Genomic DNA, 144179 nt, shown 5'->3' with positions numbered 1-144179 from the left:
TCATTGCATTCCCGTTGTCCTGGGACAGTCTCGTCCATTTGATGTATAGGTGAGGGGCTGAATCCCAAAATGCAGCAGATCGAGGCACTAGCTGAGCTGGGGGTGGAGCCCGTGTCTCCTGCCTCCTAGGCTGTTCTTCCCGCCCGACAACCACCATGCAAGGTTAGGACATCAGAAACACCGCCAGGGATTTCCGAAGGAGCTCCTTATGCAGGGGAAGGCATGTCACGGAATATGGGACATAGTATGGAAAGATTCATCCTCACTTTGTCCCTGTGATAAGGTCAGTGGCCCCACTTTGCCCCGGAATTGCAGACGAGCTCTTCTGGGCCATCTGCCACCCTCTGCTCTGCTTCTCTGTGTGGCCATCCTGCCGTCCCTCGGGCAGAAGAGGGCGAGATGCCTTTGCTGAGAGGTGGTCCCCCTTTGCTGGGGAGAGCGAGGGAAGCTCTGTCCCCCGGCCTCGGGCCTCGGGCCCTAAGTCTGCTCTCCCCGCGCTGGAGAGCACGCAAGTCAGTCTCATAGGTGACGGTTGGTGGTCCTGGCACATGCTACCGGGCCCGCTGTGGAGTCGAGGCTCCGTAATTCTTGGACGTATCTAAGGCCAGACCATACATTCTGGGTTTTGGTAAGTTAGAGAAGACACCAGAGAACTGACAAAAAGAAAGTCCCGGCCAGCCCTGCAAGTGAAAGGCACAGGGGACCAGAGTCCCACCTGCGTGTGATGCCTGGCGGGCTCTGGATGAATTTTCAGTTCCTCCCCGGACATGCCTCTATGGCTTAAGGAAATGGCGAGACATGTGGCCATGATGTGTACTTGTCCTCTCAGGGCTCTGTGATCTACACACCTAAGCCCCCTTCTGCTCCTTGGAGATGAGGTGTCACGTTTAGAGCCCTGGGCACTGCTGAGGGCACAGCTGCCAGCACCAGCCCACTACCAGGCTGGCTCTGTTCACCTCACCTGTGACCTCCTGCTGAGCCCCCAGGTGTTAGGCGAGAGAGGCACATCGGTGTTGCAGTAAGGTGGGGCTGCACGTGCGCACAGCGCTGCAGTGTCAGCAGGGACCACCTTCTTCCCCTGGACAGACTGGTGGGTGAGAGGTGGAAGCCTGGAGCCCTGCTCCAGCCCCCTGGCCAGTGCCTCCTCTTTTGTCATAGGAGGCACTGGTGACATTTTTGCTCAGCAACTGCTTGGCTATGAGTCTGCGGGCCCACCGGAGATTGCCAGCTTGTTTTTGCCTTTTGAAGTCTGTCCTCGAGATTTGGCGGAGGAGCTAGTTTCAGGACAGTGTGCTTAGTGCATAGTGATTGACACTGTCACCATTGTTTACTCAGAACCTCGTCTACCAGGCACAGCTCTGGACATCAAAATACAGCAGCGCATTAAACCTCCCTCCTGTTGGATCTGTCTGTTCTGGTACCAGAAGCACTCGGCCAGCATCTGAACGTCAGAGAGATAAAGCAGCCAGTGAGCTCCAGTCAAAACGTTCTCTTCCCATCACTTTTACTCCATTGTTACTTTTATTCCATAGTCACCCAACTTTTAAAACAATGCTTTGCTGCAGGGGCAGAGCCTAATTCTCTCCTGCTACTCTTGGTAAGAGTGAGTAAAACTGTCCAGCCTGAAATGCGACCAAGTATTGTAGATCAAAAGCTGTCTAGGCACGTGTAGGGGGAGTTTTGGTTTGGGGCACTGACGACTTTAGGGCCCCCACTGCAGTGTCGCTCCCCTCACGCCCCTGGATTCCCCGGAGCAGGAGGTGAGGGTGGGTCTCACTTTCCCCGCATCTCTGGCCTCATCACACTCACGTAAATTCTTATATTCATGCTGTCAAGGTTATTTTGGTTGTTGTGTATTTCTAACTTTTGCTTGTTCCTCTATTCCTTTTCCTCTCGTACCACCTTGTGAGCATGCTGTTGGGTCTGAAAAGGTGGGTTGTGCACACCCTGAATTGGAAATACCTACACTTCACTTCGTGCTGCCTCCATCGCTTTAAAAAGCAAAAATTTAACAGCTGCCTTGACATCTTATTATTTTCTAAAGTTTTGAAATTTTTGCTTTGTTAACACATCACGCACTGGTGTTTGATATCTGTTAAAATCCTTGCTTGGAGGAGCCTGTTTGGTCCTCCTTATATTGGTGACAAATGAGCCATTATTAATTTTGCTTGTTTGTTTGTTTTGAGGAAGTGAGATGCGAATTGATTTAGGTGGCTTCTGGGGGATGTTAATCAAGGGTATTTTCACTTGGAAAGTTAAAGTCTTCAGTACCTTGCTTGAGTCTGGCTTTTACTCGCACGCGGTTCCTGGCCGTTGCTGTGAAAGGAAACTGACGGGGCTTCCTGGCCGGCGGTCACTGGGGAGGACGTGGCCGGCTGGGGGGGGTGAGTAGCCCACAAGGGGCGCTGTTGGAGAAAGCAGATTTCTTTTGCTTTTGCCTTCCCCATGCCATTTACTTTTCTTTGCCTTCATAAAGGGGCATATGTGGGTCTAAAATCCATGTTATTCTTTTGTTCCCTTTACGACGCTGGTTTCTCTGAGTATCAGGAAAATGTGGCCTTCTGCTAAGTAGCTGGCTCACTTGGATCTGGTGGACACAAGGACTGCTAACGGGGACCGTAGCTTCCTCTCTGCATCAGCCAGTGGGCATTCAGAGCCGGGTCTGTGGTTTGCTTAAGCAGCTGTGCAGGCCTCCCTGCACTAGCCCTTACTTTTAACCCACGTTGGCAGTAAATAGCTGACTCTGTGTCTGTTGCAGCTGACGTCCACCACTGACGGCCGTGTCGTTAGTTTGCGGTAGTGAGACTCCAACACCCCAGTCAGCCGTGAAGGGAGATGCTTTGACCGACCTAGGACCTTGCATTTTCACCCACACACTGGTTCATCTTACCCGGGGGAAGGGTTTGGCCACCACCGTCATGCTGGCCATGAGACCTTGTTTCTCTTTCATGCTCTGGTCCAAATGTGGACACTTCATTCTCCACTGACTTGGTCTCACTTCAGACAGGCCAGACTTCTGAAAGTGTCCATCACATTCTCGGGGCGGAACAGAAGTGTCGCAAGTAGAAGGAGTCTAGGCTGTCCGGGTTGGCAAATGCAGGCTGGGATCTGTGATGGCTGGGCTGTGCCCTGGACACAGGCCTTTCCCGTGGCTCTCGAGAGCCCAGGGGTTGGAGTGAGAACAGCCTTGCCTGGGTTCCTCCATCCTCATCTGCTCACTGGCAGGTGTGTCTGCTAAGTAGGAGCTCCCCCAGGCCTCGGGCCCTTAAAAGCTCATACCACGGGAGAACCTTGAGTCCCTTACCCTGGGCCTCCTTTGTGAGAATCCAGTGCCTTCTGAGGTGACCAGCGGCAGGAGATGCCTCCCCCTCCAGGGAGCACCCTTAGGAGGACTGAGACTCAGTGCACCATGCTGTGAGCTTGTGGGGTTACGACCATGGTCCCTGCAAAACCAGACTTGAGATGGGCTTAGCGACGGAAATAACAGGACTGATTCCAGGGCAGGGCTTGGGGGAGGGAACAGGGGAAATTGAATGTGACCTCAAACACCTAGGTGGGTTCTGGGGCTGTTACTAAGATGGGGAGCCTGGGAGGTACCTGCCAGGAATCGAATTCCAGAGTAAATGGTGGACATGAGGCGTTTTTAAGATGCCATTTGTCATCCAAGTTAGGACTTCAAAGAGGCACTCGGGTCTATGAGCCTGGGGCTCGGGTGAAGGAGCTGGACTAGAAATACACATTGGGAGTCGTCATTCTTAGCGGGTGTTCACAGCCGTGTAGGTGGATGAGCTCAACTCGAGAGGTGCAGACTGAGGATGAAGGGGGGCAGGGCTGTGCCTCGGTTGGAGGAAGCCCAGACCATGCAGCTTTGGTGTGTCAGACAGCGGCGTTTGCGATTTTCAGAGTAATCCCATTTATCCTTAAGGGGCCAGGAGGTGGGCAGGGCCATCCAGGAAGAAATCTGAAGGGAAGGTCGTGGGCACTTGTGTGTCTTGGGAAGATGCAGAGTCTGCAGGGTCCAGGAAGGGAGTCACCTCAGAAGCTAGAGTTGGAGTGGGGAGTGGGATGAAGGTAGTCACACTCACCTGTGAGGGAGGGAGGGAGGCCTAGGGAGTTCACACCCTACCGGACTCTCTTTCCCATGAACAGAAGGCAATTAGACAGAGGATCTGAGGTGAGAAGGGATGGGTGCTGGGAGAGGAGCCAACCTGGAGAATGGTGCTTGGAAAGTTCTGGAATAGTCTTCCTGCAAAGTAGAGTTAAAAAAAAACTCAGACTTTTAAGAACATTGATAGTGACTGGGGAGGAGACAGTTCTTTTTCTGGCCTCCTAAGGGTAAGGCATGTATCCGGGGATACACAGAAGAATCCGGCAGTCTTTACCGGGGGCTTGACCCTTACCAGGGGGAACAGAGCAAGTTTAAAGGGGGAGAAGGGCATCGGAGGGAAACTAGCCAGGCCCCGTGTCAGGTACCAGTCGGCCGCCCTACTTGCGTGTTGCATTCACACCCATGCCTCCCAGGTGGGCGGTGGCAGCCGCCTTTTGCAGATTGGGAAGCCTTCTCAGAGGGGTTAAGGAATTGGTCCGTTTAGCGACTAGTAAATGCTTCAGCAGGATTCAAGCAGAGCCTTGTCACACTTCAAGGGAATGTTCTCTACTAATTCCGTTACCTCCTTGTTGTACCTGGAATGGTGAAGGGGGTCAGTTTTGGAGCCTTTCAGGAAAAGCGCGATTTATGTGCCTCAGGACTGTTTCACAAAGCTCAGTGTTCTTTGATGGTTCGGAAGCACCGCAGTGCTTTAGGCCTCACAGAGGTACGGTCTTTCTCCTTTGACGATGACGTGGTTGCAAATGATGTACAGGTGCAAAACCAGACTTAGCAGCTTCTGAAGGGAAACTCTCCAGTTCTCCCTTGATAGGCTTTCTTCCACAGGATGTAACCGTGCCGCAGCTTAGGCCTGAGCTTTCCGTATGCAGTGAGGGTTTGATATCCAATGTTAGCATAAAACAGTCAGATGAAGAAAATCGACGTTGACAGTTTGTTTTTGGGTTTCATTAGACAAGATATACTATCAGTTAATGGCCCATATAGCGAATGAAATTGAGTACAGACCATTGCATTTGTTACTTTCTATTTAGAGTTCTCTTACAGCATAAGGTTGTCTGCTTTGGAACATCAGCTCCACCACCAGGGCGCCTGTAACTGTGTTGGTGTGATTGCATTTAAACAGTGAATGTAATCTGGGCTTCCTCAACCCCAAACACTCCAGTGCAGAATCACGGGCTGTAGCCATCTCTTAGTCACGCAAATACTTCTAAAATTATATGATGCCAGAAAAGAAAGGAGGGAGAGAGAGAGATTGCCGTTATCAAAGTTCCTTTCAATTCTAACTGCAAACTGTTGTTGAGCAGCTCTGGTTTCCTTTGGATATGAATATATATATTTCTTTGCTTGTAACCTGGGTTTTGGACTAGAACACCAAGCTCTTGCTATCCACAAGCCACAAAAATAGTAGCCAAATTGCACTCTTGTGAAATATTTTATTCTTTTTTCTGAGAAAGTCTCCTTGAATTTGGGACTTGGTCTGTGATTTTTGCTTTTTGCTTCTCTCACGCCTCTTGTAATCTCTCATTCCTTCCCACGTGGCCCCCAAGAGGTCGTGGTCTCAAAGGAGCGGGCAAATACCCAGTTGGTCACCATGCAGTGCTGCTATAGTGGGAGCCCAGCCAAGACCTAAAGAACATTATCAGAGAGGACTTCCTGGAAGAAATGGCCTCTACATTCAGTTGAGAGGACAGAGTAAGAATCAGCCAGGAGGAGTCAAGAGGGAGGCTCAGGTGGCAGGAGGAGCCCGGGCAGAGGCCTGGAGGCTTGTGGGTGTGGACTCAGGGAGAGTGCCCTGTGCGGTCTAGGGTGCAGGGTGCCCTTCTGGGGAGGACACTGCAGAGGGCCTGGGGTGGAGGGCTTTGGAAGAGCTTGGGTTTTACTAGAACTGACACAGGAGGCAGTGAAGGGTGTCAGCAGGAAGTGACCCTCAGGACAGGTACTCCTGGTTTTGCTTCTGATGTTCTACAGAAAGAAGGTTTCGGGGTGGGCGATAGCAGCTCTTTTTGTCCGTTTGAGACCCACCCCTTCATTCATTTATTCATAACACACGCACTTGTGAGTGTGTAGGGGAGAGGGATGGACCTACAGTAGTAAGCAAATCGTACTTGCCTCTTGCGAGCTTATCAGTTTCAGAAGTTGACTCAGCGTAAAATGTTCTAGGAACACAGCAGGGACACCTAACTAAAAGTGCAGGGGTTGGAGGCAGGGAAGTCTTCCTTTAGATATAGTGAAAATGGGCCTGGAGGCGAGTGTGAAGTAGCAGGTGGTCAGGGGGCCCCTGAGGTCACTGGGGACCTGGGTACTGCAGTGAGGCTGGGCAATTAGGGGCAGGGGTAGGGGTGGGGCTAGAACTCTACTAGGGAACCCCTGAAGGGTTTGAAGCAGGGGAGTGATGTAATCAAATTTGTGTTTTGGGAAGGCTGCTCTGGCTGTGTGTGTGTGTGTGTGTGTGCAGTTGGGAACAAGGGGAGGGTGCCACCAAGTGGGAGGGTCATTAGAATACATTTCACAGGCTGGGAGATGACCAGTGGCAGAGGGGCATCGGAGCTGCCTGGGGACGGCAGGGGCAGTGGAGATGCAGTGTCTCCTTATGGGGAAGGCTTGTTAGCGGGGCCGCCCTAGCGGCGCCTTGTTGCTGGAAGAAAACAGATGGAGGCCGCCAGGTGGACTTTCCTCTTCTCTCCTTCCCTGCCTTCTGTGATGATCTTTGCTCAGCCAACATTTGGAACAGAAGAGCTAAGTTCCAGAGTAGCCCAGGACTTTGTTGAGCTCGTTTGAGTGAGCCCTGATAGGATTTATGTGTGTGTTGAGTTCTGCACGTTCACTTAGCTAGAAATGCCCCGTCTTTTGGATTTCCATAGGGGTTTTTATTCTTGATAAAAATTGCTTTCTTGGTGAGAGGAAATTGAATACAGCTACTCTTTTTCCCAAAAACAAAATTTTATCTTTAAATAAATTTAATATTCAAAAGAATAGGAATATTTAAAAATGATCATGTAAGGCTTTGGTGTAATTTCTTTGGTGTCTGAGTTGATGTGGTGTTAGAGCCTTTGCATTACTTAATAGCACATCCTTGTCAGTATTTAAAGAGCTGTTAGTGAGTGCCCCAGGCCCCACCTCTCAAAGCATCACTAAAGTTTGCTCTGAAATAGTGAGGTCATAAAGGTCTTGTTTGCAGAATCCAAAGAGTTGGTTTATAATATGCAGCATAGCTCTCTTTATAAAATAACAAAAGGCTCAAAATTAAGAAATTGGAACATAATTGATTTTTTTTAAAGCTGAAACATAAACATTCTTGTGCTAATATTGCGACTGGAAATTTTGGAAAGAAAAATCCTACAGTAATATTATGTATGTGAAATACATATATGCCTTTCATGTTTGAAAAATAACTCGCAGTGTTTTTTGAAGTCAGGACCATTCCAGCTCTGATACTGGCAGTGATGGTTGCTGGTTTTCAATGGCAGAGCCTAAATTTGCCTTCTTAGCATTTTTTTTTCTTTTTTAGTAGTGAGAGGGTTGAGTAGTGCTTTGCCACCATGATTTTGGGGCGATTTTGGGGCAGACGTCATGCACCAGCAGTGAGACATTTCTGTGCATTTTACTTTCTGGACATCACCTGGCCAGGATGCTGTAGGACTCCCTGGTCCATCGCCATTTGTCCTGGAGCTGTTTCAGATAGTGAATGACTTTCTGTGACTTGGAGGTAAGGTGATCTGATGCAGATGATCAGATGTGTAGTTAAAGGGCTGTTACTTGAAATAAGAGGAAACCTAGAAAAATGGCTCTAAAATACTGGATGAGGGAAGAGAATTGTCTGAGCTGCCTGCAGTGGGGAATCTTCTCAGGTGACTCCCTCACTGTGTATGCTGTCACACTCCCTCACAGCCCTGCACAGCATTCCTGCTGAAGCAAGCATGCACTTTCTCAGAAACGTGCTGAATTTCGTTGTGCCTCTGTTTGTTGGCCTTTTTTAAAAGCACATCTTGCCCTTTGCTCAAATGCCATCCCTGTTAGTCACCTCTGACACATATTGTTCCGGACCTCATCCATATATAGCTGCTAAATTGATGAACAGAATGTAGTATCTCCATATAGTGGAATATTATTCAGATATAAGAATGAAAAAAATGAAAAAGAAAAAAAAGGGGGAGGATGAAAACGGCCACCTGCTCTTGGAACTCCACCCTGACTGCTCAACCAGCCCTTTTCCCTTTGAATCCCCACCCCTTATACTCCATTCTACTCTTTTTGATAGTACTTATCACTTTCTGATAAACTTTAACATTTTCAAAAAAAAAAGATGCTGATACCACTTAAACATGGACAAGCCTTGATAACAGCATGTTAAGTGAAAGGAACCAGACACAAACGGCCACATTTTGTTGATTTCAGTGATCTGAAATGCCCAGAATAGGCACATGCAGAGGCAAAGAGCAGGTGTTGGTTGCAAGGGGCTGGGTGGAGGGGGGATGGGGTGTGACTACTAGTGGACAGGTGGTTTCTTCTGGGGTGATGAAGTGTTCTGGAAATAGATGGTGATGAGGGCTGCGCAACCGTGAGTGTGCAGAAGACTGCTGAGCGCTGTCTCTGGGAGTGCCTGTGGTTGGGGCGGCTTTATTTTGTTCTCACCCTGCAATGTGAAGTGTCATCTTGTGCTGAGGCCGTTCTACTCGTGTGAGTGGTGAGACGCAGAGACTTTGCAGAGTCATGTTTCTTTTTCCCCCTTGCTAATTGTAGGCAAAAATGTTTTAAGCCTGAGAAAGTGCTCCATCTGTAGAAATGTGTTTTAGTTTTGCATGGTGTAAAAATCTTGAGAGCTTTTTAATCGTTTAGGACACTCTGTTGGGGGAAATAGCCCATGAAGCCTGAGTGAGACCGGGAAGAGCCGCGCTTCTCTCCCTGACACGGGTGGGGATTTCACCCCCGTTTAGGCAGTGAAGGGCCCAGACCCGTGAGCGGAGTTGACAATCGTGAATATTTATGTGTATCCGCTGCTTCATCTTGGATATTAATTTAAAGCTGAGTCAGTTAGTGGCAGTAGCCTCATCCTACATCAGGAATTTATAGTATCTGCTCTTTGAGGTGAAGACCAGACAGACTTGTTTATTTAACAGTCTGTCTTGAATTGATATCACAGATTCCTTTGTCAATAGCAAAACAGCAGAAATACAGACATCCTTTGATGCCGATGTGACCTGAAGCAGGCTTAGTTTCTGTGCATCAGTGCCCTTATCTGTGGGTAGGGAAGATGATAACAGTGCTTCCCTCAGAGGGGCTGGTGCGGGGGGGTGAGAAGCAGAAATGGAGGACTTACACAAGATGCTCATGAATGACTGGATTTAATGATCTCAGCCTGGTGAGGCCTCAGGAGCAGAGATGTCAGAACAGAGCAGTCCTAGCCAGAGCTCGATCCGTGTCGGCAGCTGTGATTATGATCAGTATCACCACTGTGGGTTATCAGGTAGTTTTAAGACTTCGTAATATGAATTCATGAATAATGTTAAAAGACTAGACAACTCAGATCCGGTTTACATAGTTCTCAAGATTTCCTCTGAGAAAAGGGTGTCTTTTTTCCCCAACTTAAATCTGAGTTGAGTCTGCAAAAGAATTCTGTAGTCCTCCATCTTTGTGCTTTAATTCTCCATTTCTTCAAAAAATGTTTTTAAATGGAGTTACTGGGGACTGAACTGAGGACCTCAAGCATACTAAACACGTGCTCTCCCAACTGAGGTATAATCTCTCCCCTTTTTTTTTTAACTATTCTTTCTTAGTATTCAGTGGTTAGAGGCCTCTAATTCTTTTTCTAGAGACTTGTTCATGAACCTGGAAGTCTATAAATAATGGGCAATACGTGGCTTATTAAAAAAATCGATAGAACATTCTGCAATCCATCCAAAAGGAAAAGGTCATTGACTTAAAATGTTTCTCCTTTATGGTGATTTCTACTTTTTGGTATTACTTAATTTCTTAACAGCCATCCTCATCAACATAATGACCAAATTCGTCCTGATTGGGCACCGACCAAAGACTAAAATGCTTTCCTCATGTTTTACTTCATAGCAGGTGTTTGAGGGTAGGTATCATTGTCTCCTTTTTTGCAGCTGAGGGATTGAGAGATGGGGCAGCTTGTCCCAAATCACACACAGCTGGCGGTGGCAGGCTCAGGGCTGGAACCCAGGCTGCACAGGATGCCTTCTCAATTGCTCCTCTAATCAGCCTCCTATTGAGTGGTTTCCCAAACCCCTGTGAGTCCATAAATGACCGATTTTAGTGATCTCAGCCTGATGAGGCCTTCAAAGGAGAGACACCAGTGAGAATGTGAGACAGAGTGGCATAAATTAAAATTGTACATTTTCACAAATGTTTTATTCTCGGCTAATGACTTTAAAAGTTAGTGTTATTTATTCTAGTGTTCTGCAAGCACTAAAAACAAAATATTAAAAATGATTAAAATGCAAAAGAAAAGTGAGCTTTGAAAGTCCAGCCACTGCTAATGACTCATTGCTTGTTTTTCTCTAGTGGTGCTTATTGAGAGAAAAATTTACAAAATATGAATTGGTTTTATGTAGTTTTAGTATGGAAGAAAAAATTGTCAGTGAATATTGAAAGTAAAATCTTGACTCTTTTCTTTCCTGATGATGAATATGTAAGTTGTTTTCCATGGCTTAAGTACATTTCCTCATTTGTGAAATTTGAGTAATGCTGTTTAACTTGTCTTGACTGTGAGAGTTAGACGCCTTATATACAAAGCACCCAAGAGGTGCTCAATAAAAAAATGTGCTGTCACAATGACAGTTTAGAAGAATCAACTCTAAATACTAAAGAGGGTGGCTTATTTCTGATACACATTCGATATGTGTATATATAATATATATGAATATGATTTACAGTAATAAGGATTCAGTTGTTTTTTAATGCAGTATAAAGTTTTGATGAAATCAATGTCATTCTTGTAAGATAGGGACTAGTTAAATTGCCTTAAGCAGACGACATTGAAGATTATTTACACAGAATGTTTATTTTTACAACTCAGATTTCATATTGCCGTGTAACCATCCACTAGAACATTTAAATTTGTAGGAATATGACCAAAACCATTAATTTAGAAAAATCAACATTAAATATTTTCAGGAAATAAGCTTATCTCTGTTGTGATTGAACAAAATTTTGATTTTTTTCTGTACTCTTAATAGATTTTAAAATATCAAAACATTGATTTGACATGTCACTTTTTAAATGGAGAGAATAAAGCTCAAGATGTTTTAATACATAAATTAATCTTTTTGCATTTCAACAAAATGGTATGATTTCCTGACTCTTTGGGAAGACTATTTTGCAAGACACTTACATTACCTACTGTTGGAAAAATGCAGAAGTGACTTTTATGAATATAGGCATAGTACAGATCTGTTGGCATTTGACATAGTGCAAGACATGAGGACTAGGAGAGCTTTGCTGCTGATTGCCAGGAGGACAGATCCCAGGTCTCAGTCTCCTCTCCTGTAAAATGAAGAGGCTTGGCTGGATTCTTTCCTCTTTTAAGATGAGTTTCCATATGCCTATGTCTTTTGTTTATATTCAGGAGTATTATCAATTTCAGATTAAATGCTGAATACCGCTCTCTTCCCCGAAGCAGAATTCAGTATGTGCTAGATAAGCTTTCAGTTATCTGATTCTTCTTTCTTTCTTTTTTTAAATTTTATTATATATAGTCAGTTTACACTGTTGTATCAATTTCCAGTGTAGAGCACAATTTTTCAGTTATACATAAGCATGCTTATATTTGTTGTCACATTGTTCTTCACTGTGAGCTACCACAAGATCTTGTATATGTTTTCCTGTGCTATACAGTATAATCTTGTTTATCTATTCTATATATACCTGTCAGTATCTACAAATTTAAAACTCCCCGTCGGACCCTTCTCACCCCCTTCCTCCCTGGCAATCATAAGTTTGTATTCTATGTCTATGACCCTGTTTCTGTTTTGTATTTATGTTCATTTGTCCCTTTCTTTTCTTTTTTAGATTCCACATATGAATGATCTCATATGATATTTTTCTTTCTTTTTCTGGCTTACTTCACTTAGAATGACATACTCCAGGGACATCCATGTTGCTGCAAATGGCATTATGTTGTCATTTTTATGGCTGAATAGTATTCCATTGTATAAATATACCACCTCTTCTTTATCCAGTCATCTGTCAATGGATATTTAGACTATTTCCATGTCTTAGTTATTGTAAATAGTGCTGCTATGAACGTTGGGGTGCAGGTGTCATTTTGAAGTAGGATTCCCTCTGGATATATGCCCAGGAGTGGGATTCCTGGGTCATAGGAAGTCTATTCCTAGTCTTTTCAGGAGTCTCATTACTGTTTTCCACAGTGGCTGCACCAAACTGCATTCCCACCACAGTGTAGGAGGGTACCCTTTTCCCAACAGCCTCTCCAGCATTTGTCATTTGTGGACTTTTGAATGATGCCCATTCCGACAGGTGTGAGGTGATACCTCATTGTAGTTTTGATTTGCATTTCTCTGATAATTACTCATACTGAGCATTTTTTTCCTATGCTTATTGATCATTCATTTGTCTTCATTGGAGAATTGCTTGTTTAGGTTTTCTGCCCATTTTTGGATTGAGTTGTTTTTCTCTTACTAAGTCATATGAGCTGCTTGTATATTCTGGAGATCAAGCCTTTGTCAATTTTATCTTATGCAAAATTTTTTTCCCATTCTGTAAGTTGTCATTTTGTTTTACTTATGGTTTCCTTTGCTGTGCAAAGCCTGTAAAATTAATTAGGTCCCATTTGTTTTTTCTTGCTTTTATTTCTATTGCTTGGGTAGACTGCCCTAGGAGAACATTTTTGAGATGTATGAGAGAAAATGTTTTGCTAATGTTTTCTTCTACGAGGTTTATTGTATCTTCTCTTATGTTGAAGTCTTTAATCCATTTTGATTTTATTTGATTCTCGTTTCTGATCCTACAGGCAATTTTTGTGTTGCATCTTTCCCGGCAACCTGGAAAGGCTATTTAGCCATAGGTGGCGGTGTTGCACCTTCTTACAGTCTTAATTTTCCTGTTTGTAAAAGAAGGCTTAAACAACGTTATTTTATTTTGATTTCCTTGCTTAATGCTTCAGGATAGCACAATGTCCATTTTGTCTGTCTACCTGGAAAAATTATTCTACTTAGATCTTACTTTTATTCTGTCATCTCACTGTGAACATTTCAGACTTGCTGTGCAAACAATGGCAAGATCGGACTTTTCTTCCAGTGTTAGAAACCAGTGAGCCAGGATTTAATTAAACAGCTAGAAGCGGCCTCTGGAGCACCTTAAAGCTGAAAAGTGTACTGAGTTCCCTAAGTATTGACCCCGCCGCTGTGTGTTAATTGGTGGGAGGTGATTTGGTACATATAGGAAGGGGTGTAGCTTTTTGACTTGGGTTTGCTTGCACGTGCTGCCACTGAGCCACGTGAACCCGAGTCAGTTCGTTCTGAGTTTTTCCCTCGTCTGTGTGATGGGGACGCTCATATCTGCTTTGTAGAATTGTGAGAATTAGAAATTATGTAAAGTGTTTACCACAGTGGGTGTCTCAAGAGGGCTCATAAACTTTAGCTCCTGTTTTGTATGAAGCCATCATTTTATAGTCTTTGGCAATTTCTAAGAAATAGCAAAATAAGAAAGCTGGTTTTATGATGAAAGAAATTTGAAGAGGTTCCATAGTTCCTATACTCACAATTTAGCATCAGCAGAGTCAGGACCATTACACAGTCACCCTGAACCAACGTTAAGCCACAGAATTTTTTGTTAATTAGTATACGTTGGAGCTTAAGGGGACCCAAAACTTATACACATGTTTTCTCCAGCAGCCAACTGAGAGATGACACAGAAAAGCAGGTAGGCAATTAACATCTCCTTTATTACTGAGGAAGCCATGTTCTCCATGAACTTCAGGGCTCTGGGAAAATGGGTGTCATGATACTGTGTCCCAGAACTAGAGACTCACCCTGTCCCAGGTAGCTATGGGTCACAGCGAGCCTTCCCTTGAGAGGATCTGCCCCATCATGCACAGGGCTGTCCTTCCATGGAGCTGAGCATCCCTGGTGCTTCCCGAGGGTGGCCAACAAAGAAGAGAAAAGAAGATTTTCACATGCCTTGCTTGTCTCCCGGTTTCACAGCTCACTCTGTTAGTGTGAAGAGGGCTAGCTGTGGGCCAGGGGTCAGGGGTGTGAAGGGAGAAGCACTCTCCATGACCCAGAGTAGTGGGGAGGAGGTATCCCCTCCTTCAGTTTAAACAGGTGGTGGGATGGAACAGAAGGCTGCTCCCCAAGAGTTTATAAAAGGAGAAATAAGGATTTCTTTGGGAATTAGTCTAGCCGGGAAACACTGACACTGATTAGAAGGAAGACTTGTAAATCACTTTAATATTAAGTTAACATTTGTTGAGCACCAAAAATATGCTATATTCTTTTCTGAGCATTTTATAGAAATGTCAGCCAAGGGAGGCTGATGTGGGGTTCTAGGAGGTGAGCGGCCCAAACGAAAAAATGCACGAGGTGTTGCCATACTGCTGGACAGACTTCAGCCAGAGACACCATGGGGTTAACAACACTTTATTGCCACAGGGAGGTGCGCCTATGATGCACCTGTCCTGCATTTTTCTGTTTTCTGTCAGCACATGTGTGGTCTGAGTTTCTTTGTTCATTAGGCTTACAGAATATCTCTAGCACATGCGTACTTCTATTTTCTTTGTTCTAAATCTTATATAATTGATGCATGCGTGGAGCAATTATTTACTGCATACTACAAACATGCTCTGATCGTGGCCTTGGGTCCCACGGCCTTAACTCATCTCAACACCAGCTCACATTCCACCCCCTAGTTCGTGGGAACCCTAGCCCACTGAGTGGAGCATTGTGCCCAAAGTCCACAACAACAATACAGAGTACAGCATCCTACCAATACACAGACAGCAACAATAGCCAGGACTGTTAGGCACCATCTCCAGGAGGACGTCAAGGATGGCCACCAATTCTTAAGGGGGTCTTGAGTTACGTGATCTATGTGATCCAATTCCTGATCTATTTCATGCAGTGCCTTAGCTACTTCCTTCTGGTGATCTGGTATACATATACAACATTCAATATGTAACATAGCACATGTGCCACCCTGGTTTGCAGTGAGAATATCTAATGCCATTCTATTCTGTAAGACTACCTTTCACATCTGGGTAGTCTCGTCTAACAATTCCTCTATAGATTTTCTAGTAACATTCAGTACAGCTGATATGTGCTGAGCTAAAGCTTCTACCTGCAATTCAACACTGATGGTCCCAGCACTAGGCAGGAACAGGGCCATAGGATTAAACCACCAAGCTGCACGCTTCCCCCGGTGCCACCGGGTGTGCAGTGGGTCCCAATTTGTGGGGCGTTCTGTTAAAGCGGGCCGGATATGTCTGGCAAGTAAGCTCTACACCAAGTACGGCGCCCTGTCCATTTAGCTGGGAGATAAGACCATCCGTGGGTGCCACATATCCACAGATACTCTGGTGGCAGAAAATCAGTGGATTTTGTGCCAATTAGAGGTCGTCCATTCCAGCAGGTGGAGGCATTTACATTATAAGTAATTCTGGCACACAGCTCTTCTGGGAGCCACCCCGCTGTGCGGTTTGGAACCTCGTGTTCAAACCGCTGCTCAATACAGAGGGGGCTTAAATTCCTCACTTTCACATGAACACTATTCATACATCCCCACCCATTCCATACAGTTCTTCCAATTGTGAGGGGGCATTGCCCCGCTCACGTTGGAGTAGCTCTTCAATAGTCTGCTGCCGCAAGCCCCAGGGCGATCTCGCTGTCCTGTTGGCATTCCATCGAATCAAGGTGCTCCAATTAGCTCTGGACGCAGGGTGGAGGTGCCACGGCAGTCCATCTCCTGCGTCTACAGGAAGTTCAGTACAGACCCAACAGTGAGAGACGTTGTGGACTCGCGCGAATGTGTGTGCCCAGGAGAACATGGTATCTGCTGTTACCCTGGACGGAAGGACAGAACAGAGGTGTATACTATGATTGGCAAATCTCTCCCTTCTGGGAGGATGCAAGCCACTTTCTCATCCTGTGAGAGTACGGTGGCAGGAAGTGCTGTTCGCCCTGGGCGGTAGTACCACACCAACCCGCCCGCACTAGGTTGGTTACACTCTGGGAGAGCTTCAGGAGCTATCAGTGGAATTGCCCAAAGCCTTAGGGCTTCTGCTCCTTTAAGTAGGGATGCTCCTGTTTTCCCTAGAGTAACCTGCACATCAAAAGGCCATTCCCCCACTCGTGGGGTTACCTGCAGGGCTTTCTCTAGCCCATCGCCCCATGGTTCCAAAAGGGCTAGCCAGGGGCCTTCAGTCTGGACCTGATTCTTCCATGTCCAGGTGTCCTGTTTTCCTGAGTTCAACACCCTGGGGGCGTGTAATATTAAAGCATGTCCCACTATTTAGACATCGGAGGCATCCTGCATAGACCCAACTCTGAGCCTCCGAATAGTCCCTTGCAATAACTTTTCCAGTGGGCTCATACCTGTACGGCGAAGTTGTTCATTCAAAACACGTACCGCCTGCGGCAAGACACTGTTCCAGTCTCGCCCTTGTGGTTTGAGAGCCCTCAGTTTGTCCTTTAATAGGCCATTGTACCATTCAATCATTCCTGCTGCTTGAGGACGGTAAGACACATTCAATATCCAGTTAATATCATTTTCCTTGGCCCATTCCTGGATCTGTTGGGCAGTGAAAGGGGTCCCTCTATCACTTTGTATTTCTAAGGGAGTCCCATAGAAGGCCCGTAAAACTTCCAGTGCTCTAATAGTAGAGTCTTGTGTAGCTCGGGGCACATGCTGAGCAAAACCTAGACCAGTAGCGGTGTCTACCGCTGTCAGCAGGTACCGCAAGCCCGTACTCAGAGCAAAGGGGCCTAAGTAATCTATTTGCCATACCTGCAATGGCTGAATTCCCCGTACAATCTTCCCCATCTGTTGTGGCCATCGCCGCCAGTGCCGGTGGTGCTTAGCACACCATTGACACTGCCGCACGGCATCTTTGGCTTCACTGTGGCTCAGGTGCAGGCCCCACCGTTCAGCTACCTGCCTCATTGTGTATGAGCCAACATGACCAAGTTTCTTATGGAGCCAGGGACCTATATCGGGTCCTGGGACCATAGCCTGTACAGGGCGGAGTTGGGCTAGCACGTCAGCAGCATCATTGCCCGGTGCCTGGGCAGGGCAGTGCCCTGGTACGTGGTAAACAGTACACTGGCCTTCTTGGCCTTTGTCCCATAACTGTTTCCACATCTGTTGTCCCCACAGGGGCCGGTGCCAAATCACCCAGTCTTGCAGGGCCCTTTGGGGTATCCACAATGTAAGGCCTTGATATATGGCCCAACTATCAGTACAAATCTGCAAGGGGCTAGGTTCATTCATCAACACCCCCATACTGCCCGTAACTCAGCCAATTGGCTGGATTAGCCTTCTCCGGTCTCATACCAGAAGGCTTCAGTGGCAGGGTGCAATGCTAATGCAACCCAAGTGGGCGGACTGCCCTTAAAAGATCCATCAGTATACCAAGCAGTTCCCGAGGGTGGCCCTTTCCCTTCACAAAAGGGACTGGGCACAGGGTCCACCCCTTGTTGTGGGAGCGTCTGTACATCAGGCACAACAAATTTCATAGGCCCTAACACCTGCTGCAACTCTGCAGCCAAGGGGCTAGCAGTGTACTGGGCTCTCTGTTCCAAATAAGCACCCCACTTCTTCAGAGTTGGGGTTTGGGCAGTTCCCGATCGGGGTTGCTTTGCCCATGTCTGTACCCATCCTGCAATAGGGTATGCGGTCTGTACTTGGACCTCTTGCCTCCCCGTCAGGGGTTCAGTAGCAATCAAGGATGCATAAGTTGCTAGCAACTGTTTCTCAATCAGAGAATAACGACATTCAGCCCCTTTCCACAACTGAGACCAGAATCCTATGGGCAGTTTCCGCTGCCCATGTTTCTGCCATAAGCCCCAGCCATATCCATCATTGTCCACATGGACTGTCAACCAGAAAGGGAGGTCTGGATCTATAGTGCGCAGTGCTTGCGCTTGGGCCACTACCCTCTTAGTTTCAACAAATGCATATTTGGTCTCATCAGACCAATTCCAGACTTCTCCCTTTTTAATCAGCTTATACAGGGGTTTGGCTATTTGGGCCAAATGAGGAATAAACACCCGCCAGTATCCCAGAAGACCTAAATAAGTCTGTAACTGTTTAACTGTTTCAGGGCGGGAATATGCCCGGATTTTGTCTATTATTGCTTCAGGCAGCACTTTTGTCTTACCCGACCAGACAACACTCAAGAATTTGAAAGAATATTCACGTCCTTGCACTTTGTCCTCGTTCACGGCCCACCCCCAGCCCGCCAGGGCTTCTCGCAGTGCTGTGGCACTGGTTTCCAAATCTGAAAGAGAATCAGAGGTTAGCATTATGTCATCTATATAATGGAACAAGCGAACGGTATCCGGTTTGCTCTGTGTAGCCAGGTCCTGGGCCACCAGGCCATGACACAGTGTAGGGCTGTGCAGATATCCCTGCGGCAAGACAACAAATGTCCATTGTCTGCCTTCCCAGGTGAAGGCAAACTGTTCTTGGCTCTCAGGGGCTATGTCTATCGAGAAGAATGCATTAGCCAAGTCAACCACATAGTGACAAGTACCCAGTTCATGGGACAGTCGGTCCATCAAATCTGTTATATTCGGCACAGCTGCATGTATGGGGGGAGTGACTTTATTCAGTTCCCGATAGTCCACTGTCATCCTCCAGGAGCCGTCTGGCTTCCGCACCAGCCATACTGGAGAGTTATATGGGCTATGCGTAGCCCGAATTATACCGGCTTCCTCAAGCTTCAGAATAGTCTGTCCTATTTCCTCATGGCCTCCAGGCAATCAATATTGCCGGACATTCACCACTCGTGTGGCCTGTGGCAAAATCAAAGGTGCATGATGAGGATGCCCCCGTATAACTGTTTTCACCACACGGACTCTCAGGCGAAATTCCCCTTGAGTCGTCCGTATTTGCAATCCTTGCAAAATGTCTATCCCCAGAATGTATTCAGCTAATGGGGATATAAGCACTTCATATGCAGCAGGGAGCAGATGGCTAATGCCCAAAATCAGAGTCACTCATTTAACAAACATTTGCTTGTTTCCATATCCTTCTATATCAACCCATGGTCCCTGAAAACGCTCCGGATTTCCATGCACCAATGTAATTTCAGCTCCTGTGTCTACTAGTGCCAGCACTCGCTGTTTATTCATGGGGGACCAGTGAATAGTCAGCTCAACATGTGGCCTCCAGTCATCGGGGTGCCCCACGTCCCAAACACCTTGGCCTTCCTCCTAGTCTGGGAGGAAATCAGCAAAGGCCACCTCTTGGGCCTGATGGGAGGTTGGCAATGGAGTATATTGCTGCTCAGGCCGTAATTTCTTCCATAAGGCCATCAGCACATCCAATAGCTGGCCATCTAATTTTGCACGGTCCAGGCCGGCTGCCAGTAAATCACACGATATTTGCCGGCGATCTAGCTTTTGTGGCCCTCCTAAAATTGGAGCATTCCCCTTTTTCCTCCTTGGTGTGGACTTCCCTTTCTCCGTCACTGCACGGGAGGAGGGGGTCTTGGACTCACCTTGAGTCTTGGCAGCACGTACCCTCTTTCGGCGCACCTCTATGTCCCCCAGACGAGCCAGAGCCTCAGTTACTTCATGAATGGGGCGGTCTACATACGGTGCTAGTAGCGCCGCCATAGTCCCAAACGTTCACGTTGGGCCATTACCCAAAATCAAATCTTTCATTCGAGCTATAAGGAGCTTATCATCTGGACTACGGAAATACAAAGAAAATATCATGTGGCGCATGCCCATTTCCCGGAAAACTTGCGCTAAGCCCAAATACGTGGTCCATTTACTCATATGTCACTCGCCATGGTCCCGCAGGAGTTCCCCCCTGAGCCATGGGCTCCTCCATTTCCATCTGCTGCCTCACCACTGGCCGTAGATGCAGTGGAATGGGGGGAGGGGTCGGGCTTACCGCTCCCAGGGGCGGTGGGACCGGAGCTACACAGGCATAGATGCTCTCAGAGGTGGGGGAGCTAGGACCACACAGACATCTTTCTGCTGTGCTGGGTCTCTGCTTAAGCTCCTCTTATTTGCACTGCAACTCCTCCACTTGCATCCGTAAATCTCTCATGTCTTGGCTAGCGTGCCGTAAAACAGATAAGATCATCCAGGCCACCCTCTCGGCTGCCTCTCAGTGGGCTAATGGGACATTATTTTCTAACAGCTCCAACGCCCTCCGGACGTCATCTGGCCGGGGCGCCACTGTGTCCCAATCCTCAGGTTGAGCCCACGTCAGCAAAGAGGCTGCCACAGGGTACCATACAGAGGTAGGGGGCCACTTTGCTTCCATCAGAGCATCCTCGTCAGGGGCAGGGGTTCAGAAGGGGCACTCACCTCATCCTGCCGACTACGCCAAGTGTCAGCCGAGGGAGGCTGATGTGGGGTTCTAGGAAGTGAGCGGCCCAAACGAAAAAATGCACAAGGAGTTGCCATACTGCTGGACAGACTTCAGCCAGAGACACCATGGGGTTAACAACACTTTATTGCCACAGGGAGGTGCGCCTATGATGCACCTGTCCTACTTTTATCTGTTTTCTGTCAGCACATGTGTGGTCTGAGTTTCTTTGTTCATTAGGCTTACAGAATATCTCTAGCACATGCATACTTCTATTTTCTTTGTTCTAAATCTTATATAATTGATGCATGCGTGGAGCAATTATTTACTGCATACTACAAACATGCTCTGATCGTGGCCTTGGGTCCCACGGCCTTAACTCATCTCAACACCAGCTCACAAGAAATGAATCCTTCAATCTTCACAACAAGCGAGTAAAGAAGGTTTGATTGTTATCCCAGTTTTACAGTGTGGAAATTGAGGCACACAGAGGGTAAGTAATTTGGCCAAGGTTAGAGAGCTAGTAAGTGGCAGAGCTGGGATTTAAACCCTGGCTGTCTGGTTTCCAGGCTCCCAGGGATGGGTTGTGAGTGTTTAGAGGTATCTTCATCCCTGGGTCTCTGTAACTCTGTACATCAGTTACCCCAGAAAAGACAGGGGAAGGAGAGTTACACAGGTCTCACAGTTGTTTCTCAGCCACTGTCCAGGAGAGTGCACCGTGATTGACGTTGTTTTCCAGGCAGCATGTTTGTTTGTATAACATTGAGTTAATCTAGAAGCCCTCCCTGCATTGCTTCTGTCCATGCTTGCCATATGACCAACTGCCCGTGATTGGGCTGTTGAGGAGAAAACGTACTGATGGTTGAACTCTGATATTTCAGTCTGGTTCATAGTTTCATGTCTCCTGTTACATTAATAAATTAAACATCTAGTTTTCTTGCATCCATTTGGTTAATGTGAGACCAGTCCATTGGAGCCCAGGGATGCTGACGGCATAATTTCTGAGCACGTTGTGGCACTTCTACCCATGCAGACCTGGCTGGAGAATGTCCCCCTTCCTCACTAATTTCTCCCAACAGCAGCATCCTCTCCCAGCCCTGCACGTGAGGCCGGGAGCTCTCTGAGTAGGCTAGACAGTCAGAGGCAAACTCTACAAATCAGAAAATGATGAAGTACCTGGAAGTGGGTTTAATAGATGAAAAGGGCTTCCAGGTAGTCCCATGGACTCTTCGAGGCCATTTGTTGAAAAGCTGTCCACTGTTTGTGGTTAAGCTACTTATTTGCTGTTGAAAAGTCTGGATTAGATGAAGGGATTTTAAAAAGCAGAAAGGAGTGATTTCAGGTGGTCCAACCACACTGGTGAGAAGTGATGGGTGACCACCTGTGTGAGGCATAGACAGAGTCTTACAAGCTTCATAAAACAGCTTTAAAAGCTCTTCCATCCGAGTGCACTTCATTTGGGGTCTAGTTTATCACTGGTCGCACTGAGAGGGCAAATAATTGATGATGGCAAAAAGGACACGGAGGCATCAAAAAGGTCTCAGTCATGTTCCCTGTTTAAAGGATGTGGCACAGTGTAATATATTTGAGCTGGTTATTCACTGAACAGTTTTGAGTGTTTTCTGGGACTCCCCAGTGCCCCAAGGTTCCATGCAGCTGGGTGTCCCCTCAGTGCAGCTCTGTCACCGCTTGTCCTGGGCTGATGTGGTGTCACGGGAAGCAGGACGGTCAGTGTCCCCGGCTCCTCCGAGCTCCGTCTCCTCATCCGCAGGGCCGGGTTTCTCATCCCTGTCTACTTAGTAGGGTTGCTGAGAATCACACGTGATGGTTATCAGGTGTGATTTGTGGTTGTCCCTGTGTTTGGCATATAGTCAGTATTTGATAGAAACACTTGTTTTTCTTTTCATTATACCTGTGGCTCCTCGATTGCAGTGGTTTTTAGTCTGCATTTATTTTTTATAACTTTATTCTTATATATAAATAAGCACTTATTTTTATTTATTTTTATGGATGTACTGGGGATTGAAGCCAGCACATTATGCATGCTAAGCAGGTGCTCTACAACTGAGTATTACACACCCTCCTTGTCTGCACTTTAAAATAAACATTGCAATACACAAAATAGCTCTTAAACACCATCATGGGACCTAGTCTCTATATAGACAATTGAACACGAATGCTATTTCAATAAGAATAAATGTTGTTTGGACATAACTTTCTGAATCTGTTAATGTGCTTACAAACGATCATAGCTAGCGATAAACACGAGTCTTGGATCCAGAACTTCTTAGGGTCTGTTTTGCCATCATGGGAAATTACATTTTAGAGAGAAGGCTAATTGGGTCTCGTTGATATTTGGATGGTTTAGCAGAAGATCAAGGCTTTCAAAAGCTGACCGTTTTGTATTTTAAACTAACTACAAAGTTATCTTCTAGAAGTTGGAAGTCCTAAGCTTCTGAAGTGCCCAGTAATTCAGTGTGTATTTGTCTGTGTCTGTGTCTGAGTGAATGTGTGTGTGTGATTTCAGGAAGGTAGAAATAAGTTCCATATAGCCTTCTGACACATTTCTCCTACAGTTTAAGGTATAGGCATATATTTACACAAATAAAATGATATTCTTTTGTCATTTGGCATATTGGTGGGAATACGAGGTTCTCATACTTGTTTCAGAAGGGTTGGGGAGCATGAGTTTAGAAAATGGGAGGAGAAAGGGGCAGGGAGGCACTTCACACTTTATGCAGGATATGAGAAATAGTAGCTTTTCTTTTTTGTTCAAAAGCAAACTGGCACTAAATTGTAACATACTATTACACAGAATTGCTTTTCTGATTAGATACAAGTGTCTCAGATTTTTCAAGATAACATGAATTATGAAATGTGTTTTAGCAGTTATCTCTAAAAGTAGATTTATTTTTCAAGTAAAAGGCTACAGCCTGTTTTTCTTCCAGCGATACAATAAGTTCTCATTGATCTAGGTACATGATCTATTACTTAGTTTCTTTGGGTTTTTTTTTAAGTGATTGTTTCATTGTGGTGTGAATGAATGAGTAAAATTTCTGGATTTTGATCTTTAGAATATGCTGATTTATCAGAACTGTTAAAAACCTGATTGTTCTTTGGTCCTTCTTTGGTGGGGCACCTTATTGATTTCTGTTGTCTGTTAAAGAGGGAAATGTTTCCTCTATCCTGCAGATTACTAAGTGAATGGTTTGCAGTGTGCCTTTAAAATTCTTTGAATGAATTGAGCATGTTTGTCCAGTGAATTTTTAATTGACTCATAGTAATGATTTTGCTTTGATTCTTTGGCTTTTGCTCCTCTCCACAAGAATTTGAATTCTCTGTTGCATTTTGTATACGTGTTCTTCACAGGGGAAGAAATTTTGCTTTTTTTACAGAGGTGGATTTTCCTATCCCCTCTGAATGCCTTCTGTAATTAATACAGCAAAAATATGTTATTGCAGTGCTTAATTATTTCATAAACTATTTTTTGGCTTAATCAGAATCAATGACAAAAAGTGATAATAAAAAATATGAAATCCTTCCTTTGAAGAATAGAAATCAGGTGGTCAGGCTCACGCATGCTTTGTGACTGACACACATACTCTCATGTCATTGTGTATCATGATTCGGAGATGGAGTTGCTTCAGGTTTGTAGCTTTTTGTTTGAATATTTTTGTTGAATTCTTTCTCCAGGCTGATGCTTCCTGTTGGGTTTGTGGAAAGTGTAGAAGAAGGGAAACAAATGCTTTGTTTTGTTTTCAGGAGGCCTGAGTTGCTGATGAAAAAGAGTTGAGGGTGGGCTGAGGAAGGGAGTGACACTCCCTCTCCTCCCGGCTGAAATCGATGAACAATGCAATCAATAAGGTGTATCGATATTTGACCAATAGAATTCAGCGAGCCCAAACTGGCTAGTTATGCCCAATGGAAAGTACTGAATACACTTGCAGAGATAGGTGCTTTACCAAGTAGAAACAGCTTAGAGCAATCAGAAAAATCAGTCCTATGATGATATATAAAAAGAATATATTAACTTTTATTTCTGGAACTTTTCTACGTTAAGTTGTGTAGAGCTAAAATAAAGTTTCACGCACCAGGAGTTAAGAGTGTGAATGGTTCTGTGGGATCTTTATTCAGGGAGGTGTCTAGATCCTACTAAAGTGGCTGAAGCTTGCAGGAAAAGACCCAGAGCCAGGAATTGTCATCCCAGGGTGTTCTCCATAAAGTCCATGTGGAAGCCCGTGATTCGGTTAACAAATTATAACAGACCCCAGCCGCCTGTCAACTTTAAGAAGAAAAAACTGTGCTTAGTAACTGCTTTGCAATCAGGGGCCTGTGCATCTTCACTCCTGTCTTCTTGACTTAAAAAGCAGAGACAATGCTTTGCTTGCATAGTTGAGGATTTAGGTAGCACTCTGCTCATTGCAAAGCAACGACCCAGACCCTCACCTGTAAACGCTGGGCTTGTGTGCTGTTAGATAGTATATTATCCCCAAAACAAGGACCTGGCTGGTCTGGTGGTCTGCTTTGTAATTAATATATCTAAAGAATTTATCTTGTTCCCCTCACCCCATGACTTCCCTAAAGATAAACTAAGCCTCTAGTCATTGTGGATTCTACAATCTCTATCTCATTCTGCCTTTCCCTAAGTTCCTGCTTACTATCACACAACTTCTAATGACTTTTTCCTTTGATTATACACAATAAATATGAGAGCATTTGAGAGGCCCATCGAGTTGGCTCCCTACTCCCTTTCGCTCTGTTAACTTTTTCCACAGAATGTTTAGTAATTCATTCCATGTCGGTAAGACTTCTGCCAGCCAGAACCCACAGTTCCAGGTGAGAAGGATGCAGGCTTTATCGCTCCTATCGGAGGGAGAGACAGAAGAGAATGTGATCTGCTCCCCCGTGGTACCGTCCTGCCCCAGGGCCACTCCAGTTCACCTGTAGCCTTCTGGCCCCTGCTCAAAGGGCCTCTGTCCCAGGACTGACCGCAGCCTTTTCTTCCTTTGTCAACATTTCCTGTGCCTATCAGAAGGTCTCTTCTCTGCAATTCAACCCTGGCAGATGTGATGGTGGTCAGCGTGCTGGTGGGCAGTCACTTGGGGACTGCCAGGAGACATGCTGATTCTCCTGATTCTCTCATTCGTAGTTACAGAACTGTCGAGCACCGGAGGAAGCCCATTCACGTGAGGCCAGCACAGCATTGCATCACTTTCATTTTATTTTTGAATTTTCAGTGGAGAAATGATTTGTAGCAAACTGTTACAGATTTTCGGCCGCCTGCTTTCCTCACCACAGTCTCATTGTTGGCTCTGGTGCTTGTTTTAAGAACCAGGTTTCTTCTCTGGTCATTTCTAGCAGCTGGGCTCGCCGAATCCTTTATCTGCATTTGAAGCAGAATTCTTCGTGACGTCAAACTGATTTCCCTTGTCATTGCTGAATATTTCGTGTACACTCAGCAACTGTTTCCAGTGAAATGCTCTTGTCCAATTTCAGTTAACTCACATTTGCTGATCTGCTGCTTTCATGCTGAGAGCAGTTTCCTCTTCCTGTAATAAAAGTTAGCAATTTGCATTAACTTTGGAAGGTACTGGCCAGAGGTGCTTTTGTTCTTAACAGTTTCAATACAGCTCACCGACTAAAATGTACTGCGGTTTTTACTCTACGACGAGAATTGTGCATCCCAGTCTATCTTAGAACATTTTCTTCCCCCCAACAGGAAGCCCCGTACCCATAAACAGCCATTCCCATCTTCCCCATCCTCCCACAGCCCCAGGCAGCCACTCTTTTCTCTCTGTGGATTTGCCTGTGCTGTAGATTTCATGTAAATCGAGTCATTTCATGTAAATGGGACCGTCTATTGTGACTGAATTCTTTCACACTGAGTAACGTTTTCAATGTTTGTCCAAGTTTGTCCAAGTTGTGGCCTGTCTCAGGACTCCTTGCTTTGCTATTGCTGAATAATATTCCACTGTATGACTGGGTCCCTCTGTTTACCCATTCATCACGTGATAGATATTTGGGTTGTTTCTGCTTTTTGGTTGTGATGAAAAATCGTGCCATAAACATTCCTGTGGGAGTTTTTATGGGGACATTTGCTTTCAGTCCTCTTACGTGTGTCCCCAGGAAGCAGAATTGCTGGGTCACTCAGAAACCAAATGTTCAACTCTCTGAGGACGTGCCAGGCTGTTTTCCAAAGCGGTCACGCTGTGTTACGTCCTCACCAGCAAGGGCTGAGAGCTCCGCTTCCTCTGTGCCCTCATTAGGGCTTGTTACTCTTTTTTTGATTATAACCTATTGTAGTGAGTGTGAAGCGGTTTCTCTTAGTGGTTTTGACTTGATTTCCCTTACAGCTAATGATATTGAACATCTTTTCATTGTGCTTATTGGCCATTTTTACATTTTCCTTTAAAAATATCTTTTCAGATCCTTTATTCATTTTTTAATTGAGTTGCCTTTTTATTCTTGAGTTGTTGGAGCTTTTTTTATCTTGGAAATACAAATTCCTAATCAGATAAATGATTTGAAAAAATTTTCTCCTGTGTGTTGTTTTTTCACTTTCTGGATGGTGTCCTTTGAAGCAAAGTTTTAAATTTTGATGAACTCCAGTTTATCTCTGATTTCTTTGTTCCTTGTGCTTTTGGGGTCATATTTAAGATATGATGTATTTTATTTAAACTTTTATATATAAAATAACTGAAATCTTAAGACCGTTCTAGGAGATGGGTGCTGTTGTTTTCCCGAGTCTATGGATGAGGAGACTGAGATGAAGAAAATTTCCCTGAATACCAGTGTCACAGCTACCCAGTGCTGCTGTGGGATTTCAGATCCTCTTGTTTGTCCCCAGCATCTGTGCTCTTCACCACCATGCTCTACTCCTTCTTGGAATCGTTAATGAAAGTCTTTCCTTCTTTGATTTCTTGTTAGTTTTTTTCTCATTGGGGACCTCATCTTCTCATTTTCCTTGCCGAGCTCAGTGTAGGTTTATTTTAGGTCTCATGTAGGCATAAGCATTGCTATCTGTTAACTTTTTTATTACTCATTCTGCAGTGATGGCTGTAGCTAATTGACCTAATCAAGTCATGCTTAAGTCTTTCCTGCTCATGACACTAAAAACAGAGTCATGACTTACAGAATGCTCAAAAAAGAAAGTAATTGGTTGATTTTATTTTGCTAAACAATCAAATAAAAACCCCAGTGTTGACATACATTATAAGCCCTCCAGAATAGGGTCATTGTCTTCCTTGTGTTTCGTTTGTTTGTTTGGTAACAGTGTCTGGATAGTGCCTTGCTGTCCAGCAGTATTGTTAGGATATGGTGCTCATGAATCATTGTAAGGGCAGAATTTTGACAACAGACTGTGTTGTTCATTTCACAAGGGAAAAGATAATATAAAAATACTGTTCAGATCTATTTTAAAATTAAGCTTGGAATTTTTAGAAGAGTTTGAGAAACCATACAAAGGTATTTTTCACAATTTTAGATGTATCTTTGACACATTATGGTTACATAGCCGACTAACTTATCAACTAGATTTGACAAGAGGGGTGTATTATTGATTATTTGTTTTAGTTGAAATATTCTACCTGGGATAAAGTAATCAGTGCTGATAAATGAACAAATATGTTTATATTTCTATGCAACATGGGAGGAGACTTCATATGTTTCTATATAATATATATGACTGTGTGTTTCAATCTGTCTGTCAGTGTTTTTATAGTTTTTCAGCAATGTTGTAACTTTAGAATTCTTCTAAGAAAATCACCCCCGGTTCTAATGCAGTTTGTACTGTGTATCCTGTCTTATGCATGGAATCCCACTGTCCCCTCAGTGAGAAATTTCCTCTCCTACTGAGGTAGTAGCAGAGCTACAGAGACTGGGATTTCTAAGCCTTTGCTCTCCATGTGTTTGCAGTTGGCTGTCAATCACGATTTTCCCTTTCTTGGATTTTCATTGTTCAATTAGAATTTTTGTAAATAACTATTTATATGTTGCACCAGGCTCCCTAGAAACTTGATGTGCTTGTGCTTTGCAGTATTCAATCTATGAAAAATGTAAATGCACTCTTGTTTTTAAGTAGTCCTCTTTCACTAGATATTTGTTTACCTCTTTATAGTTAATTTTTTTTCCCAATGAATGAATTGGTGTGCATGTTTTAAAGATACGTTACTTTTTATTTTTCTGATTGTAACAGTTATATTCACTGTAGACAATTTACAAAATAAGGATAAACACAGTAAATAAGTTAAAAATGGCCTGTAATCTCCTTACCTGGAGATACAGGTGTAAGTTTTGAAATTGAGATTTACAAGTCCTCTCACGTTGTCCTAATTTTTCAAGATCACTTTGGTTACTGAGACCCTCGAATTCCCATATGATTTGTAGCAGCAGCTAGTGACTTTCTGCAGATGAGCCCGCTGGGATTGTGATAGAGACCACCTTGAATAAACGGATCAATCTGGGGAGCCCTGCCATCCCAAGAGCAATTTTTTCTGACCCTGGAATATGCGTGGTGTGTCTGTCCAGGCATTTAGGTCTTCTTTAATTTTTTCAACAATGCTTTGAGTTTACAGAGTATTATTTTACTTTTTTTTTTTGCCTTTATACTGAGGACAAGTGTGTAAGGAACTGGAATCAGGAGTGTATTTGAGCCCCTCCCCTTGCTGGCACAATAGTCTCTGCGCTCTTGCTTTACTCTCTGTACAACCTTGCACAAAATATGACCTCAGTAACTCTCTCTTGAATGAATGATTATATGATTGTTGGATGATGCTTGAGAGTCCTTGTGATGATTTTTTTCCCAGCCTTTCCCCACTTCTTAACTATGCCCTTTTTCTTCTTAAACTCCAGCCTGGGTTTCAGCCTGCCTGTGGCATTGATTTTTCTTGTCTATAGACTCTTTCACTGGTTCACGATAATGTTACATGTGGGCTGTGCAAACTTGCTAGATGTCAAGAAAGAGCAAATCCATTGCATGCTAGTATTTTTAGAGTGTGGTAATCTTTTATCGATTGAAATTAAATCAGGATGACCCCCTGAGCCCTTCCGTGAGCTCTTTTCGCCTTCCTACAGGTGATACTGCTCTGGTTGCTGCATGTGCCCTTCCCCCATCCTTGGTTTTGGAGTTGAGTAAGTCACCATCAGTGGAGCCCTCTCTTTAAAAGATGAAGAGAACATTTGCTCCTTCTCCCTGGTTGTGGACTTGGATGAGATGAGGTACCAGATAAAGAATGGAGCCCCACCTCATTCTGACCCCCGCTCTTTCCGTTCATTTCTCCAGGGGAAAAAAGAACAATTCAAAAGTATAAAGATTGATTGTGAGCTAATGAGATAGACAATACAACCGATTATTTATTAAATATACTTTCATGCCAGAAAGAAATGTATTATACACACAAAAAGTACATAAAAAAAAGTACATGTAGCACGGTAGTACTTACAATCATGGTCCGAGTTCGAATCCTGCTCTGGAGTGACCAGCCCTGTGAGATGGAGAACTGGTAGGTAGGCTTAGCCTCTCCCGGACTTGTTTTCTGTCCTGCAGAGACGGGGCTCGCTAGGCGTCCCTCCCCCATAGAGGTGCTGTGGGATGTAAATGACGCGCGTGGGCAGCCAGAGCACAGCTGCTCGTTCCTCGTAAGTGCAGGATAGCATAGCTTTTGCGGTGACGGCTTTATGATCGCCCCATGTAGACTCCCAGTGCTCCAAATGGATGCATTGTGGTTTGGAGGTGGAATTCTCACTTCTGTAATTACCCAAGGAATGTGTTATTGGGCCCTGCTGATTTGAATCTATTCTTTGGAAACTACATGTTGTAGTTATTTTTTCAAGCATGCATGATTTTTTCTTTTAATATTTATAGTTCTACCCTCTCATCTCTTGGTGTGATTTTTCATGGAATGTATGAAACAATCCTAAGCCACCTGCCTCTTCGCACTTCTCTGTGGTGGTTTTCCTTCCTGACTAGAAGAGGGCTTTGCATAGGAAATCTTCTTTGTTCCCCTTTTTGTGGAGTCTCTGTCTCTCTGCCAATCTCTAACCTGTCCATCTGTCCATTTATCTACCCACTCATTCTTCTGACTTGTTCCAACAATCACTTCAGGCAGCTTACAGAATAACAGATACTAAATAACCAGGTGAGAAAATAGAGACAAGTTCAGACAGTGAGGCTAGGAGGCGAGTCTGTGTGAGGGTTGCAGGCGTGAGACACACGCGTCAGCCCTGTGACTTATAAGATGGACAGAAACTGTGTGCCTGAGGCTCCCAGCAGACACAGGGAAACAGGGTTTGTGGGAGATGCTCACTGGCTGTGAAATAAATAAGTGGCTTAGGAGAAGCCCAGCCTTTCCAGCTACTAAGGCTTAGGAGAATATTTTGAGTGTCTTCCAAAATCAGATTATTGCATCGTTTCTTTTGTCACAGGTCTACGTGTAGTTGGTTACATTCTATACCTGGAAATTTCTCCAAAACTGCTTCCCACATGCGTCCCATGGCTCGGGAATGGGGTGGTTCTGCTCGTTGACGGTTGTTGTCCAAAAACGGAAAAAGACACCCTCAAAGGAGACTGGGACATTTCAGTCATTATTTGTCAGTGGTGTTGACTTCAGAAAATGCTTTCAGTTTCTCTCCATCGGAGGCGGCAGTATGCTCTCTTACCAGCATCAGGAGCTCAGGGCCACGGGATGGTGGGGGCTGACTGCACTGCCGTCAAGACATCTGAACTGGTCACTGCAGGCGTGGTTCTTTCACCTAGTGCATTTCATGTTCTTAAATAGAAGGTTTCAAAAGGAAGTTAATTAACTGAGTTAATTAACATTTAATAAATATGATGCTATGTTGAAAAGACAGTTATAGGCAGAATATAAGCTGTGAAGGATTTAAAAACGGTTTCATTACTGAAATTTCAGTAGGGAAGATACACAGTTTATCTTATTTATGCCTCTCTTTTAAAGTAAAAAGGAAAGAAGACAGAAAAGGCAAAAGATGCTTTCTGTTCTTCCTGTCTCTTTGCAGGCGCCCTCACCTCCAGTGGCATCAATCCACACACCAGCAATGACACTGGCCGTGCTCAGAACTGCCTCAGCCCTGAAGACACAACTGACAAATGGAAGGGGGCCACTCCCTGATACAGCAGGTGCTCTCACTTTGTGGGTCCTTATGTAACTGCGCAGCGTTAATCAGGATCGCCCGTTCTACATTGTGTGACGCTGCTGCGGTGTCTCCTAGTTACTTGTTTCTGTAAGTACACGTGTATTATTCTCCAGTGTGCTGTACTACACATCTAAAAATGCTTTTTTCAGATGAAAAATACTGTGTATTTAATATAATAAGTCTTAAAAAAGGGGGCAAAAGAGGCTATCCTGGTCCCACTACTCAGAGATAATAATTAAAACTTTAGCATCTAGTTTCTATTCTTTTCATCGGTATGTATCACCTCTGTCATAAAAACCAGCGAGCACACTGTGCCTGTTTACTGTGTGGAGACCGCCATTTTCCATTCGGCTTATTACATGTTTTTTCTACAATATTCTATCTCCCCTGGCATGATTTTTAATGACCAGTATAGCATTCTGTCTTGTGGAAGCATCGTCCGTTTTACTTCGGACTTAAATAAACTAAGTTCCAAGTATACTTAACTGAAATACTGAAAAGAGAACAGCGATGGTACCGAAAGGCCCCTACCTCTCTTCCCCTTATTTCCTGAGAGTAAAAGCTGTTGAAAATGTGGTGTATATATTTCATGACCTTTTTGCCTATGACATATATATATATATAAAAACACACACAAACACACGCATGTATATGAGAAATCTATGTATATGTGTGTGTATATATGCTTTATTGAAAAATAAGGCCATACTATATGTTTTCTGCTGCTTGCCTTATTCACTCAGGGGTATATCATAGGCGTCCTCCCACTCCAGACTCACACGGTCCTTTCAGAGTGGAGGGGTCTCCTGATGTGCAGGTGCAGTCTCTTGTGTAAGGACACCTTTAGTGGGAGAGTGCTGTGGACAAGGCCCGGGACCACGCTGAAACGCCGACCCCTCAGTGCCCACAGCTCGCTGTGATTTAACGCATCATTGTCTTGATGGTGGACACTTAAGTTTTCTCCATTTTCCACTGTCAGAAAGGATGTTTGACTGGCATCCTTCTTGTACAGACATTCCTGTGATCTTGTATTAGTATTCCTTTAGTTAAGGCTTCTGGAAATTTAGTCCCTGTGTGAGCTGGTGTTGAGATGAGTTAAGGCCGTGGGACCCAAGGCCATGATCAGAGCATGTTTGTAGTATGCAGTAAATAATTGCTCCACGCATGCGTCAATTATATAAGATTTAGAACAAAGAAAATAGAAGTACGCATGTGCTAGAGATATTCTGTAAGCCTAATGAACAAAGAAACTCAGACCACACATGTGCTGACAGAAAACAGAAAAATGCAGGACAGGTGCATCATAGGCGCACCTCCCTGTGGCAATAAAGTGTTGTTAACCCCATGGTGTCTCTGGCTGAAGTCTGTCCAGCAGTATGGCAACACCTCGTGCATTTTTTCGTTTGGGCCGCTCACCTCCTAGAACCCCACATCAGCCTCCCTCGGCTGACACCCTGGATGTGACATTTACATTCATCACAGGCTCCTTTCATGTGACTCTAGAAATTCCTTCTCCACTGAGGAATGAAAAGATGTAGAATAACTTATGTAACCAATTCTCTATCGCTGGATATGATTTCACTTCAGCTTTTCTTCCCACCATTGTAAACAGCTCTGTGTAAATGCCCTGATGAGTACATCTTTTTGAGCTGATTTCTTTTTTTCTAAACGAAACAATTCCTTGAACTGGAGTTGAGTCAGTGTGTACGCACGGTTTTTAGAGTTTACACATTTATTGACATATCGTCCTCCAAAAAGTTCTCTCACAGTTTGTTCTCCCACAGATGGACACTAGCTAGAATACGTTTTACAAATATTTGCCCATATGATGAGCAAAAGTGCCTTTTCATTGTTTTAGTTTGCATTTGATGGCCAGTGACATACTGAGCATTTTTCACTCATTAGCCATTTGAATTTTTAAAAATGAATGATCCCTTTTGTTCTTTGCACACAGTTAAGTGAGGGAGCTTATTGTTGCTTTATGACAGCTCTTTGTATGTTATGAACATTAACCCCTTGTCTTCATCAACATGTACCACGCAGCTTTTTCTTGTCATTTCTTGCCTTTCATTTTGTTCAGTAGGTTTTTTTATTTTTGTTGTGGCCCGAAATATTCTTAAGATAGTAAATGTCTTCCTTATGGGTTTTATCTTTGGTATTATTCTTAAAAATACTTTCTTATAATGGAATAATTCTCTTCTGTATGTTTTTTAATCTCTAAGATGGAGGTGATAATAGTACTTGTTATAGTGAGGGTAAGTTGAGTTAATATGAGCAAAGTGTTATATTTACTGTTATTATTACTTTTTAATATTTACATTACTATCTGTAATTTTTCCTGTCATCATTATGACAGGAATAGAATTTATTCTTTCCAGGTGATTCCCTGATTGTCCCAGGACAATTATTGAATTCATATTTATCTCTTTGATTTGAAATCCCACCTGTACAAAATACTTATGCACACTAGAGTCTCTTTTGGAGCTCATGGTTCCTTTCTGTCAATCTTCCTTTCTTATTCCAGCACCATATCTTACATATTGTAAAAAAATATTTAATATTTGACAGTGTGATTTGTTTTTGATTCTTTTCTTCCATCACAAATTTTCTTGGCCAGTATTATCACTTTATTATACCTGAAGAATTCAAAAATATTTTGCTCAAGTTAAAGAAAATCAGATAAGAGTTTTCATGGGATATTTTAGTAAGTTTTGAATTATTTTTAGGATAACTTATATCTTTATAAAACTGCCTTCCTCCATACAATATGTTGATGTCTCTACATTTACACCTCTTATTTTATCCTACAGTACAGTCCTGTAGTTTTTTTCATTTAAAACATGGGCATAATTTTTGAGTTTATTCCAGATTATTGTTTATGTTTTTGTTATTTTTGTAAGTGAGAATTGTTTTCTATTGTATTTTCTAACTGCTTAAAACTGACACCTAGAATGGCAGATTCAGTTTGTAAATACTCACTTTGTAACTTGCCATTTAAAATTGGAAGTATTAAGTACATGTTCCAGAATCCTTTCTATTCTGTTTTTAAAAATTTGTTTCCAAGATTATCAAAATGGTCATAGCTAAGTAGCATAGGTGGGGAGACAAATGGGGAGAGATAGTGTGGCTCATGTACAAACTGTGAGAAGATTCATGGCTGCCTTTAGGCTGGAGAAGCCCCAGAAGAACCCAGGATAGACAAGGGGTGGCTTTGTATGCACTTGAAAGCCAGCTTTCCTGCCTTTATGGAGAAGCCTGGTGGGCGTGGCAGATAGATGATCAAGGTCCGATGAAGGTCATTGGCTGCACACAGTGCTGTGTCTGTGAGAACTGGAGACCACTGCCATGGGAAATGCTTGGTGCCAGGTACACTGCAGGGGAGCTGGGAATCCTGTGTGTTAAGGATTTTCCTGTCCTGGGAGTGGGAAGATCAGACTCTGCATTCAGATCTGAGTTTGAATTCATCCTCTCTTTTCTACTGGTCCTCTGACTTTTGTCAAGTTATATACACTCTTTGAACTCCTGTTTTCTTGTCTCTCAAAACAGAAGAATTACAGCCTGCTGCTAGAGTGTTTGTTCAGGGTAAATAATTTGTGTCTATAAGATGCCACGTACAGTCACAAGCTCCGTGAGAAATAGGCTGTAACTTCTTCTGCAACTCAGTGCTCGTCAAGACACAGGGGGAAAGCCAGTTCCCAATTTGTGTGTGATGCAAGTAGGAACAAAATTAATGTTTTGCCTTTCCCTAGCAGTATTCTTTCTCTTTTGCTTCATTTACCTCTTTCCTCCTTTCCTTTCCCTTCCTCCAGCAAAAGAGCCTGAGACTCTCTGAGAACACTAGATTCAAATTACTTTAAAGGTTGGCTCATCCACTTGAAATGACAGTGACATAAAAAAATCTGTTCACATCCCAGACTTTACTGTATTTGATTTACACACACACACACACACACACACACACATCAGGCTACCTCCCACTTGCTGAGGGAGAAGGACCACTTTTGCTGAGTTTTCATTCACTGAGAGTGAGAGCAAAGTCTCTTAAGCAGACTCTCTCCTGGCTTCATGCATGTTTTTTTATTGGATTTCTCTGTGGCCATAGAATTATTCTCCTATTAGAAGAGAGGAAGTGGAGACATAGAGATTCTACTGAGACATCGTTGTCACCATATTTGAGTTGGAAAGGACTTAAGACAGCATAGAGTCATAACTTTTTATGGGTGAGAATCCATGAAAGTGTAACTTGGACAAGAACCTGGGTCTTCTGCCCTCATATCCATGCGGATGAAGAGGCAACTGGTTGCAGTATGGCAGGGATCCTTCTTTCTTGAATTCCAGGGTCTTGCTAGTTTTCATTGCTCAGCTGCCTTTAGTTTAGGACCAGGTGGCCTCTCATGGGAAGGTCACTCTGTCCTGATAGATTGAGTTTCTTATCAGCAAAAAGCTCTGGACCCACTCACATTTCCCAGAGTTTTTCTGCTGACCTGCTGACACTTTATGTAAATGAGACCTAAGAAAACTACTGGATATAAAATCCTTATTGTTATCATTTGCCCTCGAGTTTCATAGGAATGGGGTGCTGTCTCAGGCTAAGGCTAGATCTGAACAAAGATACGGTGATAGGCTGTGCTGCTGGACCATCACAAGTGGAATGGGATTTCCACCTTAGTTTTTAGAATCAGGTAGACGAGTTCAAATCTTGCCTTTACCAGTTACTAGCTTTGTGACCTTGAGGAAGATAGTTTACTTTTTTGTGTCCAATTTTCTTTATCTGTAAATAAGTTCTGTATTTATCTTAAGGTTTTTGTTTTAGAATTGAATGAGCTAATTCCCTCATTTATACCTAAAATACTGATTGCGTGGTTCTGTGCTGGTGCCTTGGTAGTTGATTACTAAGGGAGTTGGCAATGAGAATGGGGGTGGGGACCACAGGATCATAGAGCTTATATTTCAGGATATGCTTGTTAAAGACTGGATGTGCAGTGGATTTTTAGTAAATGTCCATTCTTTTCCAAATCCCCATTGATTGTATATATATATATATATATATATATATATATATATATATATATATATTATATAAAATTTTTTATTGCAATATAAATCTCTTTGTAGTATTTAAAATATGTAGTTATAACAAAAATATGTGAAATTAATGATTTGATTTATATTTTCCTTTCAATAAGCAGAACAAAAGAAAATAGAAAACAAAGATAAAAAGTTTTGAAGGACTAGAAATAATTTTATTTCCATGGAATCATGTCTCTATATTAAGTTTTTTGGGTTTTTTGTTAAACGGCATGTAAAATTAATATGTTGTGACTTCAGTGTTGATAGCTAGGTGAGTTTCTTGTTATTCTTGTCTTTGATGAATTATTTGCACTAGATCATAAATGATGTGCATGCTACATATTGGAAATGAGGAAAAAGTGGAGACATACTACCTCCAATGTATTTTGTTACCGAGTCCAAACTCGTTCCGCTTGCCACATGACAGGCCAATAAATTGGGAGGTGAGGTGTTGGGGCAAGGAATAGTGACTTTATTTGAAAAGCTGGTAGACCCAGAAGATGGCAGACTGATGTCCTGGAGAACCCTCTTCCCCAAGTCAGAATTCAGGCTCATTATATACTGAAAAGGGGAGGGGGTGTGGTTGGTTGTTGCAAACTTCTTGCTGTACGAATTGTTTGTCCTTGGTATCCATTGTTCTTGCAGCAGTCCATGTGGGTCAAATCATGGTGCCCCTGTAAAACCTCCAACAAAACAAAGGTTATTCTCTATTTTGCAACTTGAAATTCTCTACTTAAGTGCAGAAGAGCTAACATCCTTAAAGATCAGAGCCCGGAGAATAGGCTCTCCTGTATATTTCAGGCTAAAGGCAACTTTCTTTCACAAAAGATGCAGAGCTAGCAAGTCTGAGCCTAGAAAACAGGGCACAGGTTTAAAGCCCAAGGAACACATCTAACACGGAGTCAGATTTCTTTCCTATTACAATTTCTTTTTCCATCTCATAAATAATTTTAGTAAGAAATATAAGCAATTTTGTATTTTTGCTTCTTAATAACCAATAAGTGGGCTGACTACATTTTTGTCAGCAGGGATGCTGTGCGGGCCTTGGGATCTCAGCAAATTCTTGTTGAGGGTGGTTGACCCCACAACATGTCTAATGCCCCCAGGAGTGTTGGTGAGTGTCCCTCCAGCCTGGGGCTCTATTCAGGAACCAGCATATGGGCATTTACATCTGGAGACCTCTTTTTCGGCTGCAGGAAATTTTTTCAGATACTGTGATTGAAAAATCACTCCAGCTGGGGATAATTAGGGAATAAAGGAAGAGGAAAAGGGCTTGAGTAGAGTAGATGAGAAGGACAGAAGATCAGTGTGCCTGGGGGCTTGGCAGCGGGGCCTAGGGAGAGAGGGGAGCAGAGGTGGGGAGGGGCCCGGCTCCGGAACTAGCTCCTGCACCTGTCCCCGCGCCCAAGCCACACAGCTTTTAATTGGCCCAGGACGATCTCCTGTCTGGATGTCACCCTGGGAAGTACCTTGAGAATCGAAGGTAAGGGGTGGGCAGCACTCACCTAGGGGTTCACTGAGGACTTTGGTCAAGTCCACTGTTCCTTTTCTGGTCATGTGTCTTCACTTTCCCTTTATCTCAGGATCTGAGGAGCAGGAGCAAGGAACTCAGGGAGAGATCCAGGAAGACATCTGACTGTGTTAAGACAGGACAGATACAGTGACACGAGGAGCGAGGACTATCGCAGCAAAGTAAAATGACTTCACAACTATTGCATCAGAGCTGCAGGTGTGAGAGAGCACAAGCTTGTCTAAGAGTGCAGGGGACAAACGGAAAGAAATGGTAAAATTTCCACTGACAATAGAAATTTTGTAAAATATCCTGCTACTGTTGGTTGTATCACTTGAATGAATGCAGGTGTATTTCTATGGGAATTTATAGGTTCACACAACCCCACCAGCCCCTCTTGCCCCCATCAGGGGTGGGTTTTCTCAAGCACAATGCCCCTCCTGCTTGGGTGGGCTACGCTGCGGGTCCTCGCCTGGGGCCGTGCTGCTGTTGGGCACTGAGTCCCCGAGGCACGGCCTGCGAGACACGACAGGAAAATCTCTGCTCTTGACTGGGGGCCTCCTTTTCCCGCTGCAGTGTAAGAATGCCGGTGACTCAGAAGCATGCATCCAAGCCGTCCTTCCGTGTCCTCACCATCTAGAAGCAAAGCCTGAATCTTCTGAATTTCTCCAGAATGTGGTTTACAATCACCTTCTACAAGTGAGTGTGTGTACCCTTACAAGTGGAGGAATTACTGCCGTTATCCTGGAACTTACTCGTCACTAGTCCATCTGAGTTTTCTGTGCTAGTATTCAGTATGGCATGCTAAAAATTCTGGAGTCAGATTTTGAAACCCTGATGAAGAGGATTATTTTATTTCTTTATATGATAGTCTTTTACTTTAAAATTCAGAATTTTCAATTCTTTCAAGAATTTCGGGGGGATTTGGAGAAATAGCTTTGCTTTTACCTTCCTTGCGACCTATTGCTTTATGCCTCTAACCCTCTTCTGTCACTTGTTAGGCAGTTCCGTTTGTAATCCTGTCCAGGTTGTTCATATTATAAAACATAAAGTCTGTGAAAGTACATTTCCTTTTATTCCTAAGGCATTCCACAGATACTAGTTAAATCTGTGTGTGGTTTTAAGAAGACAGAACTATTAGAACAGGTACTTGCAGGTTGCTAGTGCAAAATCCCCAAATCAAAAGTCTGGCTAAATATCTAAAATCTTTCTAATCTACCATGGATTTCTATGGATAAGCGAAACAGTTTGCTAAGAACTCAAGACCAGGTTTAGAATACAGGCTGGTGTAGCTCAGCAGGTCCTCCGGAGCTGGCGCTGTACCAGAGGGCGGGGCCGAGGGGAGAGGGCGGGTCCTGCCCTCCCTGAGCTGATAGTTTCATGGCAAAGACCTTCACCAGGTGAAGAACTTGGAGTTTCTTCTAAGAACAGTGGGTTTGAAAAGAGTCTTAAAAGCACGGGAGTGACAGAATCCCATTTGTCTCAAGTAGGGAAGAGTGGCTGGGGGGCCACTGGGAGACTCCTGAGTCCATGTGGGCAGTATTGGTGGCTTCCACCTGAGCGGTGGGACGGTCAGTGGGAAAAAGCAAACAGATTGAAGACATGATAGATGGTAAAAAGGAAAGGATAAATGCTGTCTGTGAAGGTAGGATGGAGTAAGGCCAGGGTTTCTGGGTGGATTAATAAGGTAAATGATGGTCCTGCTGTGCTCTGAGGAGAGAAAGCGGCAGAGGGATTTCCGGTGAAAAACTGATGAGTTCAGCTGTGGGTAAAGTGAAAGGCTGTTCGATGTGTGGTCTGGGAGCTCAGGTGAGAACCTGTAGTGAGTAGGGAGGTGGGGAGAGAGACCTGCAAATCATTTTGTCTTGTGAATATACAAAAAAGTGTGAGTAATACACTTACGCATCTATATTCTGGATTTAAAACCCATTAACATATTGCTATATCGACTGCAGAGGTTCTTAATTCTTTTAATAGAAATAAAATAAATAGAAGCAAAATAGTGGGGTTAATGAACATCTTAGAGTTGATGTGTGTCCTTGTATGTACCTTGATACCTCATCTGTTTATAACCATAATCTATTAAACATTAAATAGTTTAGCTTAAGAGTTAAACAGAGGGACGTGACACACATTGTTGGGAGCTGAAGCTGTTCTCCTTGGGCAAATTATGTAGCCTCTCTGTGCCTTAGTTCCATTTTCCTGTCCCCGGGACACTCATCACAGTTTATTTCCTAGATTAGAAGTTAGGAGGGGGAAGAAGACGCAAGATGGCGGAGTAGAAGGACGCTCCTAAGTCACCCTCTCCCACAAATACACCAAGACCCACATCTACAGACCCACTCAGCCAACCAGAGCACCTGCGGAACTCCAACAGATCATCGCCCTCTTCAAAAGATAAAGACGCCAAAAATCTGGTAGGAGAAAAGGAAAAAAGAAAGAACAAAAGGCAAAGCAGCGCGGGACGGGTCCCGCGGGGAGGGAGCGGCAAAGGAGGACTGGCGCTTGCTCGCTGGGTCTCCCCTCTCCAATTGAGAGGCCAGTGGGACGGAGGGGGAGCCTCCAAGGCTTGGATCTGTACAGAGCAGCCCTTGTCTGACAGAACTAAGTTAAACGGGCACAGAGCGTCCCCCCGACACCCAGCCTGAGACGCGGGCCGACAGCGGCGGGCAGGGCCAGGCTGCACAAGCCGGGCGGAGGACGGGGGCGGCTACACGGAGGCAGCTCCGGGGGACTGCAAGGGGCTGGGCGCCGGGGCTGTGGGTGTACAGGACAGAACAACCTGGGCCCTCCATAAAACAGCAAGGTTGACGTGCTTTCGGGGGAAGGGTGCAAACCCCCATCTCTGAAAACCCGCGGAAACTTTTCAGGGGAAGAGAGGCGGGGCCCAGGCACAGCTGCCATATTCTCCGGCGCTTAGCACCCAGGCAGGGGCGGGGGCGAAACCTGCATCCATACCGAAGGGCTTTGCAGCGACAAAGGCCAGACTGAGACGGGCCTACAGCCCGGGGCAGGTGGGATCCTTCCATCCTTGTCTCTCTGAGAACTTGCTCCAAGGGGACAGGCAAGGAGCTGAGTCTTGGCTCGGAGCAGGGACGAGCCTGCCCCTCGGTCTTCCCCGAGCCCACCCGCGGAGCGCCGACCAGGGCGGAGCGCGACCAGGGCGGAGCGCGCAGCCGCACAGAGCAGTGGAGCTACCGGTGGCGCAGGCAGAGGGAGAGCGGCCCCCCGCCTGTCGGGCAGGAACAAAGCCCCTGACCGAGGTGCTGGGAGGGGGCACGACCCGCCCTCCTGCCTGGCCAGTCTGCAACATCTGACTGCGGCATCCGGAGGGGCAGTGACCCGCCCGCCCGCAGCACAGGAGAGCTGCATCTGACCCCGTGTTAGGAGGAGGCGCGATCTGCTTGCCGACAGGTGCTGGGAGCAGCACAGAAGAGGGCGCCAACGGAGGGCCTATGAAAACAAGCTGAGCTTCCAAAACAGGACGAAGACAGAAGGACTTCACATTAAAAGCACACAGACTCCAGGAGAACACCGACAACCCCTTTTTTTTGTTTTTTTTTTGTTTTGTTTTTTTGGTTATTTTTTTAAATCTGTTTTCACCTGTTCTATTTTCAATTACTCTCTTAATTTTTACTTCTTAATTCATTTCTATTTCTCTTGGGTTTTGATGTCCTGTTATTGATTAGACACAGGTTTCAAATACATCTATTCATCTCCCCACCCCTTTTTTTTAAAGGTTTTAAAAGGACGTCTCAACCCGATTAATACTCTGCTTCAACTTGCTCTTCTATTATTCAGTATACACTGTTTTCAAACCCTCTTTCTCCCTTCTTTTAAAAACTTTTCTCTCTCTCTCTTACTTTTTTCTTTTTTTTCCTTTTTTCTAAGTTCTATTCCTAAATAGGCATTAGATAGATAAAATCCTTAAGAACCAAAATAGACAACTGACACTCCATAAACCACAGTGCCAGAGAGGTATGAGCAAGATAAAGAAGCAGAGAAACCTTTCCCAATTAAAAGAACAAGAGGAATTCCCTGAAAGGAAGATCAATGAAATAGACATCGATAGCCTACTATATCAAGATTTCAAAAAAGGAGTGATCAAATTGCAGAAGGAATTAAAAGAGATAGTGTTAAGAGATATAAAATATGTCAAAAATGAAATTGAAGCTATAAAGAAGAGCCAAGTAGAATGAGTAAACTCATTGACAGAGATGAGGAATGATCTAATAGCTGTGCAAAGCTGACTAGTAAATGCAGAGGAACGAATTAGTGATCTAGAAGACAGGGCAACAGAAAGCACACATTCAGAAGAACTACAAGATAAGCAAATAAAAAATAATGAAAATAGCATAAGGGACCTATGGGATAATATAAAGTATCCCAATCTTCGCATAATAGGGGTCCTAGAAGGGGAAGAATGATCAAAGGGGATTGAAAAGGTTTTTGAAGAAATCATGACTGAAAACTTCCCAAACTTAAAGAAGGAATCAGATATCCAAGTACAGGAAGCTCAGAGGGTCCCAAACAGGAAGAATCCAAATAGACGCACACCAAGACATATCATAATCAAGATGGCCAGAGTCAAGGATAAAGAAATGATTCTAAAGGCAGCAAGAGAAAAGCAAAGAGTGAATTACAAGGGAACCCCCATAAGGCCCTCAGCTAATTTCTCTACACAAACACTACAGGCCATAAGGGAGTGGCCAGGTATATTCAAAGCCCTGAATGAAAAAAAGATGCAGCCTAGGATACTTTATCCAGCAAGGCTATCCTTTAGCATAGAAGGAGAAATAAAGAGTTTCACAGACAAAAAAAAGCTGCAGAAGTTTAGCAACAGTAAACCCATGCTAAAAAGGATATTGAAAGGGCTATTCTAAATAGAAAAGCAGCAGGATGCTACAGAAATGAGAAACTCACAACTGGAAAGGTGATAACTCATGAATTACAAATAAAGAAAACACGAAATTATAAAAGAAGGCATACAAATCACTGAGAGTGGGAGAGGGAATCAGGGAAATATAGAATTTTTTTTCTTTCTTTTTTAAATTTTTTTAACAGTAGGATGGGTTTGAGATCATGTTATTATCAGTTTAATAAAAACAGTTATAGTAATAGGTTAATAGATTTATAAAAAAGGGTAACCACAAGTCAAAAATTTACAAGGGAGTCACAGAAATAAAGTCCATGATAATACAAAGGAAAATTACCAAACCGAAAAATACCATATGAGATCGCTCACATGTGGAATCTAAAAAACAAAAACAAAAGCAAACAAAAAACAAAAACAAAGCATAAATACAGGACAGAAATAGAATCATGGCCAGAGAATACAGACTTGTGGTTACCGGGGGGTAGATGGTGGGAAGGGATTGACTGGGATTTCAAAATTGTAGAATAGATAAACAAGATTACACTGTATAGCACAGGGAAATATACACAAATTGTTAAGATAAATCACAGAGAAAAAAATATGACAATGAGTGTGTATATGTCCATGAATGACTGAAATATTGTGCTGAACACTGGAATTTGACACAACATTGTAAAATGATTATAAATCAATAAAAAATATTTTTAAAAAAAGTTGGGAGGAAGGCTGCTGTAGGGAGTGAGAAGTGGCAACTGCCAGGGACACTGAAAAGAGTCAAGAACTGATTAAAGCCGATAAACTGAGTACAAATACCCTCAAAAAAGAAAGAATCCCACAGTCTTTTGAGCCACTTAGCGTAAGGGAAACAAAACCATGTGGAACCAAACTTCTTGAGCATGTGAGTATTGTGGCTGTTAATGTGTCATCAGAAAAGTGTTGAGAAAAGGCCTTTTGGTTTCCCTTGATGTTTCCAGTAAGGATGGACAGCAGAAGGGGAAAACCCCCGCTTTAAAGTGAAAGCTGCTGTTTTGTGTGAAACTGATCAAAGGTTGGAAAACAGTCATCAGCGGTGCTGGCAAGTGAAAAGCCTTCTGGTTTGGGTGAGGCACCTACTGGGACTTCCTGGTGACCTGCTGGGTAGGGGCTGGGAGATGGGCAGTAGGTCTGCCAGGTGACCCGGGCATAACCCCGGGGTCTGAAGCTGCTGGTCTGACTAGCAGACCAGGGCACAAGCAGTTTTAATGGGGCAGCTCGGGATGTGGCCTGGGACACCTACGATGCTGAGGGCGAGAAGAGGGCTCCCCTGAGGGGGTGTCCATGCAGAGAGTGGAAAAATCCACCTGCAGGGACAGAAGTGCCTCTGAGCAAGGGGCTGGATGCACAGGCATGACTGGCCTGAGCACGGAGGGTTCGGGGAGCCGGAAGTCATACATTGGCCAGAGCAGCCATGTTCCTGAGAAACTGGAGGGAAAAGATGTTGAAAAGGCAGGCTGCAGACCGACCGTGTGGTGGGTCATGAGTGACAGTCAAGGACTGGTCAGTCAGGCACGAGAGAACCCTGTGGGCGTCCCAGCTGGGACATCACGCCGGTGGGAGGAGCAGAGTTATAGTCTATGACACTTATTAGCTGTGTGACTTTGAGCAAGATCACCCCACCTCTCTATATATATCTTCATCTGTAAAGTGACAGAGTGACAAGCTCGTGTCGTCAGAAGGCTTAGTTTAGCTCTGATCCTCTGTGTCCAGTCCTGTCAGTGCTGCCCTGCTAGGTTCTGCAGCGGCTGCTCTTACCCTGACATGGGAGGGCGTAGAGGGACATTGTAGCACACGAGGGCAGGAGGGGGGTGTTTTAAAAGCAGACATGTAGCCACCTGCAGCTGCAGACCGGCAGGCAGTTTGTTTGACGGTCGTGGAGAGGACTTTGGAGGCCTTAGCATCGTCTTAAGACTTGTTTTCCCTTGGGGACCGGATTTGCCTTCGCAGATTAATGTTGAAGATTTGGGCTTCTGGCAAAGCTGTTTTCAGAGATGGGTATATACGTAACATATCGTATGAAATAAAATGCTTTTATTTAAATTGTGGGACTTTGCAGCTGTTGGGAACAGCTCTGTTGGCCTGGTCTCCACGGAGGACACTAGGGGTCAGCAGAGCGTGCGGGAGGGCAAGCAGCCCACAGTGCTGCTGCGGGGGGTTCTCCCCAGCACGGCGCTCTGTTGAGTTGACTCTTCTCTGAGTTTGGTTGCCAGACGAGCAGACAGCAAAGTAATGAGTTCTGGTGGGATTGCATAATGACAGGAAGAAAGAGGGACCCGTAGTTTTCTGGACTAGGACACGTATTTTGTTCTTGATCCAGTGTGTTTCATTGCGGATTTGATGAGTTGTGTCTATTCTGGATCTGATTTGGGCTAATCTGTATATTTGGAAAGGAACCGAGATGGAATTATTGCAGGCACTTTGTGCTCTAATAAGTCCCATGCAAACATAAACACGGATGAAACATACGTTTGAATTTAGTGGTGTAGGGAAGGGTTTCTGCACATTACAGGGGAAGGCAAGGCAGAATTCCTCTTCTTTGTGGGTAGGGAATTGGGTCCACCTGTTTTTTCTGTAACGGTTTCTGAGAGCAGTTTATGGTAATTAACCAGCATTGACAAATGGTGGCACACATTGCATTTAAGAGCTGGCTGGCTGCAAACTTGTGTATTGGACAGGTGGATTACACAGAGAAGTGATCTGGTAGATGGGAGAGAGAAGGAGCACAGGCATGGGCACCCCAGCTTCAGGTTTAAATCGCCATTTCCACACCATAGGAACTTGGACTAGAATGTAACCTCACTTAGCCTGTTGGTGAATCAGTAAACTGGGCATGATAATATTCACTTCTTCCTGGGTTTGTTGTAAGTTGTGTCGATTGAAATATATGTGCAGCCTAAAAGTTAAGAGTTAAGTTTATTTGGCAAGAGGACACGAACCGGGATGACAGCCTCTCAGATTGCTCTGAGGGACTGCTCCAAAGAGGTAGGGGAGGAGCTAGGATATATAGGAGCTTTACAAGGAAGACCATGTAGTTGGAACAATAAAAGATTGCTTGTTATCTAAGGAAAACCAGATATCTCTAGTTTAAGAATTTAGTGCTTTTCTATTTATGGGAAGAAGCAAACATTTGGTCTCACTGAATTCATTCCTTTGACAAGCACCTAGCCATCTAGAGCCAGTATCCTGTCCTTTCTTATTCTGAGTCCCCTCAGAGGGCACCATTGTGAGGGGCTGCAGAGGCTGGGCTGCAGGCCTGTACTCGCAGGAGGGTGGCAGCAGCCGCTGATGACTTGGTTTCTGAAATCTTTGTTTACTGACATGGTTGCAGTATTTTAGTTCACATTGTAGTACTTTCATTCACAGTGCTCCCCCTTGGTCCTAAATTCGACCAATATTTTGAGAGACAATTCATGACCAATTTTGTCCCACGGTGCTAGGATGGCTCATTCCTAGTTCAGGTGAAGAATCTTCTGAGCTGCCATTCAAGGTGTTAGGTTTTTTATCAGGACCTGTTGATACTAAAATTCTCTGGATCGCCTGTCTTACTAGTCTATTATGATCCAGGAAATGTTTACCCTTCATTGCTCATTCCCATATATAGAATCACACTATTACAAATTTTTTATGCAGGGTTATAAATTTTATCTATTTCTTCAAGATGTTTAGCCATCATCAATCTTGTTGTAGGCCTAGTTACACATTGGGAAATGTAAGAGAACAATTTTATAAAATAGACAGGATATAATTAATACAGGTAGTAAAATTAATAAAGTCACGAGTAAGAATTTAACAGTCGAGAAGTTGTATTTCTGAGTTAAAATTTTGTTTGTGTTTCTGATTGACTTTGAGTGATTTTATGAGAAAGTGCATATTTATGGTCAGGCTCAGAGCAGGTATTTATTGGCCAGGTGAGGTCTCCCACCTTGTAAGATCAACAGTGGCCTAAACAGAACTATAATTTCTTTTTAGAATAGAGTTTCTGAGGGCTATCTAGTTAGAGCCTTGGAGTAGGGAAACCCACCAAGGTAACACAGAAGTACTAGACATAGGTAATTTACCATAAACTTAACAATTGGAGTATTTCATAACCAAAGGTAGGAGAAATTATCAAAGTAATTTGTATACAGGTCTGGTCCGGTGTTTTGGGTCAGCTGTCTACCTCAGATGTCGTCTTCTCATACTGACCTGGTAGCTTTTTTTCCATTTGGGCATTGTTTTAAGGTGAGCAGTGCTCTATAGGCCAGTGCACTGCAGGGGCTGTTTCTGATTGGAAATGGGTCCGAAAGTCCGTTTCCTTCAGCTTTCCTGTGTATGGTCTAGTTAATAGTACCTTATAAAGGGTCCTTCCACTCAGGTTGGAGAGAGTTCTTTAAGTCATTCCTGTTCCAGTATGTATAATCCCCTGGCTGCAGGTCATGTGGCATTGGAACTTTACCCAAGGATAGATTACTGAGCTTCAGAAACAAACCTAGAGTATACTTTTCATAATACCATTAAGCTCTACAGCAATGTGACATAACAACAAGGAATGATCTGGGAAGTGTCTTAGTAAATATAGACCTCAATTAACAAAACTAGAATTTAGTATCCACTAAAATATAATCTTTTTTCTCTCTAAAGTTACCCTCATTTTTCTCAAATATAGCCAAATCAAGATTAATTTGTTTACAAGTTAAGTCATTATTTGATCATTTAGACTTTTTTTTTTAAATTGGCTGTTTTGGAACTTTTAATAAGGAGTCTCAGGGTAGAATGTTAATAAGGTTTTCTAAGGCCAGGAAAGCCACGTCAAGGGCTTGTCATAGATTTCTGCCTTACAGATTTAGGTAAATTCTTTTCTCTTTAAAATCCTTAAAATACATTGAGATTCCTTTATCTGTTAGGAGATGATCTTCCTAATTTATCTGATAGAGCCACTGGGGACCTAAGAGTTTTTAGTCTCTTGAGGGATCAGATAGAGAGAAAAGGTAACTCTTCCAAGTCTGCTTGTTACGGAAACAACAGACCAGCCAAGAAACAAGCACCACTCAGAGGGTTGGAGTGCTCAGATTTATTACGCCGGCGGGCTCAGAGGGACTTCTGCTCCTAAGTTCTGAGCACCTCCAAGACGTGCACATGAGGTTTTATAGGGTTAATTACAAGTATGGGGCTATTAGCCAATAAGGCTCAAACAACAAAAAGCAAGGAATCAGTACACTGAAGCTTATCAATTCGGAACAGATCACGTTACTGATACTTGTTGAGCTTGGATTTACGAGTTAGCTTGTTAGCCCAATAAACTGACACTAAACTTCAGATTTACGAGTTAGCTCGGCAGAACTTAGATCAGTAAACCGACACTTATCACACTTAGATTTGTGACTTAGCTTATTACCCCAGCTGGGCTTTTCCTTCACATTCCACCCTCTTGATGCTTTCACAACCCTTGTTGGAGTAAGCATCATCATTTACCTGTTGCAGGGGCTCATAATTGGAGACTAACATCTGAAGTTTTGTAGCCTCTATTTGCTCACTGACAAAGCGGGTCAGGAAGTTTGGGACACAGCGCGCAAACAGCAGAACTGCAAAAATCAGGAGTAAGGGACCTATGAATGGTGCCAGCCAGGAGGTCCAGCCCCAGGGGCCTGTCCATGGGCTCTTATCTAAAATATGTTTTCTCTTTTCTACTCGGTCTTGTAACTCTTGAATCACTTCTCTGACAATTCCTGATTGATTGGCATAAAAACAACACTCTTCATTTAGGAAGAGGCATAGTCCCCACTCATTGGCCGTGAGTAAGTCCAGACCCCTACTGATTTGTAAGACCACCTCGGCCAGAGAGTCAATCTGATTTTGCAGAGTTCCCAGGGTTCCTGCTATTCGTTGGAGATCGTGGCTGAATTCACCTGTAAGCTGATAATAGTAATAAGAGGAAGAGGCGATGCCACCGATGCCTGTGCCTACCCCTGCTGCCACTCCGAGCCCCACTAACAAGGGGATCAATTGCATAGCTCGTTTTACTCTCCGTGGATGCTGGTGAGTTATGACAGGGATGGGCAGATTTTGATTATTAGGCATAATGTCCATTCGGGGAATGAGATAAGCCAAAGCACACAACCCTGCCCATCCAGCAGGGAGGAAACAGTAGGCAAATTTGCCACACACAAAATAAGTCCCGTTATTAGAACACCATCATTGTGTGGGTTGGCACCCTAGACCCATACAGTGAGAGGTTTTAATACATTGATTTATAGTTAGATTGCCCTCTAAAGGATTAGTTTCATTGTTGAAATAACATTCTGGTGCCTTGTAGGCGACCTGTGCTCAGTTCAGCCTGGAACTCCTAGTGGAAGAAACGGCATCGCTATGAGTCGTGGTGAAAGTCTTAGTGAGGTTTGTCAGAGGTAAAGCCAGGTGCTGGATAGGGCCAGGATGCAAGCATAGCCAGCAATCTTTAGCCAGGTCTGGATTGGAATGATTGAGAATCCCATGGACTGCGGCTAACAGCCCATTTATTTGTGGATCCAGATCCCGTGGCTCGGCTAAAGATGGAAGTTTTATTGGCTTTCGGGTAGGTAATAACTTCTGGTGTTGCTTCTGGACTGCTTGTTGGACTGCTTGCTGGCGTGCCTGGTCCTGTAACCTTCCTCCATCATTCATCCCATAATGTGTTTGCTTGGTCCAGCACACCACCTTGCCGAGTGAGCCATAGCATTTGATGCTAGATACATAATAAGCCTTAATTGTGCCAATCCAGAAGGATTTTCCCTGATATGTGCACTCTGAAGCGGAGTCATAGCATTGACTCGGCTGATAAGTATAAGCTGGAAATACAGGCCGGTAAATGGGCCACCTGTCACCCGGTTCCGTGCAGGTGCATTGTGCAGCCAAGGGGAGTGAGGGCATTAGCGTCAGTAGCATCAGCCTTATGATTATCTTAGACATGATGCTGCGGTGATGCACAAATTATAACAAGGTATAAAATAGCTATCAGGATTCTATGGTCTATGTTCCAATCAGGTGGGGCAGCGCTGGCTAGCCCCACTGCTAGTACGCAGACTGGTATAGCAAACAAGGAAAGAGGCAAGGGAGCACAAAAGAAATACATTTAACAGCTGTGTTGAGCTTTCCTCAAGCTTCGGCCGTGCGTTGACTAGCCAGCTTCCGGGTATGGCTAGAGCAGGGCTCGTCGATCCTTTTCTGGTCCCTCTTGATCTTGATCTTGATCTTGAGAGGGTCTCCCGGGACACTCTCAATTTTCCAGGGACCCTCCGTCTGTGGTGCAGTCGCTCTCTTGACCCTGGAGTGGTGGAACCAAGGGATGATTCCTGCAACTTTAACAGCTGTAGGAGTAGTTAATACCACTAAATATGGTCCCTTCCATGTTGGTTTGAGAGGTTACTTTTTCCAATCCTTCACCCATACCTGGTCACCTAGTTTATGGGGATGCACTTGGACCCCTAATGAAATGGGTGTTTTCTCTATCACCCAACCCCAAACTTCCCGTAGTACTTTTCCTAGTCCCAACAGTTGTTGGTGGAGCCCTAAATTTCCTATTTCTGGGGTGGGATTTCTCATCCTGACTAAAGGTGGCGGTCACCCATAGAGGATTTCAAAGGGTGAGTGCCCAATATTAAATCTTGGGGTGCATCTAATTCGCAACAGAGCCAGGGGTAGAATGTCCACCCAGGGGAGCTGGGTTTCTTGGCTGATTTTAGCTATCATTTGTTTTAGAGTTCTGTTCATTCATTCTACCTTCCGTGAGCTTTGAGGCCGATATGCTGTGTTCAGGTTCCAGCAGATGCTCAGTGCCTTTGCCACTTTCTGTACAATTTCTGTCACAAAGGCAGGTCCATTGTCAGACCCGATGGAAGTAGGCATTCCAAATCGAGGGATAACATCCCTGAGGAGAGCCTTTGTCACTTCCTTTGCTTTCTCTGTCCTGGTGGGGTAGGCCTCTACCCACCCTGTGAAGGTGCAGACGAAAACCAGCAGCTACTTATATCCCTTACTGGGCCCAAGTTCAGTAAAGTCCACTTCTAAATCTTCAAAGGGAGCCAATCCGCATCGTTGTATTCCCATTGCCCCAGTTAGCCCTTGTTTTGAATTGTTTTGTGCACAGAGCAAGCAGCGTTGGGAAACTGATGCACGCAGAGTAGGGAGACGAGAAATTAGGAAATATCGCTTTAAGAGGGCCTCCAAAGCCGTTTTTTCCATATGTGTGGCTTCGTGATGTTGTTGGACTAGACGATAAGTTAGTCGTTCTGGGATGAAAACCCTTCTATCCGTCATGATCCACCATCTGTCCTTTCCTTTCTCTCCTCGTTCAGCCTGTGCCCACTTGTTTTCATCGTGGCTATATTCTGGGGAAGTGGGTAGCTCTAGCGCTGCCATAACTTTAATTACTGAGTGTTCCCAGGCGGCTGCTTCTCTTGCCTTTTGATCAGCTAGCCTGTTCCAATGGCTCACAGGGTCATTTCCTCTTCGGTGTCCCTTACAGTGAATAACGGCCACTTCCTTTGGATCCCATATTGCCTCCAGTAACTGTAAAATTTCTTCTTTGTTTTTGATTTCTTTTCCCCCAGCAGTCAAAAGTCCTCTCTCCTTATAGATGGCTCCATGTGCATGCAAGGTTGCAAATCCAAATCAGTATATATATTGACTTGATTTCCTTTCCCTACCCTTAGTGCCTGGACCAGTGCCCAGATCTCTGCTCTCTGAGCAGACCATCCTGGGGGAAGGGATTCTGCCTTTATTACCTCTCGGGTTGTTGTTACAGCGTAACCTGCTCGCCGTTGTCCATCTTGCATGTAACTGCTGCCTTCTGTGAAAAGTTCCAGGTCTGGGTTTTGCAGGGGCTTGTCGGTTAGATCAGGCCTGCTTGCATACAACACTTTGATGATTTCTTCACAGTCGTGCTCAGGCTGCCCTTTCCCCTCAGGCAAATATATGGCTGGGTTTAAGGTTCGCACAGTCTCTAGACGGACTCTTGGATTTTCACATAGAAGCCCCTGGTAGTGGGTCATCCTTGTGTTAGTTATCCATTTGTAACCTGGGCCATTCATCAGGGCCACCACAGAATGGGGCACTTTTAAATTTAAAGTCTGTCCCAGTGTGAGTTTGCCTGCCTCATTGACCAGGAGGGCTGTGGCAGCGAGGGCCCATAAACAGGGTGGCCATTCTGATGCTACAGGGTCCAGTCTTTTAGATAAATAGGCCACAGGTCGCTGCCATGGCCCCACGTTCTGAGTTAGGACTCCAAGGGCAGTTTGGTCTCTTTCATGTACAAACAAATTAAACTCTCGTGTTACATCTGGTAAGCCTAGTGCTGGGGCTTGGGTTAGTAGTTCCTTTAATTGCCTAAAGGCATTTTCTTGTTTAGTTTCCCATTTGAGGGTTTCTTTTCCTGATCCAGCAGTTGCTTCGTAGAGGGGCTTGGCTATTCTTGAAAATCCGGGGATCCAGATCCGGCAAAACCCAGCTGCGCCCAGGAACTGTCGCAGTTTTCTTTTTGTTTCCGGTCTGGGTATGGCGCAAATAACTTGTTTTCGTTCTGGTCCTAGTGCTCGGTGTCCCTCTGAGATAATAAATCCCAAGTATTTGACTGTCTTTTTGCAGATCTGGGCCTTTTTCCACGAGACCTTGTACCCAGTTGTTTGGAGTAACCCTAGGAGGGCTCGAGTTCCTTTCCAACAGTCCTCTTCACTGTGGCTGGCTAACAGCAAGTCATCCACATACTGGAGCAGAGTACAGTTCAATGTTTCCCCAGGGAATTTTACAAGGTCTGCGGCTAGTGCCTCTCCGAACAAGGTGGGCGAGTTTTTAAAGCCTTGGGGGAGACGTGTCCATGTCAGTTGAGTTTTTTCTCCTGTATGAGGATCCTCCCATTCAAATGCGAATATGGGCTGGCTCACAGGTGAGAGTCGAAGACAGAAGAAAGCATCTTTAAGGTCTAGGCATGTAAACCATTTGGCATCTGCCGGAATGAGTCCTAGAAGAGTGTATGGATTTGGCACTGCTGGATGTATTGCAGTGACTACTTCATTTACTTTTTGTAAGTCCTTCACTGGCTTATAATCTGTTTCTTCTGATTTCTTCACCGGGAGCAATTGTGTGTTCCAAGGAGATCTGCACTCAGTTAGGATTCCCTCTTGTCTGAGGCGCTGTATATGCTTCTGGATTCCTAGGTGGGCCTCTCGAGGCATGGGATATTGCTTCTGTCTGACTGGGCTGGCTCCAGGTTTGAGGTCAATCACCAGTGGTGCCTGATTATGTGCCAAGCCTGGTGGTCCATTTTCAGCCCAGACTAATGGAAACTCTTCCAGCAGTTTACAAGGATTTTCCTGGAGTTCTCTGCTCTCATACAGATGCCACTCTTCTTCTTGGGGAACTGAGATGGCTAGAATCATAGACTCTCCCTGTAGGGTCAGATGTGCCTGTTTCCCGGGGACAAAGGTAATTTGTGCCCCCAATTTAGACAGAAGGTCTCTTCTGAGCAATGGTATTCGGCATTCAGGCAAATATAAAAATTCATGTGTCACTAGATGGCCCCCTACTTAACAGGATCTTGGTTGGCAGAAATGGCGGGCAGTTGAGTCCCCAGTAGCCCCTATAATAGTCGCCTTTTTCTTGGTCGGGGGGCTACAGGTTGGGTCGCCACAGAATACTCTGCTCCTGTGTCTACCATAAAAGCCATTGGTTGGCCCCCTATAAACATCTTGACCTTGGGCTCCCGGGGGCCCAGGGGCAGGGAGCCCGGTCTCTCCTATTCTGAGTCAACCCCAGCCAGTCCGATGTGATTACTGGCTGGTGGCTCCAGCTGATAAGTAGGCCTTTTGGGGGGTGCTCTCTTTCCATCCTTTCTGTTTGGGCACTCGTTCTTCCAGCGTCCTGTCTCCCGGCAGTATGTGCACCGGTCTCGGCCCAGGGGCATCCATGGTTGGGGTCCCCTCTTCCGAGATGGTGCAGGATTCTGGCTGAAGCTTGTTTTCCCAGGGCTGCTGCAAGGAGTGCGGCTTTCTGCTTCATTCGCTTGTCTGCTTCTCATTGGGCTTCCCGCTGTCGGTTTACAAAAACTTTGTTTGCTACTTCCAGCAGCTGTGTAGCGTTCATCCCTACGATTCCATCCAGTTTTTGGAGTTTCCGGCATATATCTGGGTATGATTGAGCTACGAAGGCAGCGTTGACCATCCGTTGGTTTTCTTGGGCCTCAGGATCAAAAGGAGTTTAGACTCGGAATGCTTCACATAGTCTCTCATAGAAGTCAGTGGGGGTTTCGTCTGGCCTCTGGCTCACCGTGGTCGTTTTAGACATGTTAGTTGGCTTCTTGGCTCCTGCTTTTAGCCCTTGTAGGATGGCCTCCCGGTACTCACGCAGCGCTTCTCTTCCTTTTTGGGTTCTAAATTCCCAATCTGGTCTGGTGTCAGGGGCACGTGTCATGGCCCACACCTCAACATCCATTGTGTCCCCAGGGGCTCGGCCCTGCAGCCATTTTCGTGTTTCAGTGAGACTGCTTCTCCCCTCCGTATTGAAAAGAGTCAGAAGCAGCTGGCGGACATCTTCCCAGGTGGGCCGGTGAGAATGGAAGATAGACTCTATGAGGTCACTCATAGCCTGCAGCTTTTCAGAGTAGGAAGGAGTATCATGGGGCCAATTGAGAAGGTCTGTGGTGCTAAAAGGTTGGTAGTAGAGTACGGGGTGCCCGGGCTGAAGAGTCCCGTTTTCTCCAAATTGTTGTGGCCCTTGTATCTCCTGCAGCGGCATTTGGAGTGCCGGTGGTACAGGCTTCACGGCTTGTGCTGAGCGGAGTCTCCTTCCTACCCGCTCAGGCTGGGGGCTGGGCTCTGCCTCTGGGTCCTCAGGTTGGGGAGGTGGTGACACAGAGGATGGTGGTGTCTGCAATGTGACTGGAGGTGTCTGTGCCTTGGGGGCATATGGAGGGGGCAGGCATATCTCGTCTTCTGGGTCTCCCTGGAAAATAGGCTTTTTTTCTGTCTGTCTTTTTGGCCTGGACCGGCTGAGCTGCTAATATCTTGCATTGTCCAGGTCCATTTGAGCAGAACCGAATCCATGGGGGTAGAGTCTGGGCGTTATTCAGCCAGGAGTCAATGTAAGGGATTTGATCTGGGTGGCCTGGGGTTCCAGTGATTATTTGATAGACTGCTCACACTGTTGCTAGGTCCAGAGTTTCTCCTGAGGGCCATCCGACTCCAAAGGCAGGCCATTTAAGCTCACACAAAGTGCGGAGCCTGCCGGAGGTCATTCGAATTCCATAGTCTCCTGAGAACCCCTGTTTGAAATTCGTAATCATGCAGTCTAGAGTGGTGGGTTTTGACTTAGAGCCTCCCATTCTTTTTAGATGTTCAAGGATAATAGTTCTGTTGCTTTAGATGTTTGGGAAGGTAGCCTTTATATCTTTTTATTCTTCACTCTTCAAAACACCGGAGTTCCCAGAGAGACTGCTCTCTTGCTTGGTCTATGAATTGTTTGAAGGCTAATTTGGTCAGGGATTCTGGGTTCCAGTTACAGCAGATGTCTCTGGATCTCAAAGCCTCAAGCAGTTCCAGGGACTTTCTTCATTAAATCCTCTCTATATCCTGAACTAACGTATCAGGGGCGTGGGACTAACGGCAGATGGTAAAGCAAATGGACTAGAAAAGGGACCTCCGAGGCCGGGTGAGCCCGGTCCTGAAGGAATTCGTCTTCTAAACTTACGTCCTGGGGGTGTGAGGCTAGGCAAAAGGGGCACTACTTGGGTCAGTTCAGTAGGGGAACAATAACTCTCGGGTGTTCTGTGACAGAATCAGGTAGGAGACTTTCTCAAAGAAGTAGCATCTTAGCCTCCGAGGGCACAGGGTCGTTGATTCATTGGCTGTCTATGTTCTTTTCCCTCCCAGTGTAGCCACCCTGTGCCGGTGTCGCAGACAAGACAAGGGAGGGTTTCCGTTGCGTCCGCCTGGCCGCTCCCCTCACGGGGACGAAGGTGCCTCTTAGCTTTGGCGGGTCAATATAAGCCGCTGACTCCGATCGGGACCATGAGGGACCGACACCGCCCTGAGCCGTATGAGGTCACCACGGAACCGCAGGTTGGGACTCACTCGAACTCCGTAGCAGAATGCTGTGGAGCTACAAACTCGAGCCTGATCGCATGCTTCACAGGCGGCTCATTCACTCACATACACACACACACACACAGAGGTTAACAACAGTCCTCCCACCAATACCAATATTCTGTTTCCTGTAGGAGGGGATCAGCCTCCTCTTCTGTCCACTGGGACAGGACCTGATTCCTGACCTTATTTCCCCGTCTGAAATACCATCAGATGGAGAGCCTGTAGGAGGGGATCAGCCTCCTCTTCTGTCCACTGGGACAGGACCTGATTCCTCCCGGGGGATACTACCTTGTCCGGAGGGCCACCTGGTGAGTCTGTCCGTCCCTCCACGGAGTCTGGCTCTGGTTGTAGCCCAGCCACCCGGGGGCCGAGTTGCCGTCACGAAAGAGAACCCGGAATACCGTCGGGCGGCGCCACCTCATTCGCTGCCGGAGTTCCGTCCCCCGGTCGGCCGGAGCCACCAGTCCAGCGGCTCAAGGGGCCGGCGTGGTTGTATCTCGCTGGGGCCTCCAGAAATGTTACGGAAACAACAGGCCAGCCAAGAAACAAGCACCACTCGGAGGGTTGGAGTACTCAGATTTATTACGCCGGCGGGCCCAGAGGGACTTCTGCTCCGAAGCACTGAGCACCTCCAAGACTTGCACATGAGGTTTTATAGGGTTAATTACAAGTATGGGGCTATTAGCCAATAAGGCTCAAACAACAAAAAGCAAGGAATCAGTACACTGGAGCTTACCAATTTGGAACAGATCACGTTACTGATACTTGTTGAGCTTGGAATTACGAGTTAGCTTGTTAGCCCAATAAACTGACACTAAACTTCAGATTTACGAGTTAGCCCAGCAGAACTTAGATCAGTAAACCAACACTTATCACACTTAAATTTGTGACTTAGCTTGTTAGCCCAGCTGGGCTTTTCCTTCACATGCTTATATAGGTATAATTAATCAAATTGCCATGAATCATAACTAGCTTAAGGAGAAGAGTTTCTTTATGTCTGGGAAACAGGTTAAAAGCCAGTAGTATTTCAAACAAAATCAAAAATTATAACCATATTCATCAGTTTACTCAGTCCCATGTAACTAATTCTTTTAATCAGAGTTTTCATTAGACCTTTAAAATTTCTTACCCAGTTTATTTCAGTGCTATAGTTTGAAATTTATTAGAAACCAGTATATCTCCTTGAAGAGAAAGCATTTTGCAAAATCATCAGAAGAAAACAATTACCTGTCTATTAATGACAAAAGATTTAACAGCACGGTTAAACACTGTTACACTATAATCGATAAAGAAACCTGGTCACAATAACCAGAATTATGACTGGTAACATTTCAGATATACCAGAATTTTAGGGAGTCCATATTGTGAAGGAAAAGCTGGGCTGGTCTAACAAGATAACTCACAAGTCTAGGAATGTGAAGGAGAGGCTGGGCTGGTCTAACAAGATAACTCACAAATCTAAGTATTGGAATACTGATCTGAGTTCTGCTAGACTAAATTGTAAATCTAGGTTAGTTAGTGTTGGTTTGCTGTTCATGTTTTTTGCTAGCCAGCTGGGTTTTCAAAGATACATATCTGGCTTTGGAATGTTGGTTTGCTGCCTCCCTGCCTCCACCTTTGTGATGATAATGCTGCTAATGCTGTTCCATGCCTATTGGCCAAATATCCCAAGCTTGTACTTTACCCTATAAAACCTCATGCGCAAGTCTTGGAGGTGCTCAGAGCTTCAGAGCAGAAGCCCCTCTGAGCCCGCCGGCATGATACATCTGAGTACTCCAACCCTCCGATTGGTGCTTGTTTCTTGACTGGCCTGTCGTTTCCAAAACAATATAATTTCTAGACTGTCTATATTAATAATACTTTCTCATACAATATAAACTAGGAAGAATTACTATTCATTTGACAATACTTCCCATGTTATTTAACATGCCAAATGAAACTTACTAGTTTAAAATCTCTCTTTGGGATATTTCAGGGACCCTCAGTAGCATCCCAAAATTAACTGGAGATTAAAAGAACTTTAATTAGAAATTGATGTTTGGGGAGTTTGTTAAAAGATTTCAAAACACTTCGTCAGATAAAATTATAGATCACTGTAAAGAAGTACTTATTCATTAACAAGAAAATATTTCAAAGGAAAAGGCAGAACAGATCAGTTAAGTGGTATAAGAAGTTTTACAATCTGTTACTGAAGGTGGATTAACATTTTAAGAAAATTTTGTCCTCTTAATAGAGAGAAAACCAAATCTAGTCTTGTACCAGCTTACTTCTAAGATTCAGTTTCTTTGCCCAAATTGATTCTAAACTTAGCCAATTCCGACCACGTTCAAAAGTCTTTTCTCAGGGTTCCACTTCCACAAGCCTTCCACAGCTTTCTATTCTCATATTAGTGTGTCCCTTATTTTCTCTTCCATTCAGAAGTAACCTGCTTAATGATACAGTCACTATTTTTCATTAACAAAATATAATTCCATTCCTTATATCTTCCTTTACACATTTATCTTACTTTCCTAGGATACTGAGATCTTTCCCTTAATAATAGAGACTATTTCAGGGTGGCACCAACTATTTATTAATATTTCTAAACACCTTTAGTTTCTCTGTAAGAGGAAGTTAAATGTTAAGTAATTCATATTTCAATCTTATTTTATCTCAAAATGGCATAGCTATTTAATCAACTTCTCTCATTTAACTTACTTTAGCCCAACTCTAGAATTTAAAGATACCTAATATTTAGAGATTATCTTAATCATACATTTTAAAAATATATTTTAAAGAATTTACCCAAAGCTCTCTTCTCATTTGCATTTAATTTACTAAAAATTTTATCATACCACATTACTTTTTTTTTGACAAATCTGCAACACATATAACAGGATCTTATTTGACTTTCATTAAACCTAGGTACAGAAAGGGTATTATACTTAATATTGATGACTTTAAAGGTGTCTATATTAATTAGAACATACTTAAACTAAATTTAATACCAAGTATTATCTTAATATTGAATATTTTCAAGTTTATGTGAACCTGAAGGTCAATTTTGTCAGTTTTTATTTTAAAAATACTTAGCTTGTAAGCTCTTATTTTTTTTACGTCAATTAAGCAGAGCTCTTTGACTTTGATTTTTTTTAGCCGTAGAAATATCTCATATCTATAATGTGTACGCAGGCTTATAAATAGACAAAAGCTAAAGCTCTAATAGCTTCACTTTCAAACTTACCTATGAGATAGGTATAATAATAGTTGGAGTAAGCTGAATTTGCTTGCTCAAATCACTAAGGCTTACTATTTTTGAAAAAGGCATTTAAGATTTCTTGAGAAAGTCTGAAGGACCCGTCAGAGTTCCGAGTTCTAAAATGCCAAAAATTTCTTTGGCCTTAAGTTTTATCTCCTTGAGCTAATTAGGCTCAGTCCTAGGTGACTGTTTGCTGTATTTACATTTCTGATCTGAAAGACAAAGACACATGCTTCCAGTTCCCCAGAGAACTGCTCTGTCACTTAGGCCCAATTGTATCTCCTTAATTTGCTTTTTTGTATCAGTGACAAGAACTGTATACAAAGAATTCCATGTTTTAAAACTTTAAGGTTTACTTTATCATGTCTTCCAAAGATTGCATAATGCATTTAGTAAGGTCTCTTTTCCTTGAGTTATAAGTTAAACCCAGGTTAAACTTCTTACTATATTTTTTATTAGCCACTGAATATTAGTTTTTAGTTTTACGTTATATTGGAAGACTCATGTAACTCTATTGGTTTCCATTAGTTTATTCACTTACTATTTTCTGAGGGACAGATATGTGCCCAGTCTTATAATACCAAGAAGGGAAACGTTTTTCCATTGAATCATATATATCCCACAATATAATAAAGCAAAATATTTATATAAAGCCCATTTAAATATACCAAATTTACAAACTTTTATCTCAATTTTATTAATTTTTATACCTTTAATTTTAATATTTTTTAGGTTTAATCAATAATTTTTATTTCTAGAAGGAGTGCCAGAAGCCTTTTCCTTTTTTCTTTTTCTTTTATTTTCTTTTTTTTCTTTCTTTTCTTTTTTTTGTGCACTGTATCCAATTTTATAGAAAAGTCTCTGGGATTGCCAAGTTTAAATAAAACGGACTTGTTTGAACTTTAATGTTGGGGGGTCAGTAGTTGATTTCTTTGGGCTTTTATTTCTTTAACTTTATGTAGTGTAGTATCAAAACCTTGTATTTAAATCCAAAAATGTCCATTTTATTTATCTCATTCAAAATAACCATTTAAAAATATTTGCCCAATTGGGATAAGCTCATTATCTTTTTTTTTGCATTAAGAAAAAATCTTTCGACATTTTTACATTCCTTTTTCCAGTTACTCAACCTAATTAACATTAATTATTATAAGTTTTTAATAGCATCCCTAAAACCATTGTTGGGAAAGGAAAAACACAAATGTAGCTTTTCAAACCATTTTTTCAACTAAGTTCTTAGGTTAACCATTAGATATATTTTTCTACCTTTAAACTTGATTTTAATAGGTACCAATAAAAAAGCTGTTTATAATGAGAGCTCTTTCAACTTTCACCAATTTAAGTTTTTCCAAATTAAAAGATCCATCATATGGCCATCAATTTATATATATGTGTGTGTATATATATAAAATCACTATATATATATAGTGATTTTAAACGTATAAGATGAAGAGGCTTATTTATACAATGGAATACTACTCAGCCATAAAAACCGACAACATAACGCCATTTGCAGCAACATGGATGCTCCTAGAGAATGTCATTCTAAGTGAAGTAAGCCAGAAAGAGAAAGAAAAATACCATATGAGATCGCTCCTATGTGGAATCTAAAGACTCATGGACAGAGAATACAGACTTGTGGTTACCAGGGGGGTAGAGGGTGGGAAGGGATAGACTGGGATTTCAAAATTGTAGAATAGATAAACAAGATTATACTGTGTAGCACAGGGAAATATACACAAAATGTTATGATAAATCACAGAGAAAAAAATGTGACAGTGTGTATATGTCCATGAATGACTGAAAAGTTGTGCTGAACACTGGAATTTGACACAACATTTTAAAATGATTATAAATCAATAAAAAATGTTAAAAAAAAAAGATGAAGAGGCTTTCCCACATGAGAGTGGGCGTGTTGCCTAAATAAAATTCAAAAGTTTACTCTCCAAAAGCTAAAGGCCTTTGTGGTCCAGGCTGATGAAACAAAGTTTAAGATGGCAAAATGCTTGAAAATTGGTACTATAAAAGGATTGCTGAGAATCCCAATTTATTTGCATGCCCACAATATGTACACAATACTTGTACCTTTTCTATGGCAGAGTCCAAGTTTTCCTTTAAAAAAAGGAAACACATATATACATACATACACAAACATAAAATACACAGAGAAAGATAAAACGTTTAAAATTCAAGAAGATAGGAAGAGAAATCCAAGTTCCCCCTAAAGGTGTTTTTGTTTTTATAAGTTCAGATTTCCAAAAAATGTTTTTATCAGGCCTGGTTAGTCACTTTCAGAGTGAGATTTTTTTTAATACCCAATTAAAGTTGTAAGTTTTGTACGTATATAAACCTGGCTGAGGTATTAGTTGGAAGCTGGCAATCTATCATTTCTTTTTCTTTTCATTTCTTTCATTTTTTTTTTGAAAGTTCTATTCCCCATTCTAAGGTCGGGATATCAGAATAAAATTGCTAGTAAGTATTCCCGCAGGGACCACTCTATAGCATGCAGTCTTTGTCTCTACCACTCCTGCAAGTTTCTCTGTCACCCAAGAAAGCTGTTACCAGCTAGGGGGAGGGTCCCATTTTTGGACTTGAAAGGTTCCTCCTAAGGGTTTTAATTTTATTCTGAAAAATTCAATGGAGGTAACCAAGTTGAGGAAACCATTAGACCAGCCACTTACCTAGCCACTCAGTCATGAACCCAGTGTCTTTCAACTTGGACCCACTCGGAACGTCTCCACTGGGTATTTTCCTGGTATCTTTCAACCAGGCCCACCCAGTATGTCTCCACTGGGTGGGTAATTCCCCCCAGTATCTTTGAACTGGAAGGCCAGTTACCTGGATACACCGCCAAATAAAACTCAGGATCATCAACCAAAATGGGAGATCCGAGAACCAGGAGAGACTCACCCAAATTCATCTGGACACCCCAAGGAGGCCAATGAGCATAAAGGGCCACTGCTGGTACCAAGGCTCCAGTTACTCCCAGAGTTCAGGTGGAGAGAAGCCTGCTCTGGGTCCCTTCATGGTGTCCAAAACTGTTTACAGAAATACATGTGCAGCCTAAAAGTTAAGAGTTATGTTTTATTTGGCGGGAGGACTCGAGCCGTGATGACAGCCTCTCAGATCACTCTGAGGGACTGCTCCGAAGAGGTTGAGGAGGAGCTAGGATATACAGGAGCTTTACAACAAAGACCAGGTAGCTGGAACAATAAAATATTGCTTGTTATCTTAAGAAAGCCAGGTATCTCAAGTTAAAGAATTTAATGCTTTTCTATGTATGGGAGGAAGCAAACATTTGGACTCACTGAATTCATTCTTTAGACAAGCACCTAGCTATGTAGGACAAGTATCCTGTCTTTCCTTATTTGGGTATGCTCAGAGGACACCGTTGTGAGTGGCTGCAGAGGTTGGGCTGCAAGCCTGTCCTTGCTGGGGGGTGGCGGCAGCCGCTGATGTCTTGGTTTCAGCATTCTTTGTTTACTGGCATGGTTGCAGCATTTTCATTCACATTGTAGTATATTCTTTCACAGACTGATTATGGATAATCTGGAAACTTGGAAAGGAACCGAGATGGAATTACTGCAGGTACCTTCTACTTTAATAAGCCATGTGCAAACCTAAACACGGAGGAAGCATACAAAAGGATTTGGTGGTGTAGGGAAGGGTTTCTGCACATTACAGGAGAAGGCATGGCAGAATTCCTCTTCTTTGTGGACAGAGACGTGTGTCCACCTTTCTTTTCTGTAGTGGTTTCTGAGAGCAGTTTATGGTAATTAACCAAAATTGACAAACAGTGGCACACTTTGCATTTAAGAGCTGGCCTGTGCAAACTTGTGTATTGGACAGGTGGATTTCATAGGCAAGTGGTCAGGTGGATTGGAGAGAGACGTAGCCCAGGCCTGGGCTCAGATTCAGGTTTAAATCGCCATTTCCTCACCAAAGGGCCTTGGAAAAGAGTGTAACCTACCTTAACCTGTTGGTGAATCTGTGAAATGGGCATGATAATATTAGTTTCTACCAGGGTTTGTTGTAAGTTGTAAACAGTATTATAACACACATGAAGCACTTAACAGGCACTTAGCAGTGTTTACTGGGTCCGTCCGCCCAGCTTAGCGTGTGTCAGAGCCGTAAATGCAGCATGTGTCTGTTGAAGACGCACTGGTAGCCGCTTGAATAGGTTGTGAATTTGGTGATTTCCTTTAATACTTGTAACTTTATGTGCCATGGGCAGTTATTTTCATGGACAGATGATGAATCTCAGGGTAAAGAAGACTGTGTAATTTGCCCAAAGCCAGACCATAATTTTGGGTGCAGGGGCCTCGGTTCAGCATGGGTCCCTGGGCTTTCCACCCTCTCCGTTCAGCACCAGAGCCAGACGTGGGGTCGCCTGTCTCCCAGCCCATAATATCCGGTAGGCAGAAAGACACAACTGGACCTGTGCTGCTTAAGCAAAAACTCCAGAGGGGAGGAAGATGCTAAAGGGATAACCATAAAACAGACGACTGCAAACTGTGATCAGCTCTGAGAATGAAAATAACACGTCTCGCAGTGCAGAGCTGGGAGCTTTCCTGTCGGGGCTACTCTGGGGGCGTTCATCTCAGCTAAACAAGCTCTGCTCCTGCACCAAGGAAGGAAGGCTTGGCGCGTGTGACCAGGTAGACTGGGCCTCGTTGATCATACTCATTCCCCATTAAGCGGCAGCTGTCACGGGCACTTACCTAGTAAACAGATGTCGGCCATAATCATCACGCACTTTGCTCGGTAGTTTTATTGGCCTCACGTTTGAGATGAGGTAATTGAAGCTGGGGAGTTTGCTGCATGCCCGTGGTTACTATGGAAATACCCCCACTGGTCTTTCAACCTAGACTGGTGTGGATGTCATGCCACAGCCCTGTGAATGGCATCGTGTAGCTTCTCCCAAGTGGCCCAAATGACTGACATTGATTTTCTAAATTCGTAGGAAATGGTATGAGATAATAAGAGAAAAAGGTTGTAAGAAACTGTTTGGAAAACTAGAACAAAATCCAATTCTTCCCCAGCTGGGGGAGCGTACCCTGTGTCACTCACCCCCCTCACTGCCTGGCACCTCCTCCCTGCCAACTCCGTGTTCAGAAGCCACTCTGAGCCTTTGAAGAACATTTTGCCTCATGACACTGTTGACGAGGACCTGTGACCTCTGTGTCCCTTTTAAACTCTCTCTTCAAAGCCATTTAAATTTTATGCAGGCTCCTCCGCTCAGATGTAAGAATAGCCTCTTTAAACTTCTTGATGCAGCTCCTTAATGACGATCTTGCGAAGGAAACCTAGACAAAACCTGGGATTTATGCACATAGTGACTGTAACTTCACCATTTTGTGAAGATCAGAATCAGAGGGGTGGGAGAATCAGGAAAGGCTTTTTAAGGTAGCAAGGGGAAAGTGAAAGGACGCAGGCTGTGTGAGACTGAAACATCTCTGGTCCCAGCCAGCAAGGCACCTGAGTTCAAGATGGTGTGTGGAGAGTGCAGAGCTGTCACAAAGAAAGAAGTGGTAGGATGGGAGGGAGGACATTTAGGTTCTTTACTGGGGAAGGAAAACGTGGGCTGAACATTTCCTGGTTGAACAAGAGGACTGTGACATTATGTGTTTGTATTATGGAGAGAAGTGTTTTGTAGGGACAGCCTAGGGAGAACGCTCTTTGACTGGGGAATCAGCACAACAGAGAACCACAGAGAACCCAGCCGACCCCAGGGCCCCTGCTGGGGGCGAGGTTGCACACCATTTCGAGCCCTGGGGGCTGCTTCTGTCCCTTAGCTGGGGTCTCAGAACTCCCATCACAGGGGATTCAGAGCTCCTTTCACTGGGGCCTCAGAGCTCCCTTCGCAACCCAGTCCTGTTGATACAAGAATACAGATGTGGGGCACGAGAAGGGCTTTGTCCCAGGCTTTGGTTGAACCCCTGGAATGTGCCCCACCAGACGTGGGTCCTTGGCTTCGTGCAGGAAAGCATTCAAGAGCAAGCCACTGTTGAGTAAAGGTAGATTTATTCAGAGAGATACATTGAAAGGCAAGAGAAAGGCCACGAGGTGTGGGGGTAGGGTGCTCAGATTAAAAGTAGGTACACACCCCACAGACAGATTGTGGGCCTTCTCCAAAGCGGGAGAGAGGGGTGACCCCGAGGCTGCCCTGTGTTGCTTGTTTACATGGGCGTGGTGGCTTCATATGCTAATAAGTAGAAGGACCAGCCTAAGGGCAAGGGGATGGAATTCCCAGGGAGTTGGCCATTTCCCACCCTTTGACCTTTTGTGGCTAGCCTTGGTACTGTCATGGAGCCTGGGCGCGTGTTATTCACCATGTTACTATTACAATGGGTGTATAATGAAGCTCAAGATCTGCTAGAAGTTAAATCTCTTCATCCTGAGCCTCAAGGCCTATTGGGGGTTGAATCCTTCACCATTTTGGTGTTAATTGCTGTGGCCTTCCTTGAATGGCTGTGCTCTGACCCCTTCCATCCTGTATCACTGTGATGACACAGAGAGAGCAAAGGCTGGGCCCTATCTCTGCTCCTGCATTTAACAGGGGAGCGGTGGGGTGGGCTGAGGATGACTCTGAGTGGTGAGAAGGATGTTTCAGATTTTCGCACGTGGGACTTGGGGACCTGCCAGCAGCCACCGCAGATTTATATCTCGGGCATTATCGCTTGTGTCACTCATCTTTTTCTATTTTTCATTTTTTTTAAGTATTTAATCTAAATTTAATATCAGGTTTTTTTAGAAAAGAAATTCCTGTTTTTCTTTTCTTTGGGGCTCTTTTGGAGGGATAGGTAATTATGTGTATTTATCTGGTTTTGCAGTCCCTGGGGCGTGAACCCAGGACCCCGTGTACGCTAAGCACGCGCTCTACCACTGAGCTCTACCACCCGCCCCGTCATCTTTTTCTTTTTGCTTTAGCTGCCAGGAATCTTACAGCTGAATTTCTAGTAGGCCTTTAACAATTACCCTTACTTCATGGCATCCGTTTTTATGACTTTACCTCTCCCTGGTTTCATTTAAGTATTGAATCTCCATTTTCTCTTCACTCTCACTTTTGTCTTTTTGTTGTTATGTGAAGGAAAAGCCCAGCTGGGCTAACAAGCTAAGTCACAAATCTAAGTGCAACAAGTGTCGGATTACTGATCTGAGTTCTGCTGGACTAACTCATAAATCTGAAGTTTAGTGTCAGTCTATTGGGCTAACGAGCTCAGTCACAAATCTAAGTGTGATTAGTGTCGGTTTACTGATATAAGTTCTGCCGGGCTAACTTGTAAATCTAAAGTTTAGTGTCAGTTTACTGGGCTAACAAGCTAACTCGTAAATCCAAGCTCAACAAGTGTCAGTAACGTGATCTGTTCCAACTTGATAAGCTCCAGTGTACTGATTCCTTGCTTTTTGTTGTTTGAACCTTATTGGCTAATAGCCCCATACTTGTAATTAACCCTATAAAACCTCATGTGCACGTCTTGGAGGTGCTCAGAGCTTTGGAGCAAAAGCCCCTCTGAGCCCGCCGGCGTAATAAATCTGAGTACTCCAACCCTCCGAGTGGTGCTTGTTTCTTGGCTGACCTGTCATTTCCATAACATTTCTGGAGGCCCCAGCGAGATACAACCACGCCGGCCCCTTGAGCCGCTGGACTGGTGGCTCCGGCCGACCGGGGGACGGGACTCCGGGAGCGAACGAGGAGGCGCCACCCGACGGTATTCCGGGTTCTCTTTCGTGACGGCAACTCGGCCCCCCGGGTGGCTGGGCTACAACCAGAGCCAGACTCCGTGGAGGGACGGACAGACTCACCAGGTGGCCGTCCGGACAAGGTAGGATCCCCCGGGAGGAATCAGGTCCTGTCCCAGTGGACAGAAGAGGAGGCTGATCCCCTCCTACAGGCTCTCCGTCTGATGGTATCTCAGATGGGGAAATCAGGAATCAGGTCAGGAATCAGGTCCTGTCCCAGTGGACAGAAGAGGAGGCTGATCCCCTCCTACAGGAAACAGGATATTGGTATTGGTGGGAGGAATGTTATTAACCTCTGTGTGTGTGTGTGTGTGTGTGTGTGTGTGTGAATAAATGAGTGGCCTGTGAAGCATGCAATCAGGCTCGAGTTTGTAGCTCCACGGCATTCTGCTACGGAGTTCGAGTGAGTCCCAACCTGCGGTTCCGTGGTGACCTCATACGGCTCAGGGCGGTATCGGTCCCTCATGGTCCCGATCGGAGTCAGCGGCTTATACTGACCCGCCAAAGCTAAGAGGCACCTTCGTCCCCGCGAGGGGAGCGGCCAGGCGGAGGCAACGGAAACCCTCCCTTGTCTTGTCTGCGACACCGGCACAGGGTGGCTACACTGGGAGGGAAAAGGACATAGCCAATGAGTCAACGCCCCTGTGCCCTTGGAGGCTAGGATGCTATTTCTTTGAGAAAGTCTCCTACCTGTCTCTGTCACAGAACACCCGAGACTTATTGTTCCCCTACTGAACTGACCCAAGTAGTGCCCATTTTGCCTAGCCCCAGACACCCAGGACGTAAGTTTAGAAGACGAATTCCTTCAGGACCGGGCTTGCCCAGCCCTGGAGGTCCCTTTTCTAGTCCATTTGTTTTACCATCTGCCGTCAGTCCCACGCCCCTGATACGTTAGTTCAGAATATAGAGAGGATTTAATGAAGAAAGTCCCTGAAACTGCTTGAGGCCTTGAGATCCAGAGACATCAGCTGTGACTGGAACCCAGAGTCCCTGACCAAGTTAGCCTTAAAACAACTCATAGACCCAACAAGAGAGCAGTCTCTCTGGGAACTCCGGTGTTTTGAAGAGTGAAGAAGATATAAAGGCTACCTTCCCAAACATCTAAAGCAACAGAACTATTATCCTTAAATATCTAAAAGAATGGGAGGCTCTAAGTCAAAACCCACCATTCTAGACTGCATGATTAAGAATTTCAAAAAGGGGTTCTCAGGAGACTATGGAATTCGAATGACCCCTGGCAGGCCGCGCACTTTGTGTGAGTTTGAATGGACTGCCTTTGGAGTCGGGTGGCCCTCAGGAGGAACCCTGGACCTAGCAACAGTGCGAGCAGTCTATCAAATAATCACTGGAACCCCAGGCCACCCAGATCAATTCCCTTACATTGACTCCTGGCTGAATATCGCCCAGACTCTACCCCCATGGATTCGGTTTTGCTCAAATGGACCTGGACAATGCAAGATATTAGCAGCTCAGCCAGTCCAAGCCAAAAAGACAGACAGAAAAAAGCCGATTTTCCAGGGAGACGCAGAAGACGAGATATGCCTGCCCCCTCCATATGCCCCCAAGGCACAAACACCTCCAGTCCCATTGGAGACACCACCACCCTCTGTGTCACCACCTCCCCAACCTGAGGACCCAGAGGCAGAACTCAGCCCCCAGCCTGAGCCAGTAGGAAGGAGACTCCGCTCAGCACAAGCCATGAAGCCAGCACCACCGGCCCTCCAAATGCCGCTGCGGGAGACACAAGGGCCACAGCAAGTTGGGGAAGACGGTGCTGTTCAGCCTGAGCACCCCGTAATCTACTATCAACCCTTTAGCACCACAGACCTTCTCAATTGGCGCCATCACACTCCTTCCTACTCTGAAAAGCCGCAGGCTATGATTGACCTCATAGAGTCTATCTTCCATTCTCACCGGCCCACCTGGGAAGATGTCCGCCAGCTGCTTCTGACTCTTTTCAATACAGAAGAGAGGAGACGCATTCTCACTGAAGCACGAAAATGGCTGTAGGGCCGAGCCCCTGGGGACACAATGGATGTTGAGGCGTGGGCCATGACGCGTGCCCCTGACACCAGATCAGATTGGGAATTTAACACCCAAGAAAGAAGAGAAGCACTACGTGAGTACCGGGAGGCCATCCTACAAGGGCTAAAAGCAGGAGCCAAGAAGCCAACTAACATGTCTAAAACGACCACGGTGACCCAGAGGCCAGACGAAACCCCCACTGACTTCTATGAGAGACTATGTGAAGCATTCCGAGTCTACACTCCTTTTGATCCTGAGGCCCAAGAAAACCAACGGATGGTCAATGCTGCCTTCGTAGCCCAATCATACCCAGATATACGCTGGAAACTCCAAAAACTGGATGGATTCGCAGGGATGAACGCTACACAGGTGCTGGAAGTAGCAAACAAAGTTTTTGTGAACCGAGAACGGGAAGCCCAACGAGAAGCAGACCAGCGAATGAAGCAGAAAGCCGCACTCCTTGCAGCAGCCCTGGGGAAAACGAGCTTCAGCCAGAATCCTGCACCTCCCCAGAAGAGGGGACCCCAACCATGGATGCCCCTGGGCCGAGACCAGTGTGCATACTGCCGGGAGACAGGACGCTGGAAGAACGAATGCCCAAACAGAAAGGATGGAAAGAGAGCACTCCCTAAAAGGCCTACTTATCAGCTGGAGCCACCAGCCAGCAATCACATCGGACTGGCTGGGGTTAACTCAGAATAGGAGAGACCGGGCTCCCTGCCCCTGGGCCCCCGGGAGCCCAAGGTCAAGATGTTTATAGGGGGCCAACCAATGGCTTTTATGGTAGACACAGGAGCAGAGTATTCTGTGGTGACCCAACCTGTAGCCCCCTTTCCAAGAAAAAGGTGACTATTATTGGGGCTACTGGGGACTCAACTGCCCGGCATTTCTGCCAACCACGATCCTGTCAAGTAGGGGGCCATCTAGTGACACATGAATTTTTATATTTGCCTGAATGCCCAATACCATTGCTTGGAAGAGACCTTCTGTCTAAATTGGGGGCACAAATTACCTTTGTCCCCGGGAAACAGGCACATCTGACCCTACAGGGAGAGTCTATGATTCTAGCCATCTCAGTTCCCCGAGAAGAAGAGTGACGTCTGTATGAGAGCAGAGAACTCCAGGAAAATCCTTGTAAACTGCTGGAAGAGTTTCCATTAGTCTGGGCTGAAAATGGACCACCAGGCTTGGCACATAATCAGGCACCACTGGTGATTGACCTCAAACCTGGAGCCAGCCCAGTCAGACAGAAGCAATATCCCATGCCTCGAGAGGCCCACCTAGGAATCCAGAAGCATATACAGCGCCTCAGACAAGAGGGAATCCTAACTGAGTGCAGATCTCCCTGGAACACACCATGCTCCCAGTGAAGAAAGCAGAAGGAACAGATTATAGGCCAGTGCAGGACTTACGAAAAGTAAATAAAGTAGTCACTACAATACGTTCAGCAGTGCTAAATCCATACACTCTTCTGGGCCTCATTCCGGCAGATGCCAAATGGTTTACATGCCTAGACCTTAAAGATGCTTTCTTCTGTCTTCAACTCTCACCTGTGAGCCAGCCCATATTCGCATTTGAATGGGAGGATCCCCATACAGGAGGAAAAACCCAACTGACATGGACACGTCTCCCCCAAGGCTTTAAAAACTCGCCCACCTTGTTCAGAGAGGCACTAGCCGCAGACCTTGTAAAATTCCCTGGGGAAACATTGAACTGTACTCTGCTCCAGTATGTGGATGACTTGCTGTTAGCCAGCCACAGTGAAGAGGACTGTTGGAAAGGAACTCGAGCCCTCCTAGGGTTACTCCAAACAACTGGGTACAAGGTCTCATGGAAAAAGGCCCAGATCTGCAAAAAGACAGTCAAATACTTGGGATTTATTATCTCAGAGGGACACCGAGCACTAGGACCAGAACGAAAACAAGTTATTTGTGCCATACCCAGACCAGAAACAAAAGGGAAACTGAGAGAGTTCCTGGGCGCAGCTGGGTTTTGCCGGATCTGGATCCCCGGATTTTCAAGAATAGCCAAGCCCCTCTACGAAGCAACTGCTGGATCAGGAAAAGAAACCCTCAAATGGGAAACTAAACAAGAAAATGCCTTTAGGCAATTAAAGGAACTACTAACCCAAGCCCCAGCACTAGGCTTACCAGATGTAACACGAGAGTTTAATTTGTTTGTACATGAAAGAGACCAAACTGCCCTTGGAGTCCTAACTCAAAATGTGGGGCCATGGCAGCGCTCTGTGGCTTATTTATCTAAAAGACTGGACCCTGTAGCATCAGGATGGCCACCCTGTTTACGGGCCCTCGCTGCCACAGCCCTCCTGGTCAATGAGGCAGACAAACTCACACTGGGACAGACTTTAAATGTAAAAGTGCCCCATTCTGTGGTGGCCCTGATCAATGGCCCAGGTTACAAATGGATAACTAACACAAGGATGACCCACTACCAGGGGCTTCTATGTGAAAATCCAAGAGTCCGTCTAGAGACTGTGCGAACCTTAAACCCAGCCATATATTTGCCTGAAGGGGAAGGGCAGCCTGACCACAACTGCGAAGAAATCGTTGAAGAGGTGTATGCAAGCAGGCCTGATCTAACCGACAAGCCCCTGCAAAACCCAGACCTGGAACTTTTCACAGACGGCAGCAGTTACATGCAAGATGGACAACGGCGAGCAGGTTACGCTGTAACAACAACCCGAGAGGTAATAAAGGCAGAGTCCCTTCCCCCAAGATGGTCTGCTCAGCGAGCAGAGATCTGGGCACTGGTTCAGGCACTAAGAGAAGGAAAAGGAAAACGAGTCAATATATACACTGATTCCAAATATGCATTTGCAACCTTGCGTGTACATGGAGCCATCTATAAGGAGAGAGGACTTTTGACTGCTGGGGGAAAAGAAATCAAAAACAAAGAAGAAATTTTACAGTTACTGGAGGCAATATGGGATCCAAAGGAAGTGGCCGTTATTCACTGTAAGGGACATCAAAGAGGAAATGACCCTGTGAGCCAGGGGAACAGGCTAACTGATCAAAAGGCAAGAGAAGCAGCTGCCTGGGAACACTCAGTAATTAAAGTTATGGCAGCGCCAGAGCTACCCACTGACCCAGAATATAGTCATAATGAAAACAAGTGGGCACAGGCTGAACGAGGAGAGAAAAAAAAGGACGGATGGTGGATCATGACGGATGGAAGGGTTTTCATCCCAGAACGACTAGCTTATCGTTTAGTCCAACAACAGCACGAAGCCACACATATAGGAAAAACGGCTTTAGAGGCCCTCTTAAAGCGATATTTCCTAATTTCTCGTCTCCCTACTCTATGTGCATCAGTTTCCCAACGCTGCTTGCTCTGTGCACAAAACAATCCAAAACAAGGGCTCACTGGGCCAATGGGAATACAACGATGTGGATTGGCTCCCTTTGAAGATTTAGAAGTGGACTTTACTGAACTTGGGCCCAGTAAGGGATATAAGTACCTGCTGGTTTTCGTCTGCACCTTCACAGGGTGGGTAGAGGCCTACCCCACCAGGACAGAGAAAGCAAGGGAAGTGACAAAGGCTCTTCTCAGGATGTTATCCCTCGATTTGGAATGCCTACCTCCATCGGGTCTGACAATGGACCCGCCTTTGTGTCAGAAATTGTACAGCAAGTGGCAAAGTCACTGAGCATCCGCTGGAACCTACACACAGCATACCGGCCTCAAAGCTCAGGGAAGGTAGAACGAATGAACAGAACTCTAAAACAAATTATAGCTAAAATCAGCCAAGAAACCCAGCTCCCCTGGGTGGACATTCTACCCCTGGCTCTGTTGCGAATTAGATGCACCCCAAGACTTAATATTGGGTACTCTCCCTTTGAAATCCTCTATGGGCGACCACCACCTTTAGTCAGGATGAGAATCCCCACCCCAGAAATAGGAAATCTAGGGCTCCACCAACAACTGTTGGGACTAGGAAAAGTACTATGAGAAGTTTGGGGTTGAGTGATAGAGAAAACACCCATTTCATTAGGGGTTCAAGTGCATCCCCATAAACCAGGTGACCAGGTATGGGTGAAGGATTGGAAAAAGGAACCTCTCAATCCAACATGGAAGGGACCATATTTAGTGGTATTAACTACTCCTACAGCAGTTAAAGTTGCAGGAATCGTCCCTTAGATCCACCACTCCAGAGTCAAGAGAGCGACTGCACCTCAGACAGAGGGTCCCTGGAAAATTGAGAGTGTCCCGGGAGACCCGCTCAAGATCAAGATCAAGAGGGACCAGAAAAGGATCGACGAGCCCTGCTCTAGCCATACCCGGAAGCTGGCTAGTCAACGCACGGCCGAAGCTTGAGGAAAGCCCAACACAGCTGTTAAATATATTTCTTTTGTGCTCCCTTGCCTCTTTCCTTGTTTTCTATACCAGTCTGCGTACTAGCAGTGGGGCTAGCCAGCGCTGCCCCACCTGATTGGAACATAGGCCATAAAATCCTGATAGCTATTTTATATCTTCTTATAATTAGTGCCATCACCGCAGCATCATGTCTAAAATAATCATAAGGCTGATGTTACTAATGGTAATTTCCTCACTCTCCTTGGCTGTACAATGCACCTGAATGGAACCGGGTGACAGGTGGTCCATATACCGGCCTGTATTTTCAGCTTATACTTATCAGCCGAGTCAATGCTATGACTCTGCTGCAGAGTGCACATATCAGGGAAAATCCTACTGGATTGGCACAATTAAGGCTTATTATGTATCTAGCATCAAATGCTATGGCACACCCGGCAAGCTGGTGTGCTGGACCAAGCAAACACATTATGGGATGAGTGATGGAGGGGGCGTACAGGACCAGGTACGCCGGCAAGCAGTCCAACAAGCAGTCCAGAGGCAACACCGGAAGTTATTACCTACCCGGAAGCCAATAAAACTTCCATCTTTAGCTGAGCCTCGGGATCTGGATCCACAAATAAATGGGCTGTTAGCCGCAGTCCATGGGATTCTCAATCATTCCAATCCAGACCTGGCTAAAGATTGCTGGCTATGCTTGCATCCTGGCCCTATCCAGCACCTGGCTTTACCTCTGACAAACCTCACTAAGACTTTCACCACAACTCATAGTGATGCCGTTTCTACCACTAGGAGTTCCAGGCTGAACTGGGTACAGCTCGCCTACAAGGCACCAGAATGTTATTTCAACAATGGAACTAATCCTTTAGAGGGCAATCTAACTATAAATCAATGTATTAAAACCTCTCACTGTATGGGTCTAGGGTGCCAACCCACACAATGATGGTGTTCTAATAACGGGACTTATTTTGTATGTGGTGAATTTGCCTACCGGTGCCTCCCTGCCAGATGGGCAGGGTTATGTGCTTTGGCTTATCTCACTCCCCGAATGGACATTATGCCTAATAATCAAAGTCTGCCCATCCCTGTCATAACTCACCAGCATCCACGGAGAATAAAACGAGCTATACAATTGATCCCCTCGCTAGTGGGGCTCGGAGTGGCAGCAGGGGTAGGCACAGAAATCGGGGGCATCGCCTCTTCCTCTTATTACTATTATCAGCTTACAGGTAAATTCAGCCACGATCTCCAACAAACAGCAGAAACCCTGGGAACTCTGCAGAATCAGATTGACTCTCTCGCCGAGGTGGTCTTACAAAACAGGAGGGGTCTGGACTTACTCACAGCCAAAGAGGGGGGACTATGCCTCTTCCTAAATGAAGAGTGTTGTTTTTATGCCAATCAATCAGGAATTGTCAGAGGAATGGTTCAAGAGTTACAAGACCGAGTAGAAAAAAGAAAACATATTTTAGATAAGAGCCCATGGACAGGCCCCTGGGGCTGGTCCTCCTGGCTGGCACCGTTCATAGGTCCCTTACTCCTGATTTTTGCAGTTCTGCTGTTTGGGCCCTGTGTCCTAAACTTCCTGACCCGCTTTGTCAGTGAGCAGATAGAGGCTATAAAACTTCAGATGTTAGCCTCCAATTATGAGCCCCTGCAACAGGTAAATGATGATGCTTACTCCAACAAGGGTTGTGAAAGCATCAAGAGGGGGGAATGTGAAGGAAAAGCCCAGCTGGGCTAACAAGCTAAGTCACAAATCTAAGTGCAACAAGTGTCGGATTACTGATCTTAGTTCTGCTGGACTAACTCATAAATCTGAAGTTTAGTGTCAGTCTATTGGGCTAACGAGCTCAGTCACAAATCTAAGTGTGATTAGTGTCGGTTTACTGATATAAGTTCTGCCGGGCTAACTTGTAAATCTAAAGTTTAGTGTCAGTTTACTGGGCTAACAAGCTAACTCGTAAATCCAAGCTCAACAAGTGTCAGTAACGTGATCTGTTCCAAATTGATAAGCTCCAGTGTACTGATTCCTTGCTTTTTGTTGTTTGAACCTTATTGGCTAATAGCCCCATACTTGTAATTAACCCTATAAAACCTCATGTGCACGTCTTGGGGGTGCTCAGTGCTTCGGAGCAGAAGCCCCTCTGAGCCCGCCGGCGTAATAAATCTGAGTACTCCAACCCTCCGAGTGGTGCTTGTTTCTTGGCTGACCTGTCATTTCCATAACAGTTATAGTTGTTAAGTTGTGTTTAAAAAATTGTTTAATTTCCCTTTTAGCAGGAGGCTGAAAGTAAATAAATGTGTAAACAAACTTATCACACTTAAATGCTTTTATACATTCTAAGCTGTTTAGTAGTTACTTAAAACCCGAATTGAATACTAAAATGATAACATTTTTACATTATTTTATAATTTTTTATAAAGGTATAGCTGATTTACAATATGATGTAAGTTTCAGGTTTACAATACATGCTCCATTTATAGTTATTCTAAAACATTGGCTGCATTCCCTGTGTTGTAAGATACATCCCTCCAGCGTATTTACGTTACATGTATCAGTTTGTATAAGAAAGTTGGGTAACACAGAGTCTGGAGCATGGCTGTGTCTGAGCCAGGTTTACGGTCACCCTGCCTGTCACAGCCCAGGCCCTCACTCCTTTCTGCAGGGGAGCTAGTGGAGGCAGCTCTCATCAGCGCTGGCACCACCCTCTGAGTGGCAGTGACAACAGTGACTGTCTGTGGACATTCAAAGTGTTTTTCCAGGAAATTTACATGCATTTCTGCATTTAATAATTAAGCCCTCCTCTGAGGAATCGTTTTATGTTTATAATGAATAATACATTTTATTTTGATATTGATAGAATCCAAACCTCTAGAATATTTACAGGAATAGTTCAATAAACCCTTAGATACAGTTCACCTAAAAGGGTACTATTAGCCCTTTGTGTCTAGCTTATTTTAGTGTAAAGTTTCAAGGTTCATCCATGTTGTAGCCTGAATCAGTACTTTATTCTTTTGGTTTGATAATATCGTTTTTCTTTTATTCGTTTTTGGTCTATTTAAAAATATTTTCATTGAAGTCTACTGAGTTTATAATGCTGCATCAGTTTCTTGTGTACAGCACAGCACTTCAGTTATATAGGAACATACCTGTATTCATTTTCATATTCTTTTTCAACATAAGTTACTATAAGGTATTAAATATATTTCCCTGTTCTATACAGTATAAATTTGCTGTTTATTCTATACATAGTCAGTATCTGCAAATCTTGAACTCCCAATTTATTCCTTCCCACACCCTCTCCCCTTGGGTAACCATAGTTTGGTTTCTATGTCTCTGTGTCTGTTTCTGTTCTGTAGATAAGTTTATTTTATTTATTTTTTTAGATTCCACATGTGAGCAATCTCATATGGTATTTTTCTTTCTCTTTCTGTCTTACTTCACTTAGAATGACATTCTCCAGGTCCATTCATGTTGCTACAAATGGCATTAATTTATTGTTTTTTTTATAGCTGAATAGTAGTCTTTTGTACAAATATACTACAACCTCTTTATCCAGTTATCTGTCAGTGGACATTTAGGTTGTTTCCATGTCTTGCTATTGTAAATAGTGCTGCTGTGAACATTTGGGTGTAGGTGTCTTTTTGAATTAGGGTTCCTTCTGGATATATGCCCAGGAGTGGGATTGCTGGGTCATAAGGGAGGTTAATTTTTTGTCTTTTGAAGAACCTCTGTACTGTTTTCCACAATGGCTCCACCAAACTGCATTCCCAGCACAGTGTAGGAGCGTTCCCATTTCTCCACAGCCTCTGCAGCATTTATTGTTTGTGAACTACTGAATGATGTCTATTCTGACTGGTGAGAGGTGATACTTGATTGCAGTTTTGATTTGCATTTCTCTGATAATGATATTGAGCATTTTTTTCATGTGCCTATTGGCCATTTGTATGTCTTCATTGGAGAAAGGTTTCTTTAAGTCTTCTGCCCATTTTTGGATTGAATTGTTTGTTTTTCTTTCTTATTAAGTGTAAAATCTGTTTACATATTCTGGGAATTAAGCCCTTGACAGTTTCATTTATTGCAAATATTTTCTCCCATTCCATAGGTTGTCTTTTTGTTTTGTTTAGAGTTTCCTTTGCTGTGCAAAAGCTTGTAAGTTTAATTAGATCCCACTTGTATATATTTGCTTGTATTTCTATTGCTTGAGTAGACTGCTCTAGGAGAACATTGCTGAGATGTATGTCAGATGATTTGCCTATGTTTTCTTCTAAGAGGTTTATAGTTTCTTGTCTACATGTTTAAGTCTTTAAGCCATTTTGAATTTATTTTTGTGTATGCTGTGAGGGAGTAGTCTAACTTCATTGATTTACATGCAGCTGTCCAGTTTTCCCTACACCATTTGCTGAAGAGGCTGTCTTTACTCCATTGTATGTTCTCACCTCCTTTGTCAAAGATTCAATGACCAAAGTTTGTGGGACTATTCTTGGTAATTTTGTTTATCCATTCATTGATGGATGGATATTGTTTATAACTTTTGGCTACTCTGAATGATACTGCTATGAATATTGATGTGCAAGTTTTTGTGAGAATATGTTTTCATTCTTTCGGGTGTACAGTTGGCCCGCCGTATGTGTAGTTTCCACTTCATTGATCCAGATGGCTGATTGTAAAGGGACTCGAACATCCTTGGATAATGGTATCCAGGGTTGGGGGTTCCTGAAACCAACCCCCCGAGGATACTGAGTGAAGACTCTATATGTAGGAGTGGAATTGCTGAGCCATATAACTCTAACCTTTTGAGGAAACACCAGACTTTTCCAAAGAAGCTGCACCATCATCCCTTTCCACTGGCCGCATATGAGGTTTCTCTGCCTCCTGACCGACACTTATTATTGTCCATGTTTTGATTATAACCATCCTAGTGGGTGTAAAATGAGATCTTATTCTGATTTTGATTTGGCTAGTGATGCTGAGCATCTTTTCCTATGCTTATTGGCCATTTGTGTATCTATTTAAATCCTTGGCAAATTTATAAATTGGGTCATTTTCTTTATATTGTTCATTTGTAAGCATTTGTTATATATCCTGGATACTAGTCTCTTATTAGATATATACTTTGCAAATTTTTTCTCCTGTTCTGCAGATTGTCCTTTCACTTTAGTTTTTTTAAACATTAAAACAATTTCTTCATAGGGGAGGTAATTAGATGTATTGAATTTTATTTTATTTTTCGTGCTAAGCATGCACTCTATCACATGAGAAACCCCCTTCCCCTGTCATTTCACTTTCTTGATGATGTCCTTTGTAAGAAAAAGGTTTTAAATTTGATGAAGTCCAGTTTATCTGGTTTTATCTTCTATCACTTGTGCTCTTGGTATTATATCTAGGACACCAAAGCCTATCAAAGGAACACAAAGATTTGTGATTCTTCTTTTAGAAAGTTTATAGATTTAGTTTTCACGTTTCTGTCTGTTATCCATTTTGAATTAATTTTTATTTGTTACATAAAATATGGGGGTCCAGATTCCAGATTCATTCTTTGCCTGCAGATACCCAGCTGTCCCTGCAACATTTGTTGAATAGACTATTCTTTGGATAGAGTGTTGTTCTCACCCTTGTGGAAAACTGACTGTTAATGTAAGTATTTTCCCCCTGGGTTTTTATTCTGTTTCATAGATTTATTTATCCAAACTTATGCCCATACTATACTGACTTGAGTACTGTAGTTTTTGTTCACTTTAAAGTGAGTCCTCCAAATTTGCAATTCTTTTTGAAGATTGTTTTGGCTGACCTGGGTCCCTTGCATTTCCATATGAATTTTGGGATCAGTTTTTCAATTTTTCCAAAGAAGTCCGCTGGAATTTTGATAGGGATTCCACTGAATTTGTAGATCTCTTTGGGGAGTCCTAACAATTTTAACAATATTGTGTACCATTCCTTGAACATGGGATGTCTTCCATATATGTAGATCTTTTAAATTTTATTTTGGTGATACTTCAAAATGTTCAATGTATAAATCTTGTAAATTTTTGTTAAATGTATCTCCCATTTTATTTTTAATGCTGTTGTAAATGGAAAGGCTGAGCTTCTTAAGGATGGTACTCTATATCAATTTATTTCTTGGATTCCTACACAGCAAATACACTAGGTTTATATTTGCCACATAAATCTATCCACATCTCTTCCCACCCCCGTGTTATAAGAAACCAAGACATAAGTTTAGCTACCTGAACACCTATGTGGAAGTGAGAAATGAGACCCTTGGGTGGGGCACAGTGCAGATGATACTGAGAGCTTATTCAGGATGGCACTATCTTAATTTCTTTTAAACAACCCTTTCAGTGTATTTAGTCAGATACATTAAGAACATGCCCTTTTGATGTGCAGAGGAGCTAAGACTATCATTTTCAAACAATTTCTAGTGAGAGTGTTGTACTTGAAAACTAATTTGCATCAATCTTTGAAGAATTATGTTTCAGGAGCTTTGACTAAAGAACACCTGTCTTTATTCAATAACGACAACTAAATGCTCAAACAACATGTAACAGTTTGAGCAAACTGCCCCCGCCCCGTAGTGCTGGTTGGCTGCAGCTGTAACTGGATCCAGCGCTTACCTCTCCCAGGACGCTTGTGCTGATCTGCTCAAAGGGGTTCGTCCAACAGTTTGTCAGTAGTCTGTTGCACAAAGCCATAAAACATTGATTTAAGGTTGCTGGAATGGAATCTATTCATATTAATATTAAGTAAGCACATATTGAGTGCTTATTGTATGTTGGGAATTGTCCCTCAACCTCACATGAATATTATTTCTCTTAAAATCTCACATATTTCCTTGTTATTCTCATTTTATAGATAAGGAGATGGAGATTTAGGTCTTCTCTCTTCTGGGGGGAGCTCACTATCAATGACTGGAAGTTGTAAGGAAAAAGAAATTGATTCATCCTGAGAAAATATTTTTCTGAGAGTCAGCAATGAAGAGTTTGACCGCTGAAGAAGGTGATCATTGTTCGAGTGAGACGAGCCCCTGGTTGTACGGAGTCAGCATCCTTGTCCTGGACACGGCCAGTGTAGAGCTGAGTGGTGGGTGAGGCGGTGCGGCCGCTCAGGGAACGAGGAAGCCGGGCCATTGGGCTGTGCTCAGGCCCGGTGGGGCTTTCCCTTAAGGGCAGTGGACCGTCATTGACAGATTTTAAGTAGGGGAATGTGGCGTTCTCATAGATCAATTTTGTCTTGTAGAATGCTTGCGAACATTTAGTAGGCTCGTCAGGAGGTGATGTGATGAGTCAGAGTAGGGTGGCTGCGAGGTTTAGCAGTGTTCAATTTTCAAGTGGTTTTCAGTCCCATGTTTGTGGCTCAGTAGCCTTGTCACTTTGGATGACGCACTGAAGGAAGTGAAACAATTTATCTAATCAATTGAAGCAGTGATATACCCACTTCCCAGGACTGCTGCAGAGATCCAGTGAGATAACGTGTGCACAGTGTGCAGCATGGACCCCAGCACAGAGACAGTGCTGAGTGAGTGCCAGTAAATACCTGGTAGGACAGGTGTGGGTGGCAGGTTTCGGTGACTGAGGAAATCTGAGCCCTGAAGGAGGGGTGCAGGCACATCTGTGAGTGATGGTACTGAGGCAGGAGAGGCAGGGATACCTTGACCCCCGACCAGGGGCCCTGGACAGGATGGCTATGGGAGGAGATCCGTGAAGTCAGCTCTGTGCAGGTGGAGTTGCAGGTGCCCTTGAGACATGTAAGTGCAGTGTCACGGGCTCACAGAGGAGGTCTGGGCCCGGGCTGTGAATTTTCCTATAATCTCGATACTTCAGGATGCCGATGTATTGATCCCTGAACGTGAAGACGTACTTTACAGGACAAGTGAATAGTAGTATCATCTCTGTCATCAGAGCTCACGTCTCTTTATTCATCACTCACTTTGCTAATTGGGTACTTACAGAGCTCACTTCACCGTCCTCCCCTGGGCTCAGGCTCCACAGTAAAGAGCTGGTGAGCCTCCCTCTTTTCCAGAAGAAGACACATTTAGCTGGTATCCTTCCAGACCTCGCCAGACTTAGAATTTTAGTTTGTTGTTTTAATTCTATTTTCTGTTGGCCATCTCCTGACAGGAGAGAAATTTTACCTCATGGTCATGTTTCAATTAGCTGTTACTGAGAATTGCTGATCTGACCCATAGTGTATGTATTCTATTAACTTTGTAGAGTTCTTATCATTTTTCTGTCTTTGCCCTTTAATTCTGTTTGCCCCTTCAAGATTCTATCCTATTTGGAGCCTTTATTTTTTTTAATTAAAAAAGTCTGTTAGCAGTTAAGAAAACAAAAGAAAAGAAAAAATATACAGGATGCCTAAATTTAGAAAATACCTAGTGTGTTTTCTGTCTCGGCAATGGAGGGTTCTAGAAACTCGTGAAAACCTTCACTACACAAGTTCCTAAAAATGCTGATTAAGAAGTAAAACCTTCCTTCCTCATCTTTCAAGCTGCAAAGTTAATTGTCAAGAAAGTGAGGGGAATTCCTCAGAACAAGACAAACCAGAAAGCAGGGATTCTGGGAGGTAAGGGAGGCTTAGAAGCCCTGGGGGGCCGGTTGGCTCCTGAGCTGAGTTTCAGTTGCCCTGACAGGAGGGCAGGAGGTGAGCCCCAGGCCTCTCACACTGGGAGTTGGATGGCTGATCCTATGTAAGGCCAAGCACATCCTGAGAAGCCTGCTTTACTAAAAGGTGAACTAGGAAAAAGAAAATTTCCTCAAGGCAAGAAAGTAAGGAAAGTGAATTTTGTTGGAAGAGGGGAAAAATAACTAATCCAAAGTAAGGATATAGTTTAAAGCTGTTCTGGCATGAGAGTGACCATAAACTCTTTGCAGAAAAGCACAGCTACCCCTGGAATGAGAAGTTGAGTTTTGAATGAATCAGTGGACAGCCATTCCGAAAAAGGCCTCCAGAGTCTTGTGGATCAAGATACTGGACCGCAAACACTTCTCTTCCAAGGTCTCATTCAAATAACCAGAAAGATTTTAAAGGAAAGAAGCCATAATCATAGTTCTATTTATTGACATTACTATATGCAACGAATTCAGAGGCAATTATGGAGTTATCTCCTCTTTTATGGATCTTACTTTCTCTTTGGGGAGGCAAACTGACATAGTTGGGGAGCTTGGTGGAGGGAGGTGTTAGTCTGTTGCAATTAGCTAGGAGAGGAGATTAAGAAAGCAGTGAATGGTGGGTAAACTTTTTAGCTGAGGACAGTCTTGTTGAGTTGGCTTTTAATTGCAGGCTCGATGAATTGTCACAAGAGGGAATAGATCTTATGGAGGATGGACTTAGCCCAGGGCTCTTTAGAATGGACAAGTGAAACTGGAGAAAGACAATAAAATCTGTGCAGACATTAAAGTTCACTTGAACGTGCTCCGTCCCTGAGCCAAAGATAGGACAAATATGCAGCACTTCTTGAGGACAGAGGAGTGGTTTTTTAAGGTTCTCCAAGAATGAATCCCAGGGAACTGAGATGGCCAGTTGTCAAACTGTGACTTTGCTCTCTGGACGGTGTACCCACCAATGGTATTGGCCTTTTATATGTTTCCATTTCTCTTAAATACATGTCACGTGATGAGGACGTGGGCACAAATGTTTGACACTTTTTCGAGGTGACTTTTGGTACCTGCCTAGAAGCACGGGCACAGTTACGGCAGCGTCATACATCTTGCTGCCCATCCCGTTCCCTGGATCCGTGATCACGGCAGAGTGGTTCCTTGTTGACCTGTCCGTCTCCTCTGTGACATCATAACCCATGAAGAGACCGGAGCGTATTAACTTGGCTTTGTTAAAGTCAAAGGAACAGATCTAACATGGAGTCAGATTTGTTCTTTCCTATTTCAGTAGTGCCATGGAGAAGGCACTTTGGGCAGCTTTTTGTAGGGTCCTGGGGGCATTCTCTCTCAGTCTCTGGGCACCTGTATTGCAAACTCTTCATAGCTGTCTGGCCTGCTGGAAAATCTCTCTGTTTTGCCCTGAAGGTGTGTTCTATTTATAACTCATCTCTACTCTTTGGAAAACAACTCAATAAAAATTCAGTTGGTGTTCCATCAGCCATGGGCAGGGGTGAGGGATAGCATGTTATAATTTTATAAAATAATAATAATAATGATAATAATAATAATTAGTAATTAATAATAATAATAAAAGAAGTCTTAAAACAGCACTGGGCACATAGGAGAGAGTCAATAAAAGCTTCCGGGCTTATATCAAAGGTGATGGCTCAGTGATTTCATGGCTGCTGTATTTGCTGTGCTAGTTACTCCTTTGATCCATTACACTTTTTTTTAACTGAAAAAGAAATACATGCATATGGTTAAAAAAAATTCAAACAGAGCACAAAAATACACAAGTGAAAGAAGTTTTCCCTCATCCTCTGTTCTTTCAGCCCTCCCTGGAGATGCCACTGTTTATTATCCTTTGTGTGCTTTTCCTGATATGCTATGCACAGTCCCACCTATGTATGTAAATTCCTTTAAAGTTTTAGTTATTTTTAACATAAAGGGATTTAAAACCTCAAGTGGCTTCCGCCCCGGTAATAGAAAAGAACAAATCTGTCTCCATATTAGATCTGTTCCTTTGACTTTAACCCTGTGCTCTGTCTCCTAGGCTTCATCTTGCTTGTGAAACAATGTTGCCTAGAGCCTGAAATATACAGCAGAGCCTATTCTGAAGGCTCTGCCATTTAAGGGTATTTAACACTTTTTCATTCATAAAAAGATATCAAGTTGCAGAATAGAAAATAACGTTTGTTTTGTTGGAGGTTTTCAGGGATCGGTCCCAGGCAGATAGCTGCAAGAACAAAGGATTCTAACAACAAGGAATTCCTACACCAAGAATTTTGCAACAACCAAGCACATAGGAAAGGAGCCTGAATTCTGACTTGGGGAGATGGTTTTCCAGGACATTAGTTTGCCATCTAGGTCTACAGAAACTTGCTCTTCCATGCCCCAACACCTGGTCTCCCAACTTATTGGCCTGTCCTGCACTGAGGAGAATGAATTTGGGCTCGGTAACACTCCTATGTACCTAGCAAGCTGGGCTCTGGAACTGAGGACAGCTCTCCCACAACCAGGGACGTACTGTGGGCCCATGATGGTTCCACTAGGGTGGGGTGTGGTTTACCCAGGAGGGATGGGGAGGGGACTATGCACCAACACTCAGGCAGTCTGCTCTGTCTGGGGCTCTGATCTTGTACCTCCCTTTCCCCGACAGCCCAACACCTGGGACAGTGGAGCTAAGGCAGAGATCCTGCCTGCCTGTTTCCCAGCGTGTAAAAGGGGAATATGTACTCTTCCCAAGGGAGTTCTGAGCGACGACACCTGCGGGTGCTTGGTTCCCAGAGCAACAGGAAACCCAGCTCCGCGTGGGGGCAACGGGTGTGATCCCCGTAGGGTTTGTGTAGAGGCATCGGCTGGAGGGCTGTACCAAGGAGGTATAACTTGAGCTGCGGGCCTTGAAGGGTTAGAGAAGGTTACAGAGGCAGGACTGTCGCCTCCTTCGGGGTGCCCCAGAGGTAAAGCTTTTTCTCCCCATTGCCGCTACTCCCCTCCCCTCTCCAGAAACCTCCCTTCTCTCTGCTCCTCCTGTCCATCTGTCTACCTCCACTTTTCCCCTCCTCCCCTCCTTCTCCCATCTTCTCCCTCCCTCGCTTCCCCACCTCCTCTCGCAGAACCCAGAGAGGATCCCTGGCCCTCCTGCACATGCGCAGTTGGTGCCAGCTGGACCGCGGGTTGGAAGCTCCACCTCCGAGCCGGGGATCAGCCCCAAAGGCTTCTCAGCTCTGTCACAGGTAGGCCTTTGGTTCTTGCCCGGAGCCGGGGCTTCTGGCTGTGGAAGTGCAAGGTGGGGGCTCCCGGAAAAGGGGTCAGGCTGCTGCGGGAGGAAGTCCGCGTGTCACAGCCCGCGAGGGCGCGAGTCACCGCGTGTTCAGCTGAGGGGCTCGGGCCAGGCCCCTTTTCCCGCGCCACCTGCCCCGGCGCCCCGGCCACAGCTGCCCAGGGCCAGGTGTGCACCTGCCGCCTCTCGCCCCAGCCGGGCTCCCCTCAGTCAGGGGCTGTCGTCCCCTTCCCCTCTCCCGCCCAAGAGTCCTCTTCTCCCGGGCTTCCTGTCCTTGGCCGCCGACCCGTCCCTGCCCCTGGGCGGGCTGTGTCCCGGGCGGGCGGGGGTCTGCGGACCCGGACGGGGGCGGGCGGCTGGGGCTGGGGCTGGCCTCCGAGCGGGGCTGCAGCCCGCGTCCCCCACCCCCCGCTTTCCCTGCCCCGTGACCCCGGGGCTGCCCTCCTCTCCCTTTCCCGCTCCCTAAGGACCAGCTCAGCGGTGTGGGCGCTGCTCCGCAGGCTGACTGTCACCAGCTGTAAAGCCCAGCTTCTCCTGGTGGAGTCGGGGAAAGGGAGCGCCACTGCTGAGCGAGCTTCTGTCCCTCCCTCAGTGTTTCTGCCCCAGGTAAGTACCTTGAACACTTTCAGGTGTTATGATGGCTGTGCTTGTTGATGTCACGTGTTTTTATAGTGAGGGATTACAGTGTTGAAAGCAGGGTTTTATTCAGTTAAAAATGAGCTGAAGGCATGAGGCTGTGACATCCTCCATCCTTCCCTCTCCCAGGGTGAAAAGTGTGACCGCCGGTTTTAGAAAGATAGTCACAGTCCCTAATTAGCCCAGCCCAGCTAGTGTGTGTTAACAGGAAGAGCACCACCAGAGGCATTGGAGACCCAGGGACATTGCAGTCCTAAAGAGCACCTAGGCAGTTTGGTTTGTTTTGTTTTTTGTTTTTTCTAAAATTGTGGGGCAGACTAGTTGTATAGAGGGAAAAATAATTGTCAAGAAATATTTTATCATATAACAGCTTTATTGTGATATTGTTCACACACCATGAAGCCCATCCATTTAAGTGGTACAATTCAGCAGCTTTTAGCATATTCACAGTGGTGCAACCATTATTATTCCTGAACGTTTTCATCACTTCAGAAAGAACAGTGGAAATCAATGACCTATCCACCCTTCCCCAGTGGTCATTCTAAAGAAGTTTCTTGGCTGTTCCTGACCATAAATTAACTTGTTACATTCCATGAAAAATCTGGTAGGAATTCTAATCAGAATTGCATTGAATCTGTCTATCAAAACAGGAAGAATTAATATCTTTATGGCTTAAACTTCTACCCATGAATAAATCTGGGACCCTATATTTTCATTTGTCCAGAGCCTGGCCCATGGGAAGTTCTCACTAATTGTTGGGCTTGTGAATGATGAGATTCTATACATCGTTAGTTGCAACTGTAGCCTTTCACAGAAGAGAAAAGTAATCTCCGTGAAGCCAAGTGACTCTCTGATGGTCAGAAAGGGTGACAGTCAGTGCTGGAGTGATCCAGTGGACTTGGTGCTTGCAACCAGAATACTCCACCACCTACAGCTAAGGGGATTACAGTGTTCTTTTATTTTTTCTTAATGGCGTTGCTTTTATTTTTACTTATTTTTTAAATTATTTGTATTGAAGTGTAGTCATTTTACAGTGTTAGTTGCAGGTGTACAGCAGAGATTCAGTTATAAACATATGCACATGTATATACATATGTTATAGATTGCTTTTAGTACAACTCATTACAAGAAATTGAATATAGTTCCCTGTGCTATATAGTAGGTCCTTGTCATTTATTTTATAGTTATTAATATGTATCTGTTAATCCCCCTTTCCTGCGTGGTAACCACAGTTTGCTTTCTATTTCCATGAGTCCATTTCTAGCAGTACCGTTTTTCCTAGTAATATATGCTGTTTGGCTGCTTTCAGTTTCAGTAATTCCATCTTCTCTGTGGGCGCTTTTCTTCTAGTGGGCCTTTATGTGGTTTGCACAAGTGTCAATAGAGATCTGTATTTGGGAGAACTCCAGGCCTCGTGTAGTCCCTGGTATGGAGCGCCCACTGAGCTGATGCTTGAACTGGGAAAAAAACATAGTAAATGTTGGAATTTCCACTATGGTTGAGACTTCCAGGTTTCTATAACCTGTTTAGCCCACCTTAATATTGGCTGCACCCATACTGGGTAATTTGGTGGAACTTCATGGTATGGTGGTGTAGAGACAGGGCCTTGTATACTTCTTCTCTTTCCTTTATCTAACACTCATTCTCCTGGGCCTCCCAGATCCTCCCCAAGAAGTGCCCAGGGATGGCTTGGTGCTGCACTGAGGCAATATTTGTTAATAAGGCACTTTCCTCATCTCTTCTGAGCCTCCATTTCCTTCTCTGCACAATGAGGGCTTAGACTAGGTAAGTGCTTTTCAGTTTCTTTTAAAGCCATGTTTCCTTTGAGAAACAGAAAATGCAAATCTCTCCTCTCATCCCAACACTTTAGATTTTGATACGTCCACCAAGAGTGACATAGCTCTTTGTGGAAAATTGATGTGATTGTGATTCCAGGTGGCACAAAAAAGACTCTTCAGTGATTTATTGCAGGGAGAGGGCAGGAAAGGGGCAGTATGTCACACTTTCTATTGTGAGCACTGGAGCAGGGGCTTGGGTTTAAATATGGTGTCTGACGTGGCCTCTCTCTAATCTTGTACAATGTGATAAACCTCTCTCCCTCAATTTCTTAATGTGTCAAGTTGGGGTTATAATATTTTAGGGCTTTTGTGAAACATTATACACATAAGCCATTTGTGTCTCGGTAGAAACAAGACCTGCTAGGGAGTCAGGGATTTCTTTAAAAAAAAAAAATCTTGTCCATAGCACTCTGTCTGTGTGTATTTTGAAGTTCCTGGAGAATGAAGGTTGAGTCTAAAGTCCATTGTGGGACAGGTGGCCCATGGTTCTGTGTTCCCCAGATTGCCCCCTCCTCCCCACTCCTCTTCCTCTCAGTCCAGGATGAAGTTCCCTAGTAGATTTACACAGAGGTCTTGTGGAAACGGCTTTTCATTTTATTGTTTTACTAAGAAGGGCTGCCACCATGATCTCTGTGGTCATGTTTTGGTGACCTGAAGAGTATGCAATTGGGGATTTCTATTTAATAAAAGGAAAAAAAATTACAAATACAAAATTAGACCTAGGATGGTGACAGTGGCTCTTGGAAGTGGGGACCATTGGCTTTGTTAGCTTCAGGTGTAGTGGCCTCTGGCCACGAGGACCCATCCTCGTGCTCTGAAGTTGGAAGGACCAGTGGGTTCAGTGGGAATGTTAACTGAATGTATCTCATGGGCTGGGCATTGTCCTATTTGTACTGTGTGTTGCCTATTTGAGACAGTGAGCTCATTTAACCTCAATAGCCTCTTTAAAAAATTAAACTTTTTATTTTGAGATATAATGTAGATTCCCATGTAGTCATGAGAGATAATATGGAGAGGGCCTATGGACCCTTTGCTCAATTTTCCTTAATGGTTCCATCTTGCAATGTTGGGGTACAATTCATTACTGACTCACTAACCCTTTGAGGTTTGTGTTATTGCCCTCATTTCTATTCATGAATAAACTGGTGCTTAGAGAAGAACACAGGCTTACCCAGGTCACCCACATGGTTAGTGTAGATTCGGGTGGAACATGGGCTTGGGATTTCCAGGCAGTACCATTATGATTGTCTGTGGCAGGGAGCAGCATTCATTTTGCTTGTTTATTCATTCATTCAACAAACATTTATTGAGTAACCTCTGTGTGTCAGATGCTTTCTTAGGGTTATCTGATTCTTCAGCAGTACTGAGAATCAGGTAATGTTTTCTTTTTTTCAATCTGAGAAAATTATCTCTGAGAGGTTATAAGCCCCCCAAAGGAAATACAGCTCATAAAGGAGGGATAGTAAATTTGTACAGTCCCCACTTTTTATGCAGGTGGTACCCTAGGCTTTTCACATTTGCAAAATTCCGTTATCCAGATATGTTCTTGTAAAGCAAGGATTTTTTTTTAAATGAAGTATAGTCAAGTAACAATGTTGTGTCAATTGCAAGGTGTTTTTTGAATTAAAAAATACTTTTTGAGGAGGGTAATTAGGTTTATTTATTTGTTTCATTTTTTAAAATGAGGTACTGGGGATTGAACCCAGGACCTCGTACATGCTAAGCATGTGCTCTACCACTAAACTGTACCCCCTCCCCAAGGCAAGTTTTCTTATCCATTATTCTGCAGCTTAGGAGTCCAAATAAATTGGAGTTGGAATCGAGATGTTTCGATCCCACTGTGGTTCTTTTGTTTATATTCTGCTGAAGCGGGGTGGGGAAAGCAGTTCCTTTGTTCATTACTTTATTCAGCAGTTTTGAGCACTGACTTTGCATCAGGGTCTGGCTAGGTGCTTGAAAACAGAAAACAAGAAATGACCCTACTCTGCAGGGGCTGGAAGCCTAGACCAAAAGCTGGATAGTGTAATCCGAGCTACGGTAGCCATGTGCAGACTCTGAGGACAAACTGTACCAACCTCTTTGCTTGGACTTCCCTTGCCTTCTGGCTGGTACACACCAGGTCACCTCAACCCAGAGGGGCCTGCAGCCCACAGCACAGTATGTACCTCGATCTCCTCTCCCCTCTCGGCAGGGCTTGCAGCATCCATCCCTGACTACGTGCAGTGTGCTGAGGACTATGAGACTCTCCCCTTGGTGGTCCAAGCAGTTGGGATCATCTCAGAGGAGAATTTCTTTTGCATCTATAAGTGAATCTCCTTGGTGAGCCAGATCAGACCATGCGGCTCCCAGTTGGCACTCTGTATCCACTACAGGCACCACTATGCGCCCGAGAATGGGTGGAACGATTCCATACCCACTGCAAGGTTGTGGGCCTTGTCACCATTACCGACTGCCTCTCGGCCAAGGCCTTCGAGAAGCTCCACGTGCAGAGAAGCTGTATGGCACCACGCTTAATGATTCTTAGCTCTTCGTCTTTGTGCTGCATGGGGAGGTAGCCGAGCAGCCGCACACCGACGTGGTCTTAAATCCACGAGGACTGCAGGGTGGTGGAGAAAATGATCGAGGACTTCACTGAGTCACTCTTCATCTTGCTCAAGTCTAAGTGGCTGGATGGGGCCCTCGACAATTCTGGGGACAAGATCCCCCTCCTCTGCATCCTGTTTGAGAAGGAGGACTTCATGGGACTGGACACAGACAGCAGGTAAGTCTACCTGGAGGCCCGGCCACCCTGGCTGTGTGCCGGGTTGCTTCCCTACATCCAGAAAGGGATCAGCAAGGAGGAGGGCTGTCTTGTAGCCAAGGGGGGAGGGGGGTGCAGCCCGCCGATTTACAGACATTTAAAAGTGAATCCGCCTTTGTTTCAGAGAGATCATTTTAGGGTTAGTGTGGACACTTACTCCCGCTTTTCAACCAGGATCCCTGGTGTGAACCCTGGAGTTGCTGTCCAATAGAGTAGCCACAGCCACTGATGCTAGGAGCGCTGGGGAGGAGGCTGCTCTGAGCTGAGATGTGCTGTAGGTCAAATGCACATCAGACGCTGAGACTTGTCTTGTAAAAAGAATGTAAACTATCTTGGTACTTTCTATATTGATTACATGTCAAAATGATAGTATTTTACATAAGTAGATTAAGTAAGAGCTGTCCTTAAAATCAGTTTCTAGTATTTGTTTTTTGTTTGTTTGTTTGTTTACCATTTTAAATGTGGCAACTGGGAAACTTCCTTTACATGGATCTCATTTCATTCCTATTGGGCAGCCTGTCCTGGGACAGTCTCATCCCTTTGCTTATAGATGAGACGCTGAATCCCGAGACGCAGAACGAGGTACTGGTTGAGCTGGGGGTGGAGCCGGTGTCTCCTGCCTCCCAGGCCCAGCACCTGCACGGCTCAGGCCCTCTCTTCCTGCCCGACAGCCACCATACCAAGTTAGGACATCAGAAACACCGCCAAGGACTTCAGAATGAACTCCTTACGCAGGGAAAGGTGTGTCACGGAGTATGGGACAGAGCAGGGAAAGGTTCCTCCTCGCTTTGTCCCTGTGATTAAGTCAAAGTCCCCACTTTGCCTCGGAAGTGCAGACAAGGTCTTCTGGGCTGCCTACACCCCCACCTTCTGCTCTGTTTCCCCGTGTATCTATCATGCTGTCCCTCGGGCAGAAGAGGGTGAGATGCCTTTGCCAGAGGTGGTCCCCCATTGCTGGGGAGAGTGAGGGAAGCTGTGTCTCCTCCCCTACGGCCTCGGGCCTTGAGTCTGGAGAGCGCTCATGGCGGTCCCACAGGTGATGGTCGAAGGACCTTTTACGTGCTGCAGGGCCCGCTGTGGAGGCGGTGCTCTGTGATTCTTGAACTTACCTAAGATCAGATCCTACTTTCTGGTTGTTGGTAAGTTGGAGGAGAATATGCCAGAGAATTGATAAAAAGAAAGTCCAGACCAGCCCTGTGAGTAAGAGGCACAGGGGACCCGAGTCCCACCTGCGTGTGGTGCCTGGGGGGCTCTGGATGAATTTTCAGTTCCTCCCCGGACATGCCTCTATGGCTTAAGGAAGGGGCGAGGCATGTCGTGGACATGATCTGTACTTGTCCTCGCAGGGCCCTGAGATCTGCATGCCCGCACTCCCCTTCTGCTCCTTGGAGATGAGGAGGCAGGTTTAGGAGCCTGGGCACTGCAGAGGGCACAGCTGCCAGCATCTTGCTACACCGAGGCTGGCTCCGTTCACCTCACCTGTCACCTCCTGCTGAGCCCCTAGGCGTTAGTCAAGGTAGGTGCATCGGTGCAATGTAAGCAGGGACCACCTTCTCCCCCTGGACAGACCGGCGGGTGAGCAGTGGAAGCCTGGAGCCCTGCCCCAGCCCCCTGGTCAGTGCCTCCTCTTTTGTCATAGGAGGCACTGGTGACATTTTTGCTCAGCAACTGCTTGGCTCTGAGTCTGCAGACCCACCAGAGAATGCCAGCTTGTTTTTTTGCCTTTTGAAGTCTGTCCTTGGGATTTGGCGGAGTAGCTGGATGTGTGCTTAGACCATAGTGGTTGACACTGTCACCATTGTTTACCCAGAACCTCGTATACCAGGCATGGCTCTCGGCATCAAAATATAGCAGCGCATTAATCCTCACTCCTGGTGGGTCTCTCTGTTTTGGTACCATAAGCGCTCATCCAGCATCTGAACATCAGTGATATAACGCGGCCAGTGTGCTTGGGTCAAGCACGTTCTCCTCCAGTCGCTTTTACTCCATTGTTCCTTTTACTATTCCACAGTCATTAATTTTTAAAACAATGCTTTGGTGCAGGAGCAGAACCTAATTCTCTCCTGCTACTCTTGGTGGGAGTGAGTAAAACTGTCCAGCCTGAAATGTGACCACATTTTGTAGCTCAAAAACTGCCTAAACGCATGTAGGTGGAGTTTTGGTTAGGGGCACTGACCACGGTGGGGTCCCCCGCCAGCACCGCTCCCCTCAGGCCCCTGCCTTCCCTGGAGCAGGAGGTGAGGGTGGGTCTCACCGTCCTGGTGAGACCTGGCGTCCCTGGCCTCACACACTCACGTAAATTCTTGTACAGGCTGTCAAAGTCATTTTTGTTCTTGTGTGTATCTAATTTTATCTTGTTCCTCTTTTCCTTTTTTTTTATTCCTTTTTCTCTTGTACCACCCTGTGAGCATGTTGTTGCGTCTGAAAAGGTGGGCTGAGCACACCCTGCACTGCAAATAGCCAGATCGCCCTCCGTGCTGTATCCATCGCTTTAAAAAGCAAAAACTTAACAGTTGCCTCGATCCATGTATTATCCTAGTCATCTTTTTATTTTCTAATATTTTTGGAATATTTGCTTTGTTAGCACATCACCCACTGGTGTTTGATACCTGTTAAAATCCTTGCTTTGAAGAACATGTTTGATCCTCCTTATATTTGGTGACAAATGCGCCCTTATTAAATTTGTTTGATTGTTTTGAAGAAGTGAGATACGAATTGATTTAGGTGGCTGCTGAGGGATTATTTTCATGGAGTATTTAAACTTGTAAAGTCAAATTCTGCAGCACCTTGCTCGATTCCTGCTTTTACACAAAAGTACTCGGCACACTGTTCCTGGCTGCCGCTGTGTGACGTGCGTGACGGCGCTGCCTGGCCGGCGGTCACTGGCGAGGAAGTGGCCGGCTCGGGGGTGAGCAGCTGTAGGGGACGCTGTTGGAGGAAGCAGTCACCTTTTTTTTGTTATTTATTTATGTATGTATGTATGTATTTATTTTTGCATTCAACTTCCCTGTGTCATTAAGTTTACTTTGCCTTCATAAAGGGGCAGAAGCGGGTCTAAAATCTATGCCACTCTTTTGTTTCCTTTACGAGGCTGGTTTTTCTGTGTATCAGGAGAACATGGCCTTCTCCTAAGTAGCTGGCTCACCTGGATCTGGTGGACACAGGGACTGCTAAAGGGGACCGTAGCTTCCTCTCTGCTTCAGGCAGTGGGCATTCAGAGCCGGGTCTGTGGTTTGCCTCAGCAGCCGTGCAGGCCTCCCTGCACCGGCCTTTACTTTTAACCCATGTTGGCAGTAAATAGCTGACTCTGTCTGTTGCAGCTGACGTCCACCACTGACGGCCTTGTCGTTAATTTGCGATTTTGAGTCTCCAACACCCCAGTCAGCCGTGAAGGGAGATGCGTTGGCTGACCTAGGACCTTGGATTCTCACCCCTAACCTGGTTCATCTCACCCGGGAGAAGTGTTTGGTCACCACCATCATGCGGACCATGAGGCTTTGTTTCTCCTTTCATGCTCTGGTCCAAATGTGGATACTTCATCCTTCACTGACTTTATCTCGCTTGAGACAGGCCAGACTTCTGAAAGTGTCCATCACATTGTGGGTAGGGAACAGAACAGAAGTAAGTGTCGCAAGTAGAAGGAGTCTAGGCTGTCCGGGTTGGCAAATGCAGGCTGGTATCTGTGATGACTGGGCTGTGCCCTGGACACAGTCCTTTCCCGTGGCTCCCGAGGGCCCAGGGGTCGGAGTGAGAACAACCTTGCCTGGGTTCCTCCATCCTCATCTGCTCACTGGCAGGTGTGTCTGCTAAGTAGGAGCTCCCCCAGGCCTCGGGCCCTTCAAAGCTCAGACCACGGGAGAACCTTGAGTCCCTTCCCCTGGGCCTCCTTTGTGAGAATCCAGTGACTTCTGAGGTGGCCCGTGCCAGGTAATGCCTCCCTCTCCAGGGAGCACCCTTAGGAGGACTCAGACTCAGTGCACCATGCTGTGAGCTTGTGGGGTTACGGCCATGGTCCCTGCAGAACCAGTCTTGAGATGAGCTTAGCGACGGAAATAACAGGACTGATTCCAGGGCAGGGCTTGGAGGAGGGAACAAGGGAAATTGAATGTGACCTCAAACACCTAGGTGGGTGCTGGGGCTGTTACTAAAATGGGGAGCCTTGGAGGTACCTACCAGGAATCGAATTCCAGAGTAAATAGAGGAAATGAGGCATTTTTAAGATGCCATTTGTCATCCAAGTTAGGACGTCAAAGAGGCACTCGGGTCTTTGAGCCTGGGGCTCAGGTGAAGGAGCTGGACTAGAAATACACGTTGGGAGTCGTCATTCTTAGCGGGTGTTCACAGCCGTGTAGGTGGATGAGCTCATCTCGAGAGGTGCAGACTGAGGATGAGGGGGAGCAAGGCTGTGCCTGGTTTGGAGGAAAGCCCAGACCATGCAGCTTTGGTGTGTCAGTCAGCGGCGTTTGCGATTTTCAGAGCAATGCTATTTATCCTTAAGGGGCAGGGAGGTAGGCAGGGCCACCCAGAAGAAATCTGAAGGGAGGGTTGTGGCCACTTGTGTGTCTTGGGAAGATGCAGAGTCTGCAGGGACCGGGAGGGGAGTCACCTCAGAGTCTAGAGTTGGAGTGGGGAGTGGTTTGAAGGTAGTCACACTCACCTGTGAGGGAGGGAGGGAGGCCTAGGGAGTCCCCACCCTACCGGACTCACTTTCCCACGAACAGAAGGCAATCAGACAGAGGATCAGAAGTGAGAAGATGGGCGCTGGGAGGGGAGCCAACCTGAAGAATGGTGCTTGGAAAGTTCTGGAATAGTCTCCCTGCAAAATAGAGTTAAAAAAGCCCAGACTCTTAAGAATATTGATAGTGACTGGGGAGGAGGCAGTTCTTTTTCTGGCCTCCTAAGGGTAAGGCATGTATCCGGGGATACACAGAAGAATCTGGCAGTCTTTCCCGGGGGCTTGATCCTTACCAGGGGGAACAGAGCAAGTTTAAAAGGGGAGAAGGGCATTGGAGGGAAACTAGCCAGGCCCCGTGTCAGGAACCAGTCGGCCGCCCTACTTGTGTGTTGCATTCACACCCATGCCTCCCATGTGGGCGGTGGCAGCCCCCTTTTGCAGATTGAGAAGCATTCTCAGAGGGGTTAAGGAATTGGTCCATTTAACTGCTAGTAAATGCTGTAGCAGGATTCAAGCAGGGCCTTGTCAGACATCAAGGGTGTGTTTTCTCTACTAGTTCCTGTACCTCCCTGTTGTAACTGGAATGGTGAAGTGGGTCAGTTTTGGAGCCTTTCAGAAAAAGTGTGATTTAAGTGCCTCAGGACTATTTCACAAAGCTCAGTGTTCTTTGATGGTTCGGAAGCACTGCAGTGCTTTACGCCCCACAGGTGTAAGGTCTTACTCCTTTGACGATGACGTGGTTACAAATGACGTACAGGTGCAAAACCAGACTTAGCAGGTTCTGAAGGGAAACTCTCCAGTTCTCCATTGATTGGCTTTCTTCGGTGGGATGTAACTCTGCTGCAGCGTAGGCCTGAGCTTTCCATATGGAGTGAGGGTTTGATATCCAAAGTTAGCTTGGAACGATCAGATGGAGAAAATCGACGTTGACAATTTATATTTGAGTTTCACTAGACAAGATGCAGTATCGCTTAATGACCCATATAACGTATGAAATTGAGTACAGAACACTGCATTTCTTACTTTCTACTTAGAGTTGTCTTCCAACGTAAGGTTGTCTGCTTTGGAACTTCAGCTCAGCCACTAGGGCGCCTGTCAGTGTGTTGGTGTGATTGCATTTACACAGTGCATGTAATCTGGGCTTCCTCAGCCGCAAACACTCCAGTGCAGAATCATAGGCTGTAGCCATGTCTTAGTTATACAAATACTTCTACAACTATATGATACCAAAAAAAAAAAAAGGAGAGAGAGTTTGCCTTTATCAAAATTCCTCTGGATTTTAACTGCAAACTGTTGTTGAGCAGCTCTGGTTTCCTTTGGATATGAATTTATACATTTCTTTGCATGTAACTTGGATTTTAGACTAGAACACCAAGCTCTTGCTTTCCATGAACCACAAAAATCGTAGCCAAATGACACACGTATGAAACATTTTATTCTTTTTTTCTGAGACAGAATCCTTGAATTTGGGACTTGGGCTGTGAGTTTGCTTTTTGCTCTTCCCACCCCTCCTGTCATCTCACTTCTTTTTCCCACGTGGCCTCCAAGCGGTCATGGTCTCAAAGGAGCAGGTGGACAAACACCAGTTGGTCGCCAAGCAGTACTGCTGTAGAGGGAGCCCAGCCAAGACCCAAAGGACATCATCAGAGAGGACTTCCTGGAAGAAATGGGCTCTACATTCAGTTCTGAGGACAGAGTAACAGTCAGCCAGGAGAAGGAATCAAGAGGGTGACTCAGGTGGCAGGAGCAGCCCTGGGAGAGGCCTGGAGGCTTGTGGGGTAGGGACTCGGGGAGAGTGCACTCTATGGTCCAGGGTGGAGGGTGCCCCTGCTGGGGAGGACACTGGAGAGGGCCTAGGGGTGGAGGGCTTTGGAGGAGCTTGGTTTTTACTAGAACTGACACAGAGGAGGCAGTGAAGGGTGTCAGCAGGAAGTGACCCTCAGGAGAGGTACTCCTGGTTTGCTCCTGATGTTCTACAGAAAGAAGGGGTCGGGATGGGCGAGAGCAGCTCTGCCTGTCCATTTGAGAATTACCCCTTCATTCATTTATTCATAACACGAAATTCTGAGTGTCTAGGGGAGAGAGGGTGGACCCACGGTAGTAAGCAAAACGTACTTGCTTCTTGAGAGCTTAGCAGTGTCAGAAGTTGACTTAGCGTAGAATGTTGTAGGAACACAGCAGGGGCACCTAACCCGAAGTGAGGAGGTTGGAGGGAAGGAAGGCTTCCTTGACAGTGAAAATGAGCCTGGAGGCAAGTGGGAAGTAGCAGCAGGTCAGGGGGCCCCTGAGGTCACTGGGGACCTGGGTACTGAGGTGAGGCTGGGCGAGCAGGGTCGGGGGTGGGGCTGGATCTCTACCAGGGAGCCTCTGAAGGGTTTGAAGTGGGTATGATGTAATCAAATTTGTGCTTTGGGAAGGCTGCCCTGGCTCTGTATGTGTGTGTTTGTGCGCGCGTGCGTGTGTGTAGCAGGGAAGAGGGGGAGGGTGCCACCAACTGGGAGGGTCATTAGAAGACCATTCACAGGCTGGGAGGTGACCAGTGGGAGAGGGGCGTCAGGGCTACTTGGGGATGGCAGGGGCAGTGTGGATGCCGGATTTCCTTATGGGGAGGGCTTGTTAGCGGGGTCGCTCAAGCGACACCTTGTGGCTGGAAGAAAACAGATGGAGGCAGCCAGGTAGACTTTCCTCCTCTTCCCTGCCTTGTGTGATGATCTTAGCTCAGCCAACATATGGAACAGAAGAGCTAAGTTCCAGGGTAGCCGAGAACTTTGTTGAGCTCGTTCGAGTGAGATCTGATAGGACTTAGGCTTGTGTTGAGATCTGCATGTTCACTTAGTTAGAAACGTCCCGTCTTTTGGATTTCCATAGGGGTATTTATTCTTGATAAAGATTGCTTTTTGCTCAGAGGAAATTTAATACAGCTGCTGTCTTTGTCAAAAAAAAATCTTATCTTTTAAGAAATTTAATATTCAAAAGAATAGGAATATTTAAAAATGATAAAGTAAGGCTTTGGCGTAGTTTCTTTGGTTTCTTAGTGAATGCCTTTGCATTACTTAATACATCTTTGTCAGTATTTAAAGAGCTGTTAGTGAGCGCCCCAGGCCCCACTTCTCAAAGCATCATTAAATCTTGCTCTGAAATACTGAGGTCATAAAGGTCTTGTTTGCAGAAGCCAAACAGTTGGTTTATAATATGCAGCATAGCTCCCTTTATAAAATAATAAAAGTTTCAAAATTAAGAAAGTGGAAGATAATTCATTTTTTTAAAGCTGAAACATAAACTTTCTTGTGCTAATATTGCAACTGGAAATTTCGAAAAGAAAAATCCTACTGTAATATCATCTACGTGAATTACATATATGTCTATCACGTTTGAAAAGTAACTGCACAGTGGTTTTTGAAGTCAGGACCATTCCATCTCAGATACTGGCAGTGATGGTTGCTGGTTTTCAATGGAAGAGCCTAAATTTGCCTTCTTAGCTTTATTCTTTTCTTTTCTTTTCTTTTCTCTCTATTTTTTTTTTTTTTTTTTTGTAGTGAGAGGGTTGAGTAGTGCTTTGCCACCATGATTTTGGGGCAATTTAGGGGCAGATATCGTGCACCAGCAGTGAGATATTTCCATGTATTTTACTTTCCGGACATCACCAGGGAACATGTGGGGGTTTGTGCCTGCAGGCCGGGATGCTGCAGGACTCCCTTGTCCATCACCGTTATGTCTTGGAGCTGCTCCAGTCAGTGAATGACTTTCTGTGGCTTGGAGGTAAGGTGATCTGATGCAGATGATCAGATGTGTAACTAAAGTACTGTTACTTGAAGTAAGAGAAAACCTAGCAAAAATGGCTCTAAAATATAGGATGAGGGAGGAGAATTGGCTGAGCTGCTTGCAGTGGGGAATATTTTCAGGTGACTCCCTCATTGTGTCTCCTGTCACTCTCCCCCACAGCCCTGCACGGCAGTCATGCTGAAGCAAGCATGCACTTTCTCAGAAACGCACTCAATTTCCTTGTGCCTCTGTTTGTTGGCTTTTTTTGAAAGCACATCTTGCCCTTTGCTTAAATGCCATCCCTGCTAGTCACCTCTTACACTCATTCCTCTGGACCTCGTCCATACATAGATGCTGAATGGATGAACAGAATGTAGTATCTCCATGTAGTGGAACATTATTCAGACATAAGAGTGAATAAAAAAGAAAAAGTAAATAAAGGGGAATATGAAAAGTCCACCTGCTCTGGGAAGTCCACCCTGACTGCTCAACCCACCCTTTTCCATTTGAAACCCCACCCCTTATACTCCTCTCTACTCTTTTTGATAGTATTTACTACCTTGTAATAAACACTAACATTTTCAAAAAAAAAAAAAGAAGAGAGATGCTGATACCACTTCAATATGGACGAGCCTTGATAACAGCATGTTAAGTGAAAGGAACCAGACACAAACGGCCACATTTTGTTGATTTCAGTGATCTGAAATGCCCAGAATAGGCACATGCAGAGGCAGAGAGCAGGTGATGGTTGCAAGGGGCTGGTTGGAGGGGGGTTGGGGTGTGACTGCTAGTGACAGGGGTGTTCTTTTGGGGCAATGAAGTGTTCTGGAAATAGATGGTGGTGAGGGCTGCACAACCGTGAGTGTGCAGAAGACTGCTGAGCGCTGTCTCTGGGAGTGCCTGTGGTTGGGGGCGGCTTTATTTTTTCCTCATCCTGCAATGTGAAGAGTTATCTTGTGCTGAGGCCGTTCTATTCCTGTGAGTGGTGAGGCTCAGAGACTTTGCAGTCATGTTTCTTTTCTCCCCCTTGCTGAGTGTAGGCAAAAAAAGGTTTAAGCCTGAGAAAGTGCTCCATCTGCAGAAATGTCTTTCAGTTTTGCATGGTGTTAAAATCTTGAGAGCTTTTTAATCGTTGAGGACAGTCTGTTGGGGGAAACAGCCCGTGAAGCCTGGGTGAGACCTGGAAGAGCCGCGCTTCCCTCCCAGACATGGGTGGGGATTTCACCCCCGTTCAGGCAGTGAAGGGCCCAGACCCGTGAGTGGAGTTGACAGTCGTGAATATTTAAGTGTATCCGCTGCTTCATCTTGGATATTAATTTCAAACTGAGTCAGTTTGTGGTGGCAGCCTTATCCTACATCAGGAATTTATAGTATCTGCTCTTTGAAGTGAAGACCTGACAGACTTGATTATTTAACCGTCTCTCTTGAATTGATATCTCAGATTCCTTTGTCAAAAGCAAAACAGCAGAAATACAGACATCCTTTAATGCCGATGTGACCTGTAGCAGGTTTAGTCTCTGTGCCTCAGTGGCCTTATGTGCGGGTGGGGAAGATGATAACAGTGCTTCCCTCAGAGGGGCTGGTGAGGGGGGAGTGAGAAGCACAAATGTAGGACTTACACGAGATGCTCATGAATGACCGGAGTTAGTGCTCTCAGCCTGGTGAGGCCTCAGGGGCAGAGATGTCAGAACGGAGCAGTCCTAGCAGGAGCTAGATCCGTGTTGGCAGCTGTTTTGATCAGTATCACCACTGTGGGTTATCAGGTAGTTTTAAGACTTGGTAATATGAATTCATGAATAAAGTTAAAAGACTAGACAACTCAGATCCGGTTTACATAGTTCTCAAGATTTCCTCTGAGAAATGGATATGTTTTCCCCATCTTAAATCTGAGTTGAGTCTCTAAAAAATTTCTGTGGTCCTCCATCTTTTTGGTTTAATTCTCCATTTCTTGAAAAAAAAGTTTTTAATTGGAGTTACTGGGAACTGAACTGAGGGCCTTATGCATGCTGAGCACATACTCTCTCAACTGAGGTATAATTTCCCCCCTGATTTTTTTTTAAACTTTACTTTCTTACTATTCAGAGGTCAGAGGTCTCTAATTCTTTTTCTGGAGACTTGTCCATGAACCTGTAAATCTATAATTAGTGGACAAAATTTGGTTTGTTAAAAAAATCAATAGAACTTTCTGCAATCCATTCGAAAGGAAATGTTCATTGACTTAAAATATTTCTCCTTTATGGTGATTCCTAATTTTTGGTCTAGCTTAACTTATTAAAAGTAATCCTTATCATCATAATGACAAAGCATGCTCTGAGTGGACACCTACCTAAAGCTAAAATGCTTTCCTCATGTTTTACATCATAGCAGGTGTTTGAGGGTAGGTATCATTGTCTCCTTTTTTGCAGCTGAGGGATTGAGAGATGAAGCAGCTTGTCCCAAATCTCACGCAGCTGGCGGAGGTAGGCTCAGGGCTGGAACCCAGGTTGCACAGGATGCCTTCTCAATTGCTCCTCTAATCATCCTCCCGTTGAGTGGTTTCCCGAACTCCTGTGAGCCCATAAATGACCGATTTTAGCGATCTCAGCCTGATGAGGCCTTCAAAGGAGAGACACCAGTGAGAATGTGAGACAGAGTGGCATAAATTAAAATTGTACATTTTCACAAATGTTGCATTCTCAGGTAATGACTTAAAAAGTTTATATTTTCTTTATTTTAGTGCTCTGTAAGCACTAAAAACAAGACATTAAAAATGATTATAGTGCAAAATAACAGTGGGCTTTGAAAGTCCAACCATTGCTAATGATGTTGCTTGTTTTTCTCTAGTGGCGCTTATTGACTGAAAAATTTACAAAGACTGAATTGGTTTTATGTAGTCTTAGTATGGAGGAAAAGTTTGTCAGTGAATATTGAAAGTAAAATCTTTACTCTTTTCTTTCCTGATGATGAATATGTATGTTGTTTACATGGCTTAGATACATTTCCTCATTTGTGAAATTTGAGTGATGCCATTTACCGAGTCTGACTGTGAGAGGTAGAAGCCTTGTATGCAAAGCAACCAAAATCTGCTTAGTAAAAATGTGCTGTCACAATGACCTATAGTTTAGAAGGATCAACTGTGAATACTAAAGAGGGTGGCTTGTTTCTGATGCATATTCAATATGGATATATATGAAATATATGGATATGGCTTAAATTAACAAGGATTCAGGGTTTTGTGTGTGTGTGTGTGTGTGTGTGTGTGTGTGCAGTATGAAGTTTTAATGAAATGTGTATCATTCTAGTGAGACAGGGACTAATTAAATGGCCTTAAGCAGACGACCTTGAAGATTATTTACACAGAATGTGTATTGTTACAACTCAGAATTCATGTTGCAGTGTAACCATCCACTCAAACATTTAAATTAGTAGGAATCTGACCAGAACCATTAAGTTTAGAAAAATCCACATTGGTCATTTTCAGGGAATAAGCTTCTCTCTTTTGTGATTAAAGAAAATTTTGATTTATTTTTCTGCATTCTTAATAGGTTTTAAAATATCAAAACATTGATTTCACATGTCACTTTTTTAATAGAATAAAGCTCATGCTGTTTTAATATGTAAATAAATGTTTTTGTATTTCATCAAACTTGTATGATTTCCTGGCACTTTGAGAAGTATTTTGCAAGATACTTAGATTACCTACTGTTGGAAAAATACAGGCGTGACTTTTATGAATATAGGCATAGTACAGATCTGTTGGTTTTTGCTACAGTGCAAGACATGAGGCCTAGGAGAGCTTTGCTGCGGATTGCCAGGACAGATCCCAGGTATCAGTCTCCCCTCCTGTAAAATGAAGTGGCTGGACTGGATTCTTTCCTCTTTTAAGATGAGTTTCCATGAGCCTGTGTCTTTTGCTTATATTCAGGAGTATAAGCAATATCAGATTAAATACTGAATACCCCTCCCTTCCCCGAAGCGAAGTGCAGTATGTGGTACATAAGCTTGTAGTTATCTGACTCTTGTTTCTGATCCAACAGGCAATATTTGTGTTGCATATTTCCCGACAACCTGGAAGGTCTTTTTAGCCATAGGTGGCGCTGTTGCACCTTCTTACAGTCTTAATTTTCCTGTTTGTAAAAGAAGGCTTAAACAACGTTATTTTATTTTGATTCCTTTGCTTAGTGCTTCAGGATAGAACCATGTCCATTATGTCTGTCTACCTGGAAAAATTATTCTGCTTATATCTTAGTTTTATTCTGTCATCTCGCTGTGAACATTTCAGACTTGCTGTGCAAACAATGGCAAAATCGGACTTTTCTTCCAGTGTTAGAAACCAGTGAGCCGGGATTTTATAAAAGAGCTAGAAGCGGCCTCTGGAGCAACTTAAAGCTGAAAAGTGTACTGAATTCCCTGAGTATTGACCCCGCCGCTCTGTGTTAATTGGTGGGAGATGATTTGGTACATATACGAAGGGGTGTAGTGTTTTGACTTGGGTTTGCGTGCACGTGCTGCCACTGAGCCACGTGAGCCTGAGTCAGTTTGTTCTGAGTTTTTCCCTCGTCTGTGAGATGGGGACGCTCGTGTCTGCTTTGTAGAATTGTGAGAATTAGAAATTATGTAAAGTGTTTACCACAGTGGGTCTGTCAAGAGGGCTCATAAACTTTATCTCCTGTTTTGTATCAAGCCATCATTTTACAGTCTTTGGCAATTACTAAGAAACAGGAAAATAAGAAAAGCTGGTTTTACGATGAAAGATATTTGAGGAGGTTCCATAGTTCCTATACCCATAATTTAGCATCAGCAGAGTCAGGACCGTTACACAGTAGCCCTGAACCAATGTTAAGACACAGAATTTTTTGTTACTTCACATATGTTGGGGCTTAAGGGGACCCAATACTTATACACATGTTTTCTCCAGCAGCCAACTGAGAGATGACACAGAAGAACAGGCAGGTGATAAATGTCTCCTTTATTACTGATGAAGCCACTTTCTCCATGAAATTCAGGGCTATGGGAGAGTGGGTGTCATGATACTGTGTCCCAGAATTAGAGACTCATGCAGTCCCAGTTAGCTCTGGGCCACAGTGAGACTTCCCTTGAGAGGATATGCCACATAATGCATACGGCTGTCCTGCCATGGAGCTGAGCATCCCGAGAGCTTCCCAAGGGTGGCCAACACTGGAGGGAAAGGAAAGGTTTCATATGCCCTGCTTGTCTCCCCGGATCCACACCTCAATCTGTTAGCGTGAGGAGGAATAGCTGTGGGCCAGGGGCCAGGAGTGTGAAGGGAGAAGCACTCTCCATGGACCAGAGGAGTGGGGAGGCGGCATCCCCTCCCTCAGTTTAAACAGGTCGTGGGATGGAACAGAAGGCTGCTCCTCAAGAGATTATAAGAGTGGAAATAAGGATTTCTTTTGGGATTCAGACTAGCCATGAAACAAAGAAGATGATTAGAAGGAAGACTTGTAAATCACTTTCATATTAAATTGGCATTTTTTCTTTTTTTTCCTTTTTTTAAACATTTTTTATTGATTTATAAACATTTTACAATGTTTTGTCAAATTCCAGTGTTCAGCACAATTTTTCAGTCATTCATGGACATATACACACATTGTCACATTTTTTTCTCTGTGATTTATCATAACATTTTGTGTATATTTGACTGTGCTATACAGTGTAGTCTTGTTTATCTATTCTACAATCTTGAAATCCCAGTCTATCCCTTTCCAACCTCTACCCCCCTGGTAACCACAAGTCTGTATTCTCTGTCCATAAGTCTATTTCTTTCCTGTGTTTATGTTTTGTTTTTGCTTGTTTGTTTTTGTTTTTGTTTTTTACTGCTCAGCCATAAAAACCGACAACATAATGCCATTTGCAGCAACATGGATGCTCCTAGAGAATGTCATTCTAAGTGAAGTAAGCCAGAAAGAGAAAGAAAAATACCATATGAGATGGCTCATATGTGGAATCTAAAAATAAATAAATAAATAAATAGACATTTGTTGAGCACCAAAATTGTGCTACATTATTTTCTGAGAGTTTTACAGAAATGAATCTTTCAAACCTCACAACAAATGAGTAAGGAAGGTTTGATTGTTATCCCAGGTTTACAATGTGGAAATTGAGTCACGGAGAGAGTAAGTAAGTTGGCCAAGTTCACAGAGCTAGAAAGTGGCAGAGCTGGTACTTAAACCCTGGCTGTCTGGTTTCCAGGCTCCCAGGGATGGGCTTTGGGTGTTTAGAGGTATCTGCATCCCTGGATCTCTGTACCTCTGTGCATCAGTTAGCCCAGAAAGGACAGGGAAAGGAAAGTTACACAGGTGCTTACAGTCGTGTCTCGGCCACTGTCCACGAAGAGTGCACCGTGATTAGCGTTAATTGTTTTCCAGGCAGTAGACCTTTTCGTATAACAGAAATTTAGTCCATTGAGTTAATCTAGAAACCCTTCCTGCTCTGTTTCTGTCCACGCTTGCCATGTGACTGCCTGCCCGTGATTGGGCCATTGAGGAGAAAATGTACTCATGGTTGAACTCCGATATTTCAGTCTGGTTTGTAGTTTCACATCTCCTGTTACATTAATAAATTAAATTTCTGGTTTTCTCACATCAGTGTCTCATGAGTTTGGTTAATGTGAAACCAGTCCAAGGGAGCCCAAGGGTGCTGACGATATAATTTCGGAGCACGTTGTGTCACTTCTACCCGTGCAGTCCTGACTGGAGGATGTCCGCCTTCCGCACTGATTTCCCCCAACAGCAGGGTCCTATCCCACACCCGGATGTGAGGCTGGGAGCTCAATGAGTAGGCCAGTCAGAGGCCAAGTCCACCAATCAGAAAATGATGAAGTACCTGGAAGTGGGCTTAATAGAAGAAAAGGGATTCGAGGTAGTCCTATGGACAGTTCGAGTCCATTTGGTGAGAAGCTGTCCACTGTCTGTGGTTGAGCTGCTGCTTAGCTGTTGAAAATTCCGGATTAGATGAAGGGATTTTAAAAAGCAGAAAGGAGTGATTTCAGGTGGTACATCCACCCCGGTGAGAAGTGATGGATGACCGCCTGTGTGAGGTATAGACAGACTCTAACAAACTTCATAAAACAGCTTTAAAAGCTCTTCCATCTGAGTGCACTTCATATGAGGTCCAGGTCATCACTGGTCGCGCTGAGAGGGCAAATTTTTGATGATGACAGAAAGGACACGGAGGCATCAAAAAGGTCTCAGTCATGTTCCCTGTTTAAAGGAGGTGGCACAGTGTAATATATTTGAGCTGGTTTTTCACTGAACAATTATTTGTGTTTTCTGGGACTCCCCAGTGCCCCAAGGTTCCATGCAGCTGGGAGTCCCCTCTGTGCAGCTCCGTCAGCGCTTGCCCTGGGCTGACGCGGTGTCCCGGGGAGCAGGACGGTCAGCGTCCCCGGCTACTCCGAGCCCCGTCTCCTCATCCGCAGGGCCGGGTTTCTCATCCGTGTCTACTTAGTAGGGTTGCTGAGAATCACACGTGATGGTTATCAGGTGTGATTGGTGGTTGTCTCTGTGATTGGCATATAGTCAATATTTGATAGAAACACTTGTTTTTTTTATTGTAATTGTCGCTGCTAGATTGCAGTGGTTTTTAGTCTGCATTTTTATAACTTTATTCTTATTTTTAAATATGCACTTATTTTTATTTATTTCCTTGGAGGTACTGTGGACTGAAGCCAGGACATTGTGCGTGCTAAGCAGGTGCTCAAAACTGATTAATACCCACTCTCCTTGTCTGCACTTAAAAATAAACATTCATTGCAATACACAAAATAGCTCTTAAACACCATCATGGGACCTAGTCTGTGTATAGACAATTGAACACTTATGCTATTTCAATAAGAATAAATGTTGTTAGGAACTACCTTTCTGAATGTGTTAATGTGCTTAAAAACGGTCATAGCTAGTGATAAACACGAGTCTTGGATCCAGTGCTTCTTAGGGTCTGTTTTGCCATCATGGGAAATTACATTCTACAGAGAAGGCTAATTGGGTCTCTTTGATATTTGGATCGTTTAGCAGAAGATCAAGGCTTTCAAAAGCTGACAGTTTTGTATTTTAAACTAACTACAAATTTATCTTCTAGAAGTTGGAAGTCCTAACCTTGTGAAGTGCCCAGTATCCAGGGGGTATGTGTCTGTGTCTGTGTGAACGTTTGTGTGTGTGATTTCAGGAAGGTAGAAATAAGTTCCATATAGACTTCTGATACCTTTCTCCTCCAGTTCAAGGTGTAGGCATATATTTACACAAATAAATTGATATTCTTTTGGCTTTTGGCATATTGGTGGGAATAAGCGGTTCTCATACTTGTTTCAGAAGGGTTGGGGAGCATGAGCTTAGAAAATGGGAGGAGAAATAGGCAGGGAAGCACTTCACACTTTGTGCAGGATATGAGAAACAGGAGCTTTCCTTTTTCTTTTCTTCTAAAGCAAACTGGCTCTGAATTGAAACATACTATTACTCAGAATTGCTTTTCTGATCCGATACAAGTGCCTCAGCTTTTTCAAGGCAACATGAATGATGAAATGTGTTTTAGCAGTAATCTTTAAAAGTAGTTTTATTTTTCAAATAAAAGGCGACACCCTGTGATTTCTTCCAGCGACATAAGAAGTTCTCATTGATCTATGTACATGATCTATATGCTTAGTTTCTTTGGGGTTTTTTCCTTTAAGTGCTTGTGTCATTGTGGTGCGAATGAATGTTTAAAATTTCTGGATTTTGATCTTTAGAACATGCTGATTTATCAGAACTGTTAAAAACTTGATTGTTCTTTGGTCCTTGTTTGGTGGGGCACCCTATTGATTTCTGTTGTCTGTTAAAGAGGGAAATTCTTCTAAATCATTAAGTGAATGGTTTGCAGTGTGCCTTTAAATTTCTTTGAATACATTGCCCATGTATGTCCAGGGAATTTTGAATTGACTCATGGTAATGACTTTGCTCTGATTCTGTGGCTTTTGCTCCTCTCCACAAGAATTTGAATTCTCTGTTGCATTTTGTATACGTGTTCTTAACAGGGGAAGAAATTTTGCATTTTTTACAGATGTGGGTTTTCCTATCCCCTCTTAATGCCTTCTGTAATTGATACAACAAAAATCTGTTATTGCAGTGCTTAATTATTTCATAAACTATTTTTTGGCTTAATCAGAAACAATGACAAACTGTGATAATAAAAAATATGAAAACCCTCCTTCCTTGGAAGAATAGAAATCAGGTGGTCAGGCTCACGCATGCTTTGTGCCTGACACACATACTCTCATGTCACTGTGTATCATGATTCGGAGATGGAGTTGCTTCAGGTTTATAGATTTTGCTTTTAACATTTGTGTTGAATTCTTTCTCCAGGCTATGTTTCCTGTTGGGTTTGTGGAAAGTGTATAAGGAAAACAAACGCTTTGTTTTGTTTTCAGGAGGCCTGAGTTGCTGATGAGAAAAGAGTTGAGGGTGGGCTGAGGAAGGGAGTGACACTCCCTCTCCTCCAGGCTGAAATTGATGAACAATTAAATCAATTAAGTATATCGGTATTTGACCAATAGAAGTTAGCAAGCCCAAACTGGCTAGTTATAGCCAATGGAAAGTACTGAATACACCTGCAAAATTAGGTGCTTTACCAAGTAACAGCAGCTTAGAGCAATCAGAAAAATCAGTCCTATGATGAGATATAAAAAGAATATAATATTTTTTATTTCTGAAACTTTTCTACGTTAAGTTGTTAAGAGCTAAAATTAAGTTTCAAGCACCAGGAGTTAAGAGTGTGGGGGTTCTGTAGGATCGTTATTCAGGGATGTGTCTAGACCCTGCTAGATTGGCTGAATCTGGCAGGAAAAGGCCCAGAGCCAGGATTTGTCATCCCAGAGTGTCCTCCATAATGGTTCCATGTGGGAGCCCATGATTGGGTTAACAAATTGTAACAGACGCCAGCTGCCTGCCAACTTTAAGAAGGAAAAAATATGCTTAGTTACTGCTTTGCAAGCAGGCGCCTGTGCATCCTCACTCCTGTCTCCTTGACTTAAAAAGCAGATACAATGCTTTGCTTGCATAGTTGAGGTTTTAGATAGCACTCTGCTCATTGGAAAGCAACGACCCAGACCCTCCGCTGTAAACGCTGGCCTTGTGTGCTGTTAGATTGTCTATTATCCCCAAAACAGGGACCTGGCTGGTCTGGTGGTCTGCTTTGTAATTAATATATCTAAAGAATGTATTTTGTTCCCCTCACTCCATGACTTCCTTAATGATACACTAACCCTTTGTACTCATTGTTGATTCTACAATCTCATCCCATCTCATCCCATCTTTCCTCAAGTTCCTGCTTACTATCACACAACTGTTAATGACTTTTTCCTTTGATTATACACAATAAATATGGAAGCATTTGAGAGGCTCGTGGAGTTGGCTCCTTACTCCTTCTTGCTTTTTTGACTTTTTCCACAGAGTCTTGAGTAATCTTTCCGTGTCTTTAAGACTTCAGCCAGCCAGAGCCCACAGTTCCATGTGAGAAGGATGCAGGCTTTATCGCTCCTACCCGAGGGAGAGACAGAAGAGAATTGAGACCTGGTCACCCGTGGCCCCTTCCTGCCCCAGGGCCACCCCAGGTCACCTGCAGCTTTCTGGCCTCTGCTCACAGGGCCTCTGTCCCAGGACTGACCGCAGCCTTTTCTTCCCTGGTCAACATTTCCTGTGCCTTTCAGAACTTGGTCTCTTCTCTGCAATTCAACCCTGGCAGATGTGATGGTGGTCAGCGTGCTGGTGGGCAGTCAGTTGGGGACTGCCAGGAGACATGCTGATTCTCCTGAGTCTCTCATTCGGGGTTACAGAACTGTCGAGCACCGGAGGAAGCCCATTCACGTGAGGTCAACAGAGCATTGCATCACTTTCATTTTATTTTTGAATTTTCAGTGGAGAAATGATTTGTAGCAAACTGTTCCAGATTTTCGGCTGCCTGCTTTCCTCGCCACCATTTCCTTGCTGGCTCTGGTGCTTGTTTTAAGAACCAGGTTTCTTCTCTGGTCATTTCTAGCAGCTGGGCTTGCCGAATCCTTGATCTGCATTTGAAGCAGAATGCTTTTTCGTGATGTCAAACTGATTTTCCTATTTCTGAATATTTCGTGTACACTCAGCAACTGTTTCAAGTGAAATGCTCTTGTCCAATTTCAGTTAACCCACATTTGCTGATCTGCTGCTTTCATGCTGAGGGCAGTTTCTTCTTCCTGTAATAAAAGTTAGCAATTTGCATTAACTTTGGAAGGTACTGGCCCGAGGTGCTTTTGTTCTTAACAGTTTTAATACAATTCACCCAATAAAATGTACAGCGGTTTTTTCTCTATGCCCAGAATTGTGCATCCCATTCAATCTTAGAACATTTTCATCCCCCCAAAAGGAAGCCCTGTATGCATAAGCAGTCATTCCCATCTTCACCATCCTACCCCAGCCCCAAGGAGCCACTCTTCTGTCTCTGTGGATTTGCCTGTGCTGGACATTTCACGTTAATCGAGTCACTTCATGGAAATGGAACCGTCTGTTGTGACTGACTTCTTTCACACTGAGTAACGTTTTCAATATTTGTCCGCGTTGTGGCCTGGGTCAGTATTCTATGCTTTGCTATTGCTGAATTATATTCCACTGTATGGCTTGGCCCACTGTTTACCCATTCATCAGGTGATACTCATTTGGGTTGTTTCTGCTTTTTGGCTGTGATGAGTAGTGTCGCCGTGAAAATTCCTGTAGGAGTTTTTAGGTGGACATTTGTTTTCAGTTCTCTTACGTGTGTGCCCAGAGAGCAGAATTGCTGGGTCATTCCGAAAGCAAATGTTCAACTCTCTGAGGACGTGCCAGGCTGTTTTCCAAAGCGGTCACGCTGTGTTACGTCCTCACCAGCAAGGGCTGCGATCTCCACTTCCTCTGTGTCCTCATTAGTGCTTGTTACTCTGTTTTTTATTATAACCTATTGTAGTGAGTGTGAAGCGGTTTCTCCTAGTGGTTTTGACTTGATTTCCTTACAGCTAAAGATATTGAACATCGTTTCATTGTGCTTATTGGCCATTTGTATATTTTCCTTGAAAAATATCTTTTCAGATCCTTTATTCACTTTCTAATTGAGTTGCCTTTTTATTCTTGAGTTGTAGGATTTTTTTTTTTCATTTGGAGATACAAATTCCTAATCAGATAAATGATTTGAAAAAATATTTTCTTGTGTGTTGTTTTATCACTTTCTGGATGGTGCCCTATCAAGCAAAGTTTTAAATTTTGATGAACTCAATTTAACTCTGTTTTTTTTGTTCCTTGTGCTTTTGGGGTAATATTTAAAATCTGAGGTATTTTATTTAAACTTTTATATATAAAATAACTTAATTCTTAGGACCGTTCTAGGAGATGGGTGCTGTTGTTCTTCCCAGTCTGTGAATAGGAGACTGAGATGCGGAGAACTTCACTGACATATCAGTGTCACAGCTACCCAGTGCTGTGGGAGTCCAGACCCTCATGTTTGTCCCCAGCATCTGTGCTCTTCACCACCATGCTCCCCTCCTTCCTGGGATCGTTAATGAAAAAGTCTTTCCTTTTTTGATTTCTTGTTAGTTTGTTTTCTCATTGGGGACCTCATCTCCTCATTTTCCTTGCAGAGATCAGTGTAGGTTTATTTTAGGTCTCATGTAGGCAGAAGCATTGCTATCAGTGAACTTCTTTATTACTCACTCTCGAGTGATGATTGTTGCTAGTTGACGTAATCAAGTCATGCTTAAGTCTTTCCTGCTCATGACACTAAAAACAGAGTCATTACTTACAGAATGCTCAAAGAAGAAAATACTTGATTGATTTTATTTTGCTACCCAATCAAACCAATCAAATAAAAACCCCAGTGTTGACACAGATTATAAGCCCTCCAGAATAGGGTCACTGTCTTCATTGTGTTTCATTTGTTTGGTCACAGTGTCTGGATAGTGCCTTGCTGTCCAGCAGTTTTGTTAGGATACGGTGCTCGTGAATCATTGTAAGGACAGAATTTTGACAACAGAGTGTGTTGTTCATTTCACGAGGGAAAAGATAATATAGAAATTTTGCTCAGATCTATTTTAAAATTATGCTTGGAATTTTGAGAAGAGTTCAAGAAACCATGCAAAGATCTTTTTCACTAATTTTAGATCTATCTTAGACACATTATGGTTACATAGCAGAGTAATTTATCAGCTAGATTTGACAAGAGGAGTATATTATTGATTATTTGTTTTAGTTGAAATATTCTACCTGGGGTAAAGTAATCAGTGCCCATAAATGAACAAATGTAACTTTGTATTTCTATGCAACATGGGAGAAGACTTCATATGTTACTATATAATATATATGATTGTCTGTTTTAATCTGTCAGTGTTTTTATAGTTTTTCAGCAATGTTGTAACTTTAGAATTCTTCTAAGAAATTCACTCCCAATTCTAGTGCAGTTTGTACTGTGTTTCCTGTCATGCATGGGATTCCACTGTCCCCTCAGTGAGGAATTTCCTCTCCTATTGAGTTAGTAGCAGAGTTAAAGGAACTGTGATTTCTAGGCCTTTGCTCTTCATGTGTTTGCAGTTGGCTGTCAACCACGATTTTCCGTTTCTTGAGTTTTCATTGTTCAATTAGAATTTTTGAAAATAACTATTAATATGTTGCATCGGTCTCCCTAGAAACTTGATGTGTTTGTGCTTTGCAGTTTTCAATTTATGAAAAATGTAAATGCACTCTTGTCTTTAAGTAGTCCTTTTTCACTAGATATTTGTTTACCTCTTTATAGTTAAAATATTTATTTCCCAATGAATGAATCGGTGTGCATGTTTTAAAAGATACCTTACTTTTTATTTTTCTGATTGTAACAGTTATATTCATTGTAGAGAATTTAGAAGATAAGAATAAACAAAATACTAACTTAAAAATGGCCTCTAACCTCACCTGGAGATACAGTTGTAAGGTTTGAAATTGAGAATTACAAGTCCTCTCACGTTGTTCTTCTTATTCAAGTACGTTTTGGTTACTGAGACCCTCGAATTCCCATATGAATTGTAGCAGAAAGCAGTCAGTTTCTGCAGAGGAGCCCGCTGGGTTTGTGATCGAGACCACGTTGAATATACGGATCGCTCTGGGAGCACTGCCATTCCAAGAGCACTGTCTTCTGATCCAGGAATATGCGTGGTGTGTCTGTCCAAGTATTTAGGTCTTTAATTTTTTTCAACAATGCGTTGACTTTACATAGTATTATTTTACTTTATTTTTTTTTGGCTTTATACTGAAGACAAGTGTGCAAGGTACCGGGATCAGAAGTGTATTTGAGCCCCGCCACTTGCTGCCAACATGGATGCTGCGCTCTTGCTTTGCCCTCTGTACAATCTTGCACAAAATAGGACCTCAGTAACTCTCTCTTGAATGAATGATTATATGATTGTTGGATGATGCTTGAGAGTCCTTGTGATGATGTCTTTTTCCCAGTCTTTCCCTTCTTCTTAACTATGCCCTTTCTCTTCCTTTCCTCCAGCCTGTGTTTCAGCCTGTCTGTGGAATTGATTTTCTCTGTCTGTAGAATCTTCCTTTCACTGGTTCACGATAATGTTACGTGTGGACTGTGGAAACTTGCTAGATTTCAAGAAAGAGCAAATCCATTGCATGCTTGTATTTTTAGACTGTGGTATTCTTTTATCGATTGAAATTAAATCAGACTGACCCCCTGAGCCCTCCCGTGAGCTCTTTTCGCCTTCCTACAGGTGATACTGATTTGGTTGCTGCATGTGCCCTTCCCCCATCCTTGGTTTTGGATTTGAGTAAGTCACCATTGTGGGGAGCCACTCATGACCTGAGGACGGCCGGCACAAAACAGGATAATAAATCTTGAGTGCTAGCATCAGGCTTTGAGGTTGATCTATCAAAGACAATCTCTGTCCCGCCACCCCTTTGGGATGTTTGCGCCAAGGAATCTTAAAACCTCAGGAACGTCCTATACTAATGAGACACTAATGGCCTTTGAGCAAGAAGATACAATCAGCATACAAGTTACTGATCTAAGCCTATGGCGGTTTATGGAAACAATACACAAGTTAATGATTTTACTACACGCTGTCAGGTGGTCTTAAGTTTAGAAGACAATGCCTTTGCCTACATGAAGGAATGCACACTCTAGCTGGTTGAAATTGTATAAATTAACTGCTGAAAATAAACTCGTCGTCCATTCTTGGCCTTGCGTCTTGCAGGCTTAGAGTGCGACCCTCTCAACCCCACCTTTTAGTGTCTTCTTTCTTTTCTCAGTCCTGTAGAACAGGTTTCTGGACCTGCTCGTTGTCGGCTGGCTCCGACACACAATCAGTGGAGCCCTCTCTTTAAAAGATGAAGAGAACATTTGCTCCTTCACCCTGGTTGGGGACTTGGATCAGATGAGGTACCAGATAAAGAATGGAGCCCCACCTCATTCTGACCCCCTCTCTTCCCATTCCTTTCTCCAGGGGAAAAGAGAACAATTCAATGGTATAAAGATTGTGAGCTAATGAGATAGACAAGACAACCGAACATTTATTAAATACCCTTTCATGCCAGAAACAAATGTATTATACACACAAAAAGCACCTAAAGCACGGTAGTACTGTGGTTACAAACGTGGGTCCGAGTTCGAGTCCTGCTCTGGAGTGACCAGCCCTGTGAGATGGAGAACACGTAGGTCGGCTTAGCCTCTCCCGGACTTGTTTTCTGTCCTGCAGAGACGGGGCTCGCTAGACGTCCCCCCCGTAGAGGTGCTGTGGGGTGTAAATGACGCGCGTGGGCAGCCCGAGCACAGCTGCTCGTTCCTTGTAAGTGCAGGATAGCATAGCTTTTGCGGTGACAGCTTTATGACCGCCCCGTGTAGACTCTCAGTGCTCCAAGGGGTTGCCTTGTGGTTTGGAGAGGGGATTCTCAATTCTGTAAATACCCAAGGATTGTGTTATTGGGCCCTGCTGATTTGAATCCATTCTTTAGAAAGAACATATTATAGATATATTTTTCAAGGATGCATGCTTTTTTTCTTTTATTATTTATAATTCTTCCCTCTCATCTCCTGGTGTGACTTTTCATGGAATCCAGGAAACAGTCCTAAGCCACCTGCCTCTTCACACTTCTCCGTGGTGGTTTTCCTCCCTGTCTAGAAGAGGGTTTTGCATAGGAAATTTTCTTTGTTCCCCTTTCCTTGGAGTCTCTCTGTTTGTCTGCCCAACTCTCACCTGCCCATCTGTCTCTTTCTCTACCCACTCATTCTTCTGACTTGTTCGAAGAAGCATTTTAGGCAGCTTACAGAAGAACAGATACCAAATAAACAGGTGAGAAAATGGGGCCAAGTTCAGACAGTGAAGCTAGGAGGCGAGCCTTTGTGAGTGTTGCAGGCGTGAGACACACGCCTCTGCCTTGTGACTTATAAGATCAACAGCAAGAGTGTGCCTGAGGCTCCCAGCAGACACAGGGAACAGGGTTTGTGGGAGATGCTCACTGGCTGTGAAATAAATAAGTGGCTTAGGAGAAGCCCAGCCTTTCCAGCTACTAAGGCTTAGGAGAATATTTTGAGTGTCTTCCAAAATCAGAGTATTGCATCGTTTCATTTGTCACAGTTCTACGTGTAGTTGGTTACATTCTATACCTGGAAATTTCTCCAAAACTGCTTCCTACGTGAGTCCCATGGCTCGGGAATGGGGTGGTTCTGCTCATTGACCGGTGTTGGCCAGAAACAGAAAATGACAGCCTCCAAGTTGCCTGCGATTTGTCAGTTATGTTTTGTCAGTGCTGTAGATTTCAGAAAATGCTTTCACACTTTCTCTCCATCTGAGGCGGCAGCGTGCTCTCTTACCAGCATCAGGAGCTCAGGGCCACGGGATGGTGGGGGCTGACTGCACTGCCGTCAAGACAGCTAAGGTAGTCACTGCAGGCGTGGTGCTTTTACGTAGTGCATTTCATGTTCTTTAATAGAAGGTTTTAACAGAGAGTTAATTAACTGAGTTAATTAACATTTAATAAATATGATGCTTTGTTGAAAAGACAGGTATAGGCTGAATATATGCTGTGAAGACTTTAAAAACGGTTTCATTACTGAAATTTCAGTAGGGAAGATTCACAGTTTAACTTATTTATGCCTCTCTATTAAAATAAAAATGAAACAAGACAGAAAAGGCAGAGGATGATCTCTGTTCTTCCTCTCGGCTTGCAGGTGCCCTCACCTCCAGTGGTATCAATCCGGACACCAGCACTGACACTGGCCGTGCTCAGAACTGCCTCAGCCCTGAAGCAAATCTGACATACAGAAGGGGGCCACGCCCTGTTACAGCAGGTGCTCTCACTTTGTGGGTCCTTATGTAACTGCGCGGTGTTTTTCAGGATCGCCCTTTCTACATTGTGTGACGCTGCTGCTGTGTTTCCTAGTTAATTATTTCTGTAAGTACTCGTGTATTATTCTCCAATGCGTGGTACTAGACATCTAAAAATGCTTTTTTTCAGATGAAAAATAATGTGTATTTAACATAATATGTATGGAAAAAAGGGCAAAAGGGGCTATCCTGGTCCCACTACTCAGAGGTAATAATTAACACTTTAGCATCTAGTTTCTATTCTTTTCGTCAGTGTGTATCACATCTGTCATAAAAACCAGAGAGCACACTGTGCCTGTTTACTGTGTGGAGACCGCCATTTTACATTCGGCTTATTACATGTTTTTCTACAATATTCTATCTCCCCTGGCACGATTTTTAATGACCGGTATAGCATTCTGTCTTGTGGAAGCACCGTCCACTTTACTTCGGACTTAAATCAACTTTTAAACTCCAAGTATACTTCCCTGAAATACTGAAAAGAGAACCGTGGTGGTACCGAAAGGCCCCTACCTCTCTTCCCCTTATTTCCTGAGAGTAAAAACTGTTGACAATGTGGTGTATATATTTCATGACCTTTATGCCTATGACATATATATATACACATACATACATACTCTTATGTAAGATATCTATATATATATGTGTGTGTATATATGCTTTATTGAAAAATAAGGCCATACTATATGCTTTCTGCAGCTCGGTTTATTCACTCAGGGGTATATCATAGGCGTCCTCCCACTCCAGACTCACACGGTCCTTTCAGAGTGGAGGGGTCTCCTGATGTGCAGGTGCGGTCTCTTGTGTAAGGACACGTTTAGTGGGAGAGTGCTGTGGACAAGGCCCTGGACCACGCCGAAACGCCGACCCCTCAGTGCCCACAGCTCGCCGTGATTTACCGCATCATTGTCTTGATGGTGGACACTTAAGTTTTCTCCATTTTCCACTGTCAGAAAGGATGTTTGACTGGCATGCTGCTTGTACAGACATTCCTGTGATCTTGTATGAGTATTCCTTTAGTTAAGGCTTCTGGAAATTTAGTCCCTGGATGTGACATTTACATTCATCACAGGCTCCTTTCAAGTGACTCTAGAAATTCCTTCTCCAGTGGGGAATGAAAAGATGTAGAATAACTTATGTAACCAATTCTCTATCGCTGGATATGATTTCACTTCAGCTTTTCTTCCCATCATTGTAAACAGTGCTGTGTAAATGCCCTGATGAGTACATCTTTTTGAACTGATTTTTTTTTCTAAACGAAACGATTCCTAAAAGTGGAGTTGAGTCTGTGTGTACACACGTTTTTCAGAGTTTACATATCCATTGACATGTCGTCCTCCAAAATGTTGCTCACAGTTTGTTCTCTCACAGATGGACACTAGCTAGAATATCTTTTAAAAATATTTGCCAATATGATGAGCAAAAGTGCTTTTTCATTGTTTTAGTTTGCACTTGATGACCAGTGAGGTATTGAGCATTTTTCACCCATTACCCATCTGACTTTTAAAAAGTGAATGATCCCTTTTGTCCATTGCACACTTTTATGTGTGGGAGCTTCTTGTTGCTTTGTGACAGCTATTTGTATGTTATGAACATTAACCCCTTGTCTTCATCAACATGTATCACAGAGCTTTTCCTTGTAATTTCCTGCCTTTCATTTTGTTCAGTAGGTTTATTTTTGTTGTGGCTCAAAATATTCTTAAGATAGTAAATGTCTTCTTTTTGGGTTTTACCTTTGGTATTTTTCTTAGAAATACTATCTTATAATGGTATAAATCTCTTCTGTAGGTTTTTTTAATCTCTAAGATGGAGATGAAAATAGTACTTGTTATAGTGAGGAGAAGTTGAATTAATATGAGCAAAGATTTGTATTTGCTGTTATTAGTACTTTCTAATATTTACATCCCTATCTGTAATTTTTCTTGTGGTCATTATGACTGGAATAGAATTTGTTCTTTCCAGGTGATTCTCTGATTGTCCCAGGACAATTATTGAATTCATACTTTGCTCTTTGATTTGAAATCCCACCTGTACAAAATACTTATGTACACTAGAGTCTCTTTTTGAGCCCATGGTTTATTTTTGTCAATCTTACTTTCTTACTCCAGATCTATATCTTACATATTGTAAAAATTTATTTAATAACTGACAGTGTGATTTTTTTTGTTTTCTTCCTTCCCAAATTTTCTTGGCTAGTATTATGACTTTATTATTCCTGAAGAATTCTAAAATTCTTTGCTCAAGTTAAAAAAAAATCAGATAAGAGTTTCCATGGGATTTTTTTTGTAATTTTTGAATTATCTTTAGGAAAACATACATCTTTACAAAACTGCTTTCCTCCATACAATATGTTGATGTCTCTACATTCACACCTCTTACTTTACCCCTCAGTACATTCCTGTAGTTTCTTCATGTACAACATGGGCATTATTTTTGAGTTTATTCCAGTTTATTGTTGATGTTTTTGTTAATTTTGTAAGTGAGAATTTTTTGCTATTATATTTTTTAACTGTTTAAACTGACACATAGGAAGGCAGATTCGGTTTGTAAATATTCACTTTGAAACTTGTCATTTAAAATTGTAAGTATTAAGTACTTGTTCCAGAATCCTTTCTTTTCTGTTTTTCAAAATTTGTTTCCAAGATTATCAAAATGGTCATAGCTAAGTAGAACACGTGTGGAGACAGATGGAGAGAGGTAGTGTGGCTCATGTGCAAACTGTGAGCAATTTCATGGCTGCCTTTAGGCTGGAGAAGCCACAGAAGAGCCCAGGTTAGACCAGGGGAGGCTTTGTCTGCACTTGAAAGCCAGCTTTCCTGCCTTTATTGTGAAGCCCGGTGGGCGTGGGAGGTAGATGATCAAGGTCCGATGGAGGTCATTGGCTGCACAGAGCACTGTGTCTGTGAGAACTGGAGACCATCGCCATGGGAAATGCTTGGTGCCAAGAACACTGCAGGGGAGCTGGGGATCCTGTGTGTTAAGGATTTTCCAGTCCTGGGAGAGGGAAGAGCAGACTCTCCATTCAGATCTGAGTTTGAACTCATCCTCTCTTTTTTACTGGTCCTCTGACTTTTGTCAATTAGATGCCCTCTTTGAACTCCTGTTTTCTTGTCTCTGAAAATAGGAGAATTACGGCCTGCTGCTAGAGTGTTTGATCAGAGTAAATGATTTGTGTCTATAACATGCCACGTACAGTCACAAGCTCAGTGAGAAATGGGCTGTCGCCTCTTCTTCTGCAACTCAGTGCTTGACAAGACATGGGGGAAAGCCAGTCCCTAATTTGTGTGCGATGCAAGTGGGAACAAAATTAATGTCTTGCGTTTCCCTAGCAGTATTCTTACACCTTTGCTTCATTTACTTCTTTCCTCCTTTCCTTTCCCCTTTCCCCTCCACCACAAAAAGTCCCTGAGACTCTCTCAGAACACTAGATTCAAATTACTTTAAAGGTTTGCTCATTCTCATGAAATGACAGTAACATAAAAAAAGTCTGTACACGTCCCAGAATTCATTGTATTTGATTTACACACACGCGCGCGTGCGCGCGCGCGCACACACACACACACACACACACACACACACACAATCAGGCTACCTCCCACTTGCTGAGGGAGAAGGACCACTTTTTCTGAGTTTTCATTCACTGAGCGTGAGAGCAAAGTCTCTTACGCAGACTTTCACCAGGCTTCGTCCATGGTATTTTTAATTGGATTTCTGCTTTGTGGCCATTGATATATTCTCCTAATAGAAGAGAGGAAGTGGAGACATAGACATTCTGCTGAAATATTGGTGTCATCATATTTGAGTTGGAAAGGACATAAGACAGCATAGAGTCGTAACTTTTTATGCGTGAGGATCCATGATAGTGTAACATGGAAAACAACCTGGGTCTTCTGCCATCGTGTCCACGCGGGTGAAGAGGCAATTGGGTGGGGGATGGCAGGGATCCCTCTTGTTTGAGTTCCAGGGTCTTGCTAGTTTTCATTGCTCAGCTGCCTTTAGTTTATGTGCATGTGGCCTCTCATGGGAAGGTCACTCTGTCCTAATAGACTGAGTTTCTAATCAGCAAAAAGCTCTGGACCCACTCATATTTCCCAGAGTTTTTCTGCTGACCTGCTGACACTTTATATAAATGAGACCTAAGAAACTACTGGATATAAAAACCTTATTGTTATCGTTTGCCCTCGATTTCCATAGGAATGGGGTGCTGTCTCAGGCTGTCTAAGGCTAGATCTGAACAAAGATAGGGTGACAGGCTGTGCTGCTGGACCCTCCACATTCGAAGGGGATTTCCACCTCAGTTTTTAAAATCAGGCAGATGAGTGCAAATCTTGCCTTTACCAGTTATTAGCTTTGTGACCTTGGGGAAGAAACTGTACTTTTTTGTGTCCAATTTTCTTTGTCTGTTAATAAGTTCAGTATTTATCTTAAGGTTTTTGTTTTAGAATTGATTGAGCTAATTCCCTCATTTGTACCTAAAATACTGATCGCGTGGTTCTATGCTGGTGCCTTGGTAGTTGATTACTAAGGGACTCAGCAGTGAGAATAGGGGTGGGGGACCCCTGGATAATAGAGCTTATATTCCAGGATATGCTTGTTAAAGACTGGATGTGCATTTATCCACTCCTTTCCTAATCTGCACTGGTTGTGTATATATCTTTATACTATTATATGAACAATTTTAATTGCAATTTAAATCTGTAGTATTTAAAATATGTAGCTATAACAAAAATACGTGAAATAAGATGATTTGACTTTTATTTCCTTTTCAATAAGCAAAACAATATAAAATGGAAAAGAATAAAAGTTTTGAAGGAGTAGAAATAATTTTATTTCTGTGGAATCAATTCCGTATAATAGGTTTTTTGGTTGTGTTGTTAAACAGCATATAAAATTGATAGGTTGTGACATATTGGAAATGAGGAAACAGTGGAGACATACTAACTCCAATGCAGTCATTTTGTTACCAAGTCCGAACTCGTTCTGCTTGCTGCATGACAGGCCAATAAATCAGGAGATGAGGTGTTGGAGCAAGGAATAGTGACTTTATATGAAAGGCTGGCAGACCCAGAAGATGGCATAATGATACCTGGAGACCCGTCTTCCCCAAGTCAGAATTCCATCTCCTTTTATACTAAAAAGGGGCGGGGGTGTGGTTGGTTGTTGCAAACTTCTTGCCGTACGAATTGTTTGTCCTTGGAATCCTTTGTTCTTGCAGCTGTCCATGTGGATCAATTCATGGTGCCCCTGTAATACCTCCAAAGAAACTAAGGTTATCCTCTATTTTGCAACTTGCCATCTCTACATAAGTGCAGAAGAGCTAACATCCTTAAAGATCAGAGCCCAGAGAATAGGCTCTCCTGGATATTTCAGGCTAAAAGCAACTTTCTTTTACAAAAGTGCAGAGTTAGCAAGTCTGAGCCTAGAAAACAGGGCACAGGTTTAAAGCCAAAGAGACACATATAACATGGAGTCAAATTTGTTCTTTTCTATTACAATTTCTTTTTCCACCTCATAAATAAATTTAGTAAGATACATGAGCAATTATTTTTTTATTTTTGATTCTTAATAACGGATTATTGGGCCAAGTACATTTTTGTGAGCAGGGATGCTTTGTTTGCCTTGGGGTCACAGCAAAGTCTTGATGGGGGTGGTCGACCCTGCAATATATCTGATACCCCTTGAGTGTTAGTGAGGGTCCCCCTAATCAGGGGCTCTCTTCAGGAACCAGCATATGGGCATTGACCTCTGAAGACCTCTTTTTTAGAGGCAGGAATTTTTTTCAGTTACTGTGATTGAAAAATCACTCTAGCTGGGGAAAATTAGGGAATAAAGGAAGAGGAAAAGGGCTTGGAGTAGAGTAGAAGAGAAGGACAGAAGATCAGGGTGCCTGGGGGCTTGGCAGCGGGGCCTCGGGAGAGAGAGGAGCAGAGGTGGGGAGGGGCCCGGCTCCGGAACCAGCTACTGCACCTGTCCCCACGCCCAAGCCACACAGCTTTTAATTGGCCCAGGACACTCTCCTGTCTGGATGTCACCCTGGGCAGAACCTTGAGAATCGAAGGTAAGTGGTGGGCAGCATTCACCTGGGGGGTCACTGAGGACTTTGGTCAAGTCCACAGTGCCTTTTCTGGTCATGTGACTTCACTTGTCCTTTATTTCAGGATCTGAGACGCAGGAGCAAGGAACTCAGGGAGAGATCCAGGAAGACATCTGACAGTTTTAAGAGACGACAGTCACAGCGACACGGGGAGAGGAGACACTTACAGCAAGGTAAAATGACTTCACAACTATTGCATCAGAGCTGCAGGTGTGAGAGAGCCTAAGCCTGCCTCAGAGTGCAGGGGACAAGCGGAAAGGAATGGTAAAATTTCCACTGACAATTGAAATTTTGTTAAATAGCCTGCTACTGTTAATTGTATCACTTGAATGTACGCAGGTGTATTTCTGTGAGCATTTATAGGTTCACACAACCCCACCAGCCCCTCTTGACCCCTTCGGGGATGGGCTTTCTCAAGCACAGTGCCCCTCCTGCTTGGGAGGGCCACGCTGCGGGTCCTCGCCTGGGGCCGGGCTGCCGCAGGGCACTGAGTCCCCGAGGCACGGCCTGCGAGTCACGACAGGAACATCTCTGCTCTTGCCTGAGGTCCTCCTTTTCCCCCTACAGTGTAAGAATGCCGGTGACTCAGTTAGAAGCATGCTTCTAAGCTGTCCATGTCCTTGCCATCCAGAAGCGGAGCCTGGAAGCTTCCGAAATTCTCCAGAATGCGGTTTACATTCACCTTCGACAGGTGAGTGTATGTCCTTTTACAAGTGGAGGAATTTCTGTAGTTTTCCTGGAACTTACTCACCACTAGTCCATCTGATTTTTCCGTGCTAGGATTCAGTATGGCATGCTAAAAATTCTGGAGTCAGATCTTGAAACCCTGATGAAGAGGATTATTTTTTTTATTTCTTTATATGATAGTATTTTACTTTCAAAATTCAGAGTTTTCGGTTCTTTTAGGAATTTTTTCGGGAGTTGGAGAAACAACTTTGCTCTTACCATCTTTGTGACCTGTTGCTATATGCCTCTCACCTTTCTTCTGTCACTTGTGAGGCGGTTCCATTTGTGACCCTGTGCTGGTTGTTCATGTTATAAAACATAAAGTCTGTAAAAGTACAGTCCCTTTTACTCCGAAGACATTCCACAAATACTACTTAAATCTGGGTGTGGTTTTAAGAAGACAGAATCATTAGCACATGTACTTGCAGGTTGCTAGTGCAAAATCCCCAAGTCAAAACTCTAGCTCAACATCTAAAATCTTTCTAATCTACATTGGATTTGGATGGATAAGTGAAGCACTTTACTAAGTACTCAAGACCAGGTTTAGAATACAGGCTGGTGTAGCTCAGCAGGTCCTCCCAAGCTGCCGCTCTGCCAGAAGGTGGGGCCGAGGGGAGAGGGCGGGTCCTGCCCTCCCTGAGCTGACAGTTTCACGGCAAAGACCTTAATCAGGTGAAGAACTTGGAGTTTCTTCTAAGAACAGTGGGTTTGAAAAGAGTCCTACAAGCGCGGGAGTGACACAATCCCATTTGTCTCAAGTAGGGGAGAGCGGCTGTGGGGCCACTTGGGAGACTTGTGAGTCCAGGTGAGCAGTGTTGGTGGCTTCCACTTGAGCGGTGTGACGGTCAGTGGGTAAAAGCGAACAGATTGAAAGCATGTTTAGATGGTAAAAAGGAAAGGATGAATGCTGTCTGTGAAGGTAGGATGGAGTAAGGCCCAGGTTTCTGGGTGGATTAATGAGGTAAATGATGGTCCTGCTGTGCTCTGAGGAGGGGAAGCTGCAGAGGGAGTTCTGGGGAAAAGTGATGAGTTCAGCTGTGGGTAAAGTGAAAGGCTGTTAGATGTGTGGTCTGGGAGCTCAGGTGAGAGCCAGTAGTGAGTAAGAAGAGGGGAGAGAGACTTTCAAATCATTTTGTCTTGTGAACGTACAAATAAGTATGAGTAATGACACACTTAACAGCTCTATATTCTGGATTTGAAGCCCAGTAACATTTTGCTATATTGAGTGCAGAGGTTCTTAAATTTTTTTAATATAAATATAAAAAATAGAAACAAAATAGTGGAGTTAATGAACATCTTAGACTTGATATGTGTCCTTGAATGTATTTTGATACCTCATCTGTTTATAACCATAATCTACAAAAAGTTAGCTTGTTTAGCATAAGAGTTAAAGAGAGGGACGTGACACACACTGTTGGGGGTTGAAGCTGATCTTCTTGGGCAAATTATGCAGCCTCTCTGTGCCTTAGTTCCTCTTCTGTGACTGCCCCCGGGCCGCTCATCACAGTTGATTTCCTAGACTAGATGTTGGGAGGGAGGCTGCTGAAGGCAGTAAGAAGAGGCATCTGCTAGGGATACTGAAGAGACAGACAAAGACAGATTAAAGCTGATAAACTGAGTACAAATACCCTCAAAAAAGAAAGAATCCCGCAGTGTTTTGAGCCACTTAGCGTAAGGGAAACAAAATCACGTGGACCCAAAGCTCTTGAGCATGTGAGTATTGTGGGTGGGAAGGTGTCATCAGAAAAGGGTTGAGAAGAGGCCTTTTTGTTTCCCTTGACGTTTCCAGTAAGGGTGGGGAGCAGAAGCGAAAACCCCCCGCTTCACAGTGGAAGCTGCTGTTTTGTGCGAAACTGACCAAAGGTTGGAAACCAGTCATCAGCGGTGCTGGCAAATGAAGAGACTTCTGGATTGGGTGGGGCACTTGCTGTGACTTCCAGGTGAGCTGCTGGCTGCGGTCTGTGAGGCGGGCAGTAGGTTTGCAGGGTGACCCGGGCATAATCCCTGGCTCTGAGGCTGCTGGTCTGACTAGCAGACCTGGGCACCCACAGTCCTAATGGGGCAGCTCGGGATGTGGCCTGGGACACCTGCCGTGCTGAGGGCGAGAAGAGGGCTCCCCTGAGGGAGTGTCCCTGTGGAGAGTGGGAACGTGTTCCTGCAGGGGAGGAAGAGCCTCTGAGAAGGGGGCCGGATGCACAGGCAAGACAAGCCTGAGCACGGAGGGTTTGGGGAGCCGGAAGTCATACAGTGGCCAGAGCAGCCTTGGTCCTGAGAGACTGGAGGGAAAAGATGCTGAAAATGCAGGCTAGGGTCAGACCCTGTGGTGGGTTATGAGTGACAGTAAAGGACTGGTCAGGCAGGCACGAGAGAACCCTGTGGGCGTCCCAGCTGGGGCGTCACGCCGGAGGGAGGAGCAGAGTTATAGACTTTGCCACTTATTAGCTGTGTGACTTTGAGCAATATCACCGCACCTCTCTCTCTATATATCTTCATCTGTAAAGTGACAGAGTGACAAGCTCGTGTCGTCAGAAGGCTTAGTTTAGCTCTGATCCTCTTTGTCCAGTCCTGTCAGTGCTGCCCTGCAAGGTTCTGCAGCGGCTGCTCTTACCCTGACATGGGAGGGCGTAGAGGGACATTGTAGCACACGAGGGCAGGAGGGGGGTGCTTTAAAAGCAGACATGTAGCCACCTGCAGCTGCAGACCGGCAGGCAGTTTGGTTGACGGTCGTGGAGAGGACTTTGGAGGCCTTAGCATCGTCTTAAGACTTGTTTTCCCTTGGGGACCGGATTTGCCTTCGCAGATTAATGTTGAAGATTTGGGCTTCTGGCAAAGCTGTTTTCAGAGATGGGTATATACGTAACATATCGTATGAAATAAAATGCTTTTATTTAAATTGTGGGACTTTGCAGCTGTTGGGAACAGCTCTGTTGGCCTGGTCTCCACGGAGGACACTAGGGGTCAGCAGAGCGTGCGGGAGGGCAAGCAGCCCACAGTGCTGCTGCGGGGGATTCTCCCCAGCACGGCGCTCTGTTGAGTTGACTCTTCTCTGAGTTTGGTTGCCAGACGAGCAGACAGCAAAATAATGAGTTCCGGTGGGATTGTATAATAACAGGAAGAAAGAGGAACCCACAGTTTTTCAGGACTAGAACATGCTTTTGGTTCCTGATCCAGTGTGTTCCATTACAGAATTGATGAGTTGTGTCAATTCTGGGACTTGATTGAAATAAACGTTCAGCCTAAAAGTTCAGAGTTATGTTTTATTTGGCGGGAGGGCTTGAGCCGGGATGACAGCCTCTCAGATCGCTCTGAGGGACTGCTCCCTAGAGGCAGGGGAGGAGCTAGGATATATAGGAGCTTTACAACAAAGACCAGGTAGTTGGAACAATAAAAGATTGCTTGTTATCTAAAGAAAGCCAGGTATCTCAAGTTCAAGAATTTAGTGCTTTTCTATGTATGGGAGGAAACAAACATATGGGTCATTGAATTCATTCCTTTGGCAAGCACCTAGCTATCTAGGGCCAGTATCCTGTCCTTTCTTATTCTGAGTCTGCTCAGAGGGCACCATTGTGAGTGGCTGCAGAGGCTGGGCTGCAGGCCTGTCCTGGCTGGGGGGTGGCGGCAGCCGCTGGTTACTTGGTTTCAGCATTCTTTGTTTACGGTTGCAGTATTTTCACTCACATTGTTTTATTTTCGTTCACAGACTGATTATGGATAATCTGCAACCTTGGAAAGCAACCGAGATGGAATTACTGCAGGTACCTTCTACATTAATAAGCCGTGTGCAAACATAAACAAGGAGGAAGCATACAAAAGGATTTGGTGGTGTAGGGAAGGGTTTCTGCACATTACAGGTGAAGGCAAGGCAGAATTCCTCTTCTTTGTGGGCAGGGACGTGAGTCCACCTTTCTTTTCTGTAGTGGTTTCTGAGAACAGTTTATGGTAATTGATGAACATTGATAAACGGTGGCACACATTGCATTTAAGAGCTGGCCGGCTGGAAACTTGTGTATTGGACAGGTGGATTTCATAGGCAAGAGGTCAGGTGGATGGGAGAGAGATGGAGCCCAGGCCTGGGCCCAGATTCAGGTTTAAGTCGCCATTTCCTCAACATAGGTCCTTGGACTAGAATGTAACCTCTCTTAACCTGTTGGTGAATCTGTGAAATGGGCATGATAATATTCGTTTATTCCTGGGATTGTTGTAAGTTGTAAAGAGTATTATAGCACACATGAGGCACTTAACACACTTAGCAGTGTTCACTGTGTGTGGCCGCCCCGCTTGGCGTGTGTCAGAGCCGTAAATGCAGCATGTGTCTATTGAGGATGCACTGGTAGCCCCTTGAATAGGTTGTGAATTTGGTGATTTCCTTTAATACTTGTAACTCTGTGTGTCATGGGCAGTTATTTTCATGGACAGATGAGGAATCTCAGGGTAAAGAAGACTGTAATTTGCCCAAAGTCAGACCACAATTTTGGGTGCTGTGGCCTCAGTTCAGCATGGGCCCCTGGGACTTCTGCCCACTCCGTTCAGCACCAGAGCCAGATGTGGGGTCGGCTGTCACCCAGCCCAGAATACCCAGCAGGAAGCGAGACACCCCTGGCCCTGTGCTGCTTGAGCAAAAACTCCGGAGAGGCAGTTACAAAAGGGATAAACATAAAAAACAGATGACTGCAAACTGTGGTCAGCTCTGAGAAGAAAGGAACACGTCTCACCGTGCAGAGCTGGGAGCTTTCCCGTCGGGGCTGCTCTGGGGGCGTTCATCTCAGCTAAACAAGCTCTGCTCCTGCACCAAGGCAGGAAGGCTTGGCGCGTGTGACCAGGTAGACTGGGCCTCGTTGATCATACTCATTCCCCATTAAGCGGCAGCTGTCACGGGCACTTACCTAGTAAACAGATGTCGGCCACAATCATCACGCACTTTGCTCTGTAGTTTTATTGGCCTCACGTTTGAGATGAGGTAATCGAAGCTGGGGAGTTTGCTGCATGCCCGTGATTACCTTGGAAATACCCCCACTGGTCTTTCAACCTAGACTGGTGTGGCTGTCATGTCCCAGCCCTGTGAATGGCATCGTGTAGCTTCTCCCAAGTGGCCCAAATGACTGACATTGATTTTCTTAATTCGTAGGAAATGGTATGTGACAATAAGAGAAAAAGGTTGTAAGAAACTGTTTGGAAAACTAGAACAAAATCCAATTCTTCCCCAGCTGGGGGAGCGTACCCTGTGTCACTCACCCCCCTCACTGCCTGGCACCTCCTCCCTGCCGACCCCGTGTTCAGAAGCCACTCTGAGCCTTTGAAGAACATTTTGTCTCATGACACTGTTGACTAGGACCTGCGAACTCTCTGTCCCTGGTTAACTCTCTCTTCAAAGCCATTTAAATTTTATGCAGGCTCCTCCGCTCAGATGTAAGAATAGCCTCTTTAAACATCTTGATGCAGCTCCTTAATGAAGATCTTTCGAAGGAAACATAGCCAAAACCTGGAATGTATGCACATAGTGACTGTAAACCCAGCACTTTGTGAAGATCAGAATCAGAGGGGTGGGAGACTCAGGAAAGGCTTTTTTAAGGTAGCAAGGGGAAAGTGAAAGGACGCAGGCTGTGTGAGACTGAAACATCTCGGTCCCAGCCAGCAAGGCACCTGCGTTCAGGATGGTGTGTGGTGAGAGCAAAGTTCTCACAAAGAAAGAAGTGGTGGGATGGGATGGAGGACAGTTAGGTTCTTTACTGTGGAAGGAAAACGTGGGCTGAACATTTCCTGGTTGAACAAGAGGACTGTGACCTGATGTGCTTGTATTTTGCAGAGAAGGGTTTTGTGGGGTCAGCCTAGGGAGAATGTTCTCTGGCTGGGAAGTCGTCACAACAGGGAACCACAGAGAACTGGGCAGACCCCAGGGCCCCTGCTGGGCGAGGGGCTGCCCTCCAATTCAAGCCCTTGGGGCTGTTCTGTCCCTTAGCTGGGTCCTCAGAGCTCCCTTCACTGGGGACTCAGAGCACCCTTCACTGGGGACTCAGAGCTCCCTTCACTGGGGACTGAGAGCTCCCTTCAAAACCCAGTCACGTTGATACAAGAAAAAACACTTGGGGCATGAGAAGGGCTGTGTCTCAGGCTTTGGTTGAGCCCCTGGGATGTGCCCCGCCACATGTTGTTCCTTGGCTTCATGCAGGAAAGTATTCAAGAGCAAGCCACTGTTGAGTAAAGGTAGATTTATTCAGAGAGATGCATTGAAAGGCAAGAGAAAGGCCACGAGGTGTGGGGTAGGGTGCTCAGATTAAAAGTAGGTACACACCCCACAGACAGAGTGTGGGCCTTCTCCGAAGAGGGAGAGAGAGGGGTGACCGCGAGGCGGCGCTGTGCTGCTGGTTTTCATGGGCTTGGTGGCTTCATATACTAATAAGTAGAAGGACCAGCCTAAGGGCAAGGGGATGGAATTCCCAGGGAGTTGGCCATTTCCCACCCTTTGTCCTTTTGTGGCTAGAATTGGGACTGCCAAGGTGCCTGGGCGCGTGTTATTCACCATGGTACTATTACAGTGGGTGTATAATGAAGCTCAAGATCTGCTAGAAGTTTAATCTCTTCTTCCTGAGCCTCAAGGCCTATTGGGGGTTGAATCCTTCACCATTTTGGTGTTAATTGCTGTGGCCTTCCTTGAATGGCTGTGCTCTGACCCCTTCCATCCTGTCTCACTGTGATGACACAGAGAGAGCAAAGGCGGGGCCCTATCTCTGCTCCTGCATTTAACAGGGGAGCGGTGGGGTGGGCTGAGGATGACTCTGAGTGGTGAGAAGGATGTTTCAGATTTTCGCACATGGGACATTGGGACCTGCCAGCAGCCACCGCAGATTTATCTCACGGGCATTATCGCTTGTGTCACTCATCTTTTTCTATGTTCCTTTTTTTTTTTTTAAGTATTTAATCTAAATTTAATATCAGGTTTTTTAGGAAAGAAATTCCTGTTTTTCTCTTCTTTGGGGCTCTTTTTGGGGGCTAGGTAATTATGTGTATTTATCTGTTAGTGGAGACCCTGGGGCTTGAACCCAGGACCCCGTGCATGCTAAGCACACGCTCTACCACTGAGCTCTACCACCTGCCCCGTCATCTTTTTCTTTTTGCTTTACCTGCCAAGAATCTTACAGCTGAATTTCTAGTCGGCCTTTAACACTTACCCTGACTTCATGGCATCCATTTTTATGACTTTACCTCTCCCTGGTTTCATTTAAGTATTGAATCTCCATTTTCTCTTCACTATCACTTTTGTCTTTTTGTTGTTATGGTTGTTAAGCTGTGTTTTAAAAATTGTTTAATTTCCCTTTTAGCAGGAGGCTGAAATTAAATATATATGTAAAACAACTTATCACACTTAAATGCTTTTATACATTCTAAGCTGTTTAGTAGTTACTTAAAAACTGAATTGAATATTAAAGTGATAAGATTTTTAAATTATTTTTAACTTTTTATAAAGGTATAGCTGATTTACAATATGATATAAGTTTCAGGTGTACAATAGATGTTCCATTTATAGTTATTTTAAAACATTGGCTGCATTCCCTGTGTTGTAAGAAACATCCCTCTAGCGTGTTTACGTTACATGTAGCAGTTTGTATAAGAAAGTTGGGTAATGCAGAGTCAGGGGTGTGGTTGTGTCTGAGCCAGGTTCACGGTCACCCTGCCTGTCAGAGCCCAGGCCCTCACTCCTTTCTGCAGGGGAGTGAGTGGAGGCAGCTCTCATCAGCGCTGGCACCACCCTCTGAGTGGCAGTGACAGCAGTGACTGTGGACATGCAAAGTGTTGTTCCAGGAGCTTTACAAGCATTTCTTCATTTAATATTTAAAGCCCTCCTGTGAGGAATCGTTTTATGTTTTTAATGAATAATACACTTTATTTTTATTTTGATAGACTTCAAACTTCCGGAAAATTTACAGGAGTATTACAATGAACACTTAGACACACTTCACCTAAAAGGGCAGTATTTGTCCTTTTGTGTCTGGTTTATTTAAGCATACTGTTTCAAGGTTCATCCATGTAATAGCGTGAAACAGTAATTTATTCTTTTGGTTTAATAGTACCTTTTATTTTTTTTTTTTTGTTTTCGGTCTATTTTAAAATAATTTCATTGAAGTCTACTCAGTTTATAATGTTGCGTCAGTTTCTTGTTTACAGCACAACACTTCAGTTATATAGGAACATACCTGTATTCATTTTCATATTCTTTTTCAACATAAGTTACTGTAAGATATTAAATATATTTCCCTGTACTCTACAGTATAAACTTGCTGTTTATTCTATACATAGTCAGTATCTGCAAATCTTGAACTCCCAATATATCCGTTCCCACACCCTCTCCCCTCTGGTAACCATAGTTTGCTTCCTATGTCTCTGTGCCTGTTTCTGTTCTGTAGATAAGTTTGTCTTTATTTGTTTTGTTTTGTTTGTTTTGTTTTAGATTCCACATATGAGCGATCTCATATGGTATTTTTCTTTCTCTTTCTGGCTTACATCTCTTAGAATGACATTCTCCAGATCCATTCATGTTGCTGCAAATGGCATTATTTTATTATCTTTTATGGCTGAGTAGTAGTCTATGGTATAAATATACTACAACCTCTTTATCCAGTCATCTGTCAGTGGACATTTAAGTTGTTTCCATGTCTTGGCTATTGTAAATAGTGCTGCTGTGAACATTGGGGTTCAGGTGTCTTTTTGAATTAGGGTTCCTTCTGGGTATATGCCCAGGAGTGGGATTGCTGAGTCATATGGGAAGTCAATTTTTTGTCTTTTGGGGAATCTCCATACTCTTTTCCACAATGGCTCCACCAAACTGCATTCCCAGCACAGTGGAGGAGGGTTCCATTTTCTCCACAGCCTCTCCAGGATTTATTGTTTGTGAACTTTTGAACGATGGCTATTCTCACTGGTGTGAGGTGATACTTGATTGTAGTTTTGATTTGCATTTCTCTGATAATGATATTGAGCATTTTTTCATGTGCCTTTTGGCCATTTGTAGGTTTTCATTAGAGAAATGTTTGTTTACGTCTTCTGCCCACTTTTGGATTGAATTGTTTGTTTTTCTTTCTTATCAAGTGTAAAAGCTGTTTATGAATTCTGGGAATTAAGCCCTTGTCAGTCTCATTTATTGCAAATATTTTCTCCCATTCCATAAGTTGTCTTTTTGTTTTGCTTATTGTTTCCTTTGCTGTGCAAAAGCTTGTAAGTTTAATTAGATCCCATTTGTATATTTTTGCTTGTATTTCTATTGCTTGAGTAGACTGTTCTAGGAGAACATTGCTGAGATGTATGTCAGATGTTTTGCCTATGATTTCTTCTAACTGGTTTATAGTGTCTTGTCTACATGTTTAAGTCTTTAAGCCATTTTGAATTTATTTTTGTCTATGCTGTGAGGGAGTAGCCTAACTTCATTGATTTACATGCAGCTGTCCAGTGTTCCCTACACCATTTGCTGAAGAGGCTGCCTTTACTCCATTGTATGTTTTCACCTCCTTTGTCAAAGTTTCAATGACCAAAGGTTTTTGGGACTATTCCTGATAATTTTGTTTATCCATTCATTGATGGATGGATATTGTTTATAACTTTTGGCTACTCCGAATGATACTGCTATTAAAATTGATGTGCAAATTTTTGTGAGAATATGTTCTCATTCTGTTGGCTGTACAGTTGGCCCACCATATCTGTAGTTTCCACTTCATGGATCCAGATGGCTGATTGTAAAGGGACTCGAACATCCTTGGATTATGTAATCCAGGGTGGGCGTTTCCTGAAACCAACCCCCTGAGTATACTGAGGGATGACACTATATGTAAGAGAAGAATTGCTGAACCATATGATAACTCTAACCTTTTGAGGAAACACCAGACTTTTCCAAAGAATCGGCACCATTGCCCCTTTCCAACGGCTGCGTATTGAGCGTTCCCATTTCTCTGCCTCCTGACCGACACTTGTTATTGTCCATGTTTTGATTATAACCATCCTATTGGGTGTAAAATGAGATCTCATTTTGATTTTGATTTGGCTAGTGATGCTGAGCATCTTTTCATATGCTTATTGGCCAATTGTGTATCTATTTAAATCCTAGGCAAGTTTAAAAATTGGGTCGAATACCTTTGCATTGGTCAGATGTAAGCATTTGTTTTATATCCTGGATACTAGTCTGTTATTAGATATAAGCTTTGCAAAATTTTTCTCCTCTTCCTCAGATTGTCGTTTCACTTTACTTTTTTTAAACATTAAAACAATTTCTTTATAGGGGAGGTAATTAGGTTTGTGTTTTTGTTTGTTTGTTTGTTTATTTATTTATTTATTTTGCCAAGCACTCACTCTATCACTTGAGCTACCCACTTCCCCTTTCATTTCACTTTCTTGATGATATCCTTTGTAACAAATGGTTTTAAGTTTGATGAAGTCCAGTTTACCTTTTTTTTTTTTTTTTATCACTTGTGCTCTTGGTATTGTATCTAGGAAAGCATAGTCTATCCTAGGACCACAAAGATTTATACTATGTATTCTTTTAGAAAGCTTATAAGTTAATTTTTACGTTTCTGTCTGTGATCCATTTTGAATTAATTTTTATTTGTTATATATAATAGGAGCGTCCAGATTCCAGATTCATTCTTTTGCCTGCAGATACCCAGGTGTGTCTGCACCATATGTTGAATAGACTATTCTTTCAATGGAGTGTTGCTGGCACCCTTGTGGAAAACTGACCTTAAATGTAAGTTTCCCCCCCCTGGATTTTTTATTGTGTCTCATAGATTTATGTATCCAAACTTATGCCAGTACCATAATGACTTGAGTACCTTAGATTTGTAGTAAAGTTTAAACTGAGTCCTCCAACTTTGCTCTTCTTTTCCAAGAATGTTTTGGCTGACCTGTGTCCCTTGTATTTCCATATGAAATTTGGGATCAGTTTTTCAATTTTTGCAAAGAAGTCAGCTGGAATTCTGATAGGGATTCCATTGAATTTGTAGATCACTTTGGGGAGTCTTAACATTTTTAACAATATTGTCTACCATTCCATGAACATGGGATGTCTTCCATATATGTAGATCTTTTAAATTATTTTTGGTGATACTTCAAATTGTTCAATGTACAAATCTTGTAAATTTTTGTTAAATGTATCTCTCATTTTATTTTTAATGCTGTTGTAAATGGAAAGGCTGAGCTTCTTAAGGGTGGTACTCTATATCAATTTGTTTATTTCTAGGATTCCTACACAGCAAATACACTAGGTTTATATTTGCCACATAAATCTATCCACAACTCTTCCCTCCTGCGTGTTATAAGAAACCAAGACCCAGGTTAAGCTACCTGAACACCTATGTGGAAGTGAGAAATGAGACCCTTGGGTGGGGCACAGGGCAGATGATACTGAGAGCTTATTCAGGATGGCACTATCTTAATTTCTTTTAAACAACCCTTTCAGTGTATTTAGTCAGATACATTAAGAACATGCCCTTTTGATGTGCAGAGGAGCTAAGACTATCATTTTCAAACAATTTCTAGTGAGAGCGTTGTACTTGAAAACTAATTTGCATCAATCTTTGAAGATTTATGTTTCAGGAGCTTTGACTAAAGAACAACTGTCTTTATTCAATAACGACAACTAAATGCTCAAACAACATGTAACAGTTTGAGCAAACTGCCCCCACCACGTTGTGCTGGTTGGCTGTAGCTGTAACTGGAGTCAGCGCTTACCTCTCCCAGGACGCTTGTGCTGATCTGCTCAAAGGGGTTCGTCCAACAGTTTGTCTGTAGTCTGTTGGACAAAGCCATAAAACATTGATTTAAGTTTGCTGGAATGGAATCTATTCTTATTAATATTAAGTAAGCACATATTGAGTGCTTACTGTATGTTGGGAAATGTCCCTCAGACTCACATGAATATTATTTCTCTTAACCCTCACATATTTCCTTGTTATTCACACTTTACAGATACAGAGACTGAGGATTAGGTCTTCTCTCTTTTGGGGGGAGCTCATTATCAATGACTGGAAGTTGGAAGGAAAAAGATATTGGTTCATCCTGGGAAAACATTTTTCTAAGAGTCAGCATTGAAGAGGGTGACCACTGAAGAGGGTGACCACTGAAGAGGGTGATCATTGTTCGAGTGAGACGAGCCCCGGGTTGTATGGAGTCAGCATCCTTGTCCTGGACACGGCACGTGTAGAGCTGCGTGGTGGTGAGGCGGCGCGGCCACTCAGGGAACGCGGATGCTGGCCATTGGTCTGTGCTCAGGCCCGGCGGGGCTTTCTCCTAAGGGCAGTGGACCGTCATTGACATTTAAAGTAGGGGAGTGGGGTGCTCTCGTAGATCACTTTTGTGCTTGTAGAATGCTTGTAAACATTTAGTAGGCTCGGCAGGAGGTGATGTGATGAGTCAGAGTAGGGTGGCTGCGAGGTGTAGCAGTGTTCAATTTTCAAGTGGTTTTCAGTCCCAGGTTTGTGGCTCAGTAGCCTTGTCACTTTGGACGACGCACTCAAGGAAGTGAAACAATTTATCTAATCAATTGAAGCAGTGGTGTACCCACTTCCCAGGTCTGTTGTGGGGATCCAGTGTGATAACATGTGTACAGTGTGCAGCGTGGTCCCCAGCGCAGAGTCAGTGCTTAGTGAGTGCCAGTGAGTACCTGGTAGGACAGGTGTGGGTGGTGGGACTCGGTGACTGAGGAAATCTGAGCCCTGAAGGAGGGGTGCAGGCACATCTATGAGTGATGGGCCTGAGGTGGGAGAGGCAGGGAGACCTTGCCCCCCGACAAGGGGCCCTGGGCAGGACGGCTATTGGAGGAGCACCGTAAAGTCAGCTCTGTGCAGGTGGAGTTGGAGGTGCCCTTGAGACATCTAAGTGCAATGTCACGAGCTCGCAGAGGAGGTCTGGACCCGGGCTGTGCATTTTCCTATAATCTCGATCCCTGAGGATGCCGAGGTATTGATCCCTGAACGTGAAGACGTACTTTACAGGACAAGTGAATAGTAGTATCATCTCTGTCATCAGAGCTCACGTCTCTTTATTCATCACTCACTTTGCTAATTGGGTACTTACAGAGCTCACTTCACCGTCCTCCCCTGGGCTCAGGCTCCACAGTAAAGAGCTGGTGAGCCTCCCTCTTTTCCAGAAGAAGACACATTTATCTGGTAGCCTTCTATACCTCGCCAGACTTAGAATTTTAGTTTGTTGTTTTAATTCTATTTTCTGTTGGCCATCTCCTGACAGGAGAGAAGTTTTACCTCATGGTCATGTTTCAATTAGCTGTTACTGAGAATTGCTGATCTGACCCATAGTGTATGTATTCTATTAACTTTGTAGAGTTCTTATCATTTTTCTGTCTTTGCCCTTTAATTCTGTTTGCCCCTTCAAGATTCTATCCTATTTGGGGCCTTTATTTTTTTTAATTAAAAAAGTCTGTTAGCAGTTAAGAAAACAAAAGAAAAGAAAAAATGTACAGGATGCCTAAATTTAGAAAATACCTAGTGTGTTTTCTGTCTCGGCAATGGAGGGTTCTAGAAACTCGTGAAAACCTTCACTACACAAGTTCCTAAAAATGCTGATTAAGAAGTAAAACCTTCCTTCCTCATCTTTCAAGCTGCAAAGTTAATTGTCAAGAAAGTGAGGGGAACTCCTCAGAAGCCAAGACAAACCAGAAAGCAGGGATTCTGGGAGGTAAGGGAGCCTTAGAAGCCCTGGGGGGCCGGTTGGCTCCTGAGCTGAATTTCAGTTGCCCTGACAGGAGGGCAGGAGGTGAGCCCCAGGCCTCTCACACTGGGAGTTGGATGGCTGATCCTATGTAAGGCCAAGCACATCCTGAGAAGCCTGCTTTACTAAAGGGTGAATTAGAAAAAAAGAGAAAAACAAAACATTCCTCAAGGCAAGAAAGAAAGGAAAGTGAATTTTGTTGGAAGAGGGGAAAAATAACAAATCCAAAATAAGGATATAGTTTAAAGCTGTTCTGGCATGAGAGTGACCACAAACTCCTGGCAGAAAATCACAGCTCCTCCCGGAATGAGAAGTTGTGTTTTGAATGAATCAGTGGACAGCCATTCCGAAAAAGGCCTCCAGAGTCTTCTGGATCAAGATACTGGACCCAAACACCTCTCTTCCAAGGTCTCATTTAAATAACCAGAAAGGTTTTAAAGGATAGAAGCCATAATCATAGTTCTATTTATTGTCATTACTATTTGCTAGGAATTCAGAGGTGACTATGGAGTTGTCTCCTCTTTTATGGACCTTACTTTCTGTTTGACATAGTTGGGGAGCTGGGTAGAGGGAGGTGTTAGTCTGTTGCAATTAGCCAGGAGAGGAGATTAAGAAAGCAGTGAAGGGTGGGTGACATTTTTTGCTGAGGACAGTCCTGTTCAGTTGGCTTTTAATTGCAGGCTCGATGAGTTGTCACTGGAGAAAATTGATCTTACGGAAGATGGACTTAACTCAGGCCTCTTCAGAATGGACAAGTGAACCTGGAAAAAGACAGTCAAATCTGTGCAGACATTAAAGTCCACGTGAACGTGCTGTATCCCTGAGCCAAAGATAGGGCAAGTAGGCAGCCCTTCTTGAGGACAGAGGAGTGTTTTTTAAGGTTCTCCAAGAATGAATCCCAGGGAACCGAGATGGCCAGTTGTCAAACTATGACTTTGCTCTTTGGACGGTGTACCCACCAAGGGTATTGGCCGTTTATAGGTTTTCATTTCTCTTTAATACATGTCAGGTGATGATGACGTGGGCACAAGCGTTTGACACCTTGTCGAGGTGACTTTGGGTACCTGCCTAGAAGCGCGTGCACAGCTGCGGCTGCGTCGTACATCTTGCCGCCCATCCCGTTCCCCGGCTCCGTGATCACGGCAGAGTGGCTCCTTGTTGACCTGCCCGTCTTCTCTGTGACATTGTAACCCAAAAAAAGACTGGAGCGTAATAGCTTGGCTTTGTTCTTGTCCATCCTTCTCTTCGAATTATGATAACTGATAGTGGACCCAGTTATGTTAGCAGAAGTTCTACAAGTAGGGCTCTCAGTACAAACCTTGTAATCCCCGCTTTGTGATCTAGAGAAGCAAGTTACATTCTTCCCAAATTGTTTTGATGCACTTATGTGGGAAATTGGTGTAAGTTTGAATATGTATTTCCTCTCTGAATCATCATGGCTAGAGATGAATGTGGGTAGACATGGAATGTGTTTTCTGTGTTTGAACTCTATGGTCCCCTAAATTCTCCCCAGCTTTTTAAAGTCATCACTGGAGTGCTACCTCCAGAGTGTCCCAAAGCATCCACCACTGCCTCTTCTTCAGACACTGTGAGTTTCCAAGTTGGAGAAGGCTGCTGGCTGGTGAGGCATTCTCTGGCACATCTCTGGCTGGCTGATGTGGGCTTAGCACCCAAGACTTGGCAGACAGTAACTAACCACGATCACGTCCATTTCTGGAACACTCATGGAGGATCTTAGACCTATGCTAGTGGCATACGTTATTTCATATAGTTTTCCCAAGAATCATAATTAGATTTTATCCCCTGTATTAATAAGGAAACTGTCAAAGCGAGTGACGTGCAGACTTTGGACTGGAACACGGGTCTTCCTGATCCCTGTCTCTGTTCCCTCCCCGGCCTATCCTTCCAGATGGCCAGGAGACTCTTCCTCTGTCTTGAGTTTCCTGCTGATGTTACCACTCTCTTTGTTTCTAGGAGAGGAAAACAAGTCTAAACTTACTTTCCAGTTGGAAATGGAATGGAGAGTTAACGTTGGAAGCCGGGAGAGTCTGTCCTGTGATGAAGTGGTCTCCGAGCCACTTCCACTGGGACGTCACGTCACTGTCTGGGCCCCTTGCTCAGCCTGTGCACAGGTGACAGCGCAGATGTGCCGAGCAGTCCTCCCGGACAGGGCAGTGGGTTGGAAATGAGTTTGGGGATTTGGTTTCATTTCATAGGTTCCTGAGGGTCTTGGCCTGGCACTTCGAGTGGGACCATTCCCTGTCCCACAGGCTTGTGCTCTGGGCCCGTGCAGACCTGACGTGGCCTCAGCCTGAGGCTCAGGACCCGTGGTGAAGCGGAGCATCTTAGTCCAGGGTCTGCTGGAGGCTCTGACACTTGTGGGCCGCGGGACTTTGTCCAGGATGATAATAATTCCTCCCCGAGTTTCAGGTGTCCTTGCCTGTGAGCCGGGGTAGTAATCGTTTCTGAGATGATTGTAATGATTCAGTAAGGGGCGCAGCGTGTGCTGGCAGGTAGCTGCTGCTTAAGGAGCAGAAGTCGCAGTCACTCTGTCAGCCTCTCACTGTGTGCTCTGTGCTTTGAGAAGTTGTGTGTTTGGTGAAAGTCCCGCCCAAAGCCTAGGGTCTAGATGAACTGTTGTTCCTTTAGTTTCCCTTCCTTTTGCTCCTTCCCTTCTCTGCGTCTCATGTGTAGGTAGCAGATTCCTCTGTTTCAGGGAATACATGTCTTTCTAGTAAAAGGACAGGCTGAACGCGGAGAGGTGGGGCCCGGAGGGGGTCTGGAGCGTCTGCACAGCGCTGCTTCCCTGCGTTTCTGCATCCGGTCCTGTCAGTGTACAAAGTCAGCCTTCCTCTTCCTTCCTGTGTCATCGGGTCTCTGTTTTATGGGAAAACCTTTTTTACGTGTCTTTTTTCACTTACATGTTTCGTTCAGATGCTTGTTGCTTTTCTCCCTGTGCTTCAGCGTTCCGAGGAGAGAATTCAGAAGTGCAGCATCCTCTCTGAGCTCTATGAGTTGATCGGCTTCCAATGCAATTCCGCCTTCTTCAAGCGGGTGGCCCCCGTGCAGCGCGTGGCCCCCGGCATCCCGGAGCCTGGCTGGAAGGCCTGCTACCGACTCCTCCTACAGACGCTTCCTGGTTACAGTCTGTCGCTGGACCTGCAGGACTTCAGCAAAGGTGTTGGAACTAAAACATTGCTTCAGTCCCATTAACCACGCCTGGTTTGGGCCCTACTGTCCTGTCTCATCAGGGTGAATTCTGATTCGTGTAGAACAGGGCTCAGCAGACTTTTTTCTGTCAAGGGCTTGGGAGTGAATATTTCAGGGTCTGCAAGCCTCCTGATCTCTGGTGCAGCTGCTCAGCTCTGCTGTTCAGACGCCAGAGCAGCCGGACAATCCACACACCCACAAAGCTTTATTAACAGCGGTGGCTGGGGCTGGATTGGGGGTGTGAACTGCAGTTTGTCCCCACAGCCTCCTCACTATTGACGCCTGCACCAGAGCGTGCACTTGCGACAATGGGTGAACCTACACTGACACGTCATCATCACCCAGATCCCATGCCTGACACTAGGGTTTACACTTGGTGGTGTGCACTCTGTGGGTTTGGACAGATGTACAATGACATGTATCCACCGTCACAGCATCATACAGAGTAGTCTGTCTCAGTGACCCTAAAAATGCTCCATGCTGCACCTCATTCATTGCTCCATCCCCTCTAGCCTCTGACAGCCACTGATCTTTTAGTCTCTGTGCTTTTGCCTTTCCCAGAACACCATACAGTTGGAATCAGACAGTTGCAGAACCTTCCCAGATTGGCTTCTTTCACTTAATAATATGTATTTAAGGTTCCTCCATGTCTTTCCATGCCTTGATAACTCATTTCATTTTAACACCAAATAATAGTCCATTTTCTGGCTGGACCACAGTTTATTTATCCATTCACCTACTGAAGAACAGCTTAGTTGCTTCTGAGCTCTGGTGATTATGAATAAAGCTGCTATTAACATCTGTATGCAGATTTGTGTGTGGACATAAGTTTCCATTTTGTCGAGTAAACACCAAGGGGCACAGTTGCCGGATCATATGGTAGGAGTACGTTTAGTTTTGTAAAAAATTGCCAGACCGTCTTCCAAAGTATCTGGGCCATTTAACATTCCCACCAGCAATGCATGGGAATTCCTGTCGCTCCACGTCCTCACCAGCATTCGGTGCTGTCAGTGTTCTGCGTTTTGGCAGTTCTGACAGGTGTGCAGTGGTACCTCGCTGTTTCAGTCTGCAGCCCCTTGATGACAGATGCTGTGGGGCATGTTTCCATAGACTTCTTTGGCATCTAGGTTTCTTCTATGATGAGGTGTGTGTTCAGGCATTTTGCTCATTTTTTAATCAGGTTATTCATTCTTCTTGTTGAGTTTAAAGAGATTTGGGTATATTCTGGATATCAGCCCTTTATCAGTGTGTCCCTGCCCTTCACCTGCAGCACCAGAGTTGTCCTTTGGGTCTCAGTGGAGTGTCAGCTCTTCAAAGATGTTCCCTGTCTTCCCTCAGCCTAAATACAGTCCTTGTATTTTTCACTTTCATTGACTCATTTTGTTCTTTTTAAATAGCATTTCCCGTAATTTGTAAGTACATTAAAAGAAACGGTAATGATTGAACACTGCCTCCCCGACCAGGCGGTGTGCCCTGTGAGAGCAGAGACCCTGTCCCCACTCACCATGTCCCATGACAGCACATGGCAGATGTGCATGTAAATGTTTGTAACTTGGGGCCAAACCTGATGAGCAGCTATGACGACATGTGTTGGCTAATATTTATTGAATAGAGTTTGTTTCTTGATCTTAATTATTAAATCACATGAATGAAACATGTTTCTTTTGGAAAATAAAACAACAAAGCACACCTCCATGTGATTGGTACTTTCTACTTAGCCTTCTGACCCAGGAGGGGTTGTTCACCATCATTTTGTGGAGGAGGTTGGGGAGGTAAAGTAGGAGAGTGAGATCAAATAAAGTAAAAATGATAACTATCAGCTGGCTTTATTTTCACTAAGACATAAAAGTTACTTTAAACCCTATCTCAGCTGCTGTTCTGTTGTTTTAAACACTTCTCATAGAATTAAATGGAAGCCCACTAAACCCTGAAAGGGAAATTGTGTTCTCAGGATCTGAAAAGTGTTTATGTCTATTTCTTGAGATGCACCTTTTCCCTGCTGGTTACAGAAAGTCGAGGCGGGAACACAGCCGTGCGCTGTGTGTGTCTGCCGGCTTCACGGGCTGCTCACAGTCATTTTCATTTTCTTGTGTTGCAGTGTATGAAGGTTTTCCATCAGACCGTTTGTTCAGCCCTTTCCTGAATGAGGGATTGAATTTTCCACAGGAAATCTTATGAAAGAGAGTGACAAGGCACATGGGTTTCCCAAAAAGCAATAGTTGATGTAATAAACTCTCACACTGGTGAACTTTTTGAATACAAACGGGTTGAAAATTTTATCACTAGGTCATATGCCACAAATCTGTCTTAAGAATAAAAAGATTCAGGTTTTATAGAAGAAGCAGTTTGAATCAAGTAGAAATTATAATTTGTACACTATTTGGTGTTAGAACCTATAATCAGTCTTATCATAATTGCCTGTGGTAGGAACTGGATCATTATTTATTTATTTAAAAAAAATCCACTAGGTGCTATTTGCCCCATTCTTGATGCGGCAGTGCTGAGGTTAGTTAAGTTGGGCCATTTAGAATTCTTTGCTACGTTTTCGGGACATTGATTTCAGCCTCTTTATCTTTTTTAGAATCTCTTATTTTGTGTCTGCCTTTGGTCTTTTGACAACGTGGAAACACTGCAGGGATCTGTCTGTCCCTTTTTTCCTGTCTTTGTGGGAAAAGATTTCTATAAGGCAGACTATTAGGACATTAAGGATTTTATGTGGGGTAAGTTTGGTCAGCTCTAAGGGTTATAATTAATATGTATTAATACTTGCTATTCAGCTAATGTTAGTAAAATTATAAAATAACTTAAGTATACATCAATAAGTATAGTACAAATGTTCAATATCACTAATTATCAGAGAAATGCAAATCAAAACTACAATGAGGTATCACCTCACACCAGTCAGAATGGCCGTCATTCAAAAATCCAAAAATGACAAATGCTGGAGAGGCTGTGGAGAAAGGGGAACCCTCCTACACTGCTGGTGGGAATGCAGGTTGGTGCAGCCACTGTGGAAACCAGTGTGGAGTTTCCTCAGAAGGCTAGGAATAGACTTACCATATGACCCAGGAATCCCACTCCTGGGCTTGTATCCAGAAGGAAATCTACTTCAGGATGACACCTGCACCCCAATGTTCATAGCAGCACTATTTACAATAGCCAAAACATGGAAACAGCCTAAATGTCCATCAATAGGTGACTGGATAAAGAAGATGTGGTTTATTTATACAATGGAATACTACTCAGCCATAAAAACCGACAACATAACGCCATTTGCAGCAACATGGATGCTCCTAGAGAATGTCATTCTAAGTGAAGTAAGCCAGAAAGAGAAAGAAAAATACCATATGAGATCACTCCTATGTGGAATCTAAAGACTCATGGACAGAGAATACAGACTTGTGGTTACCAGGGGGGTAGAGGGTGGGAAGGGATAGATTGGGATTTCAAAATTGTAGAATAGATAAACAAGATTACACTGTATAGCACAGGGAAATATACACAAAATGTTATGATAAATCACAGAGAAAAAAATGTGACAATGAGTGTGTATATGTCCATGAATGACTGAAAAATTGTGCTGAACACTGGAATTTGACACAACATTGTAAAATGATTATAAATCAATAAAAAATGTTAAAAAAAATAAGTATAGTACAATAAGCCCGTCACCCAGATTAAGGAATACACAAACTTCCATATTTCCTTTATTCAGACCTTTGTTCTTTGCCTTGTCCTTTGTTGAAGTATTTGACAGCAAATCCCAGGAAGACATGTCATTTTATCCTATGTACTCAAGTAGGCATGTCTGAAAAATGAGGGTCTT

The 144179-nt window shown here is 44.2% G+C and overlaps 1 protein-coding gene, 1 long non-coding RNA gene and 1 pseudogene across 2 annotated transcripts; 2 read left to right on the top strand and 1 right to left on the bottom strand.

Moving 5' to 3' along the window:
• Window positions 1–37289: 37289 nt before the first annotated feature.
• On the bottom strand, window positions 37290–41480 carry LOC140694605 (uncharacterized). Its single transcript, XR_012070190.1, has 3 exons — window positions 41316–41480; window positions 38353–38433; window positions 37290–37530 (listed from the first exon to the last, which is right to left on the bottom strand). It is a non-coding gene; the product is annotated as an uncharacterized lncRNA (long non-coding RNA).
• A 47297-nt stretch (window positions 41481–88777) lies between these two features.
• LOC140694611 (trafficking protein particle complex subunit 9-like) lies at window positions 88778–116650 on the top strand (annotated as a pseudogene).
• A 5976-nt stretch (window positions 116651–122626) lies between these two features.
• LOC140694591 (trafficking protein particle complex subunit 9-like) lies at window positions 122627–142668 on the top strand. The gene is made up of 5 exons (XM_072957758.1): window positions 122627–122886; window positions 123281–123404; window positions 127140–127194; window positions 140108–140321; window positions 142452–142668. The coding sequence occupies exons 2-5, from the start codon at window positions 123328–123330 to the stop codon at window positions 142529–142531; spliced, it is 426 nt and encodes a 141-aa protein (XP_072813859.1). The 5' UTR covers window positions 122627–122886; window positions 123281–123327; the 3' UTR covers window positions 142532–142668.
• Window positions 142669–144179: the final 1511 nt, after the last annotated feature.

Source organism: Vicugna pacos, unplaced genomic scaffold (assembly GCF_048564905.1).
Source record: "Vicugna pacos unplaced genomic scaffold, VicPac4 scaffold_65, whole genome shotgun sequence".
Lineage (NCBI taxonomy): Eukaryota > Metazoa > Chordata > Mammalia > Artiodactyla > Camelidae > Vicugna > Vicugna pacos.
Note: the sequence above shows the minus strand (reverse complement) of the source record. Positions and strands in the feature narration are given on the sequence as shown.

Coding starts and splice junctions, on each gene's coding strand:
- LOC140694591 (XM_072957758.1), top strand. CDS start 123,328: ATGTCCTTGCCATCCAGAAGCGGAGCCTGGAAGCTTCCGAAATTCTCC. Junction 127,195..140,107: donor CCGAGATGGAATTACTGCAG/GTACCTTCTACA, acceptor CCTGTGCTTCAG/CGTTCCGAGGAGAGAATTCA. Junction 140,322..142,451: donor CCTGCAGGACTTCAGCAAAG/GTGTTGGAACTA, acceptor CTTGTGTTGCAG/TGTATGAAGGTTTTCCATCA.